The sequence below is a fragment of the Oncorhynchus nerka genome, linkage group LG14 (genome assembly GCF_034236695.1).
Source record: "Oncorhynchus nerka isolate Pitt River linkage group LG14, Oner_Uvic_2.0, whole genome shotgun sequence".
NCBI classification, from domain to species: Eukaryota; Metazoa; Chordata; class Actinopteri; order Salmoniformes; family Salmonidae; genus Oncorhynchus; species Oncorhynchus nerka.
The window spans coordinates 52,695,894-52,817,789 of NC_088409.1; the positions used below are offsets into that span (position 1 = coordinate 52,695,894).

A 121,896-nucleotide genomic window follows, 5' to 3' on the forward strand; every position below is an offset into this window, starting at 1 on the left:
TTGATCGAGACCGTTGCAAATTTGTTGATATTGGAACAGCATTTCTAGCTTAAACGGTGTAGGAGGAGCGTCTCCTCATGATTTTGGTCCTGCAGCGTCTGCGAGTATCCTAGGCCAACGGTTCCGTTTTGGAATATCAGAATTGACACAGAGAGCTGTTAGTGAAGAGCAGGTGAGGGGTGTCTTAAATCGCTCTCCCTCGAGAACGGTAGACCCAATTTTAAAAGTGTTTCTGCCCTTGAGAAGCAGAGAAGTAGAGGAAGATTTTATGCCAAACTATGTTTGTGTAACTGTTTGTTTAGTGGTCAAAACGATAGTTGTTTGGGAAAGTAATAAATTGCCTTGCTGCTGGCATGATTTACAGACACTTGAAAGTGAGGCGATGAGTTACAAAAACGGCTATAGTTACAGATTGGTAGCCCCGATTTGAAATCCGACTTTTTCTATGAAGAGCAGAGAAGCAGGGGAAGATTTTAGCTTGCGGAACTTTTTCCTCAAAAATGCTCCGAAAGTGGTCAAAACGACCGTTGTTTGGGAAGGTTGAAAAACACGTGGTAATGCAGTTAGAAAAACCGCTGTACCGTAGTTCCGTATGGAATATTTTGATTCTGCACACAGCTATGAATAGCAGAGAAGTAGACGAATATCCCATTCATTCTAACTTCTTGTCTAACTTGTTGCAGTATTGGTCAAAATAGACACTGCTTGCCAAAATGTTACAGAAACTGATGTTGGTGCTGTTACTTAAACTCCTGTAACTTTTGATGCGAGTATCATTTTTGTCTCCAAACTCCAGATTTGAGTAGCAGAGAAGTAGACGAAGCTGGAACACTTGACATGTCTTGTCTAAGTGGTTGCAAAGTGGATTTATTAGCTGATTTGTGTCAAAAAATGGCTTGATTTCACTTACAAAGAATGTCACTTGGAAGTGATGATGTCACAATGGGGCACTTGAGTTTCTTGAGAGATCCAATGAAAGCGGAAGGAGGACATAAAGAGGACAAGAAAGTGAAAAACGGAAACAGTATAACAGATATCAAAAATTCTATACAAACAACTTGATCGAGACCGTTGCAAATTTGTTGATATTGGAACAGCATTTCTAGCTTAAACGGTGTAGGAGGAGCGTCTCCTCATGATTTTGGTCCTGCAGCGTCTGCGAGTATCCTAGGCCAACGGTTCCGTTTTGGAATATCAGAATTGACACAGAGAGCTGTTAGTGAAGAGCAGGTGAGGGGTGTCTTAAATCGCTCTCCCTCGAGAACGGTAGACCCAATTTTAAAAGTGTTTCTGCCCTTGAGAAGCAGAGAAGTAGAGGAAGATTTTATGCCAAACTATGTTTGTGTAACTGTTTGTTTAGTGGTCAAAACGATAGTTGTTTGTGGAAAGTAATAAATTGCCTTGCTGCTGGCATGATTTACAGACACTTGAAAGTGAGGCGATGAGTTACAAAAACGGCTATAGTTACAGATTGGTAGCCCCGATTTGAAATCCGACTTTTTCTATGAAGAGCAGAGAAGCAGGGGAAGATTTTAGCTTGCGGAACTTTTTTCCTCAAAAATGCTCCGAAAGTGGTCAAAACGACCGTTGTTTGGGAAGGTTGAAAAACACGTGGTAATGCAGTTAGAAAAACCGCTGTACCGTAGTTCCGTATGGAATATTTTGATTCTGCACACAGCTATGAATAGCAGAGAAGTAGACGAATATCCCATTCATTCTAACTTCTTGTCTAACTTGTTGCAGTATTGGTCAAAATAGACACTGCTTGCCAAAATGTTACAGAAACTGATGTTGGTGCTGTTACTTAAACTCCTGTAACTTTTGATGCGAGTATCATTTTTGTCTCCAAACTCCAGATTTGAGTAGCAGAGAAGTAGACGAAGCTGGAACACTTGACATGTCTTGTCTAAGTGGTTGCAAAGTGGATTTATTAGCTGATTTGTGTCAAAAAATGGCTTGATTTCACTTACAAAGAATGTCACTTGGAAGTGATGATGTCACAATGGGGCACTTGAGTTTCTTGAGAGATCCAATGAAAGCGGAAGGAGGACATAAAGAGGACAAGAAAGTGAAAAACGGAAACAGTATAACAGATATCAAAAATTCTATACAAACAACTTGATCGAGACCGTTGCAAATTTGTTGATATTGGAACAGCATTTCTAGCTTAAACGGTGTAGGAGGAGCGTCTCCTCATGATTTTGGTCCTGCAGCGTCTGCGAGTATCCTAGGCCAACGGTTCCGTTTTGGAATATCAGAATTGACACAGAGAGCTGTTAGTGAAGAGCAGGTGAGGGGTGTCTTAAATCGCTCTCCCTCGAGAACGGTAGACCCAATTTTAAAAGTGTTTCTGCCCTTGAGAAGCAGAGAAGTAGAGGAAGATTTTATGCCAAACTATGTTTGTGTAACTGTTTGTTTAGTGGTCAAAACGATAGTTGTTTGGGAAAGTAATAAATTGCCTTGCTGCTGGCATGATTTACAGACACTTGAAAGTGAGGCGATGAGTTACAAAAACGGCTATAGTTACAGATTGGTAGCCCCGATTTGAAATCCGACTTTTTCTATGAAGAGCAGAGAAGCAGGGGAAGATTTTAGCTTGCGGAACTTTTTTCCTCAAAAATGCTCCGAAAGTGGTCAAAACGACCGTTGTTTGGGAAGGTTGAAAAACACGTGGTAATGCAGTTAGAAAAACCGCTGTACCGTAGTTCCGTATGGAATATTTTGATTCTGCACACAGCTATGAATAGCAGAGAAGTAGACGAATATCCCATTCATTCTAACTTCTTGTCTAACTTGTTGCAGTATTGGTCAAAATAGACACTGCTTGCCAAAATGTTACAGAAACTGATGTTGGTGCTGTTACTTAAACTCCTGTAACTTTTGATGCGAGTATCATTTTTGTCTCCAAACTCCAGATTTGAGTAGCAGAGAAGTAGACGAAGCTGGAACACTTGACATGTCTTGTCTAAGTGGTTGCAAAGTGGATTTATTAGCTGATTTGTGTCAAAAAATGGCTTGATTTCACTTACAAAGAATGTCACTTGGAAGTGATGATGTCACAATGGGGCACTTGAGTTTCTTGAGAGATCCAATGAAAGCGGAAGGAGGACATAAAGAGGACAAGAAAGTGAAAAACGGAAACAGTATAACAGATATCAAAAATTCTATACAAACAACTTGATCGAGACCGTTGCAAATTTGTTGATATTGGAACAGCATTTCTAGCTTAAACGGTGTAGGAGGAGCGTCTCCTCATGATTTTGGTCCTGCAGCGTCTGCGAGTATCCTAGGCCAACGGTTCCGTTTTGGAATATCAGAATTGACACAGAGAGCTGTTAGTGAAGAGCAGGTGAGGGGTGTCTTAAATCGCTCTCCCTCGAGAACGGTAGACCCAATTTTAAAAGTGTTTCTGCTTGAGAAGCAGAGAAGTAGAGGAAGATTTTATGCCAAACTATGTTTGTGTAACTGTTTGTTTAGTGGTCAAAACGATAGTTGTTTGGGAAAGTAATAAATTGCCTTGCTGCTGGCATGATTTACAGACACTTGAAAGTGAGGCGATGGGTTACCAAAACGGCTATAGTTACAGATTGGTAGCCCCGATTTGAAATCCGACTTTTTCTATGAAGAGCAGAGAAGCAGGGGAAGATTTTAGCTTGCGGAACTTTTTCCTCAAAAATGCTCCGAAAGTGGTCAAAACGACCGTTGTTTGGGAAGGTTGAAAAACACGTGGTAATGCAGTTAGAAAAACCGCTGTACCGTAGTTCCGTATGGAATATTTTGATTCTGCACACAGCTATGAATAGCAGAGAAGTAGACGAATATCCCATTCATTCTAACTTCTTGTCTAACTTGTTGCAGTATTGGTCAAAATAGACACTGCTTGCCAAAATGTTACAGAAACTGATGTTGGTGCTGTTACTTAAACTCCTGTAACTTTTGATGCGAGTATCATTTTTGTCTCCAAACTCCAGATTTGAGTAGCAGAGAAGTAGACGAAGCTGGAACACTTGACATGTCTTGTCTAAGTGGTTGCAAAGTGGATTTATTAGCTGATTTGTGTCAAAAAATGGCTTGATTTCACTTACAAAGAATGTCACTTGGAAGTGATGATGTCACAATGGGGCACTTGAGTTTCTTGAGAGATCCAATGAAAGCGGAAGGAGGACATAAAGAGGACAAGAAAGTGAAAAACGGAAACAGTATAACAGATATCAAAAATTCTATACAAACAACTTGATCGAGACCGTTGCAAATTTGTTGATATTGGAACAGCATTTCTAGCTTAAACGGTGTAGGAGGAGCGTCTCCTCATGATTTTGGTCCTGCAGCGTCTGCGAGTATCCTAGGCCAACGGTTCCGTTTTGGAATATCAGAATTGACACAGAGAGCTGTTAGTGAAGAGCAGGTGAGGGGTGTCTTAAATCGCTCTCCCTCGAGAACGGTAGACCCAATTTTAAAAGTGTTTCTGCCCTTGAGAAGCAGAGAAGTAGAGGAAGATTTTATGCCAAACTATGTTTGTGTAACTGTTTGTTTAGTGGTCAAAACGATAGTTGTTTGGGAAAGTAATAAATTGCCTTGCTGCTGGCATGATTTACAGACACTTGAAAGTGAGGCGATGGGTTACCAAAACGGCTATAGTTACAGATTGGTAGCCCCGATTTGAAATCCGACTTTTTCTATGAAGAGCAGAGAAGCAGGGGAAGATTTTAGCTTGCGGAACTTTTTCCTCAAAAATGCTCCGAAAGTGGTCAAAACGACCGTTGTTTGGGAAGGTTGAAAAACACGTGGTAATGCAGTTAGAAAAACCGCTGTACCGTAGTTCCGTATGGAATATTTTGATTCTGCACACAGCTATGAATAGCAGAGAAGTAGACGAATATCCCATTCATTCTAACTTCTTGTCTAACTTGTTGCAGTATTGGTCAAAATAGACACTGCTGCTTCCAAAATGTTACAGAAACTGATGTTGGTGCTGTTACTTAAACTCCTGTAACTTTTGATGCGAGTATCATTTTTGTCTCCAAACTCCAGATTTGAGTAGCAGAGAAGTAGACGAAGCTGGAACACTTGACATGTCTTGTCTAAGTGGTTGCAAAGTGGATTTATTAGCTGATTTGTGTCAAAAAATGGCTTGATTTCACTTACAAAGAATGTCACTTGGAAGTGATGATGTCACAATGGGGCACTTGAGTTTCTTGAGAGATCCAATGAAAGCGGAAGGAGGACATAAAGAGGACAAGAAAGTGAAAAACGGAAACAGTATAACAGATATCAAAAATTCTATACAAACAACTTGATCGAGACCGTTGCAAATTTGTTGATATTGGAACAGCATTTCTAGCTTAAACGGTGTAGGAGGAGCGTCTCCTCATGATTTTGGTCCTGCAGCGTCTGCGAGTATCCTAGGCCAACGGTTCCGTTTTGGAATATCAGAATTGACACAGAGAGCTGTTAGTGAAGAGCAGGTGAGGGGTGTCTTAAATCGCTCTCCCTCGAGAACGGTAGACCCAATTTTAAAAGTGTTTCTGCCCTTGAGAAGCAGAGAAGTAGAGGAAGATTTTATGCCAAACTATGTTTGTGTAACTGTTTGTTTAGTGGTCAAAACGATAGTTGTTTGGGAAAGTAATAAATTGCCTTGCTGCTGGCATGATTTACAGACACTTGAAAGTGAGGCGATGAGTTACAAAAACGGCTATAGTTACAGATTGGTAGCCCCGATTTGAAATCCGACTTTTTCTATGAAGAGCAGAGAAGCAGGGGAAGATTTTAGCTTGCGGAACTTTTTTCCTCAAAAATGCTCCGAAAGTGGTCAAAACGACCGTTGTTTGGGAAGGTTGAAAAACACGTGGTAATGCAGTTAGAAAAACCGCTGTACCGTAGTTCCGTATGGAATATTTTGATTCTGCACACAGCTATGAATAGCAGAGAAGTAGACGAATATCCCATTCATTCTAACTTCTTGTCTAACTTGTTGCAGTATTGGTCAAAATAGACACTGCTTGCCAAAATGTTACAGAAACTGATGTTGGTGCTGTTACTTAAACTCCTGTAACTTTTGATGCGAGTATCATTTTTGTCTCCAAACTCCAGATTTGAGTAGCAGAGAAGTAGACGAAGCTGGAACACTTGACATGTCTTGTCTAAGTGGTTGCAAAGTGGATTTATTAGCTGATTTGTGTCAAAAAATGGCTTGATTTCACTTACAAAGAATGTCACTTGGAAGTGATGATGTCACAATGGGGCACTTGAGTTTCTTGAGAGATCCAATGAAAGCGGAAGGAGGACATAAAGAGGACAAGAAAGTGAAAAACGGAAACAGTATAACAGATATCAAAAATTCTATACAAACAACTTGATCGAGACCGTTGCAAATTTGTTGATATTGGAACAGCATTTCTAGCTTAAACGGTGTAGGAGGAGCGTCTCCTCATGATTTTGGTCCTGCAGCGTCTGCGAGTATCCTAGGCCAACGGTTCCGTTTTGGAATATCAGAATTGACACAGAGAGCTGTTAGTGAAGAGCAGGTGAGGGGTGTCTTAAATCGCTCTCCCTCGAGAACGGTAGACCCAATTTTAAAAGTGTTTCTGCCCTTGAGAAGCAGAGAAGTAGAGGAAGATTTTATGCCAAACTATGTTTGTGTAACTGTTTGTTTAGTGGTCAAAACGATAGTTGTTTGGGAAAGTAATAAATTGCCTTGCTGCTGGCATGATTTACAGACACTTGAAAGTGAGGCGATGGGTTACCAAAACGGCTATAGTTACAGATTGGTAGCCCCGATTTGAAATCCGACTTTTTCTATGAAGAGCAGAGAAGCAGGGGAAGATTTTAGCTTGCGGAACTTTTTTCCTCAAAAATGCTCCGAAAGTGGTCAAAACGACCGTTGTTTGGGAAGGTTGAAAAACACGTGGTAATGCAGTTAGAAAAACCGCTGTACCGTAGTTCCGTATGGAATATTTTGATTCTGCACACAGCTATGAATAGCAGAGAAGTAGACGAATATCCCATTCATTCTAACTTCTTGTCTAACTTGTTGCAGTATTGGTCAAAATAGACACTGCTTGCCAAAATGTTACAGAAACTGATGTTGGTGCTGTTACTTAAACTCCTGTAACTTTTGATGCGAGTATCATTTTTGTCTCCAAACTCCAGATTTGAGTAGCAGAGAAGTAGACGAAGCTGGAACACTTGACATGTCTTGTCTAAGTGGTTGCAAAGTGGATTTATTAGCTGATTTGTGTCAAAAAATGGCTTGATTTCACTTACAAAGAATGTCACTTGGAAGTGATGATGTCACAATGGGGCACTTGAGTTTCTTGAGAGATCCAATGAAAGCGGAAGGAGGACATAAAGAGGACAAGAAAGTGAAAAACGGAAACAGTATAACAGATATCAAAAATTCTATACAAACAACTTGATCGAGACCGTTGCAAATTTGTTGATATTGGAACAGCATTTCTAGCTTAAACGGTGTAGAGGAGCGTCTCCTCATGATTTTGGTCCTGCAGCGTCTGCGAGTATCCTAGGCCAACGGTTCCGTTTTGGAATATCAGAATTGACACAGAGAGCTGTTAGTGAAGAGCAGGTGAGGGGTGTCTTAAATCGCTCTCCCTCGAGAACGGTAGACCCAATTTTAAAAGTGTTTCTGCCCTTGAGAAGCAGAGAAGTAGAGGAAGATTTTATGCCAAACTATGTTTGTGTAACTGTTTGTTTAGTGGTCAAAACGATAGTTGTTTGGGAAAGTAATAAATTGCCTTGCTGCTGGCATGATTTACAGACACTTGAAAGTGAGGCGATGAGTTACAAAAACGGCTATAGTTACAGATTGGTAGCCCCGATTTGAAATCCGACTTTTTCTATGAAGAGCAGAGAAGCAGGGGAAGATTTTAGCTTGCGGAACTTTTTCCTCAAAAATGCTCCGAAAGTGGTCAAAACGACCGTTGTTTGGGAAGGTTGAAAAACACGTGGTAATGCAGTTAGAAAAACCGCTGTACCGTAGTTCCGTATGGAATATTTTGATTCTGCACACAGCTATGAATAGCAGAGAAGTAGACGAATATCCCATTCATTCTAACTTCTTGTCTAACTTGTTGCAGTATTGGTCAAAATAGACACTGCTTGCCAAAATGTTACAGAAACTGATGTTGGTGCTGTTACTTAAACTCCTGTAACTTTTGATGCGAGTATCATTTTTGTCTCCAAACTCCAGATTTGAGTAGCAGAGAAGTAGACGAAGCTGGAACACTTGACATGTCTTGTCTAAGTGGTTGCAAAGTGGATTTATTAGCTGATTTGTGTCAAAAAATGGCTTGATTTCACTTACAAAGAATGTCACTTGGAAGTGATGATGTCACAATGGGGCACTTGAGTTTCTTGAGAGATCCAATGAAAGCGGAAGGAGGACATAAAGAGGACAAGAAAGTGAAAAACGGAAACAGTATAACAGATATCAAAAATTCTATACAAACAACTTGATCGAGACCGTTGCAAATTTGTTGATATTGGAACAGCATTTCTAGCTTAAACGGTGTAGGAGGAGCGTCTCCTCATGATTTTGGTCCTGCAGCGTCTGCGAGTATCCTAGGCCAACGGTTCCGTTTTGGAATATCAGAATTGACACAGAGAGCTGTTAGTGAAGAGCAGGTGAGGGGTGTCTTAAATCGCTCTCCCTCGAGAACGGTAGACCCAATTTTAAAAGTGTTTCTGCCCTTGAGAAGCAGAGAAGTAGAGGAAGATTTTATGCCAAACTATGTTTGTGTAACTGTTTGTTTAGTGGTCAAAACGATAGTTGTTTGGGAAAGTAATAAATTGCCTTGCTGCTGGCATGATTTACAGACACTTGAAAGTGAGGCGATGAGTTACAAAAACGGCTATAGTTACAGATTGGTAGCCCCGATTTGAAATCCGACTTTTTCTATGAAGAGCAGAGAAGCAGGGGAAGATTTTAGCTTGCGGAACTTTTTCCTCAAAAATGCTCCGAAAGTGGTCAAAACGACCGTTGTTTGGGAAGGTTGAAAAACACGTGGTAATGCAGTTAGAAAAACCGCTGTACCGTAGTTCCGTATGGAATATTTTGATTCTGCACACAGCTATGAATAGCAGAGAAGTAGACGAATATCCCATTCATTCTAACTTGTCTAACTTGTTGCAGTATTGGTCAAAATAGACACTGCTTGCCAAAATGTTACAGAAACTGATGTTGGTGCTGTTACTTAAACTCCTGTAACTTTTGATGCGAGTATCATTTTTGTCTCCAAACTCCAGATTTGAGTAGCAGAGAAGTAGACGAAGCTGGAACACTTGACATGTCTTGTCTAAGTGGTTGCAAAGTGGATTTATTAGCTGATTTGTGTCAAAAAATGGCTTGATTTCACTTACAAAGAATGTCACTTGGAAGTGATGATGTCACAATGGGGCACTTGAGTTTCTTGAGAGATCCAATGAAAGCGGAAGGAGGACATAAAGAGGACAAGAAAGTGAAAAACGGAAACAGTATAACAGATATCAAAAATTCTATACAAACAACTTGATCGAGACCGTTGCAAATTTGTTGATATTGGAACAGCATTTCTAGCTTAAACGGTGTAGGAGGAGCGTCTCCTCATGATTTTGGTCCTGCAGCGTCTGCGAGTATCCTAGGCCAACGGTTCCGTTTTGGAATATCAGAATTGACACAGAGAGCTGTTAGTGAAGAGCAGGTGAGGGGTGTCTTAAATCGCTCTCCCTCGAGAACGGTAGACCCAATTTTAAAAGTGTTTCTGCCCTTGAGAAGCAGAGAAGTAGAGGAAGATTTTATGCCAAACTATGTTTGTGTAACTGTTTGTTTAGTGGTCAAAACGATAGTTGTTTGGGAAAGTAATAAATTGCCTTGCTGCTGGCATGATTTACAGACACTTGAAAGTGAGGCGATGAGTTACAAAAACGGCTATAGTTACAGATTGGTAGCCCCGATTTGAAATCCGACTTTTTCTATGAAGAGCAGAGAAGCAGGGGAGGGGAATTTTAGCTTGCGGAACTTTTTTCCTCAAAAATGCTCCGAAAGTGGTCAAAACGACCGTTGTTTGGGAAGGTTGAAAAACACGTGGTAATGCAGTTAGAAAAACCGCTGTACCGTAGTTCCGTATGGAATATTTTGATTCTGCACACAGCTATGAATAGCAGAGAAGTAGACGAATATCCCATTCATTCTAACTTCTTGTCTAACTTGTTGCAGTATTGGTCAAAATAGACACTGCTTGCCAAAATGTTACAGAAACTGATGTTGGTGCTGTTACTTAAACTCCTGTAACTTTTGATGCGAGTATCATTTTTGTCTCCAAACTCCAGATTTGAGTAGCAGAGAAGTAGACGAAGCTGGAACACTTGACATGTCTTGTCTAAGTGGTTGCAAAGTGGATTTATTAGCTGATTTGTGTCAAAAAATGGCTTGATTTCACTTACAAAGAATGTCACTTGGAAGTGATGATGTCACAATGGGGCACTTGAGTTTCTTGAGAGATCCAATGAAAGCGGAAGGAGGACATAAAGAGGACAAGAAAGTGAAAAACGGAAACAGTATAACAGATATCAAAAATTCTATACAAACAACTTGATCGAGACCGTTGCAAATTTGTTGATATTGGAACAGCATTTCTAGCTTAAACGGTGTAGGAGGAGCGTCTCCTCATGATTTTGGTCCTGCAGCGTCTGCGAGTATCCTAGGCCAACGGTTCCGTTTTGGAATATCAGAATTGACACAGAGAGCTGTTAGTGAAGAGCAGGTGAGGGGTGTCTTAAATCGCTCTCCCTCGAGAACGGTAGACCCAATTTTAAAAGTGTTTCTGCCCTTGAGAAGCAGAGAAGTAGAGGAAGATTTTATGCCAAACTATGTTTGTGTAACTGTTTGTTTAGTGGTCAAAACGATAGTTGTTTGGGAAAGTAATAAATTGCCTTGCTGCTGGCATGATTTACAGACACTTGAAAGTGAGGCGATGAGTTACAAAAACGGCTATAGTTACAGATTGGTAGCCCCGATTTGAAATCCGACTTTTTCTATGAAGAGCAGAGAAGCAGGGGAAGATTTTAGCTTGCGGAACTTTTTCCTCAAAAATGCTCCGAAAGTGGTCAAAACGACCGTTGTTTGGGAAGGTTGAAAAACACGTGGTAATGCAGTTAGAAAAACCGCTGTACCGTAGTTCCGTATGGAATATTTTGATTCTGCACACAGCTATGAATAGCAGAGAAGTAGACGAATATCCCATTCATTCTAACTTTGCAGTATTGGTCAAAATAGACACTGCTTGCCAAAATGTTACAGAAACTGATGTTGGTGCTGTTACTTAAACTCCTGTAACTTTTGATGCGAGTATCATTTTTGTCTCCAAACTCCAGATTTGAGTAGCAGAGAAGTAGACGAAGCTGGAACACTTGACATGTCTTGTCTAAGTGGTTGCAAAGTGGATTTATTAGCTGATTTGTGTCAAAAAATGGCTTGATTTCACTTACAAAGAATGTCACTTGGAAGTGATGATGTCACAATGGGGCACTTGAGTTTCTTGAGAGATCCAATGAAAGCGGAAGGAGGACATAAAGAGGACAAGAAAGTGAAAAACGGAAACAGTATAACAGATATCAAAAATTCTATACAAACAACTTGATCGAGACCGTTGCAAATTTGTTGATATTGGAACAGCATTTCTAGCTTAAACGGTGTAGGAGGAGCGTCTCCTCATGATTTTGGTCCTGCAGCGTCTGCGAGTATCCTAGGCCAACGGTTCCGTTTTGGAATATCAGAATTGACACAGAGAGCTGTTAGTGAAGAGCAGGTGAGGGGTGTCTTAAATCGCTCTCCCTCGAGAACGGTAGACCCAATTTTAAAAGTGTTTCTGCCCTTGAGAAGCAGAGAAGTAGAGGAAGATTTTATGCCAAACTATGTTTGTGTAACTGTTTGTTTAGTGGTCAAAACGATAGTTGTTTGGGAAAGTAATAAATTGCCTTGCTGCTGGCATGATTTACAGACACTTGAAAGTGAGGCGATGGGTTACAAAAACGGCTATAGTTACAGATTGGTAGCCCCGATTTGAAATCCGACTTTTTCTATGAAGAGCAGAGAAGCAGGGGAAGATTTTAGCTTGCGGAACTTTTTTCCTCAAAAATGCTCCGAAAGTGGTCAAAACGACCGTTGTTTGGGAAGGTTGAAAAACACGTGGTAATGCAGTTAGAAAAACCGCTGTACCGTAGTTCCGTATGGAATATTTTGATTCTGCACACAGCTATGAATAGCAGAGAAGTAGACGAATATCCCATTCATTCTAACTATGCAGTATTGGTCAAAATAGACACTGCTTGCCAAAATGTTACAGAAACTGATGTTGGTGCTGTTACTTAAACTCCTGTAACTTTTGATGCGAGTATCATTTTTGTCTCCAAACTCCAGATTTGAGTAGCAGAGAAGTAGACGAAGCTGGAACACTTGACATGTCTTGTCTAAGTGGTTGCAAAGTGGATTTATTAGCTGATTTGTGTCAAAAAATGGATTTCACTTACAAAGAATGTCACTTGGAAGTGATGATGTCACAATGGGGCACTTGAGTTTCTTGAGAGATCCAATGAAAGCGGAAGGAGGACATAAAGAGGACAAGAAAGTGAAAAACGGAAACAGTATAACAGATATCAAAAATTCTATACAAACAACTTGATCGAGACCGTTGCAAATTTGTTGATATTGGAACAGCATTTCTAGCTTAAACGGTGTAGGAGGAGCGTCTCCTCATGATTTTGGTCCTGCAGCGTCTGCGAGTATCCTAGGCCAACGGTTCCGTTTTGGAATATCAGAATTGACACAGAGAGCTGTTAGTGAAGAGCAGGTGAGGGGTGTCTTAAATCGCTCTCCCTCGAGAACGGTAGACCCAATTTTAAAAGTGTTTCTGCCCTTGAGAAGCAGAGAAGTAGAGGAAGATTTTATGCCAAACTATGTTTGTGTAACTGTTTGTTTAGTGGTCAAAACGATAGTTGTTTGGGAAAGTAATAAATTGCCTTGCTGCTGGCATGATTTACAGACACTTGAAAGTGAGGCGATGAGTTACAAAAACGGCTATAGTTACAGATTGGTAGCCCCGATTTGAAATCCGACTTTTTCTATGAAGAGCAGAGAAGCAGGGGAAGATTTTAGCTTGCGGAACTTTTTCCTCAAAAATGCTCCGAAAGTGGTCAAAACGACCGTTGTTTGGGAAGGTTGAAAAACACGTGGTAATGCAGTTAGAAAAACCGCTGTACCGTAGTTCCGTATGGAATATTTTGATTCTGCACACAGCTATGAATAGCAGAGAAGTAGACGAATATCCCATTCATTCTAACTAACTTGTTGCAGTATTGGTCAAAATAGACACTGCTTGCCAAAATGTTACAGAAACTGATGTTGGTGCTGTTACTTAAACTCCTGTAACTTTTGATGCGAGTATCATTTTTGTCTCCAAACTCCAGATTTGAGTAGCAGAGAAGTAGACGAAGCTGGAACACTTGACATGTCTTGTCTAAGTGGTTGCAAAGTGGATTTATTAGCTGATTTGTGTCAAAAAATGGCTTGATTTCACTTACAAAGAATGTCACTTGGAAGTGATGATGTCACAATGGGGCACTTGAGTTTCTTGAGAGATCCAATGAAAGCGGAAGGAGGACATAAAGAGGACAAGAAAGTGAAAAACGGAAACAGTATAACAGATATCAAAAATTCTATACAAACAACTTGATCGAGACCGTTGCAAATTTGTTGATATTGGAACAGCATTTCTAGCTTAAACGGTGTAGGAGGAGCGTCTCCTCATGATTTTGGTCCTGCAGCGTCTGCGAGTATCCTAGGCCAACGGTTCCGTTTTGGAATATCAGAATTGACACAGAGAGCTGTTAGTGAAGAGCAGGTGAGGGGTGTCTTAAATCGCTCTCCCTCGAGAACGGTAGACCCAATTTTAAAAGTGTTTCTGCCCTTGAGAAGCAGAGAAGTAGAGGAAGATTTTATGCCAAACTATGTTTGTGTAACTGTTTGTTTAGTGGTCAAAACGATAGTTGTTTGGGAAAGTAATAAATTGCCTTGCTGCTGGCATGATTTACAGACACTTGAAAGTGAGGCGATGAGTTACAAAAACGGCTATAGTTACAGATTGGTAGCCCCGATTTGAAATCCGACTTTTTCTATGAAGAGCAGAGAAGCAGGGGAAGATTTTAGCTTGCGGAACTTTTTTCCTCAAAAATGCTCCGAAAGTGGTCAAAACGACCGTTGTTTGGGAAGGTTGAAAAACACGTGGTAATGCAGTTAGAAAAACCGCTGTACCGTAGTTCCGTATGGAATATTTTGATTCTGCACACAGCTATGAATAGCAGAGAAGTAGACGAATATCCCATTCATTCTATTCTAACTATGCAGTATTGGTCAAAATAGACACTGCTTGCCAAAATGTTACAGAAACTGATGTTGGTGCTGTTACTTAAACTCCTGTAACTTTTGATGCGAGTATCATTTTTGTCTCCAAACTCCAGATTTGAGTAGCAGAGAAGTAGACGAAGCTGGAACACTTGACATGTCTTGTCTAAGTGGTTGCAAAGTGGATTTATTAGCTGATTTGTGTCAAAAAATGGCTTGATTTCACTTACAAAGAATGTCACTTGGAAGTGATGATGTCACAATGGGGCACTTGAGTTTCTTGAGAGATCCAATGAAAGCGGAAGGAGGACATAAAGAGGACAAGAAAGTGAAAAACGGAAACAGTATAACAGATATCAAAAATTCTATACAAACAACTTGATCGAGACCGTTGCAAATTTGTTGATATTGGAACAGCATTTCTAGCTTAAACGGTGTAGGAGGAGCGTCTCCTCATGATTTTGGTCCTGCAGCGTCTGCGAGTATCCTAGGCCAACGGTTCCGTTTTGGAATATCAGAATTGACACAGAGAGCTGTTAGTGAAGAGCAGGTGAGGGGTGTCTTAAATCGCTCTCCCTCGAGAACGGTAGACCCAATTTTAAAAGTGTTTCTGCCCTTGAGAAGCAGAGAAGTAGAGGAAGATTTTATGCCAAACTATGTTTGTGTAACTGTTTGTTTAGTGGTCAAAACGATAGTTGTTTGGGAAAGTAATAAATTGCCTTGCTGCTGGCATGATTTACAGACACTTGAAAGTGAGGCGATGAGTTACAAAAACGGCTATAGTTACAGATTGGTAGCCCCGATTTGAAATCCGACTTTTTCTATGAAGAGCAGAGAAGCAGGGGAAGATTTTAGCTTGCGGAACTTTTTTCCTCAAAAATGCTCCGAAAGTGGTCAAAACGACCGTTGTTTGGGAAGGTTGAAAAACACGTGGTAATGCAGTTAGAAAAACCGCTGTACCGTAGTTCCGTATGGAATATTTTGATTCTGCACACAGCTATGAATAGCAGAGAAGTAGACGAATATCCCATTCATTCTAACTTCTTGTCTAACTATTGCAGTATTGGTCAAAATAGACACTGCTTGCCAAAATGTTACAGAAACTGATGTTGGTGCTGTTACTTAAACTCCTGTAACTTGATGCGAGTATCATTTTTGTCTCCAAACTCCAGATTTGAGTAGCAGAGAAGTAGACGAAGCTGGAACACTTGACATGTCTTGTCTAAGTGGTTGCAAAGTGGATTTATTAGCTGATTTGTGTCAAAAAATGGCTTGATTTCACTTACAAAGAATGTCACTTGGAAGTGATGATGTCACAATGGGGCACTTGAGTTTCTTGAGAGATCCAATGAAAGCGGAAGGAGGACATAAAGAGGACAAGAAAGTGAAAAACGGAAACAGTATAACAGATATCAAAAATTCTATACAAACAACTTGATCGAGACCGTTGCAAATTTGTTGATATTGGAACAGCATTTCTAGCTTAAACGGTGTAGGAGGAGCGTCTCCTCATGATTTTGGTCCTGCAGCGTCTGCGAGTATCCTAGGCCAACGGTTCCGTTTTGGAATATCAGAATTGACACAGAGAGCTGTTAGTGAAGAGCAGGTGAGGGGTGTCTTAAATCGCTCTCCCTCGAGAACGGTAGACCCAATTTTAAAAGTGTTTCTGCCCTTGAGAAGCAGAGAAGTAGAGGAAGATTTTATGCCAAACTATGTTTGTGTAACTGTTTGTTTAGTGGTCAAAACGATAGTTGTTTGGGAAAGTAATAAATTGCCTTGCTGCTGGCATGATTTACAGACACTTGAAAGTGAGGCGATGAGTTACAAAAACGGCTATAGTTACAGATTGGTAGCCCCGATTTGAAATCCGACTTTTTCTATGAAGAGCAGAGAAGCAGGGGAAGATTTTAGCTTGCGGAACTTTTTCCTCAAAAATGCTCCGAAAGTGGTCAAAACGACCGTTGTTTGGGAAGGTTGAAAAACACGTGGTAATGCAGTTAGAAAAACCGCTGTACCGTAGTTCCGTATGGAATATTTTGATTCTGCACACAGCTATGAATAGCAGAGAAGTAGACGAATATCCCATTCATTCTAACTTCTTGTCTAACTTGTTGCAGTATTGGTCAAAATAGACACTGCTTGCCAAAATGTTACAGAAACTGATGTTGGTGCTGTTACTTAAACTCCTGTAACTTTTGATGCGAGTATCATTTTTGTCTCCAAACTCCAGATTTGAGTAGCAGAGAAGTAGACGAAGCTGGAACACTTGACATGTCTTGTCTAAGTGGTTGCAAAGTGGATTTATTAGCTGATTTGTGTCAAAAAATGGCTTGATTTCACTTACAAAGAATGTCACTTGGAAGTGATGATGTCACAATGGGGCACTTGAGTTTCTTGAGAGATCCAATGAAAGCGGAAGGAGGACATAAAGAGGACAAGAAAGTGAAAAACGGAAACAGTATAACAGATATCAAAAATTCTATACAAACAACTTGATCGAGACCGTTGCAAATTTGTTGATATTGGAACAGCATTTCTAGCTTAAACGGTGTAGGAGGAGCGTCTCCTCATGATTTTGGTCCTGCAGCGTCTGCGAGTATCCTAGGCCAACGGTTCCGTTTTGGAATATCAGAATTGACACAGAGAGCTGTTAGTGAAGAGCAGGTGAGGGGTGTCTTAAATCGCTCTCCCTCGAGAACGGTAGACCCAATTTTAAAAGTGTTTCTGCCCTTGAGAAGCAGAGAAGTAGAGGAAGATTTTATGCCAAACTATGTTTGTGTAACTGTTTGTTTAGTGGTCAAAACGATAGTTGTTTGGGAAAGTAATAAATTGCCTTGCTGCTGGCATGATTTACAGACACTTGAAAGTGAGGCGATGAGTTACAAAAACGGCTATAGTTACAGATTGGTAGCCCCGATTTGAAATCCGACTTTTTCTATGAAGAGCAGAGAAGCAGGGGAAGATTTTAGCTTGCGGAACTTTTTTCCTCAAAAATGCTCCGAAAGTGGTCAAAACGACCGTTGTTTGGGAAGGTTGAAAAACACGTGGTAATGCAGTTAGAAAAACCGCTGTACCGTAGTTCCGTATGGAATATTTTGATTCTGCACACAGCTATGAATAGCAGAGAAGTAGACGAATATCCCATTCATTCTAACTTCTTGTAGGCTTGCAGTATTGGTCAAAATAGACACTGCTTGCCAAAATGTTACAGAAACTGATGTTGGTGCTGTTACTTAAACTCCTGTAACTTTTGATGCGAGTATCATTTTTGTCTCCAAACTCCAGATTTGAGTAGCAGAGAAGTAGACGAAGCTGGAACACTTGACATGTCTTGTCTAAGTGGTTGCAAAGTGGATTTATTAGCTGATTTGTGTCAAAAAATGGCTTGATTTCACTTACAAAGAATGTCACTTGGAAGTGATGATGTCACAATGGGGCACTTGAGTTTCTTGAGAGATCCAATGAAAGCGGAAGGAGGACATAAAGAGGACAAGAAAGTGAAAAACGGAAACAGTATAACAGATATCAAAAATTCTATACAAACAACTTGATCGAGACCGTTGCAAATTTGTTGATATTGGAACAGCATTTCTAGCTTAAACGGTGTAGGAGGAGCGTCTCCTCATGATTTTGGCCCTGCAGCGTCTGCGAGTATCCTAGGCCAACGGTTCCGTTTTGGAATATCAGAATTGACACAGAGAGCTGTTAGTGAAGAGCAGGTGAGGGGTGTCTTAAATCGCTCTCCCTCGAGAACGGTAGACCCAATTTTAAAAGTGTTTCTGCCCTTGAGAAGCAGAGAAGTAGAGGAAGATTTTATGCCAAACTATGTTTGTGTAACTGTTTGTTTAGTGGTCAAAACGATAGTTGTTTGGGAAAGTAATAAATTGCCTTGCTGCTGGCATGATTTACAGACACTTGAAAGTGAGGCGATGGGTTAGCAAAACGGCTATAGTTACAGATTGGTAGCCCCGATTTGAAATCCGACTTTTTCTATGAAGAGCAGAGAAGCAGGGGAAGATTTTAGCTTGCGGAACTTTTTCCTCAAAAATGCTCCGAAAGTGGTCAAAACGACCGTTGTTTGGGAAGGTTGAAAAACACGTGGTAATGCAGTTAGAAAAACCGCTGTACCGTAGTTCCGTATGGAATATTTTGATTCTGCACACACTATGAATAGCAGAGAAGTAGACGAATATCCCATTCATTCTAACTTCTTGTCTAACTTGTTGCAGTATTGGTCAAAATAGACACTGCTTGCCAAAATGTTACAGAAACTGATGTTGGTGCTGTTACTTAAACTCCTGTAACTTTTGATGCGAGTATCATTTTTGTCTCCAAACTCCAGATTTGAGTAGCAGAGAAGTAGACGAAGCTGGAACACTTGACATGTCTTGTCTAAGTGGTTGCAAAGTGGATTTATTAGCTGATTTGTGTCAAAAAATGGCTTGATTTCACTTACAAAGAATGTCACTTGGAAGTGATGATGTCACAATGGGGCACTTGAGTTTCTTGAGAGATCCAATGAAAGCGGAAGGAGGACATAAAGAGGACAAGAAAGTGAAAAACGGAAACAGTATAACAGATATCAAAAATTCTATACAAACAACTTGATCGAGACCGTTGCAAATTTGTTGATATTGGAACAGCATTTCTAGCTTAAACGGTGTAGGAGGAGCGTCTCCTCATGATTTTGGTCCTGCAGCGTCTGCGAGTATCCTAGGCCAACGGTTCCGTTTTGGAATATCAGAATTGACACAGAGAGCTGTTAGTGAAGAGCAGGTGAGGGGTGTCTTAAATCGCTCTCCCTCGAGAACGGTAGACCCAATTTTAAAAGTGTTTCTGCCCTTGAGAAGCAGAGAAGTAGAGGAAGATTTTATGCCAAACTATGTTTGTGTAACTGTTTGTTTAGTGGTCAAAACGATAGTTGTTTGGGAAAGTAATAAATTGCCTTGCTGCTGGCATGATTTACAGACACTTGAAAGTGAGGCGATGAGTTACAAAAACGGCTATAGTTACAGATTGGTAGCCCCGATTTGAAATCCGACTTTTTCTATGAAGAGCAGAGAAGCAGGGGAAGATTTTAGCTTGCGGAACTTTTTTCCTCAAAAATGCTCCGAAAGTGGTCAAAACGACCGTTGTTTGGGAAGGTTGAAAAACACGTGGTAATGCAGTTAGAAAAACCGCTGTACCGTAGTTCCGTATGGAATATTTTGATTCTGCACACAGCTATGAATAGCAGAGAAGTAGACGAATATCCCATTCATTCTAACTAACTTGTTGCAGTATTGGTCAAAATAGACACTGCTTGCCAAAATGTTACAGAAACTGATGTTGGTGCTGTTACTTAAACTCCTGTAACTTTTGATGCGAGTATCATTTTTGTCTCCAAACTCCAGATTTGAGTAGCAGAGAAGTAGACGAAGCTGGAACACTTGACATGTCTTGTCTAAGTGGTTGCAAAGTGGATTTATTAGCTGATTTGTGTCAAAAAATGGCTTGATTTCACTTACAAAGAATGTCACTTGGAAGTGATGATGTCACAATGGGGCACTTGAGTTTCTTGAGAGATCCAATGAAAGCGGAAGGAGGACATAAAGAGGACAAGAAAGTGAAAAACGGAAACAGTATAACAGATATCAAAAATTCTATACAAACAACTTGATCGAGACCGTTGCAAATTTGTTGATATTGGAACAGCATTTCTAGCTTAAACGGTGTAGGAGGAGCGTCTCCTCATGATTTTGGTCCTGCAGCGTCTGCGAGTATCCTAGGCCAACGGTTCCGTTTTGGAATATCAGAATTGACACAGAGAGCTGTTAGTGAAGAGCAGGTGAGGGGTGTCTTAAATCGCTCTCCCTCGAGAACGGTAGACCCAATTTTAAAAGTGTTTCTGCCCTTGAGAAGCAGAGAAGTAGAGGAAGATTTTATGCCAAACTATGTTTGTGTAACTGTTTGTTTAGTGGTCAAAACGATAGTTGTTTGGGAAAGTAATAAATTGCCTTGCTGCTGGCATGATTTACAGACACTTGAAAGTGAGGCGATGAGTTACAAAAACGGCTATAGTTACAGATTGGTAGCCCCGATTTGAAATCCGACTTTTTCTATGAAGAGCAGAGAAGCAGGGGAAGATTTTAGCTTGCGGAACTTTTTTCCTCAAAAATGCTCCGAAAGTGGTCAAAACGACCGTTGTGGGAAGGTTGAAAAACACGTGGTAATGCAGTTAGAAAAACCGCTGTACCGTAGTTCCGTATGGAATATTTTGATTCTGCACACAGCTATGAATAGCAGAGAAGTAGACGAATATCCCATTCATTCTAACTTCTTGTCTAACTTGTTGCAGTATTGGTCAAAATAGACACTGCTTGCCAAAATGTTACAGAAACTGATGTTGGTGCTGTTACTTAAACTCCTGTAACTTTTGATGCGAGTATCATTTTTGTCTCCAAACTCCAGATTTGAGTAGCAGAGAAGTAGACGAAGCTGGAACACTTGACATGTCTTGTCTAAGTGGTTGCAAAGTGGATTTATTAGCTGATTTGTGTCAAAAAATGGCTTGATTTCACTTACAAAGAATGTCACTTGGAAGTGATGATGTCACAATGGGGCACTTGAGTTTCTTGAGAGATCCAATGAAAGCGGAAGGAGGACATAAAGAGGACAAGAAAGTGAAAAACGGAAACAGTATAACAGATATAAAAAAATTCTATACAAACAACTTGATCGAGACCGTTGCAAATTTGTTGATATTGGAACAGCATTTCTAGCTTAAACGGTGTAGGAGGAGCGTCTCCTCATGATTTTGGTCCTGCAGCGTCTGCGAGTATCCTAGGCCAACGGTTCCGTTTTGGAATATCAGAATTGACACAGAGAGCTGTTAGTGAAGAGCAGGTGAGGGGTGTCTTAAATCGCTCTCCCTCGAGAACGGTAGACCCAATTTTAAAAGTGTTTCTGCCCTTGAGAAGCAGAGAAGTAGAGGAAGATTTTATGCCAAACTATGTTTGTGTAACTGTTTGTTTAGTGGTCAAAACGATAGTTGTTTGGGAAAGTAATAAATTGCCTTGCTGCTGGCATGATTTACAGACACTTGAAAGTGAGGCGATGAGTTACAAAAACGGCTATAGTTACAGATTGGTAGCCCCGATTTGAAATCCGACTTTTTCTATGAAGAGCAGAGAAGCAGGGGAAGATTTTAGCTTGCGGAACTTTTTCCTCAAAAATGCTCCGAAAGTGGTCAAAACGACCGTTGTTTGGGAAGGTTGAAAAACACGTGGTAATGCAGTTAGAAAAACCGCTGTACCGTAGTTCCGTATGGAATATTTTGATTCTGCACACAGCTATGAATAGCAGAGAAGTAGACGAATATCCCATTCATTCTAACTATTGTCTAACTTGTTGCAGTATTGGTCAAAATAGACACTGCTTGCCAAAATGTTACAGAAACTGATGTTGGTGCTGTTACTTAAACTCCTGTAACTTTTGATGCGAGTATCATTTTTGTCTCCAAACTCCAGATTTGAGTAGCAGAGAAGTAGACGAAGCTGGAACACTTGACATGTCTTGTCTAAGTGGTTGCAAAGTGGATTTATTAGCTGATTTGTGTCAAAAAATGGCTTGATTTCACTTACAAAGAATGTCACTTGGAAGTGATGATGTCACAATGGGGCACTTGAGTTTCTTGAGAGATCCAATGAAAGCGGAAGGAGGACATAAAGAGGACAAGAAAGTGAAAAACGGAAACAGTATAACAGATATCAAAAATTCTATACAAACAACTTGATCGAGACCGTTGCAAATTTGTTGATATTGGAACAGCATTTCTAGCTTAAACGGTGTAGGAGGAGCGTCTCCTCATGATTTTGGTCCTGCAGCGTCTGCGTAGTATCCTAGGCCAACGGTTCCGTTTTGGAATATCAGAATTGACACAGAGAGCTGTTAGTGAAGAGCAGGTGAGGGGTGTCTTAAATCGCTCTCCCTCGAGAACGGTAGACCCAATTTTAAAAGTGTTTCTGCCCTTGAGAAGCAGAGAAGTAGAGGAAGATTTTATGCCAAACTATGTTTGTGTAACTGTTTGTTTAGTGGTCAAAACGATAGTTGTTTGGGAAAGTAATAAATTGCCTTGCTGCTGGCATGATTTACAGACACTTGAAAGTGAGGCGATGAGTTACAAAAACGGCTATAGTTACAGATTGGTAGCCCCGATTTGAAATCCGACTTTTTCTATGAAGAGCAGAGAAGCAGGGGAAGATTTTAGCTTGCGGAACTTTTTCCTCAAAAATGCTCCGAAAGTGGTCAAAACGACCGTTGTTTGGGAAGGTTGAAAAACACGTGGTAATGCAGTTAGAAAAACCGCTGTACCGTAGTTCCGTATGGAATATTTTGATTCTGCACACAGCTATGAATAGCAGAGAAGTAGACGAATATCCCATTCATTCTAACTTCTTGTCTAACTTGTTGCAGTATTGGTCAAAATAGACACTGCTTGCCAAAATGTTACAGAAACTGATGTTGGTGCTGTTACTTAAACTCCTGTAACTTTTGATGCGAGTATCATTTTTGTCTCCAAACTCCAGATTTGAGTAGCAGAGAAGTAGACGAAGCTGGAACACTTGACATGTCTTGTCTAAGTGGTTGCAAAGTGGATTTATTAGCTGATTTGTGTCAAAAAATGGCTTGATTTCACTTACAAAGAATGTCACTTGGAAGTGATGATGTCACAATGGGGCACTTGAGTTTCTTGAGAGATCCAATGAAAGCGGAAGGAGGACATAAAGAGGACAAGAAAGTGAAAAACGGAAACAGTATAACAGATATCAAAAATTCTATACAAACAACTTGATCGAGACCGTTGCAAATTTGTTGATATTGGAACAGCATTTCTAGCTTAAACGGTGTAGGAGGAGCGTCTCCTCATGATTTTGGTCCTGCAGCGTCTGCGAGTATCCTAGGCCAACGGTTCCGTTTTGGAATATCAGAATTGACACAGAGAGCTGTTAGTGAAGAGCAGGTGAGGGGTGTCTTAAATCGCTCTCCCTCGAGAACGGTAGACCCAATTTTAAAAGTGTTTCTGCCCTTGAGAAGCAGAGAAGTAGAGGAAGATTTTATGCCAAACTATGTTTGTGTAACTGTTTGTTTAGTGGTCAAAACGATAGTTGTTTGGGAAAGTAATAAATTGCCTTGCTGCTGGCATGATTTACAGACACTTGAAAGTGAGGCGATGAGTTACAAAAACGGCTATAGTTACAGATTGGTAGCCCCGATTTGAAATCCGACTTTTTCTATGAAGAGCAGAGAAGCAGGGGAAGATTTTAGCTTGCGGAACTTTTTCCTCAAAAATGCTCCGAAAGTGGTCAAAACGACCGTTGTTTGGGAAGGTTGAAAAACACGTGGTAATGCAGTTAGAAAAACCGCTGTACCGTAGTTCCGTATGGAATATTTTGATTCTGCACACAGCTATGAATAGCAGAGAAGTAGACGAATATCCCATTCATTCTAACTTCTTGTCTAACTTGTTGCAGTATTGGTCAAAATAGACACTGCTTGCCAAAATGTTACAGAAACTGATGTTGGTGCTGTTACTTAAACTCCTGTAACTTTTGATGCGAGTATCATTTTTGTCTCCAAACTCCAGATTTGAGTAGCAGAGAAGTAGACGAAGCTGGAACACTTGACATGTCTTGTCTAAGTGGTTGCAAAGTGGATTTATTAGCTGATTTGTGTCAAAAAATGGCTTGATTTCACTTACAAAGAATGTCACTTGGAAGTGATGATGTCACAATGGGGCACTTGAGTTTCTTGAGAGATCCAATGAAAGCGGAAGGAGGACATAAAGAGGACAAGAAAGTGAAAAACGTAAACAGTATAACAGATATCAAAAATTCTATACAAACAACTTGATCGAGACCGTTGCAAATTTGTTGATATTGGAACGTCATTTCTAGCTTAAACGGTGTAGGAGGAGCGTCTCCTCGTGATTTTGGCCCTGCAGCGTCTGCGAGTATCCTAGGCCAACGGTTCCATTTTGGAATATCAGAATTGACACAGAGAGCTGTTAGTGAAGAGCAGGTGAGGGGTGTCTTAAATCGCTCTCCCTCGAGAACGGTAGACCCAATTTTAAAAGCGTTTCCGCCCTTGAGAAGCAGAGAAGTAGAGGAAGATTTTATGCCAAACTATGTTTGTGTACCTGTTTGTTTAGTGGTCAAAACGATAGTTGTTTGGGAAAGTAATAAATTGCCTTGCTGCTGGCATGATTTACAGACACTTGAAAGTGAGGCGATGAGTTACAAAAACGGCTATAGTTACAGATTGGTAGCCCCGATTTGAAATCCGACTTTTTCTATGAAGAGCAGAGAAGCAGGGGAAGATTTTAGCTTGGAACTTTTTCCTCAAAAATGCTCCGAAAGTGGTCAAAACGACCGTTGTTTGGGAAGGTTGAAAAACACGTGGTAATGCAGTTAGAAAAACCGCTGTACCGTAGTTCCGTATGGAATATTTTGATTCTGCACACAGCTATGAATAGCAGAGAAGTAGACGAATATCCCATTCATTCTAACTTCTTGTCTAACTTGTTGCAGTATTGGTCAAAATAGACACTGCTTGCCAAAATGTTACAGAAACTGATGTTGGTGCTGTTACTTAAACTCCTGTAACTTTTGATGCGAGTATCATTTTTGTCTCCAAACTCCAGATTTGAGTAGCAGAGAAGTAGACGAAGCTGGAACACTTGACATGTCTTGTCTAAGTGGTTGCAAAGTGGATTTATTAGCTGATTTGTGTCAAAAAATGGCTTGATTTCACTTACAAAGAATGTCACTTGGAAGTGATGATGTCACAATGGGGCACTTGAGTTTCTTGAGAGATCCAATGAAAGCGGAAGGAGGACATAAAGAGGACAAGAAAGTGAAAAACGGAAACAGTATAACAGATATCAAAAATTCTATACAAACAACTTGATCGAGACCGTTGCAAATTTGTTGATATTGGAACAGCATTTCTAGCTTAAACGGTGTAGGAGGAGCGTCTCCTCATGATTTTGGTCCTGCAGCGTCTGCGAGTATCCTAGGCCAACGGTTCCGTTTTGGAATATCAGAATTGACACAGAGAGCTGTTAGTGAAGAGCAGGTGAGGGGTGTCTTAAATCGCTCTCCCTCGAGAACGGTAGACCCTATTTTAAAAGTGTTTCTGCCCTTGAGAAGTAGAGGAAGATTTTATGCCAAACTATGTTTGTGTAACTGTTTGTTTAGTGGTCAAAACGATAGTTGTTTGGGAAAGTAATAAATTGCCTTGCTGCTGGCATGATTTACAGACACTTGAAAGTGAGGCGATGAGTTACAAAAACGGCTATAGTTACAGATTGGTAGCCCCGATTTGAAATCCGACTTTTTCTATGAAGAGCAGAGAAGCAGGGGAAGATTTTAGCTTGCGGAACTTTTTTCCTCAAAAATGCTCCGAAAGTGGTCAAAACGACCGTTGTTTGGGAAGGTTGAAAAACACGTGGTAATGCAGTTAGAAAAACCGCTGTACCGTAGTTCCGTATGGAATATTTTGATTCATATCATCCTGAATAAACAGTACAGCAAAAAAATATATATATCCAGAGTTTATCAAACATGATTTAGAGCTTGTTTTTGGAAAAGTGTTTATTTCTGTATTTCAATGTTGCAACTTGCTGAAAATTGTCCACAGTGTTCATATCATCTCGAATAAAATGAACAAGTTTTTTTTCACATCCAAAGTGTATCAAACATGATTTAGAGCTTGTTTTTGGAAATGTGGTTATTTCTGTATTTCAATGTTGAAATTTGCTGAAAATTGTCCACAGTGTTCATATCATACTGAATAAACAGTACAGCAAAAAAAATACATCCAGAGTGCATCAAACATGATTAGAGCTTGTTATTGGAAAAGTGGTTATTTCTATATTTCAATGTTGAAATTTGCTGAAAATTGACCACAGTGTTCATATCATACTGAATAAACAGTATAGCAACAAACACAAATCCAGAGTGCATCAAACATTGATTTAGAGCTTGTTTTTTAAAAAGTGTTTATTTCAGTATTTCAATGTTGCAACTTGCTTAAAACTGTCCACAGTGATTATGTTATCCTGAATAAACAGAACACCTTTTTGTTACATCCAAATTGCATCAAACATGATTTAGAGCTTGTTTTTTGGAAAAGTGGTTATTTCTGTATTTCAATGTTGACATTTGCTGAAGATTGTCCACAGTGTTCATATCATCCTGAATAAACAGTACAGTCAAAAAAAATCCAGAGTTTATCAAACATGATTTAGAGCTTGTTTTTGGAAAAGTGTTTATTTCTATATTTCAATGTTGAAATTTGCTGAAAATTGTCCACAGTGTTCATATCATCTCGAATAAACAGAACAATTATTTTTTTTACATCCAAAGTGCATTAAACATGATTTAGAACTTGTTTTTGGAAAAGTTTATTTCTGTATTTCAATGTTGACATTTGCTGAAAATTGTCCACAGTGTTCATATCATCCTGAATAAATAGTACAGTCAACAACAAAAAAATCCAGAGTTTATCAAACATGATTTAGAGCTTGTTTTTGGAAAAGTGTTTATTTCTGTATTTCAATGTCGCAAATTGCTGAAAACTGTCCACAGTGGTTATGTTATCCTGAATAAACAGTACAGCAAAAAAAAATACATCCAGAGTTTATCAAACATGATTTAGAGCTTGTTTTTGGAAAAGCGGTTATTTCTGTATTTCAATGTTACAACTTGTTGAAAACTGTCCACAGTGATTATGTTATGCTGAATAAACAGTACAGCAAAAAAATACATCCAGAGTGCATCAAACATGATTAGAGCTTGTTATTGGAAAAGTGGTTATTTCTATATTTCAATGTTGAAATTTGCTGAAAATTGACCACAGTGTTCATATCATACTGAATAAACAGTATAGCAACAAACACAAATCCAGAGTGCATCAAACATTGATTTAGAGCTTGTTTTTGAAAAAGTGTTTATTTCAGTATTTCAATGTTGCAACTTGCTTAAAACTGTCCACAGTGATTATGTTATCCTGAATAAACAGAACACCTTTTTGTTACATCCAAATTGCATCAAACATGATTTAGAGCTTGTTTTTGGAAAAGTGGTTATTTCTGTATTTCAATGTTGACATTTGCTGAAGATTGTCCACAGTGTTCATATCATCCTGAATAAACAGTACAGTCAAAAAAAATCCAGAGTTTATCAAACATGATTTAGAGCTTGTTTTTGGAAAAGTGGTTATTTCTGTATTTCAATGTTGCAACTTGCTGAAAACTGTCCACAGTGATCATATCATCTCGAATAAACAGAACAATTGTTTTTTTTTACATCCAAAGTGCATCAAACATGATTTAGAGCTTGTTTTTGGAAAAGTGTTTATTTCTGTATTTCAATGTTGACATTTGCTGAAAACTGTCCACAGTGATCATTTCATCTTGACTAAACAGATTATTTTTTTTTACATCCAAAGTGCATCAAACATGATTTAGAGCTTGTTTTTGGAAAAGTGGTTATTTCTGTATTTCAATGTTGCAACTTGCTGAAAACTGTCCACAGTGATCATATCATCTCGAATAAACAGAACAATTGTTTTTTTTACATCCAAAGTGCATCAAACATGATTTAGAGCTTGTTGTTGGAAAAGTGGGTATATCTTTAATTCAATGTTGAAATTTGCTGAAAATTGTCCACAGCGTTCATATCATCCTGAATAAACAGTACAGCAAAAAAAAAATACATCAAGAGTGCATCAAACATGATTCAGAGCTTGTTCATGGAAAAGTGTTTATTTCTGTGTTTCAATGTTGCAACTTGCTGAAAATTGTCCACAGTGTTCATATTATCTCGAATAAACAGTACTGCAAATAAAATGACATCCAGAGGTGCATCAAACATGATTTAGACCTTGTTTATGGAAAACTGTTTATTTCTGTGTTTCAATGTTGCAACTTGCTGAAAATTGTCCACATTGTTCATATCATCTCGAATAAACAGTACTGCAAAAAAAATTACATCCAGACTTGCTCAGTTGTGCACCGGGGCCTCCCACACATCTTTCTATTTCGGTTAGTGCCAGTTTGCACTGTTCTGTGAAGGGTGTCGTACACGGTGTTGTACAAGATCTTCAGTTTCTTTGCAATTTCTTTCATGGAATAGCCTTAATTTCTCAGAACAAGAATATACTGACAAGTTTCAGAAGAAAGGTCTTTGTTTTTGGCCATTTTTTGGCCATCCTGTAATCGAACCCACAAATGCTGATGCTCCAGATACACAACTAGTCTAAAGAAGGCCAGTTTTATTGCTTATTACAACAGTTTTCAGCTGTGCTAGCATAATTACAAAAGGGTTTTCTAATGATCAATTAGCCTTTTAAAATTATAAATTTGGGATTAGCTAACACAACATGCCATTGGAACACAGGAGTGATGGTTGCTGATAATGGGCCTCTGTATATGTCTATGTAGATATTCCATAAAAAAATCTGCAGTTTCCAGCTACAATAGTCATTTACAACATTAACAATGTCTACACTGTATTTCTGATCAATTTGATGTTATTTTAATGGACAAAAAATTAGCTTTTCTTTCAAAAACAAGGACATTTCTAAGTGACCCAAACTTTTGAGCGGTAGTGTATTTCCATATTGAAGCAATGGCAGAACAATACTTAGAACAATATGGACTGCAAACATGTTCAATGTATTTAGCAAAGATGGAATATGCCTACATGTTGTTATTTTGTTTCTGTAGGCTATTTAACAAACTAGGCTATAGCGGACTAACATTCAAATTGGCTTTGATAACAACTTAAAACATGAAAGACCGTAAATACACAACTAGAAGCACCCACATATTTAGCCATGGACCACGTTCTGATTGGCCAGTGAGGGGACAAGCCTCCCAATTTATCCCAGCCCTTTCACACAACTGCCAGCTACTGCACCCATAATTTCTGCAGTGAAAATAGCACAAAAAAACACCTCTGGACCTATAGCGCTACCAACAGTCTTAGCCTTAGTGACTTACCATTGCATTAAGTTTGATAAAATAGAGCCCCCAGTCTCTTACAGAAATACGGTAGCACTATATCCCTTTGTTATGGTTGACAGATAAAACAAGCCCCAACCTAGGCTGCCATGTATTTTATGAATTGATTGTGTGACAGAACAGAACTCTTCATTCTCAATTCTATTTTACATGACTGACTGTGGAGTGACTAAAAGAGTATTGTATCAATCCTCCATGCCATTCAAACTAAGCTGTGTTGGTAATGCTTGAGATAATGTAATACTTAACTTTCTGTTTGTGTTACATGCTCAGATCTCAGGTTAGGATTCTGGCTTGTAATACTAAGCCAGCCACAGTCACATCAGAATTCATATCCCCCATATCTTCCTTCAACTATTCAAGCCCTATAATCACAACCACAGGCCTCTGAGCAGGGGTGCTAAACGTGGTACTTTATTTCCCTGAAAAACCCAGACCCCCACCGATGCCACTCATAGAACGTGCTTAATTTTATTAATTAGTTTGTTCAAGCACAGTTACTCTCTTGCGCCTGAGAGGCTAGGCTGTCGAGCGCCACATGCCACATTTGTTTTCGGGAAACTCACCCAGGATAAATGACAGTATATATTGGTACTGTACAGTCTCTCACATGCTTGGAATGTATGTGATTGCTTTATCCCACATTAGCAACAAGCACTATTGTACCTTTCCCTGTATTGACCGAGGGTCCCAGATTACAGACCCATTTGATCTGGCAGTCCTATATAATAAACACACATTGGAGGAAACCAGCTCCTGTTTAAGTGTGGCCCTGTCTTCCCATTGTCCTTCCACCAAGCTATTTCATTTAATTGGTTTCACACAGTGATCATATAAACCAGTCTGGAACTACAGACTAGACAAGAGCTTATCAACAACAAACTCTTACATTACTTACAGTTGGTTCCCTTGCACAAGGCGATTACATCTAGATTCCTACTGTGACAGGAGCCTTGGTTTTGGTATTTAAACAAGAATGTTCTTGTAATATTGGGAATCATCCATGGCCTTAGGCACTGAGCTCCTCTCTGCCATATTTGTTTGCCTAAGCTAAGTAGAGTCATACTGCATGCACACCCTCACACAACAGCTGTCTATATTATGTAGTCCTTGGCCAAAAGTTTAGTGTGCATGGTGTATTTCTGGGCCACTGCCTGGAGGTTTCTAGAAGCAGAATTCCAGCTTGCAAGCGATCTGGGCCTTTCTCCTCCTTTACCGCCACTCCCCAGTTTACCTCTCTGCACTGATCTTATAGCGCAGCACAAAGTACGCTAGGAGACGGAGGGTCACAAAGAACATGCCAAGCACTATGAAGTCAAGGTACAGTTTGGCATCTTCCACATCAAGCTCTTTCAAGATGGCCTCCGACTTCTGGAAGTGGCATGTTTCATCCTTGTCACAGTGGAGGTCCTTTCGGTCCAGCCCGTAGATGGAGAGGATGACACCTTCAAAGCCATACCTACAAAATAATAGGAACTGTTTTATGGTGATGTTAAAGAGGATGAGAGCAGTAGGAGAGAGTGGGGTAAATTGAGGCGTTTTTTTACATTCAGCATCCCAACGTCAATGGACATTTTTTATTATTTATAAGAAAGATATCTACATATATTTCAGGATGTTGTGCATCTCTCATAATTCATGTAAACATAACAGTTTTGAAAATATAGTTTGTCCAGGTATGGGGTAACATAGGGTCAGGGTAAGTTGAGCCGCCTTGTGGTAAGTGGGTAATGGTTTCATGTGACTGTGGGTGCTGGTGCTGGTAGGTCAAAGTTGAATGTGGTATATTGTATATCTTAAATGTATTCCTACATTCAGATATTACATCTCTCTGTTCCATTCTATACCCCTCCATTTCTTGACCAGTTGTCTGAGACAGGGATGTTGTTTCGATGTGCCAATTCGTAGGCAAGTTCTCTTAATTTGAGGCTACTAAGGCCATGGAACTCGTCCGTGAGATTCTTGATACGTTTAGCAAGCTCAGACTCCATGTCATCAGACAAGACCTTCTGTGCCTCTCCTCCTCTATTATAGCCTCTCTTTCACACCTTGTGATAAAATAATTTAAATGTTGAAAGATAATGATTAAATAATTCACCACTCTGAAACCTTATAATTGTATGAAATTGATTAGAATCATAAAATTATAATCTGATGATGTGTATAGTTTTAGTCAGAATTAGATTAAACAATGTATCTGTATAGTGGAAAAACACAGACTGTCTGAGCAAGGCGTAGCTTAGGATTTGAACTTGTATGTGTGCCAAAGAAAAAACCTGAAGAACAATTCAACTGTTTGAACCGACCTGGCAGGAACTCTGAGAAAACGTATGAGGACAGGGAGTACTCCTCAAGGTTTCCCTAATCTCGGGGGAACGGAACTGTCGGCTGGGTAGTGATACAACTATGGAGAAGGATAAGGATTCTCACGACGCCAGGACAGCGGAGTCAATCACCACCTTCCGGAGACACCTGAAACCCCACCTCTTTAAGGAATACCTAGGATAGGATAAAGTAATCCTTCTCACCCCCCCCCCTTAAAAGATTTAGATGCACTATTGTAAAGTGGCTGCTCCACTGGATGTCATAAGGTGAATGCACCAATTTGTAAGTCGCTCTGGATAAGAGCGTCTGCTAAATGACTTAAATGTAAATGTAAATGTAAATAAAACGAATCTACTGCTGGTGTGTATGTATGTGCACAGCTATAAAATGGATGTCTTAGTATAATGGATTTATTTCACCTTTATTTAACCAGGTAGGCTAGTTGAGAACAAGTTCTCATTTGCAACTGCGACCTGGCCAAGATAAAGCATAGCAATTCGACACATACAACAACACAGAATTACACATGGAATAAACAAAACATAGTCAAAAATACAGTAGAACAAAAGAAAACAAAAAGTCTATATACAGTGAGTGCAAAGGAGGTAAGATGGCGAAGTAATTACAATATAGCAATTAAACACTGGAATGGTGTGCAGAAGATGAATGTGCAAGTAGAGATACTGGGGTGCAAAGGAGCAAGATAAATAAATAAATACTGTATGGGGATAGGTAGATAGATGGGCTGTTTACAGATGGGCTATGTACAGGTGCAGTGATCTGTGAGCTGCTCTGACAGCTGGTGCTTAAAGCTAGTGAGGGAGATATGAGTCTCCAGCTTCAGAGATTTTTGCAGTTCGTTGGCAGCAGAGAACTGGAAGGAAAGACGACCAAAGGAGGAATTGGCTTTGGGGGTGACCAGTGAGATATACCTGCTGGAGGGTGTGCTACAAGTGGGTGCTGCTATGGTGACCAGTGAGCTGAGATAAGTCAGGGCTTTACCTAGCAGAGACTTGTAGATAACCTGTAGCCAGTGGGTTTGGCGACGAGTATGAAGCGAGGGCCAACCAACGAGAGAGTACAGGTCGCAATGGTGGGTAGTGTATGGGGCTTTGGTGACAAAACGGATGGTACTGTGAAAGACTGCATCCAGTTTGTTGAGTAGAGTGTTGGAGGCTATTTTATAGATGACATCACCAAAGTCGAGGATCGGTAGGATGGTCAGTTTTATGAGGATATGTTTGGCAGCATGAGTGAAGGATGCTTTGTTGCGATATAGGAAGCCAATTCTAGATTTAATTTTGGATTGGAGATGCTTAATGTGAGTCTGGAAGGAGAGTTTACAGTCTAACCAGACACCTAGGTATTTGTAGTTGTCCACGTATTCAGACAACTAAAGTCAGAGCCGTCCAGAGTAGTGATGCTGGATGGGCGAGCAGGTGCGGGCAGCAGGTGCGGGCAGTGATCGGTTGAATAGCATGCATTTAGTTTTACTTGAAATTAAGAACAGTTGGAGACCACGGAAGGAGAATTGTATGGCTCGTCTGGAGGTTAGTTAACACAGTGTCCAACGAGGAGCCAGAAGTATACAGAATGGTGTCGTCTGCGTAGAGGTGTACCAGAGAATCACCACCAGCAAGAGCAACATCATTGATGTATACAGAGAGGAGAGTCGGCCTGAGGATTGAACCCTGTGGCACCCCCATAGAGACTGCCAGAGGTCTGAACAACAGGCCCTCCGATTTGACACACTGAACTCTATCAGAGAAGTAGTTGGTAAAACAGGCGAGGCAATCATTTGAGAAACCAAGGCTGTCGAGTCTGCCAATAAGAATGTGGTGATTGACAGAGTCAAAAGCCTTGGCCAGGTCGATGAATACGGCTGCACAGTAATGTCTCTTATCGATGGCGGTTATGATGTCGTTTAGGACCTTGAGCGTGGCTGAGGTGCACCCATGACCAGCTCTGAAATCAGATTGCATAGTGGAGAAGGTACGGTGGGATTCGAAATGGTCGGTAATCTGTTTGTTAATTTGGCTTTCGAAGACCTTAGAAAGACAGGGTAGGATAGATATAGGTCTGTAGCAGTTTGGGTCTAGAGTGTCACCCCCTTTGAAGAGGGGGATGACTGCGGCAGCTTTCCAATCTTTGGGAATCTCAGATGATACGAAAGAGAGGTTGAACAGGCTAGTAAATAGGGGTTGCAACAATTTCGGCAGATAATTTTAGAAAGAGAGGGTCCAGATTGTCTAGCCCGGCTGAATTGTAGGGGTCCAGATTTTGCAGCTCTTTCAGAACATCAGCTATCTGGATTTGCGTAAAGGAGAAATGGTGGGGGCTTTGGCGGGTTGATGTGGAGGGTGCTGGGCAGTTGACCGGGGTAGGGGTAGCCAGGTGGAAAGCATGGCCAGCCGTAGAGAAATGCTTATTGAAATTCTCAATTATAGTGGATTTATCGGCGGTGACAGTGTTTCCTAGCCTCAGAGCAGTGGGCAGCTGGGAGGAGGTGCTCTTATTCTCCATGGACTTTATAGTGTCCCAGAACTTTTTTGAGTTAGTACTACAGGATGCAAATTTATGTTTGAAAAAGCTAGCCTTAACTTTTCTAACTGCCTGTGTATATTTGTTCGTAACTTTCCTGAAAAGTTGCATATCACGGGGCCTATTCGATGCTAATGCAGAACGCCACAGGATGTTTGTGTTGGTCAAGGGCAGACAGGTCTGGAGTGAACCAAGGACTATATCTATTCCTAGTTCTAAATTTTTTTAATGGGGCATGCTTATTTAAGATGGTGAGGAAGGCACTTTTAAAGAATAGCCAGGCATCATCTACTGACGGGATGAGGTCAATGTCATTCCAGGATACCCCAGCCATGTCAAAAAAAGAAAGGCCTGCTTGCAGAAGTGTTTTAGGGAGCGTTTGACAGTGATGAGGGGTGGTCGTTTGGTCGCAGACCCATTATGGATGCAGGCAATGAGGCAGTGATCGCTGAGACCTTGATTGAAAACTGCAGAGGTGTATTTGGAGGGCGAGTTAGGTAGGATGACATGTCCGTGTTTACGGATTTGGAGTTGTACCTGGTAGGTTCATTGATAATTTGTGTGAGATTGAGGGCATCAAGCTTGGATTGTAGGATGGCCGGGGTGTTAAGCATGTCCCAGTTTAGGTCACCTAGTAGCACGAGCTCAGAAGATAGATGGGGGGCAATCAATTCACATATGGTATCGAGGGCACAGCTGGGTGCATAGGAAGGTCATTAACAAGCGGCAACAGTGAGAGACTTGTTTCTGGAAAGGTGAATTTTTAGAAGTAGAAGCTCGAATTGTTTGGGTACAGACTTGGATAGTAATACAGAACTCTGCAGGCTATCTTTGCAGTAGATTGCAACACCGCCCCCTTTGGCAGTTCTATCTTGGCGGATAATGTTATAGTTAGCGATGGAGATTTCAAGGTTTTTGGTGGTTTTCCTATGCCAGGATTCAGACACAACTAAGACATCCGGGTTGGCAGTGTGCTAAAGCAGTGAGTAAAACAAATTAGGGAGTAGGCTTCTAATGTTAACATGCATGAAACCAAGGCTTTTACGGTTACAGAAGCTAGGTACTGCAGGACCTGGATTCTTCAGAACGTTCTCGTGAATAAATACTTTGATTTTTGTAAGCTGGGACTCTGCTTCATTCAACCAGAATCTTACAAACTCTAGGTTGCAGACTGAGTAGATTAATTGAAGTTTATGAACAGATAACAAAATTCACATAAAACCTTGGCTGCTCTCTCAAGAACCTCAATTGGGACTAGATTTCTGGTTGTTTTACATTTGTATACACAGGGCATGATGCTCTTTAACAATAAAATGCACTCCGTTGAATTCATATGCATGACACATTGCAAAAATACCATGCATTAAACATATTTGTTGTATGTAATCATTTGTATGGAGTATGGTGGCCATTGGCTCAACTTACCCAAAGCAAAAATGTTGACTATATTAGAGCACACAGTTATAAGGATGCACTTTCCATGCTAGGTTTAGGACCTCAAATTGTAGCTTAAATAGACCCCAACTGAGGTATAAAACAATCGTAAAACAATACATTAATTTGACTATGTGAATTTTTGGGGGGCCTAACTTGCTTACCAATTTTTCCAGTTTCTTCCTTCACATGATATCTTCCTAAATATTGGGTCACATTATTCATTTTGTGTATGGTTTCCTAGAAGCAAGGAGTGGCTCAATTAACCCTTTGGCTCAACATAACCCACTTTCCCTTACTGTTCAAGTGCCAAAAAAATCAGGGCCCTTGAAAGTCTGAAAAGTATCTGAAAAACTAGTTACCTGACATATGAAATGTATGACATCCACTGAAGATACCACGGAATTGTGTCAAAACTGACAAAGAAGCCAGAGAAAAGCAGCACGGGTATGGCAGTCACCGGACCTACAAACGTGGCAACCTGAGACATGGACAAGCGCAAAATCAGAGGCAGCACGTGACTCACTGTAACCATCTTACATGTACATATTGCGGTTAATCGTCTGCTTAGAATAGAATTGGGTACCACCCTGAGAAACATATAATTATATGCATATACTATAGGTTGGTACTGTGTAAATACGAAATATAGTAAAACATATATAAAGATATGTTTAATTAATTTTAAAAAGTTGTATTTACAGATTCAAATTAGAAATGTAGATGGGGGACAGGTGAGAGGGATACAGCAGAGAGTGTGAGTGGTGGAACAGGGGATAAAAACGCTGTCTCCAGGGGCATACAGTATGTGGTACAGGGGCGGCACTGTGCTTAGACCAGCCCCAGGACAAAATATATATTTTTATTTGACCCCCTTTTTTCGCCCCAATTTCGATCTTTTTTTCATCGCTGCAACTCCCCAACGGATTTTGGAGGTGAAGGTTGAGTCATTCGTCCTCCGAAACATGACCCGTCAAAGCGCGCTTCTTAATTAACACCCACCCGCTTAAGGTATAGCAGTTATTATCTCGTGTTAGTATTGAGAGAATGGAGGACATGCCTGTAGCGAGGTGGAAGCCGCTCCTATCAGCAGGCCCAGAGACTGGGCCACAAGAGAGGTGAGGACTCCCAGGGCCAAGAAAAGGATGAAACGTACAGCGTCAGGCGGCTGGGACGTCATCCAGTAGACGATGCTGCAGTAGGCGACTGGGAACACTATCTGTGAAGCAAAATAAGAAAATACTTGATTGTGTATTTGTGGACACAGAAATGGTCTTTTCAGCTTTTTTTTCTCGACCCCCAACACATGCACGCACAGTTGCATACACGCCCAACCACACATTGACAGATTGGAAGGACAGCGTCAGTGCAACACCCCCAGGGTTGTGTAGGTGGTTTTATGTACCTTGGTGAAGGGCACAACACCAGGAGAAGCTGTTGCTGACTAGGATTGTGATACGGCCATCTCACATTCCTCATGTTCAGCCAACAGTACCTCACCATGGAAAACACACTGTGTATCATTGAAGCATTAAACTAAAACACAAAGCCAAGCTTTTTGTGCTTTGAAATAATAATTTTGAAATGTTGAAAAAAAGCCAAATTAGATGTAATTCAATACAATAAATGAAAACATGCAGTAAACCTCTGGTGAAGCGTAAATTATAAAGAAATGTATTTAACCTTTATTTAACTAGGCAAGCCAGCCTGTTAACCTGTTGAACCTATGGGGGCACTGTGTCATTATTGGATAAAAAGACGCGCACGTTTTAAGCGCAATATTTTGTCACGAAAAGATGCTCGACTATGCATGGAATTGACAGCCTTGGAAAGACACAACTCTGACGTCTCCAAAACTGCAAAGATATTATCTGTGCGTGCCCCAGAACTAATGCAACAGGCGAAACCAAGATGAAGTTTCATACAGGAAATGCCCCGGATTCTGAAGGTGCTGTGTTCCAATGTCTCCTTATATGGCTGTGAATGCGCCAGGAATGAGCCTGCGCTTTCTGTCTATTCCCCGAGGTGTCTGCAGCATTGTGACGTGTTTGTAGGCATATCATTGGAAGATTGACCATAAGAGACTACATTTACCTGGTGTCCCGCCCGGTGCCCTGTGTGCGTAATCTGTAGGTCCATGCGCGTTCCATTTCTTCAGAATTGAAAGTAAACTGCCACGATGGATTTTATCGTCGATAGATATGTGAAAAACACCTTAAGGATTGATTCTAAACATCGTTTGCCATGTTTCTGTCGATATTATGGAGTTAATTTGGAAAAAAGTTTGCGTTTTAATGACTTATTATTATTATTTTTTCCTTACCCAAACGCAATGAACAAAACGGAGCGATTAGTCGACACAAATAATATTTTTTGTAAAAACGGAACATTTTCTATCTAACAGAGTCTCCTCATTGAAAACATCTGAAGTTCTTCAAAGGTAAATTATTTTATTTGAATGCTTTTATGGTTTTTGTGGAAAATGTTGCATGCTGAATGCTAATGCTAAATGGTACGTTATAGCCATCAATACTGTTACAAAAATGCTTGTTTTGCAATGGTTGAGAAGCATATTTTGAAAATCTGAGATGACAGTGTTGTTAACAAAAGGCTAAGCTTGAGAGCAAATAGATTAATTTCATTTCATTTGCGATTTTCATGAATAGTTAACGTTGTGTTATGCTAATGAGCTTGCTGATAGATTTACACAATCCTGGATACAGGTTTTTTTTTCGTAGCTTAATGTGACGCAGAAAACGGAGCGATTTGTCCTAAACAAATAATCTTTCAGGAAAAACTGAACATTTGCTATCTGAGAGTCTCCTCATTGAAAACATCTGAAGTTCTTCAAAGGTAAATGATTTTATTTGAATGCTTTTATGGTTTTTGTGGAAAATGTTGCATGCTGAATGCTAATGCTAAATGCTACGCTAAATGCTACGTTAGCCATCAATACTGTTACACAAATGCTTGTTTTGCAATGGTTGAGAAGCATATTTTGACAATCTGAGATGACAGTGTTGTTAACAAAAGGCTAAGCTTGAGAGCAAATAGATTAATTTCATTTCATTTGCGATTTTCATGAATAGTTAACATTGCGTTATGGTAATGAGCTTGAGGCTGTAGTCACGATACCGGATCTGGGATGGCTCGACGCAAGAAGTTAAGTCTACCCCCTACTTTTTCGAACATTCTGTTAAAAATCGCGCAACATTTCAGCGTCCTGCTACTCATGCCAGGAATATAGTATATGCATATGATTAGTATGTGTGGATAGAAAACACTCTGACGTTTCTAAAACTGGTTAAATCACGGCTGTGACTATAACATAACGTGTGTTTCATCAATCGAAAAGCGCAAGAAAAACTGATCACCAAAATCTGGAAAATATATCAATGCGCCACTTGCATGTATTGTCTATTAGAAATCAAATTACATGGGGCTGAGATTGCAAGTGCTACAGCTTCCACACAATGTCGCCAGTCTTGTCAATTGCCTGGGCTTTGTTTCTTGGTCAAACGAGTGAGAGAGAGCCCATTCCTTCCGGTCTCCGACAGGATGTTTTGGATGAGAAATTTCCGAACATGATTTCAAGACGTGGAGCTATTGAATACACATCGCCCCGTGATCAATTTGATAGATTATTAATGTTTACTAATACCTAAAGTTGGATTACAAAAATATTTCGAAGTGTTTTGTGAAAGTTTATCGTCGACTTTTTTAATTTAAAAAAATGACGTTGCGTTTTAAAACGGTCTTTTTTCCTGGATCACACACTCTTCATAGATCGATATTTAGGGTATATATGGACCGATTTAATCGAAAAAAAGACCCAATAGTGATGTTTATGGGACATCTAGGAGTGCCAACAAAGAAGATCGTCAAAGGTAATGAATGTTTTATATTTTATTTCTGCGTTTTGTGAAGCGCCGGCTATGCTAATTATTTTGTTTACGTCCCCTTCAGGTATTTCGGGGTGTTGCATGCTATCAGATAATAGCTTCTCATGCTTTCGCCGAAAAGCATTTTAAAAATCTGACTTGTTGGCTGGATTCACAACGAGTGTAGCTTTAATTCAGTACCCTGCATGTGTGTTTTAATGAACGTTTGAGTTTTAACGAGTGCTATTAGCATTTAGCGTAGCGCATTTGCATTTCCAGATGGCTAGATGGGACGCATGCGTGTCGGGTCGACTTAAGAGGTTAAGAACAAATTCTTATTTACAATGACAGCCTACCGGGGAACAGTGGGTTAACTGCCTTGTTCAGGCGCAGAATGACAGATTTTTACCTTGTCAGCTCGGGGATTCGATCCAGCAACTTTTCGATTACTGGCCCAACGCTCTAACCACGAGGCTACCTGCCGCCCCAAAAGCCTGTAATGTTATTGTGGGATTTGTCTGAAATTCTGAAACAGAATTACTTTTTGACCTCGATGCTAAAGCCCCTTTGAGCTCCCATAACAGGTTTCTTTAGTTACAATACCTTTGCTCTTTTCAGTGAATGATAGAATCGTAATGTTTTTTTTGTGTGTTTTTTCTCTATTTTTGCATTTTGATGAAATACCAACTTACAGATTTTTTGGGACACAACACACTACTAAAAATGATCCTCCAGAGTTATTTGTGACATTGTTATTACCTGGAAGGGGAGGTCTGCCATAGTCTTGGCCAGATAGTAAGCCTTCAGACTGTACCAGTAGTTCAAGTGCTCTCTTAGGAACACTCCCATCTCCAAAGGGACTGCAATTTAGAGAGATGGAGAAAGCAGGCTCATAGTAATCTCATTTCGGTAATCAGAAACAGTGCAAGGTACATCTCAGCAAAGTCTACTTCTAACATACTGTATACAATGGCTTATGACTGTTGTGAATTCATGCACTAAATCAACGCATGCAGATGTCTGTCATTAAGAAGAGCTGAGAATACTCACACGTCAGAACAGTAGGCATTAGAGCAGCAAACATGAGGAAGAGCATGGAGAAGAAGAGGAAGCCGGAGTTGCTGAGCACTTTCTTGGCATCGTTGCCGATGCCCAGATAGAGCAGGCCAATCAGAATCCCAATCCCAATGTGAGAGGTGATTCTTAGGTGAGTCAGCACCTGTAGGACCAGAACAGTCAGAGAAAAAAAATGTTTATATATTTTCCTATCCATTGTGCTTTTGCTATTATTCTTCTGTTATTATTTTCATATGCTTTTAATTTTATTAAAGTGTTTGGGGTTCATTATGTAACATTTGGTTATTTTAAAGGGAGGCGGAAGCTGTTGCAGCACAAAATCAAATCAGTGTGCGGAAGTATGTCTTACTGTATCTCTAATGATGCATTGAAATGTCCTTTTGAACAGGATGCAGAACTGAGTCAGACAACTGGCCGAGAAACTGTGGCAGCCCTCACCGGAAGGGGAATCCTGAGCGAGAGAGAGAGAGAGAGAGAGAGAGAGAGAGAGAGAGAGAGAGAGACTGCATAACCTGAAGTGCTTTGACTGAAAATATCACCTCAATGAGATTATTCATTTCAACCCATTGAGAGCTGTAGTAATACACTAAATCCCCCTTTTACCTCCTCAGAAGATTTGTGCCACAGGAAGGGGTTGAGGGGTCCATCATCCATGTCTGTCTTGTAGACCTGCTCACATTTTCCATCCTGCACGGCCTTCACCAAAAGAGCCGTCTGATCACCGTACTCCCCAGACGCCACCTCCATCACTGGGATCAAATGGAGAAAGAGGTACGCATGTCACAGAAACCCCAGTGAATACTGCATGAGGAACCAATCAATCAATCAAATTTATTTATAAAGCCCTTCTTACATCAGCTGATGTCACGAAATGCTGTACAGAAACCCAGTCTAAAACCCCAAAGAGCAAGCAATGCAGGTGTAGAAGCACGAACCATCTGTAAAGTTATTCTGAGAAAATTCATTTTCGGATGAACTAATAGATATAATAGTTTCTAGAATGCTTTATACCACATTTGACTTGTTTCTCATTAAACTGGTTAGAGTTTCTCACCAAAGTCTGCAGGATTGTGGTATGTTGGGCAGTTGAGCCCCAGCTCTCTAAGGTAAGGTACCAGGTTAGGCACTTTCCCTCTGTAGATACACTGGCCCTGGCTAAGGACATACAGCTAGGGAGGGAAACACAGGGGCACAAAGCAATCAGGATACAGTACATTAATTTAGCAGACCATTCATTTAGGGACCATAAGTATTGCGCCACATGTGTGGCTACATACATTTCCAACTGTGATCCTGTGGTTTCATTGGGCCTTTCATAGATTCCCATGCAGTAGACTTGCTTGAATCCCAGATCTGTTTATGTTATCACGCCAATGGCGTAGGAGTTGGTAAGACAACTCAAACAGATCTGTAACTCAGGCTAGCAGTAGGCCAGGTTGGAGGCTGACCTTGTTGAAGAGCTCAAAGAGCTTGGCGCTGGGCTGGTGGATGGTGCAGATAACGGTGCGGCCACCATAGGCCAGGGCCTTCAGCAGAGACAACACCTGGAAACAGGAGGAACTGTCCAGGCCACTGCAAAACAAGGTATAGGGGCCAAGGTTAGTATATGGTGGACAATGTCAAAACAAAGAATAGATTGGCTTTTGCACACCTAAAGTAACATCTTAGATCATCATCGTGGAGAAGCAAACAAGTGAAGTGAACTGGGAGAAGAACATTGCATAAACTTGAACTATTTGGCACGTTAATGACACAGCAACATACTTGTCCATGCCTTTCTTGAAGAACTGTTTCTTGGGGGAAAACGTTACCGACAACTAATGTGAGTTGGTACAGAATCCTGTACAGTCCTTTCCATGACCAGTGTCTCGTTACCCCTCATCCCTTTTTCTACATCTGTTTCAAGGAGCCTGCAATCAACAATTGCTCAGAGTGGGCACAAAGGGGGCTTTCACAATGACTAACATTAGCTACTTAAGTTAACATTCTTGTTTGTGATCTAATGGTCCTACCACTGGGCACTGATATTTTGAGCAGGTGAGAAGATTCTTTGGATTGGGAATGTGTATCACAGTGCAGTTAAGCAGTCGGAGGCGGCTGAGAGAGAGGATAAAGAGGCAGATGAAGTGTCCGTCTTAGAAGGCATCAGAGGATTGGACATGAGGAATTAACTCCCTTTAGGAGACGCTGCATGCTGCTGCTCTCAAAAACAGTTTCTCCTTCTTGATTGATTGAGAAGTCATTGAAAATCAAATTAAATATTTTCTAGAATATTGAATTGGAATGGCAGGTTACTTCATGAATTGGCTGACATGCATTCAAATTGACCCCAACCCTGTTTCAGCATAATACAAAAATCCCTATAAAAATCTGTCAGTTTTAAGCTAGAGATAGCTGTATTTGCATTGGATGCGTCTCAATCCACTGCATCTGCCAAAGTCACACTTCCCTATCTGCAGTGAAAGGTAACAGAGCTGGAGAGGTGTTTGTCAGACCATGAGACATCCCGAAAACTGGTATTTTCACAAAATCGTCTTGTATTATGACCACCGGCGAAAGTAGAATGTCAATCTTGGTGGGGCTAACTCAAAACACATTTTTTAGATGCAAGCCTCTACACAACAAAGCCACTACACAACACAGCATTAAACAATACATTAATTAAACTATAATGGTGACAAATGTCACCCACAAACTGTTAGGGCCAACACCTTACCACTGTTACACCTGGCTATCAGAGGAGCCTTGTCTGGTAGCGAAACAGTTCATTCAGCCTTATTTACTGCCTTTAAAAAGAACATAGCTGATATGTCTGACTTGCTTAAACAAATTAGATTTTTTACTGACAATTACAACTATGGCATAATGGGACGGTGAGCGGATAAGAGGCTAAATGTAATTTTGATTAAGACGTTAATGAGTGAACTAGGACGGACATAGTCATATTTGTTCAGCACTTTTGAAATGTACAGCGACAGAATTCAGAACATGGGTCATTCTTACAGTATTCTCTGTGTACACCAAGTCAGAACCATAGGAAAAATAAAGGGCAGACAATGAAAGCTCTTTCAATATTCGATGATGACATTTCTCTAAAACATGCTATAGGCTAAATGTGCCCCACCAAGTCAGAACAGTAGGCTAAATTATGAGGGGAAAAGGGACCAAATTATTGGGGTGAGGTACATGGGCACAACATAAACTTAGTATGACTTTCTTAGCTACAGTACCCCTGGCATACCTCTGGCATATAACATCATTTATGCAGCAGCATACAAGGCATTTTTGGACCTTGTTGTGCTGTGCTTCACTTGAACAGGAAGTGGTGTGGCGGTCCTTCGTGGGCAAATTTTGTCATCAAAGTCTATCATTCTCTGGATTTATGGTGCTTTCAAGACAACTAGGAACTCAGACAAAAGAAGGTTGAATAATGATGTTAGTGATCTTCAGGTCGGAGCTCAAATAAGAGGCCAGAGTCCACGACTTGGAATTCTGAGTTGGATGACCATTCAAAATGTATTTTCCTAGTCGGAGCTCGTTTTTCCAAGAGTTCCCAGTTGTCTTGAACTCACTGAAGTCTGAGATTTCCCATTTCCTAGTTTCCAGTTGTTTTGAAAGCGGCAGAAGTCACGCTGGATCTATTTAAACTTGTAAAATAAACCCTAAAACCCAGACTTGGACCACACATCCAATCCACTGAATAGCAGGCTAGTGGGTGTTTTGCGATGCCTGCTGTTAGCCACTGATTCCCTCCAAACCACTCATTGTTGAATTTGCGATTTACATCTTGTTGTGTAATGTTTATGTCCAATGGCTGATGAGCACCGATACGTTTTATCTATAATTTATATTTATATGACAAGGATTGAAAAGGATTTGCCAGTAGATTGTTGACCTGATTCATGATGATGAATGCTAGCTTGCTAGCTAAGATTTTGAAAGTATGATGTTGATCAGTCCAATCAAAGCTACTGTAGATCTATCGTGATTTGACGTAATTTTATCTGTGGCCAATGCCCTTGAGCCTTCTTGGATGGGCACTTCTAATGTACAGTAAATCTATCGCAGCACCCAAGTGGCTTGAATTTTTGAGGTCTCCCCGTAGATTTTGCGGTGACATAGTGTCCCCATTAGTGACAGAACACTGAGCCAATCACGGTGCATCTAGAGAACATTACCAACCCCTTCGCTCCGTATTTTCTGCTGGTTACCCCACCACCACAGAAATCACTAAGATAGGCTGAAACACTTGCAATTTGGAGCTGCCTGACTCAAGAAAGCAAAAAAGAGACATGCGGCTTTATAAACTAAATTCTTAATTGTTGATATTGTTTGCAAACTGATATGTGACATGTATCAATGCCAATATAACATGTAAAACAGGCCATTCGGAGCCCCACCTGTTTAGCTGGCGACGGGTCGCAGCTGATTATGAACAATGTTCCCTCTAAACTGCGCATGTGCGTGGTCGCACACTTCCTCCAGGACTGCCACACAGAAGAAATGCCAGGCCGCCCAGAGATACTGTGTCTGTTACTTGAACTCTGTGAAGCCTTTATTTGGGCTGCATTTTCAAAGTTCATGACATTTTCCGCATTGACTTTTCTTCATGTCTAAAAGTAATGATGGACCGTCATTTCTCTTTGCTTATTTGAGCTGTTCTTGCCATAATATGGACTTGGTCTTTTACCAAATAGGGCTATCTTCTGTATACCACCCCTATCTTGTCACAACACAACTGATTGCCTCAAACGCAAATGAACTTTTAACAAGGCACACTTGTTAATAGAAATGTATTCCAGGTGACTCCCTCATGAAGCTGGTTGAGAGAATGCCAAGAGTGTGCAAAGCTGTCATCAAGGCAAAGGGTAGCTACTTTAAAGAATGTATTTTGATTTGTTTAACACTTTTTTGGTTACTATATGATTCCATGCGTATTATTTAATAGTTTTGATGTCTTCACAGTGTAGAAAATAGTAAAAAATAAAGAAAAACTCTTGAATGAGTAGGTGTGTCCAAACTTTTGACTGGTACTGTACATGCCGGTTGTTTTGCTCTAGGACGCCCACAGCGTTACAAGACTCGTTTGAAGGTCCCCCGGTACCATTTGAAAACATGTATGGAAGTAAACAGTATATGGAGACTGTTTAGTGCCTAAAATAAGAGGTTAAATACATGTAAAAAAAAAAAAAGATCAGGAAAAAAAGATCAGGAAAAGTATATATATATATATATAATTTTTCTGATCTTTCTTCTATCTCTCAGATATAGAACAGACACTTCAGAACAAACCTCCTTTAGAGTTTTGGGGGGGCTATCTGTTATTCCATGTAGTAAACCTGTTATTCAATGCGTTTGTATGGGCTAATAGCAGTAATGCTTTAGCCAACACCATGTTTGAAAATAAGAAGGCATTTACTCAGTGATGTGTTGTGTTTGCCCCAATCATAAGGCTTTGCTTTTAGGCCAAAAAGTGTATCCCTTTGCAGTATTAATTTAGTGCCATGTTTCATACATATGCATGTTTTGGAATATTTTTATGCTGTATATTTGCATTCTTCTTTTCACTCACTCATTTAGGTCATTATTGCGGCGTCACTACTATGTTGTTGATCCATCCTCAGTTTTCTCCCATCACAGCCATTGAACTCTGTAGCTATTTTAAAATCACCAATGGCCTCATGGTTACATCCCTAAGCAGTTTCCTTCCTGTCCTGCAAGCTCAGTTCATAATTAACTTGACCATGCTTAAAGATATATTCAAATGTCTGATTTGTTATTGTTACCCACCTACCAATCACTGTCCTTCTTTATTAGGCTTTCAAAAAATATCCCTGGTCTTTGTAGTTTAATCTGTGCTTGAAATGCAATACTTGACTGAAGGACCTTACAGATGTTGTATGTATGGGGGACAGAGGGAGGGGTAGTCATTCAAAAATCACATCAAATCATATTCCTAATCCCAGGCAACAAAAACAACAAATGTACTTTACTGTAAGGTCATTTTCACCCTCGATTTATCACAGTGCCAAGAGACAAGTTAGTGTGCGCTTCAGGAGTAGGCAAATCCATACAGATCGTACAAATCGTAACCAAAGGAAGATAAAAGGCTGCTTTTTGGCCATTAAGGACTTTGGGACTCATCTTTGCCCCTGATGAGATTCAGTCTTTCCTAACCAGAAGCCAACTGGGAGAAACGATATTCAATTGCATCCTCTTTTCCAAAAGAGGATAGGTTAACCTTGGAATTGAACTTTCAGATTTATTTTGGTGGGGACACTGTCGTAGCAGAATCTGAATTATTTAGGTAACATTTCTAAGTAAAATGTTTTATTCATTTTATTGCATGCTTATGTGAGATATGTCATTAGAATGTCTATTTTTGGATAATAGTGTTGGCCGGTTGCAGTTATCTGTTCTCTGTCAGGGTTCAGTTACTTGGGCCACAGAAAGGGGAGAGGTCAAGCTTGTCTTCATATGTAAACATATCTTTTAAACCATGTGAAGGGGCGATTGAGGGGGAACCAATTATCTCTTGGCTCCACAATGTCTGTGTGCCAGTCACTGTGTCTCTGTGATCTTGTCCAGGAGGGGTGCATTTGATATATGCTAGTGGATGAGGAAATGTCTTGGTACTATGTTGTACCAAGAACGAGAAGTATAATCTCGTTTTAGGAGAGCAAACTGAACGATAATTTATAGCTAATGCTGTCTGGCTATGGGATACTCCTCTCTCAAGTAAAGTCTTCCTTTGTAATGTTCCCAAGATCTGTTATTCGTCATGTGAGTTGAGATGGGTGTGTCTTGGCTATAAATGATACTAAGAACTGTTTTGTAAGCACTCTCAGAGAATTCATTGATAGACACTGAATTGATCTGAGAGTCACAGTGTTGTGATGGAGCTTATAATAATTAAAGATGGACTTTATGATAACTCTGACTTGTTTGGTCTCATGATTTGGTAAATACAGGACATTTCCACTACAACACAAACACAAACAAGACAGAAAAAAACACACAAAAAGGAACACAAATAACACCTACACTCAACAACGACGTTGTATTGCCTGTACATCTCATGAAAGAATAGCATTGACTCTAAATATGGACTTTAGAGTGTGCTTAGGCCGTGGCACGTTATAATCCATTGTCACGTCAGGACTTTCCTTGCCACTGACACACATGCATGTGTTCTATACGATGTACAATAGGACCTTCTGACCTGGTGGGCTCATCAAAGAACATGATGGGAGGGTTGTTGACAAGCTCTAGGGCGATGGCCAGCCTTTTCCTCTGCCCCCCTGAAAGATGTGACGTTCGAGTTTTCACACACTCAAGCAGGCCCAGGGCCGTCAGGATCTCCGTCACCTTAAAAACAACACAGGAAGGTTACAAACACCTACATTGCATTTGGAAAGTATTCAGACCCCTTCCCATTTTCCACATTTTGTTACATTACACCCTTATTCTAAAATACTTTTTTGCTCTCATTAATAATGACAAAGTGATAACAGATTTTTAGATATGTTTGCAAATGTATTAAAAATTAAAAACAGAAATACCTTATTTACATAAGTATTCAGACCCTTTTCTATGAGACATGAAATAGAGCTCAGGTGCATCCTGTTTCCTTTGATCATCCTTGAGATGTTTCTACAACTTGATTGGAGTCCACCTGTGGTAAATTCAATTGATTGGACATGATTTGGAAAGACACAGACCTGTCTATATAAGGTCCCACAGGCGACCATGCATGTCAGAACAAAAATCAAGCCATGAAGTCGAAGGATTTGTCCTTAGAGGTCTGAGACAGGATTGTGTGCCGTGGCACAGATCTGGGGAAGTGTACCAAAATATTTATTCTGTATTGAAGCTCCATAAGAACACAGTGGCCACTATCATTCTAGATGGAAAAAGTATGGAACCACTGTCGTGACGTTTGTATTATTAATGTGACGACTGCTATTCATCGAATAATAAACTATGTTTACAATTACTTAATTAAATTAATCAGGTAACCATGAACTCAACCTGGGGCACCATGGGAAAAGTTTGTTTAATAAAGTTACTGTTTCCCAAATTAGCTAAAAAATATCAGACTATCGATATCATAGCAGTCACTAATTAATTAATTTCCTAATCAGTCTCATTCTTAACGTCGCATAATTCGTAAATCTGCACAAACCCGGGTCTCACTAAATCATTCCGTACCACACCAGTTGAGTTGATACTTTATTTACTAACAAGCTAGATGATAATATAAGATACACATACATAAACAGTCTAGGTCATTCTAGATCCTACGGAGCTGTGAGGGGAACGGCACCTCAGTACCTCCAGGCTCTGATCAGGCCCTACACCCAAACAAGGGCACTGCGTTCATCCACCTCTGGCCTGCTCGCCTCCCTACCACTGAGGAAGTACAGTTCCCGCGCAGCCCAGTCAAAACTGTTCGCTGCTCTGGCCCCCCAATGGTGGAACAAACTCCCTCACGACGCCAGGACAGCGGAGTCAATCACCACCTTCCGGAGACACCTGAAACCCCACCTCTTTCAGGAATACCTAGGATAGGATAAAGTAATCCTTCTCACCCCCCTTAAAAGATTTAGATGCACTATTGTAAAGTGGCTGTTCCACTGGATGTCTTAAGGTGAACGCACCAATTTGTAAGTCGCTCTGGATAAGAGCGTCTGCTAAATGACTTAAATGTAAATGTAAATGTTAAATGTCATTGGTTAGAACTTCATACAATGGCAACAGGTCTCTAGCGGACCAACACAATATGACGATTTGGAGATCTAAAGAAAGAAACAGAGAGAGAGAGAGAGAGAGAGAGAGAGAGAGAGCACGTGAGAAAAGCACACTTGGATACATTTGTAAACTATGCTTAGTTTAGCCCTAACACCATGCCCCGTGTTGTGTTTTGGGGTCACAACTAGTTGTGGACCCCGGCTGCAGCACGCGGTCAACTTAGTCTGGTATGTAAAATTCTTAACTTACATGTTTCATACCCTCGGGTCACAAAGGGGCGTTTCTGCCTTTATGACATGCTCTCTGGGTTCCCTGGGGCGTGGCTCAATACAAGGCAAGGTATTAGAACTTACCATGATCTCGTTTAGACAACTAAACATCAAAGTTCATCTTTACAAAAACATTCTCTTTGATCTGTATATTTTCTACACAATGCACAGTATGTAAAAATCATGTACATATTATAAAAACTCTTCAAGTTACAATGTTTTCATTATAACGTCGTCATTTAACTTATAATAACATAACAAAAACAACATTTATTTTTATATTTGATCTATCATTGTTACCACCAATTCGGCTGATGAAATATAATGTCCCAAAGTCTATTTATTGCATGTTACAGTTCTGAGGTAGATTATCCAGAAGGCCCACACAGACATTCCAGCCCCAAACACTAACAGAACACAGGATTCGTCGGCTGCCTTAAGATTTACAGTTGGTGGGAGGTGTCATAACCCCCCCCCCCTCCCATTTATACCTCTCCCCCTCTGCGGGAGTGAGAGATTTCTCTGTAGAACTGTCATCCATCCATGGTAACCTGATCCTTACAGGCCAGTCATGACACCACCAAGACTCTTCCTAAAGCTGGCCGCCCGGCCAAACTGAGCAATTGGGTGAGAGATTGACAAACCTTCCAGAAGGACAACCATCTCTGCAGCACTCCACCAATCAGGCCTTTATGGTAGAGTGGCCAGATGGAAGTCACTCCTAAGTAAAAGGCACATGGCAGCCTGCTTGGAGTTTGCCAAAAGGCACCTTAATAACTTCTTATGGGCAACATCCGGTGAAATTGCAGAGCGCGAAATTCAAACTACAGAATTATAAATATTTAACTTTCATAAAATCACAAGTGTAATACATCAAAATAAAGCTTAACTTCTTGTTAAGTCAGCTGCTGTGTCGGATTTCAAAAAGGCTTTAAGGCGAAAGCACACCATGCGATTATCTGAGGACAGTGCCCTGCATACAAAAGCATGAAAAACATATTTCAACCAGTGTGACACGAAAGTCAGAAATAGTGATATAATAAATGCCTTACCTTTTATGATCTTCTTCTGTTGGCACTCCAAAAGGTCCCAGTTACATCACAAATGGGCCTTTTGTTCGATAATGTCCTTCTTTATATCCATAAAAACTCAGTTTAGCTGGCGTGTTTCAGTCAATAATCCACCCAGTTTCCCTCCATCAAAATGCATACAAAATTAATCCCAAACGTTACTAATAAACTTTTACAAACAAGTCAAACAGCGTTTATAATCAAACCTTAGGTACCCTAATACGTAAATAAACAATCAAATTTAAGATGGAGAATCGTTATTGTCTTTACCAGAGAAAAATACCAACGAACGCGCAATTCCACGCGCTTGGAAACACTACAGCCAAAATGGTAGCCACCTAGAAAAACTACCATTTCTGGTTAATTTTTCCAAAAACCAGCATTAAACTCTTTCTAAAGACTGTTGACATCTAGTGGAAGCCCTAGGAACTGCAATCTGGGAGGACTTCACTTTATAATAAAAGTGACAGCCATTGAAAACAGTGGTAGTGTAACGGTTTTCTTCCGTTGAAGGAGAGGAGGACCAAAATGCAGCGTGGTTAGTGTTCAGCATGTTTAATATAGATGATAAAGGTGAACACTACAAAATACATAACAACAAATGTGAAAACCGAAACAGTCCTATCTGGTGCATAGACACAAAGACAGAAGACAATCTCCCACAAAATACCCAAAGAACATGGCTGCCTAAATATGGTTCCCAATCAGAGACAACGATAAGCACCTGCCTCTAATTGAGAACCAATCTAGGCAGCCATAGACTTACATAAACACCTAGAAAGGGCACACCCTATAAACATACAAAACCCCTAGACTAGACCAGACAAAACACATAAATCCCCCATGTCACACCCTGACCTAACCAAAATAATAAAGAAAACAAAGATAACTAAGGCCAGGGCGCGACAGGTAGGCTGCATTTTTTTATGGGGGGGGTTTGTCCTCTGGGTTTCGCCTGCCATATCAATTCTGTTATACTCACAGACATAATATTAACAGGCTTCTGGGCCTGCGTAACAGGCAGTTTACTTTGGGCAATCTTTTCATCCGGATGTGAAAATACTGCCCCCTACCCAAGAGAGGTTAAGGACTCTCAGACCATGAGAATCAAGATGATCTGTTCTGATGAAACCAAGATTGAATTCTTTGGCCTGAATGCCAAGTGCCACGTCTGAAGGAAACCTGGCACCATCCCTACGGTGAAGCATGGTGGTGGCAACAACATGCTGTGGGGATGTTTTTCAGCGGCAGGGACTGGGAGACTAGTCAGGATCGAGGGAAAGACGAACAGAGCAGAGTACAGAGGGATCCTTAATGAAAACCTGATCCAGAGCTCTCAGGACCTCAGACTGGGGTGAAGGTTCACCTTCCAACAGGACAATGACCCTTAGCACTATGGTGCCGAAATTTCAAGATTATGTTATAATACTGTTATTACATCAAATGGTTGTTTTATGCAACAGAATAGGGTTCTTAGAACTCTATTGTGTCTGTGTGAATTGAGAAGAGCTTTTGAGATTTAACTCTGGTAATTGGGCAGCAGGTAGCCTAGTGGTTAGAGTGTTGGACTAGTAATTGAAGGGTTGCAAGATCAAATCCCCGAGCTGACAACGTAAAAAATATGTTCTGCCGCTGAACAAGGCAATAACCCACTGTTCCTAGACCGTCATTGAAAATAAGAATTTGTTCTTTACTGAATTGCCTAGTTAAATAAAGGTCAAATGTAAATTGATTTATGATGCCTTTGGTGTTAAATCGAAGGAGCCATATTCCATTCATGTGAGGAAGATGGCTCCGGTCTGACTGAGCCTGCAATTCATAGACTGAAATGGTGTTTGTGTATTATGAGGTACCAGAGAGAGATGGCTCGGGTATGGAAAATGATGAGGGGAACCTTGTCTTAGGTGCCAAACTCTGTGCAATAAGAACAGTCTTCATAGCAAATGCTGTATGGCTGGGGGATACTCCTTTCTCATATATCAAGTCTCACCGTGTGACCCATTCCACATATCTGTTGTTTGTCATGTAAACTAAGGAGTGTAGAATGGCGCCAGAGAGGATGGCTGGCATTTTAAGTGCTCCTAACCACCTGTGCTATTTTGTTAGCTTTTTTGCATTGTTTGTAACTTATTTTATAACGTATTTTGTACATAATGTTGCTGCTACCGTCTCCTATGACCAAAAATAACTTCTGGACATCAGGACAGCGATTACTCACCTCGAACTAGAAGAAGCTGTTTCCTTTAACAAGTCCGATGAGTCCGAACCGCAGGATATACTGCTTTCTCAGAAACAGGCCCAAATCCCAGTCATTTGTTTGAAGAAAAGACAGAGAAAAAGGCGGCGGGGGTCGGGCTGCCTTCTGAGAATTCGTAGGCAAGTGAGTAAACTCCCATTTTATTGGCCAATGTGCAATCATTGGAAAATAAAATCGATGACCTACGATCAAGGTTATTCTACCAACGGGACATTAAAAACTGTAATATATTTTGTTTCACCGAGTCGTGGCTGAACGACGACACGGATAATATAGAACTGGTGGGATTTTCCATGCACCGGCAGGACAGAGAATCTGCGTCTGGTAAGACAAGGGGTGGGGGTGGGGGTGTGTGTCTATTTGTCAATAACAGCTTGTGTCCGATGTCTAATATTAAAGAAGTCTTGAGGTATTGCTCGCCTGAGGTAGAGTACCTTATGATAAGCTGTAGACCACACTCTCTACCAAGAGAGTTCTCATCTATATTATCAATAGGCATCTATTTACCATCACAAACCGATATTGGCACTAAGCCCGCACTCAACCAACTCTATAAGGTCATAAGCAAACAATAAAATGCTCATCCAGAAGCGGCACTCCTAGTGGACGGGGACTTTAATGCAGGCAAACCTTTACCTACTTTCTACCAGCAGGTCACATGTGCAACCAGAGGGGGAAAAAAACTCTAGACCACCTTTACTCCACTGTCACGTTCTGACCTTTATTTCCTTTGTTTTGTCATTATTTAGTATGATCAGGGCGTGAGTTGGGTGGGCAGTCTATGTTTGTTTTTCTATGTTTTGGGGTATTTCTATGTTTCGGCCTAGTATGGTTCTCAATCAGAGGCAGGTGTCATTAGTTGTCTCTGATTGAGAATCATACTTAGGTAGCCTGGGTTTCACTGTGTGTTTGTGGGTGATTGTTCCTGTCTCTGTCTTTGCACCAGATAGGACTGTTTAGGTTTTCCATGTTTATTGTTTTGTAGTATTCATGTGTACATTTACGTATTAAAAGAACCATGGACACTTACCACGCCGCATATTGGTCCTCCGATCCTTCTCGCCTCTCCTCTTCGGAAGAAGAGGAGGAAATCCCTGACATCCACACACATAGATGCATACAAAGCTCTCCCTCACCCTCCATTTGGCAAATCTGACCATAATTCTATCCTCCTGATTCCTGCTTACAAACAAAAACTAAAGCAGGAAGTACCAGTGACTCGCTCAATACGGAAGTGATCAGATTACGCAGATGCAACGCTACAGGACTGATTTGCTAGCACAGACTGGAATGTGTTCCGGGATTCATCCAATGGCCATTGAGGTGTATACCACCTCAGTCATCGGATTCATCAATAAGTGCACCGACGACATCGTCCCCACAGTAACTGTACATACATATCCCAACCAGAAGCCATGGATTACAGGCAACATCCGCATCGAGCTAAAGGCTATAGCTGCGTCTTTCAAGGAGCGGGACACTAATCCGGACACATACAAGAAATCCCGCAATGTCCTCAGACGAACCAACGAACAAGCAAAGAGTCAATACAGGATTAAGATTGAATCCTACTACACCAGGTCTGACGCTGAGTCTGTAATACTTAAATGTTTCAAGCAGACCACCATAGTCCCTGTGCCCAATGAAATTAAGGTAACCTGCCTAAATAATTACCGCCCTGTAGCACTCACATTGGTAGCCATGAAGTGCTATGACAGGCTGGTTATGGCTCACATCAACAGCATCCTTCTGGATACCCTATACCCACTCCAATTCACATACCGCCTCAACAGATCCACAGATGACGCAATCTCAATCACACTCCACACTGCCCTTTCCCACCTGGACAAAAGGAACACCTATGTGAAAATGCTGTTCATTGACTACAGCTCAGCATTCAACACCATAGTGCCCACAAAGCTCATCACTAAGCTCAGGACCCTGGGACTAAACACCTCCCTTTGCAACTGGATCCTGGACTTCTTCACGGGCCGCCCCCAGGTGGTAAGGGTAGGCAACAACACGTCTACCATAACGATCCTTAACACTGGGGCCCCTCAAGGGTGTGTACTTAGTCCCCTCCTGTCCTCCCTGTTCACCCACGAATGTGTGACCAAACACGACTCCAACACCATCATTAAGTTTGCTGACAACACAACAGTATCTGATCATCGACAACGATGAGACAGTGTGGTGCCAGGACAACAACCTCTCCCTCAATGTGAGCAAGACAAAGGAGCTGATCATGGACTACAGGAAAAGGCAGGTTGAACAGGCCCCCATTAACATCGATGGGGCTGTAGTGGAGTGGGTTGAGAGTGCCCACATCACAAACAAACTATCATGGTCCTAAGAAACCAAGACAGTCATGAAGAGGTCATGACAACACCTTTTCCCCCTCAAGAGACTGAAAATATTTGGCATGGGTCCCCAGATCCTCAAAAAGTTCTACAGCTGCACCATCGAGAGCATCCTGACCGGTTGCAGCACTGCCTGGTATGGCAACTGCTCGGTATCTGACCGCAAGGCGCTAGAGGGTAGACCGTATTGCCCAGTACATCACTGGGTCCAAGCTGCCTGCCATCCAGGACCTATACATCTATACTAGACGGTGTCAGAGGAAAGCCCAACAAATTGTCAGAGACTCCAGTCACCGCCATAGACTGTTTTCTCTGCTACCATAGGGCAAGTGGTAGCGGAGCACCAAGTCTAGGATCAAAAGTCTCCTTAACAGCTTCTAACCCCAAGCCATAAGACTGCTGAACAATTAATCAAATGGCCACTGGACTATTTACATTGCCCCCCCCCCCCCCATTTGTTTTGTACACTGCAGCTATTTGCTGTTTATTATCTATGCATAGTCACTTCACCCCTACCATACAAGTACAAATTACCTCGACTAACCTGTACCCCGCACATTGACTCGATATCAGTACCCCTTGTATATAGCCTCGTTATTGTTATTTTATTGTGTTATTTTTATCATTTTTTACTTTAGTTTATTTGGTCAATATTTTCTTAACTCTTTATTGAACTGCACTTTGGTTAAGGGCTTGTAAAGTAAGCATTTCACGGTAAGATCTGCACTTGTTGTATTCGGCGCATGTGACAAATAAAGTTTGTTTGGTGTTTGTACACACGCATATACACACACTCTCATTCAAATAAACACATACAAGAACACACACATAGATGTAATAGTGCCAGACATGCACACAAACATATAAAGCAGGCCCTGCTGTTACGATTTCAGTTGTCCTTGATGTCCTTTGTTTTAAATTTATTAATTTTTTCTTTGTATTTTTTTGCATTGTTGTTTGCTCATTTCTTCTGTCTTTTCCTTTTTTCTCTTTTGTTAAATCGCTTGGTTATTGGTGCATTGGGGGGTTCTTGGGGGTGGGGAATGGATTTCATTGTATTTTTTTTCCATGGGGGTGGGCTGAGGGAGGGATCTCGAATGGTTGAGGGACAGCTATTGGGGAACTGTGGGGGGATCTTGGAGGGTTCGGGTTTCACAAGATTGTGATCATGAAAAAGGAAGCCATGACATATATTTTATATCACTATCATGCACACGCACCCTCACACATAAGGATGGCTCTGTTGTGGAAAGATTGATACATGTAACAAAGCGTCTTGTTTGTCCTTCATGTTCTAATACTTTAATGTTACCCCTTCCTTGTGTTTTTTGTTATAAATAAATAAATACAAATTATTTTTTTATTTAAAATTCTAAATAAATAAAGTTTGATTTGATCTTTGCCATATAAAAGATCTTGGTATTGATGTGATATTTCCATCTTTAATTTTTGAAAAAATTCTAACCTGTTTTTGATTTGTTATTATGTGCTATTGTGTGTAGATAGATGAGGGCAAAAAAAAAACAAGTTAAGCCATTTTAGAATAAGACTGTAACATAAAATGTGGAAAAGTCAAGGGGTCTGAATACTTTGCAAAAGCACTGTAACCACATCCCTTCCTCTCAGCAACTTAACATATACGTATGTCTACATTAATCACAGATCTAGATACCCAACCCTTATTAAAAACCTTAAAGGAATACTTCGGGATTTTGGCAATGAGGCCCTTTCTCTACTGCCCAGAGTCAGATGAACTAGTGGATACTATTTTTATGTCTCTGTGTCCAGTAGGAAGGAAGTTAGAGGTAGTTTTGCAAGCCAAAGCTAACTAGCGTTAGCCCAATGGCTGGAAGTCTATGGTATTTACTAGCATGCTAGCTAGCATATACCCATAGACTTCCACTCATTGTGCTAACGCTAGTTAGCATTGGCTAGAGAAACTCTAATGTCCTTCATATGGGACAAATCAAATCAAATCAAATGTATTTATAAAGCCCTTCTTACATCAGCTGATATCTCAAAGTGCTGTACAGAAACCCAGCCTAAAACCCCAAACAGCAAGCAATGCAGGTGTAGAAACACGGTGGCTAGGAAAAACTCCCTAGAAAGGCCAGAACCTAGGACGAAACCTAGAGTGGAACCAGGCTATGAGGGGTGGCCAGTCCTCTTCTGGCTGTGCCGGGTGGAGATTATAACAGAACATGGCCAAGATGTTCAAATGTTCATAGGTGACCAGCAGGGTCAAATAATAATAATCACAGTGGATGTCGAGGGTTCCGGGCAGCCGAGCGGAAATGGAGGAAAACTCGCCTCCCTGCGGACCTGGCATCCTTTCACTCCCTCCTCTCTACATTTTCCTCCTCTGTCTCTGCTGCTAAAGCCACTTTCTACCACTCTAAATTCCAAGCATCTGCCTCTAACCCTAGGAAGCTCTTTGCCACCTTCTCCTCCCTCTTGAATCCTCCTCCCCCTCCCCCCCCCTCCTCCCTCTCTGCAGATGACTTCGTCAACCATTTTGAAAAGAAGGCGACATCCGATCCTCGTTTGCTAAGTCAAACGACACCGCTGGTTCTGCTCACACTGCCCTACCCTGTGCTCTGACCTCTTTCTCCCCTCTCTCTCCAGATGACATCTCGCGTCTTGTGACGGCCGGCCGCCCAACAACCTGCCCGCTTGACCCTATCCCCTCCTCTCTTCTCCAGACCATCTCCGGTGACCTTCTCCCTTACCTCACCTCGCTCATCAACTCATCCCTGACCGCTGGCTACGTCCCTCCCGTCTTCAAGAGAGCGAGAGTTGCACCCCTTCTGAAAAAACCTACACTCGATCCCTCCGATGTCAACAACTACAGTTCTAGGCCCTCTCCTATTCTCGCTATACACCAAGTCACTTGGCTCTGTCATAACCTCACATGGTCTCTCCTATCATTGCTATGCAGACGACACACAATTAATCTTCTCCTTTCCCCCTTCTGACGACCAGGTGGCGAATCGCATCTCTGCATGTCTGGCAGACATGATGACGGATCATCACCTCAAGCTGAACCTCGGCAAGACGGAGCTGCTCTTCCTCCCGGGGAAGGACTGCCCGTTCCATGATCTCGCCATCACGGTTGACAACTCCATTGTGTCCTCGTCCCAGAGCGCTAAGAACCTTGGCGTGATCCTGGACAACACCCTGTCGTTCTCAAATAACATCAAGGCGGTGGCCCGTTCCTGTAGGTTCATGCTCTACAACATCCGCAGAGTACGACCCTGCCTCACACAGGAAGCGGCGCAGGTCCTAATCCAGGCACTTGTCATCTCCCGTCTGGATTACTGCAACTCGCTGTTGGCTGGGCTCCCTGCCTGTGCCATTAAACCCCTACAACTCATCCAGAACGCCGCAGCCCGTCTGGTGTTCAACCTTCCCAAGTTCTCTCACGTCACCCCGCTCCTCCGCTCTCTCCACTGGCTTCCAGTTGAAGCTCGCATCCGCTACAAGACCATGGTGCTTGCCTACGGAGCTGTGAGGGGAACGGCACCTCAGTACCTCCAGGCTCTGATCAGGCCCTACACCCAAACAAGGGCACTGCGTTCATCCACCTCTGGCCTGCTCGCCTCCCTACCACTGAGGATGTACAGTTCCCGCTCAGCCCAGTCAAAACTGTTCGCTGCTCTGGCCCCCCAATGGTGGAACAAACTCCCTCACGACGCCAGGACAGCGGAGTCAATCACCACCTTCCGGAGACACCTGAAACCCCCTCTTTAAGGAATACCTAGGATAGGATAAAGTAATCCTTCTCCCCTCCCCCTTAAAAGACCTAGATGCACTATTGTAAAGTGGCTGTTCCACTGGATGTCATAAGGTGAAAGCACCAATTTGTAAGTCGCTCTGGATAAGAGCGTCTGCTAAATGACTTAAATGTAAATGTAATGTTAAATGAGGGTGCAACAGGTCAGCACCTCAGGAGTAAATGTAAGTAGGCTTTTCATAGCCGATCATTCAGAGTATCTCTACCGCTCCTGCTGTCTCTAGAGAGTTGAAAACAGCAGGTCTGGGACAGGTAGCATGTCTGCTAAACAGGTCAGGATTCCATAGCCGCAGGCAGAACAGTTGAAACTGGAGCAGCAGCACGGCCAGGTGGACTGGGGACAGCAAGGAGTCAAAGAGACATAAAAATAGTTCATCTGGCTCTGGGGAAGTAGATAAAGGGCTTCATTGCCAAAATCCCAAAGAATCCATTTAAGCATAAGGGGAGGGCATAATATCTCACCCTGTATCAGTGGTTAGTAGCACTCATCATATCACTTTACATCCATTCCAGGCTGTTTAAAGCCAGTACTGACTGCACTAGTGGCAACACTGACATAGTAACTGGTCCTAGTTTCCAGTTTGAGGATCAGGAAACATGCAGGAGATTAAGGTGAGGGAGGATTCTGAAGCCGTTCCCATACAACTCTCTTACCATGTCTCTCTTGCCCTCATCCTTTTCCTGGAGCTTCAGATTAGCAGACACCTAGGAGAAAGAGAGGAAGATTTAGTTCACACTTTGGCTGCGTCCCAAATAAGAGAAACAAAGTCTACGTGTGCAGGTGCATGCAATCTTTCATGTCTCAGAAGCAACCATGTAGAGAAGGTGTATCTTATTAATGAAAAGAAAGCCCAAGTTTAGGAGTACACAATGTTACATATAAATGCATTGTTTAGAAAAGACAATGTGGAATTAGGAATTCTGATGCCTCTAATACCAGAACCTATTTCTATCTGCAGCGTTCTAAATGTTCCACCCTTTTAACTTATTGTTTACTTCCAGAGCATAAATTTCCATTGTGTATGCATTGTAATGTGTTTGATCTATTGACTTGCCCTCTTGGCCAGGTCTCCTTTGTAAAATAGGTATTCTGACTTCAATGGGACTTCCTGGATAAATAAAGGTTAAATAAAATGTCAAACAATTACCATCATGGCCTCCTGTACTGTGAGGTGAGGCAGAAGCATGTCGTCCTGCATGATGTAGCACGAGACCTTCCTGAAAGAACGCAGGTCACGAGGCTGTCCATTGATCAAGATCTCCCCCTTCATCCCCGTTTCCCTACAGACAGATGGCAAAGCCATACCTGGGTTATGCATTTGATCCATATGATAGACTTGATTTATATATGTGTTTAAAAGAGAAGTGTACAATAGAAATAGAAACAACAGAGAACAGAGAGTAACGTAAACAACATGAACAACACGTATTTCCCAAGTGGTCATCGATTGGAAGAGGACTAACCAGTTCAAACATGAAAACATACACATAAAATAAAAATAGAATATATACAAAAAGACATATAGTAATCATTCTCAAAAATGTATTTCATGACATGGGTCAATGTTAAATTATTGCGAATGAACGTGCCGCTTGGCGTCACCCTGCGAGAGTCACATCAAGGTAAACACCAAGCTGCAGCAAGGCTTTTTGTAATGACAACTTTTTAATGCCCAGAACTGTAGGTGTGGCGTGATTCTTGTAAATTACTCATCTATCAGTGACCTTTACACCTATTGGGTGTTAAGTGTCAGGCCTGTGGCTCACCTATAGCCGGACAGAATATTCATCAGCGTAGATTTCCCAGCTCCTGAGGGACCCATGATGGCCACCAGGCAGCCGCTGGTAAATTTCCCAGAGATCCCTTTCAGCAGGGTCTTGTAACCTGAAAGCCGGGTACAAAAGAAAGCAGAACCATATAAAACCCTCAATCAGCCTCACAATGGCACTTCAGGCTTTCAACTTCACACAGTACCTGCTTAAATCTGTCTATGTTTTCCCTCCTCGAATAAAACCCTCTGTGTTTCGGGTTAAAAGGGCATATTTGTATTTTGTGTTTTCTAAGTGAATGCACCTATCTGGGTGGGTGTATATTACATTGTAATCTCCTCATGCTCACATTTCAGACCACAGAACATGCTTGGTATTAGAAGGGTTCCCACCCAAACATGCTCATGGTGTGATTCAAATCAACCCACACTGTGGGAGTAACGTTTTTTGGGGTGCTTTTTGTGAAGCATTTTGCTGCATTTATAAAATATGCTTTAGAAATGAAGTTATTCTCATACGTTTTAGAATTCATTCCATTTTTACATGAGCTGTTTATCTATTCTGTTTGAACAGCCTATTTGTGTCAACGGTGAACACATTGTTGTTCTAGCCCAGCACTAGCACACCCGATTCAAGACCTTGATTATTTAGATCCGGTGGGTTAGTGCTGAGCTAGAACAAAAATGTGTAACCCAGTGGCCAAGGTCTCAGTACTAGAGTTGAGAAACATTGCCTCACTCTAAATCAATCATATATGCTAAAGCTGTAAATAAAATGTAAATGAAATCATCCCCTAGCCGGGAGTGGAATGGCCTATAGTAACCTGCTATTCACCTAATGGACACAGCTAGCTGAACGCTAATCCAGTTGATTGCGGTGGCTACCAGTTTAATTGGATTTTCTGTTATAATCCTTCAGAGCGATACACAAATACCTCTGACCTTTTCTGTCCTCTTTTAATGGAACCTAGGAGGAGAGGTAGGAGGAGAGGATGCACTTTAGTAACCTCTCCCTTGTGAGGACACAGCATGTAAGCCTTGCAGTGTGTGCTTAGACAGTAATTGGCTGGTTCACGAAGGGCATGTTCATAACTTGTTCACTTGACGGGTTTTCTTTATTTTTACTATTTTCTACATTGATAATAGTGAAGACATCAACGCTATGAAATAACACATATGGAATAATGTAGTAACAAAAAAGTATTAAACAAATCAAAATATATTTTATATTTGAGATTCTTAAAAGTAGCCTCCCTTTGTCTTGATGACAGCTTTGCACACTTATTTCATAGTTTTGATGTCTTCACTATTATTCTATAATGTAGAAAATTGTAAAAATAAAGAAAATCTTGAATGAGTAGATGTGTCCAAACTTTTGACTGTTACTGTATGACTAGTTGGTGTTGAATCCCACTATAAATGGTAGCTACATCCTTCAACAGACAAGCAAAAATATATCCAAACCCTGGTTCACTATACTCATGTGATGAGTAACATTTTGTCTGAGACTAAAGATAATGCCTAGTCTTTAGCTCAGCAGGCTAACATGGTTTGAGTCGTGACAATTGTCAGCATGTTACAGAAAGAGAACTGAACAAACATGTGAGAAACAAATTCAAGTTCCATCGATCTATCCTACTCGGAAAGGGAGTTGGAGGTAAACAAATATCATGTATGTACAAAATCAATTTCTTTCAATTATTTGAGTCCAAAGCATGACCCCATGAAACGTCACAGTTGTCGGTGTCCATATCTGCATGGTATCGGACAAAAACGGACCAAAATGTTTTTCAAACAAACCTGGTAAAAACAAAGCAGGTAACCAAATTCTGCAAAGACTTGTATTCACACCCAATGAGCACATGTAAACAATAGGATTAATCACAGTTCATTGAATTGGTTGCATTCACTGAAATACCCTTTGGCAAAATGCCCTTTGGCAAAATAATGACAGAGTAGGCTATACAGAAAGGTTGAAATCACACTCTGCATTAAATCTGAGCTTTGGAAGAAGATAAGAAGTATGTACAACCCATTTAATATATGTTCAACAATTTGGTTCAACAGGTTTTAGGGTGGGCAGCTAAATAAGTGGGTTGGATTCGTCTTAATACATACTCCCCTGAAGTTAAAATTAGGGCAATTAAGTTGCATTAAGTGCTTTTCAACTGACCTGTATGGTCCAAATATATATTTCAGATGTGTGTGGGGAAAACTAAAGATGGTCTAAAAAGAGGTGAAAGAGTTCATATTTAATGCATGTCCATCTGCATCAGTGAGCAGCTGCAAAAAAACAGAGGGGAGATGATGAGGGAGCAAGAGAGGTGAGCGCGAGGGAGGGAGGCCAGAGAAAGCTGTGAAGGGGTTTAAAAGGAAAAACACGTGGCAGGCATAGCTACTGCCGCAGTACTCCAAGTGTTTCTGTTTGTGTTGGTGATGCTGAGGAAGGATGAGAGAGGAGGGCCTCCCCTCCCCTTCTCTTCCTGAGAAAGACTAATGCCAGGAAGGAGATGGAGAGCAGCCAAGGAGGATGATCACCCGATGTCTCCCTTCGCTGCTCAGCTTATAAGGCACAAACACCCAGTGTTCACTTTGTGATTCTTGAAATTGGACGAGACCAAGATGAGTCATAAAACTAAGAGCCATTCCACTAACTTAGAGAAATGATATTTCTAGAGCAAAGAAACAGTCAGCCGGGATTTGATTAAAAGTCAATGAAACGTTTTAATTTCTTTAATTGAACGTACTAAGTTAGGCCTACTCAATAAACACAATCTACAGTTCATTGTCAGTCCTTTCCTGTCTCATAACAGTTCTCCGAAAGTGGTCTTTACCTTCGAAAGAAGGTAGAAAATGTTACATTTAACATTACATTTAAGTCATTTAGCAGACGCTCTTATCCAGAGCGACTTACAAATTGGTGCGTTCACCTTAAGACATCCAGTGGAACAGCCACTTTACAATAGTGCATCTAAATCTTTTAAGGGGGGAGTGAGAAGGATTACTTTATCCTATCCTAGGTATTCCTGAAAGAGGTGGGGTTTCAGGTGTCTCCGGAAGGTGGTGATTGACTCCGCTGTCCTGGCGTCGTGAGGGAGTTTGTTCCACCATTGGGGGGCCAGAGCAGCGAACAGTTTTGACTGGGCTGCGCGGGAACTGTACTTCCTCAGTGGTAGGGAGGCGAGCAGGCCAGAGGTGGATGAACGCAGTGCCCTTGTTTGGGTGTAGGGCCTGATCAGAGCCTGGAGGTACTGAGGTGCCGTTCCCCTCACAGCTCCGTAGGCAAGCACCATGGTCTTGTAGCGGATGCGAGCTTCAACTGGAAGCCAGTGGAGAGAGCGGAGGAGCGGGGTGACGTGAGAGAACTTGGGAAGGTTGAACACCAGACGGGCTGCGGCGTTCTGGATGAGTTGTAGGGGTTTAATGGCACAGGCAGGGAGCCCAGCCAACAGCGAGTTGCAGTAATCCAGACGGGAGATGACAAGTGCCTGGATTAGGACCTGCGCTGCTTCCTGTGTGAGGCAGGGTCGTACTCTGCGGATGTTGTAGAGCATGAACCTACAAGAACGGGCCACCGCCTTGATGTTAGTTGAGAACGACAGGGTGTTGTCCAGGATCACGCCAAGGTTCTTAGCGCTCTGGGAGGAGGACACAATGGAGTTGTCAACCGTGATGGCGAGATCATGGAACGGGCAGTCCTTCCCCGGGAGGAAGAGCAGCTCCGTCTTGCCGAGGTTCAGCTTGAGGTGGTGATCCGTCATCCACACTGATATGTCTGCCAGACATGCAGAGATGCGATTCGCCACCTGGTCATCAGAAGGGGGAAAGGAGAAGATTAATTGTGTGTCGTCTGCATAGCAATGATAGGAGAGACCATGTGAGGTTATGACAGAGACTTGGTGTATAGCGAGAATAGGAGAGGGCCTAGAACAGAGCCCTGGGGGACGCCAGTGGTGAGAGCGCGTGGTGAGGAGACAGATTCTCGCCACGCCACCTGGTAGGAGCGACCTGTCAGGTAGGACGCAATCAAGCGTGGGCCGCGCCGGGAGATGCCCAACTCGGAGAGGGTGGAGAGGAGGATCTGATGGTTCACAGTATCGAAGGCAGCCGATAGGTCTAGAAGGATGAGAGCAGAGGAGAGAGAGTTAGCTTTAGCAGTGCGGAGGGCCTCCGTGATACAGAGAAGAGCAGTCTCAGTTGAATGACTAGTCTTGAAACCTGACTTTTGGATCAAGAAGGTCATTCTGAGAGAGATAGCGGGAGAGCTGGCCAAGGACGGCACGTTCAAGAGTTTTGGAGAGAAAAGAAAGAAGGGATACTGGTCTGTAGTTGTTGACATCGGAGCGATCGAGTGTAGGTTTTTTCAGAAGGGGTGCAACTCTCGCTCTCTTGAAGACAGAAGGGACGTAGCCAGCGGTCAGGGATGAGTTGATGAGCGAGGTGAGGTAAGGGAGAAGGTCTCCGGAAATGGTCTGGAGAAGAGAGGAGGGAATAGGGTCAAGCGGGCAGGTTGTTGGGCGGCCGGCCGTCACAAGACGCGAGATTTCATCTGGAGAGAGGGGAGAAAGAGGTCAGAGCACAGGGTAGGGCAGTGTGAGCAGAACCAGCGGTGTCGTTTGACTTAGCAAACGAGGATCGGATGTCGTCGACCTTCTTTTCAAAATGGTTGACGAAGTCATCTGCAGAGAGGGAGGAGGGGGAGGGGGAGGAGGATTCAGGAGGGAGGAGAAGGTGGCAAAGAGCTTCCTAGGGTTAGAGGCAGATGCTTGGAATTTAGAGTGGTAGAAAGTGGCTTTAGCAGCAGAGACAGAAGAGGAAAATGTAGAGAGGAGGGAGTGAAAGGATGCCAGGTCCGCAGGGAGGCGAGTTTTCCTCCATTTCCGCTCGGCTGCCCGGAGCCCTGTTCTGTGAGTCGTCGAGCCACGGAGCGGGAGGGAGGACCGAGCCGGCCTGGAGGATAGGGGACATAGAGAGTCAAAGGATGCAGAAAGGGGAGGAGAGGAGGGTTGAGGAGGCAGAATCAGGAGATAGGTTGGAGAAGGTTTGAGCAGAGGGAAGAGATGATAGGATGGAAGAGGAGAGAGAAGTAGCGGGGGAGAGAGAGCGAAGGTTGGGACGGCGCGATACCATCCGAGTAGGGGCAGTGTGGGAAGTGTTGGATGAGAGCGAGAGGGAAAAGGATACAAGGTAGTGGTCGGAGACTTGGAGGGGAGTTGCAATGAGGTTAGTGGAAGAACAGCATCTAGTAAAGATGAGGTCGAGCGTATTGCCTGCCTTGTGAGTAGGGGGGAAGGTGAGAGGGTGAGGTCAAAGAGGAGAGGAGTGGAAAGAAGGAGGCAGAGAGGAATGAGTCAAAGGTAGACGTGGGGAGGTTAAAGTCGCCCAGAACTGTGAGAGGTGAGCCGTCCTCAGGAAAGGAGCTTATCAAGGCATCAAGCTCATTGATGAACTCTCCGAGGGAACCTGGAGGGCGATAAATGATAAGGATGTTAAGCTTGAAAGGGCTGGTAACTGTGACAGCATGGAATTCAAAGGAGGCGATAGACAGATGGGTAAGGGGAGAAAGAGAGAATGACCACTTGGGAGAGATGAGGATCCCGGTGCCACCACCCCGCTGACCAGAAGCTCTCGGGGTGTGCGAGAACACGTGGGCGGACGAAGAGAGAGCAGTAGGAGTAGCAGTGTTATCTGTGGTGATCCATGTTTCCGTCAGTGCCAAGAAGTCGAGGGACTGGAGGGAGGCATAGGCTGAGATGAACTCTGCCTTGTTGGCCGCAGATCGGCAGTTCCAGAGGCTACCGGAGACCTGGAACTCCACGTGGGTCGTGCGCGCTGGGACCACCAGATTAGAGTGGCCGCGGCCACGCGGTGTGGAGCGTTTGTATGGTCTGTGCAGAGAGGAGAGAACAGGGATAGACAGACACATAGTTGACAGGCTACAGAAGAGGCTACGCTAATGCAAAGGAGATTGGAATGACAAGTGGACTACACGTCTCGAATGTTCAGAAAGTTAAGCTTACGTAGCAGGAATCTTATTGACTAAAATAATTCAAATGATACAGTACTGCTGAAGTAGGCTAGCTGGCAGTGGCTGCGTTGTTGTTGTTCTATCTCTCTATAGTGCTGTTTCTTGTATTATGGTCTCTTGTTTCTTTAGATGTTTCACTTTGTTGTCCTTTTTCTTTTCCTTTTTCTTCTGTCCTTATTTTGTCTTCCTTTCTTCTGTTAACTAGATATTTTTTGTTGTTATTCTTTGTAAGCTAGCTAGCTTCTTCCAGGAGAGTCCCTAGCAACTGCTTAGCAACAAGTAAACAATTCAGCTAGCAATTCAGCTAGCTAAGATAACTGTACAATTTTATGAAAAATAGTTACTTCTTCAAAAGCCTGTCTTTTTGGTTTGTTCCTTGTTTTGTCTTCTATTGAGTCTTGCAGTTTTCTCTTGATTTTTTTCGATGTACTTCACTCTAAAAAAACATTTAAATCTCAATATATACAGGAGCTCATTTTTCAGCAGCTGCTCAATTTAAAAATGTTGTTTGTTACCAAAAGTTATGTGTTACTCATAACAAAATATTAAATGCATATATGTAGTAGCAGATCAACAAAGTTAGGACAAAATTGAAAGTGACAGTAGGATGTAGAAGTAGGTAAAAAATAAAATAAAATAAACAATAAAGGAACAGAACCGATTCTAGTTTAGCACGGGTGTTCCTGTGTAGTGGGGTAATATTTATCATATGCATATTATATATCAGGGTTCCCCAACTGGCGCCAAATCTGGCCCACCAGCAATATTATTTCCCCCCCCAAAGGCCCCAAATGAATTATTAATATTTTTTCATAAAAAATAAATAATAATAACAAAATAATCTCAGATTCGAGATGCAAATACTCCCAAATGCAATGTCCCAAAAAGGAAGTTACCCTACCTAAATAATGCAAAAAGTTACATTTGAACTTAATTCATGTGGAGAGAGAATGCAGGAGACAGTCAACTAATAAAGCAGGTGTAACAGTACTCTTCTTGCGTTGTCAATCAATCATTGACACGAACTCCAACTTGTAGCACCAGTCATGGAGCTTTATTCTGATAGGAACAGCACAAAATTGCACGTCATGCAATGCACGGCTCACCATCCAACTCTGTACTCACACACGCTGGTTTGGTGCTTGTTCACTGGGGATGTAGTTACCAAAATAATACAATTACAATATACAATATAATATTTTTAACAATGTACCTGATAGGAACAGCACAAAATTGCACGTCATGGCTCACCATCCAACTCTGCACTCACGCACTGTACAAAATATATGAACCCCTCCACCAGACACAGTAAGTTGCTAGCTAGTATTAGCCGGAATTCTTTACAACAAAATGCACAACAAATATTCTCCAAAAAACACTGCATTTTATGTGTGATGTTCGAATAACATTTACAAACAAATTGATATAAAATTGTACATTTAAATCATCACTTGGGAGTACAAAAATCACTTTTGACGTACAGTGCTTTGCAACCAACAACTTACCGCTGGTTTGGTACTTGTTCACTGGGACGATTCTAACTGAAACATCCCTCTCGTAAGCAAGCTACGCAAACCAGCCAATAAGATGCCATGTTGAGTAGGTGAAGACAAGACAAAACTAAAACCAAAAACCCATTGGCTTAACAATAATGTGGCATGGGGAATCACCAATATAACCCTGTTACACGGGAAGCAGACAATTTTGTGGTGCTGAAACGTAAAGATGCAGCCGCAGCACAGTCAATAGGAGGTGAACAGCGCCTGGTGCTGAAAATATATAACAAATATAAAACTTGTCATGCAAGTGTTGCACAGCAACAGATGGAGAAAACCTACACTAGTCGAGTAAAATATTTATACAATTATTTAATTTTAATTTCACTTTACAAACAAGAGGGCTTAATTGGTATCTATTTCTTCCGAGCCTAGGCTTATATAGACCCGTCATTCAGGGCAGAGCCCCACCCGTTTTGAGCTCCACCTGTTTAGCTATGAAAAATATACAGCACAAGGCCAAAGTTTGGACACACCTACTCATTCAAGGGTTTTTCTTCATTTGACTATTTTCTACATTGTAGAATAATAGTGAAGACATCAAAACTATGAAATAACACATAAGGAATCATGTAGTAACCAAACAAGTGTTAAACCAATCAAAATATATTTTATATTTGAGATTCTTCAAATAGCCACACTTTGACATGATGACAGCTTTGCACACTCTGGGCATTCTCTCAACCAGCTTCATAAGGTAGTCACCTGGAATGCATTTCAATTAACAGGTGTGCCTTCTTAAAAACTAGTTTGTGGAATCTCTTTCCTTCTTAATGCGTTTGATCCAATCAGTTGTGTTGTGACAATGTAGGTGGGATATACAGAAGATAGCCCTATTTGGTAAAAGACCAAGTCTGTATTATGGTAAGAACAGCTCAAATAAGAAAAGAGAAACAACAGTCCATCATTACTTTAAGAACTTTTAAAGTTTCTTCAAGTGCAGTCTCAAAAACCATCAAGCGCTATGATGAAACTGGCTGTCATGAGGACTGCCACAGGAATGGACAAGACGAACTGGCACAAAGAGACAGGAAACACAGGGATAAATACACTGGGGAAAATAAGCGGAATCTGGAGGGGGTGGAGACAATCACAAGGACAGGTGAAACAGATCAGGGCGTGACAGCCTCAGAAATTGCAAACCAAATAAATGCTTCACAGAGTTCAACAGACACATCTCAACATCATGTTGGTTCTGTATTTTCTGTGCTCCGTTTAATTTACATAACAAATAAGGAACACTCAAAATGTGCACTTATAAATCATAACAATTTTAATCAAAATACAGCTGTAGACAGAAGTCAAAGATCAAACATCGCACATACAATGATGTCTCTCCTGAGTTCTGCCCCATAGGACGTCCCAAGTAAGTCCCAAATTGTATTAAGCCCGAAGTCCAGCCCTAGTGATGTAACTGCATACGTCATTACCTGTTACTCATCCGACCAAGCTCATGCATACAAAGCTATACCAACTTGCAAGAGAGATACAATAGTTCCATTGTTTTCTAAAGCCTCCGTAGTAAATGTCCACCCCCCCAAGTTGATTTATAAAAGTATGTCTGACTAGCCTCTTATATCTTTTACTCCCCTGCGGGGCTCTATGTTTATCTTTGAAGTGCTTTCTCACAGACCCCATGCAATAATTCACACATTTCTCAGACCATTTCTTTATAAGATGCAGAGACTTTGAACAATTGTGAACAAAACTGTGAAGAATTTTAAAACATTATAATGAATATACATATAGTTCGTCTGCAGTCGAGGACCCTATACATGTGGAGGAGGAGAGGTACCATAGCCCCTCCCCTTCTATTAATACAAGATAAGCATAATCAATTATTATATTACATCAAACATTTGGTGCAGCCCCTGTCATGACCCCAATTTGACCCCATCAATTAACTGTTCAGAGGGGACTGTGTGAATCAATCCTTCATGGCCGAATTGCTGGAAAGAAATGAGTACTAAAGGATGCCAATAAGAAGAAGAGTCTTGGGCCTCCCGGGTGGCGCAGTGGTTAAGGGCTGTGCCACCAGCTGGCGATAGTAGATAGTAGCTACTAAAAACAATTGGATACCACGAAATTGGGGAGAAAAAGGGGTCAAATTCAACAACAACAAAAAACAACAAAAACAAAAAAAGAAGAAGAGTCTTGCTGGGTCAAGAAACACGAGCAACAGACATTAGACCGGTGGAAATTTGTCCTTTGGTCTGGAGTCCAAATTGGAGATTTTTGGTTCCAACTGCCGTGTCTTTGTGAGACGTGGTGTCGGTGAACGGATGATCTCTGCATGTATATTTCCCACAATACAGCATGGAGGAGGAGGTGTTATGGTGTGGGAGTGCTTTGTTGGTGACACTGTCTATGATTTATTTAGAATTCAAGGCACACTTAACCAGCATGGCTACCACAGCATTCTGCAACGAGATGCCATCTCATCTGGTTTGGGCTTAGTGGGAGTATCATTTGTTTTCAAACAGGACAATGGGCCAACACACCTCCAGGCTTTGTAAAGGCTATTTGACCAAGAAGGAGAGTGGTGGAGTGCTGCATCAGATGACCTGGCCTCCACAATCCCCCGACCTCAACCAAATTGAGATAGTTTGGGATGAGTTGGACCGCAGAGTGAAGGAAAAGCTGCCAACAAGTGCTCAGCATATGTGGGAACTCTTTCAAGACTTTTTAGAAAAGCATTCCAGTTGAAGCTGGTTAAGAGAATGCAGAGTGTGGGGCAAAGCTGTCATCAAGGCAAAGAGTGGCTATTTGGCAAATCTCAAATATAAAATATATTTTGATTTGTTTAATACTTTTTAGTTACTACATGATTCCATATGTGTTATTTCATGGTTTTGATGTCTTCACTATTATTCTACAATATAGAAAATAGTCAAAATAAAGAAAAACACTTGAATGAGTAGGTGTTCTAAACACTTTTGACAGGTAGTGTATTGTTTAGCTGGAATGGAATGTTCATATCCTGTGTACACAGTGTACAAAACGTTAGGAACACTTTCCGAATATTGAGTTGCACCCCGTTTGCCCTTAGAACAGCCACAATTCGTTGGGGCATGGACAACAAGGTGTCAAAGGAATTCCACAGGGATACTGGCCCATGTTGACTCCAATGCTTTCCACATTTGTGTCAGTTGGCTGAATGTCCTTTGGGTGATGGACCATTCTTGATACACACACAGGAAACTGTTGAGCGTGAAAAATCCAGCAGCGTTGCAGTTCTTGACACACTCAAACCTACTACCATACCCTGTTCAAAGGCACTTAAATATTTTTTCTTGCCATTCACCCTCTGAATGGCACACGTACACAATCCATGTCTCAATTGTCTCAAGGCCTGGAAATCCTTCTTTAACCTGTCTTCTCGCCTTCATCTTCACGAATTAAAGTGGATTTAACAGGTGACATCAATAAAGGATCATAGATTTCACATGGATTCACCTGGTCACTCTATGTCATGGAAAGAGCAGGTGTTCCTAATGTTCGATACAATTAGTGTATTTGACTGTGATATGTGGTAGTCTCACCTAGCTATCTTAAGATGAGTGCACTCTGGATAAGAGCAACTGCTAAATTACAAACATTTTAAATCTAAATGTTTTATACACAGATCTCATATTACAGAACTGAATTATTATAATTTTTTCAAATTTAAATATTGATTTGTACATTTATTTATAAAACATGTAGTATTTGTTACATTTCACTGTGTAAAATTGAAGTCGGAAGTTTACATTTAGGTTGGAGTCATTAAAACTAATTTTTCAACCACTCCACAAATTTCTTGTTAACAAACTATAGTTTTGGCAAGTCGGTTAGGACATCTACTTTGTGCATGACACAAGTAATTTTCCCAACAATTGTTTACAGAGTATTTCATTTATACCTAACTCACTGTATCACAATTCCAGTGGGTCAGAAGTTTACATACACTAAGTTGACTGTGCCTTTAAACAGTTTGGGAAATTCCAGAAAATGATGTCAAGCTTCTGATAGGCTAATTGACATAATTTGAGTCAATTGGAGGTGTACCTGTGGATGTATTTCAAGGCCAACCTTCAAACTCAGTGCCTCTTTGCTTGACATCAAGGGGAAATCAAAAGAAATCAGCCAAGATCTGGGAAAAATAAATTGTAGACCTCCACAAGTCTGGTTCATTCTTGGGAGCAATTTCCAAACGCCTGAAGGTACCACGTTCATCTGTACAAACAATAGTACGCATGTATAAACACCATGGTACCACGCAGCCATCATACTGGTCAGGAAGGAAACCGTCTCCTAGAGATGGACATACTTTGTTGCAAAAAGTGCAAATCAATCCCAGAACAACAGCAAAGGACCTTGTGAAGATGCTGGAGGAAACAGGTACAAAAGCATCTATATCCACAGTCAAACAAGTCCTATATCAACATAACCTGAAAGGCCGCTCAGCAAGGAAGAAGCCACTGCTCAAAACCGCCATTTAAAAGCCAGGCTACGGTTTGCAACTGCACATGGGGACAAAGATCGTACTTTTTAGAGAAATGTCCTCTGGTCAGATGAAACAAAATTATAACTGTTTGACCATAATGACCATCGTTATGTTTGGAGGAAAAAGGGGGAGGCAAGCCGAACAACACCATCCCAACAGTGAAGCACGGGGGTGGTAGCATCATATTGTGGGGGTGCTTTGCCACAGAAGGGACTGGTGCAGTTTACAAAATAGATGGCATGAGGACGGAAAATTCTGTGGATGTATTGAAGCAACATCACAAGACATCAGTCAGGAAGTTAAAGCTTGGTCGCAAATGGATCTTCCAAATGGACAATGACCCCAAGCATACTTCCAAAGTTGAAGCAAAATGGCTTAAGGACAACAAAGTCAAGGTATTGGAGTGGCCATCAGAAAGCCCTGACATCAATCCTATAGAAAATGTGTGGGAAGAACTGAAAAAGCGTGTGTGAGCAAGGAGGCCTACAAACCTGACTCAGTTACACCAGCTCTGTCAGGAGGAATGGGCCAACATTCACCCAACTTATTGTGGGAAGGTTGTGGAAGGCTACCCGAAACATTTGACCCAAGTTATACAATTTAAAGGCAATGTTACCAAATACTAATTGAGAGTATACAAACTTCTGACCCACTGGGAATGTGATGCAATGAATCTGAAATGAATCACTCTCTACACTATTATTCTGACATTTCACATTCTTAAAAAAAGTGACTGACCTAAAGACAGGGAATCTTTATTAGGATTAAATGTCAGGGATTGTGAAAAACTGAGTGTAAATGTATTTGGCTAAGGTGTATGTAAACTTCTGACTTCAACTGTATAATTTTCAATAAAAAACATGATTATTTGTCTCTCTGAAATTAAACCATCAAGTGATATATTTTAAACAAATACATGTATGTCATTGAACAGCCCCATGCCATGATGAGATAGTGAAAATAACACAAATCTCTTTCATAATTCATTTAAACAACAAAAGCTAATTAACCAACATTTCTGAAAATGGATATATAGTGTTTTGGAATGAAACTCTTCAATTGTCATTTCACTCTCAATATGAAAATACACTCTTTTGTACCAAAGGATTCTAAAGTAGGTAATAGTCATTTGTTAAACCATCAAAGCTATTTTTAGTGAGAGGGGGTCCTCATCCATGTCCCCTGACAGCAGGTTTAGTCTTCATGTATCTTTCATGTAGAAAGAGATCTGGGCCAGTATTCACAAAGCATCTCAGAGTAGGAGTGCTCATCTAGGGTCAGTTTTGCCTTTTAAATCATAATGAATAAGCGTGAGAACCTGATCCTTGATCAGCACTCCTACTCTGAGGTGCTTTGTGAATGTGGGCTCTGACCCCGTTATTGAGACACAAACAATTCTGATGCAAATACCTTTTGGATGAGAGGCACAGATCGCAGATTATCCTACAGTCTTGAATCCCTCCAGGGGAGAGAGAGAGAGAAAATGATAGACATGATGCTACAGCACACAGACTAGTCAAAGAAACTAGACCATACAACTCTGATACTATATATTTGTCCAATCTGATTTTGCCACTGCCAGTTTTAGCTTTGAGAAGGGGATAGAGACAGACAGACAGTCAGTTTCCTTATCGTATTGACTACAAATATTTGCTGGATAGCTTGATAGCCCAATTTCCATTTTAGTCAAGCAGGAACAATACAGGCTGTAATGTTGCTGAGACCTAAAGCCTGGCAGGGCAGGGACAATGGTAAATTCCATGAGGTCAGACAGAAGTTCCCATCATCTGAATCAAACGTCAATTCAATTTAGATTACCTACATTTCCTTCATGCTCATTGTTGATTAAGTAGAATACATGTGCGTCACTGCATCTTACTGAAGGCTGCCTTTTAATGATTAGGTTACATGTTAGATTAGGTTACATGTTTGTATTCTCTTCACTTCTATATCTTAATGTTGTCTGTATGTTTCTCTGACCTAAACAGACGGACAGACGCACAGACAGACAGAAGGTGCAGGTCTGCATGCCAATGAACATCCAGAAGGAGAGTGCTAATGAAGACAACAGTGCCGTGCTATGATGGGAGGAGGGCCCCTCCAGTAAAAACGTGCCAGAGCTTCTAGCCAGCTGTGCAGTTGCGTCAACACGGATTCCCAGAAACACTACCACCAGCACCCAATTCCAAATGCAAAGCAACCTTGCTAACAACTCTCTCTCTCTCAGCTCTTGTGGGAGAGTAATCACTTTACCCAGAGGGAGTAAGGATGTGCCTATTCAAAGGCTAACAAGTAATAGCTTACTTTGTTTATAGTCATTTGTATGATGGCACGTCTTTGAAGCAATAGCCTTCCGGCCCTCTCAACATCAAATCAACTTTTATAATGGTTGGTGATTCTTAAAATGGTCAGTGGGATGGAGTGTTGTCGGGCAGCTTATTCCTCTAAAAAGTGATTTGGGGTCCTTAACTGGAGCTGATACTTGTTATGTGTTATCTGAACACGAGATGTTACAAGCTTCATTGAACCTCAAAATAAGATCCTTGCAAAATCAATCTAGTGGCTATTTCTGCCTACATGCAAATCCACATTTATATATGATAATCCACAAGACATAACAATCATTGCGTAACATCATGCAGCTCTGCGAATCCATGTAAAAATGTCTCTAGCTATACAGTTGCTAGTAAAAGTTTACACACTCCTTGCACAATCTTCATATTTTTCTGCCTTAAAATAACATCAAAATAGGCAATATCTTTTTTTTTTATCCTGTCCGATCTACACAACCTACGCCAGATTTTCAAAGTGAAAGAGAAAATATAGAACATTTTTCAAATTAATATAAAGTAATATTAAGATGTTTGATTGCATATGTCTTCACACCCCACAGTTAAGACTTGGTGGATGCATCTTTGGCAGCCATTACAGCTGTGAATAATTTAAAATAAGATTCTACCAACTTTGCACAACTCTTAGGGCAACATTTATTGATTGTTTTTGTCAAAACTGCTCAAGCTCAGTAAATTTAGTCGGGAATTATTGATGGACAGCATTATTTAAACTTTAAATTTCAAGCAAATGTAAGTCAGAAATGAGACTGGACCACTCAGAAACACTTAACACCCATTGGAAAGCTATTCTGATGTGTCTTTGGTACTAACATTTGTGCAATTGTCCCACTGAAAAATTAAACTCTATACCAGGGTTAAGTTTTCAGAAGAATGAGGCAGGGTTTGTGCTAACTTTTTACCTAGGCTTTGCTCCTTTCATATTTATTTTTATCCTGACAAACTCCCCTGTCTCTTTCGGTAACAAGTCTGCCAATAAGGTGATGCTGGAGCATTCGGCAGCTCTAACTAAAGGCTAGAGATGCCGCTTTCAAGGAGCGGGACACTAATCCGGATGCGTATACAAAATTCCGCTACGACCTCCGACGAGCCATCAAACAGGCACAGCGTCAATACAGGACTAAGATCAAATCTTACTACGCCGGCTCTGAAGCTCGTCGGATGTAGCAGGGCTTGCAAACTTTCATGGATTACAATGGGAACCCCAGCTGTGAGCTGCCCAGTGATGCCTGCCTACCAGACAAGCTAAATATCTTCAATGCTCGCTTCAAGGCAAGCAACACTGAACCATGCATGAGAGCGTCAGCTGTTTCAGACTACTGTGTGATTTCGCTCTCCGTAGCCAATGTGAATAAGACCTTAAACAGGTTAACATCCACGAGGACGAAGGGCAAGATGGATTACAGGATGCATACTGAGAGTTTGCGCTGATCAGCTGGCAAGTGTCTTCATGGACATTTTCAACCTCTCCCTGGCCCGGTCTGTATTGTTTCAAGCAGACCACCATAGTCCCTGTGCCCAAGAATGCCAAAGTAACTATCGCCCAGTAGCACTCACATCTGTAGCGATGAAATGCTTTGAAAGGCTAGTCATGGTTCACATCAACACCATCATCCCAGACACCTTGGACCCACTCCAATTCGCACACCACCCCAACAGATCAACAGATGACGCAATCTCTATTGTCCTCAACACTGCCCTCTCCCACCTGGAAAACACCTATGTGAGATTGCTGTCACTGACTGCAGCTAAGCATTCAATCCCATAATGCCCTCCAAGCTCATCACTAAGCTCAGGACCCTGGGACTGAACACCTCCCTCTGCATTTGGATCAGACAGAAGTTTGACGGACCGCCCTAGGTGGTGAGGGTAGGCAACAATATATCCGCCATGCTGACCCTCAACATTCAACATGGGGGCCCCACGACTGCGTGGCCGTGCACGACTCCAACACCTCATTAAGTTTGCTGACAACATGACAGTGGTAGGTAGGCCTGATCACAGACAACAATGAGACAGCCTATAGGGAGGGGGTCAGTGACCTGGCAGTGTGGTGCCAGGACAACAACCTTTCCCTCAACATCAGCAAGACAAAGGAGCTGATTGTGGAATACAGAAAATGGAGGGCCGAGCACGCCCCCATCCACATCATCAACAGGACTGTAGTAGAGGGGGTTTTGATTCAAGTTCCTCATTGTACACATCAATAAGGACATGGTCCACACAAACACACTCCAACACAGTTGTAAAGAAGACACAGCAACACCTCTTCCCCCACAGGAGGCTGAAAAGATTTGTCATGGGCCCTCAGATCCTCAAAAGATTCTACAGCTGCACCATTGAGAACATTTTGACTGGCTGCATCACCGCTTGGTATGACAACTGCTAGGCATCTGACTGCAAGGCACTACAGAGGGTAGTGCGTATGGCCCAGTACATTACTGGGGCCGAGCTCCCTGCCATCCAGGACCTCTATACCAGGACCTCTGGGCCCTTAATATTGTCAAAGACTCCAGCCACCCAAGTCATAGACTGTTGTCTCTCTACTGCCGCATGGCAAGTGGAACCGATACACAAAGTCTGGAACCAACAGGACCCTGAACAACTTCTACACCCCCAAGCTATAAGACTGCCTAAATAGTTAAAGTGGCAATATGTAACTTTTCAGGCGACCCGGCCAAATTCACATAGAAATGTGAATTATAGATCTATCATTCTACTTGAATTATAGATATATCATTCTAAGAAGCAGTAGATCAGTTCTATAAGCACTATTTCAATGCTTCCCTTTCTTAAGTTTTGTTTTTGCATCTTTTACTCTCAATTTTGTACACCAGTTTCAAACAACTGAAACAACAATATTGTTGTTTATGGGAAATATATTTCACAGTGGTTTAGATAGTACAATGATTCTCTACACTATACTAGCTTATTTGTCACATAAATTAGGCGAGCTATTAGAGTTTTAGCAACCAGGAAATGGCGGATGGATTTCTGCATAGTGCAACTTTAATCAAATAGCTACCCGGACTATCTGCATTGACTACCCTTTGCACTCTTTTGACTCATCTGCTGCTACTACTTATTATGTATCCTGGTGCCTAGTCACTTTACCCCTACCTATATGTACATATATACCTCGATTACATCGTACCCCGTACCCGGTACTGGTACCCTGTGTATATAGCCAAGTTATCGTTACTCATTGTGTATTTATTCCTTGTGTTATTGTTTTTCTATTGTTTTTCTATTTTTCTCTCTGCATTGTTGGGTAGGGCCCGTATCTGTTGTTTGATTTGATTTTTTTTTTAAATACGATTCCTCAGAAACGTCAATAATGCACCCACCTTTCTTTCCCCACCATGGTCCCTCAGGAACTGAGTAGCAGACATCTTTGAATTCAATGTTAACTGCTGGTCGACGTGGCAGGTAGGAAAAACGTTGGGCTTCAGTTAGACTGTTCTCCACTTTCTTGAGATGCCCATGTAATAATGGAGTCTGTTGATTTCTCACATGATTGGATACCACCTCATCGATAGATACACATACAGTTCTGGGGTCCAGCATCAGATCAGGAGGCCCATTGGTGTTCTGGTGATGATGAAGAGAGAGGTAAAATAGGTGGTTTGGGGTATAAAATTATTGAATTAACAAAAAGTTAGCAAACAAAATGCGGCAGGTTACACTGGCCAACTCACCACTTGTTTTGATAACAATCATAGACAATTCTTGTGATGCAAGGAATGACAGTCCATGACATCCAATTATAGTATCAAACATTTGAGGCTATACATTGTTTGTTTATGATCTTCTTATTAAAAAATAAAATTGAGTAAAAAAACTTTGGGTTATTATAGACCAAGACAGTTTTGTTAAGACTGAGAGGCATTTATAAGTTATATTCTTCAAGAATCAATGTCAATAATTGTAATTTGACCACTAAACAGATCCCAGACAACAATAAAACTTGAATACAATAAAGATATCTTAAAAAACAATTAATTGATAAGACATGTACATGTCTGATCATTTCACCTTTCAGATTACGATTTAGGCAAAGTGCATATTGGCATAGGCTACTGTAGGCTACTGCAGAGTCGCCTAATCTGTTTCTATCTATATGCAGTGTGCCGGGGTTACAATCGGACAAAGCTTAGCTTACTCTGAGCGCAAAGAAAAACAACAGCCATGCAATAATTAGCCTGATACTGATGAACTACATGGTATGTGTTAACTACATATGCAAATTGAGTAATTCAATATTGATTATTGAAGAATGAGGGCAGCCATTCTATCTATGGTTCATACACAAAATAATGCTGTGTTGTTTGGTTGACCCAACTGCTGGGTTAGAGGCAAATACATTTGATTGAGTTATAATTTCAGAACAAAAATATTGTCATACTGAAGTAAGAACAGACAAACACCAAAGAAAATACACGGGTGTATAAGGTAATGTCAGCTAACTGTCAGTAACTGTCAGCTAGTTGGATTGTTTTCTTTAAAAAGAGCGCGGTTGGGTTGTTGATGCTGGGTTATTGGTGCTGGGTTATTGGTGCTGGGTTATTGAGACATGTAGATATGTACTATATGTAGTTCAGTAGGGGTGTGGCTTTCAGATTGTTGTAAGAGTAAATGTCATTCTTGTTAATCTGTTCTGTTGTATAGTTATCACATGTTATGGTAGAACATTTACATTTTTGTAGCTTCAATGAGCCTTAAGTTCCCTTTAAAGCCTACACAAATCCCATTGTCGGGATAGATACCACCTTATTATAATATGTAATAAATAATCTTAATATTCTAGAAGAATGTGCTAAATAATAAAGATTTTAAGGAGACATTTTATTTGCAGTATCTAAACTTAACATGGTGAGAAGGAATGACATTTACTCTCATGAATAATATCTATCAGAAACATTTGAACATCTTGGCAATGTTCTGTTATAATCTCCACCCGGCACAGCCAGAAGAGGACTGGCCAACCCTCATAGCCTGGTTCCTCTCTAGGTTTCTTCATAGGCTCTGGCCTTTCTAGGGAGTTTTTCCTAGCCACCGTGCTTCTACACCTGCATTGCTTGCTGTTTGGGGTTTTAGGATGGATTTCTGTACAGCACTTTGTGACATCAGCTGATGTAAGAAGGGCTTTATAAATACATTTGATTTATTTAAATTGGAATGATAGAAAAATGCTGATCAGACATGTTCATTTATAGAAATGCATTGAAAGAAATGCACAACTTGCCAGGCCAACATTGTAAATAAGCATTTGCTCATAATCAACTTGCCTGGTTCAATAAAGGTTAAATAAAATAATGAAATTATGTCATTTAAGAAAATACCATCAATATTACCACAATACATTGTCACAATCACGTTATTCATGTTTAATGAATAAGAGTTTTCTTACCATTATGATGGAGTTAGTGACAGTGGCGTTATTAACAGAAAAGGCTGCCATAACACATTCCATTCCCCCTAGATTTTTTTTCTCCAATAAAAGGACAAAAATATCCCACCTAATAACCTGCAAACATCTGTTGCATCGCCGCTTCGTGTGCTCTGCGCTCGATGTGTTCACTCTTTCTATTCTTTCCCGCGTGTCTTGCCTGCCCTGTGCCCAGGACGAAATAAGTAGCCTATTTGTTTACAAGCGCACAACCAACCAGTGTTAGGAATGTGACGTCACAGACTGGACTGGCGACAACTGGAGGTGTATGGGTTGAAGGAGCATACATGGACAAAGACACTCGCCTCTCTCCAGGTTGTTGTTCGTCGAATTGCACAATACGCACCTAATCTTCAATTTGCCAGACACGATGGCCTACAATACAAACATTATAATAGGCTAAGTAGCTGAGCTGAGATTACGTTATTTTACGCTTCGAACACACCAACAGCTTTAACACCAGAATTACATTCATTTCCAATGAAACGCAGCGTTTTGCCTTGCAGCATTGCGTTGCAGAGGCAGTGCGTTCGGTGTGGTACATACATGGGATTTATCGAACATATGCGTCCAACTGTATGCGTAGACGGCTTGACAGAAATGGTAGCAGAAGGTGAATGTTGAACTTTTGTTGCATACATATCCAGATGATGCCGAGTATTTTTTTGAGCAAAACACTGTCGGTGTGTTGGAAACGTTATGCTAACAACAACATTGATACTTGTAAAAATGTCAATTCTGAAAACGCTTACCGTTTGTCCTGTACAACTGGGGTGCTGAAATTCTAACGTTTAATAAAAACGTTGATCCCCTGCTGATTTTGTGCGTTTGCCCACTGACAAAGAAATGACCAGTCTATAATTTTAATGGTAGGTTTATTTGAACAGTGAGAGACAGAATAACAACAACAAAAATCCAGAAAAACGCATGTAAAAAAATGTTATAAATTGATTTGCATTTTAATGAGGGAAATAAGTATTTGACCCCCTCTCAATCAGAAAGATTTCTGGCCCCCAGGTGTCTTTTATACAGGTAACGAGCTGAGATTAGGGGCACACGCTTAAAGGGAGTGCTCCTAATCTCAGTTTGTCACCTGTATAAAAGACACCTGTCCACAGAAGCAATCAATCAATCAATCAGATTCAAAACTCTCCACCATGGCCAAGGCCAAAGAGCTCTCCAAGGATGTCAGGGACAAGATTGTAGACCTACACAAGGCTGGAATGGGCTACAAGACCATCGCCAAGCAGTTTGGTGAGAAGGTGACAACAGTTGGGGCGATTATTCGCAAATGGAAGAAACACAAAAGAACTGTCAATCTCCCTCGGCCTGGGGCTCTATGCAAGATCTCACCTCGTGGAGTTGCAATGATCATGAGAACGGTGAGGCATCAGCCCAAAACTACACGGGAGGATCTTGTCAATGATCTCAAGGCAGCTGGGACCATAGTCACCAAGAAAACAATTGGTAACACACTGCGCCGTGAAGGACTGAAATCCTGCAGCGCCCCAAGGTCCCCCTGCTCAAGATAGCACATATACATGCCCGTCTGAAGTTTGCCAATTAACATCTGAATGATTCAGATGGCAACTGGGTGAACGTGTTGTGGTCAGATGAGACCAAAATTGAGCTCTTTGGCATCAACTCAACTCGCCGTGTTTGGAGGAGGAGGAATGCTGCCTATGACCCCAAGAACACCATCCCCACCGTCAAACATGGAGGTAGAAACATTATGCTTTGGGGGTGTTTTTCTGCTAAGGGGACAGGCCAACTTCACCGCATCAAAGGGACAATGGACGGGGCCATGTACCGTCAAATCTTGGATGAGAACCTCCTTCCCTCAGCCAGGGCATAGAAAATGGGTCGTGGATGGGTATTCCAGCATGACAATGACCCAAAACTCACAGCCAAAGCAACAAAGGAGTGGCTCAGGAAGAAGCACAATAAGTGGCTAGGCCACTCCAGGACGTCTCCAGACCTTAATCCCATAGAAAATCTGTGGTGGGAGCTGAAGGTTCGAGTTGCCAAACGTCAGCCTCTAAACCTTAATGACTTGGAGAAGATCTGCAAAGTGGAGTGGGACAAAATCCCTCCTGAGATGTGTGCAAACCTGGTGGCCAACTACAAGAAACGTCTGACCTCTGTGATTGCCAACCAGGGTTTTGCCACCAAGTACTAAGTCATGTTTTGCAGAGGGGTCAAATACTTATTTCCCTCATTAAAATGCAAATCAATTTATAACATTTTTGACATATGTTTTTTGTTGTTGTTATTCTGTCTCTCACTGTTCAAATAAACCTACCATTAAAATTATAGACTGATCATTTTTGTCAGTGGGCAAACGTACAGAATCAGCAGGGGATCAAATACTTTTTTCCCTCACTGTACATCCGCAAGACGAATGGGTGTGTTCCAATTGGGAAAGAGGGATACCTAAATCCAACGTATGCACTGCAACTGCCTCTGCAACGCAATGCTGCAAGGCAAACGCAGCGTTTCATTGGAAATGAATGTAATTCGGGTGTAAAAGCTGTTGGTGTGTTTGAAGCATAAGAGAACATAATCTCAGCTCAGCTACCTAGCCTATTAGAATGTTTGTATTGTAGGCCTACAATACAAACCCACTCGTAGCATGCGCTCCAGCAGGTATATCTCACTGGCCACCCCCAAAGCCAATTCCTCCTTTGGTTGTCTTTCCTTCCAGTTCTCTGTGGCCAATTGACTGGAACGAACTGCAAAAATCTCTGAAGCTGGAGACTCATATCTCCCTCACTAGCTTTAAGCGCCAGCTGTCAGAGCAGCTCACAGATCACTGCACCTGTACATAGCCCATCTGTAAACAGCCCATATATCTACCTACCTCATCCCCATACGGTATTTATTTATTTATCTTGCTCCTTTGCACCCCAGTATCTCTACTTGCACATTCATCTTCTGCACATCTACCATTCCAGTGTTTTAATTGCTATATTGTAATTACTTCGCCACCATGGTCTATTTATTGCCCTTATACTCCCTTATCTCACTTCACTTGCACTCACTGTATGTAGACTTTTTGTTTTCTTTTGTTCTACTGTATTATTGACTGTATGTTTTGTTTATTCCATGTGTAACTCTGTGTTGTTGTATGTGTCGATTTGCTATGCTTTATCTTGGCCAGGTCGCAGTTGCAAATGAGAACTTGTTCTCAACTAGCCTACCTGGTTAAATAAAGATAAAATAAAAAATAAACTTCCTCTGCAACGCAATTCTGCAAGGCAAACGCAGCGTTAAGATCTAGATTATGTAAGATCTAAATAAGCAGCAGCCACTTGTATTCAAATCAAATCAAGCTTTATTTATATAGCAAATTTCAGACATGAATCATGCGCCAAATACAACCTTACAGTGAAATGCTTACTTACAAGCCCTTAACCATCAATGCAGTTTTAAGAAGAAAAAAAATAACAATAATTAAAGAGCAGTAGTAAAATAACAACAGCAAGGCATATACAGGGGGCACCGGTACAGAGTCAATGTGCGGGGGCACCAGTTAGGTGACATAATAGTGGTAATAAACTCAGCAAAAAAAGAAATGTCCTCTCACTGTCAACTGCATTTATTTTCAGCAAACTTAACATGTGTAAATATTTCTATGAAAATAACAAGATTCAACAACTGTGACAAACTGAATAAGTTCCATAGACATGTGACTAACAGAAATGGAATAATGTGTCCCTGAACAAACTTGCAAAATCAAAAGTAACGGTCTGGTGTGGCCAGTATCTGGTGTGGCCATCAGCTGCATTAAGTACTGCAGTGCATCTCCTCCTCATGGACTGCACCAGATTTGCCAGTTCTTGCTGTGAGATGTTACCCCACTCTTTCACCAAGGCACCTGCAAGTTCCCGGACATTTCTGGGGTGAATGGCCCTAGCCATCACCCTCCGATCCAACAGGCCCAGACGTGCTCAATGGGATTGAGATCTGAGCTCTTCGCTGGCCATGGCAGAACACTGACATTCCTGTCTTGCAGGAAATCACACACAGAACGAGCAGTATGGCTGGTGGCATTGTCATGCTGGAGAGTCATGTCAGGATGAGCCTGCAGGAAGGGTACCACATGAGGAAGAAAGATGTCTTCCCTGCAACGCACAGCGTTGAGATTGCCTGCAATGACAACAAGCTCAGTCCAACGATGCTGTAACATACCGCCCCAGAACATGACGGACCTTCCACCTCCAAATCGATCCTGCTCCAGAGTACAGGCCTCGGTGTAACGCTCATTCCTTCTACGATAAACGTGAATCCGAACATCACCCCTGGTGAGACAAAACCGCGACTCGTCAGTGAAGAGCACTTTTTGCCAGTCCTGTCTGGTCCAGGGACGGTGGGTTTGTGCCCATAGGCGACGTTGCCAAGTTGCCGACGTTGTGAAGTTATTGGGATTTTTACGAATTATCTTTGAAAGACAGTGTCCTGAAAAAGGGATGTTTCTTTTTTTGCTGAGTTTATATACAACACAATGCGCTTCACAGGAAGAACCAAATAAACAATTAAAATAAAAACTGAAACATTTTCTACACAATCAACATAAGAGTATAAAAAGCTGAAACACTAAAAAAGCACCCTAAGGAAAAGCAAAGCTTTGTTTTTTAAGATCCCTTTTAAATATGTCCACAGTTTCGGCCCCCCTCAGGTTAGATGAAATGGAATAATGTGTCCAGACCGTTACTCTATGGCAGCTATTCCAGAGGCAGGGGGTATAGTAACTCAAAGCTGCCTCTCCATGCCTCTTGGTCCTAGGCTTTGGGATAGTTAAAAGGCCAGAGGACCTGAGGGACCTACTGGGTACATAATTTAAAAGCATGTCTGAAATGTATTAGGGTGCTCAATAGTAGATAGATTTTGACAACAAATAGAAGCATCTTAAAATGAATTACAAAACTCACAGGCAGCCAATGCAGAGACTTTAAAACCGATGTAATGTGTGCTCTCCGTCTGGTCTTGGTCAGTACCCAATGGCTTTCTTGAGTAGGCAACACCGAAGAGCATTACAGTGGTCAAACCTGCTTGCAATAAATGCATGGATGAGTCTCTGTATCAGCCTGAGATAGAAACGGCCGCACCGTGGCAATGTTCCTCAGGTGGTAAAAAAGCTATTTTGGTCACATTCCTAATGTGGGATTCTAAATTGAGTTCAGAATCTAAACTTACACCCAGGTTTTTTACCTAGTGTTTTATCTTTATTGCCCGTGAATTAAAATGTGCGGCCAAATTCTTTCTCTGTGCTTTGGCTCCAATAATAAGTACCTCGGACTTGTCTTGATTTAGCTAGAGGAAGTTGTGAGCCGTCCAAGTATTTCAATTACTAATACAGACTAATCATTTATCTGTGGAGCTAAAATCATTTGGTGACACAGATATTTAAAGTTGTGTTTTGTCTGCGTAGCAAGTGAAAATCAATGTTGGGCCTTCTGATAACACTGCCAAGGGGTAACATGTACGGAACAAAAATATAAACGCAACATGTAAAATATAGGTCCCATATTTCATGAGCTGTAATTAAAGATCCCAGAAATGTTCAATATGCACAATAAGCACATTTCTTTCCAATTCTGTGCACAAATTTGTTTACATCCCTGTTAGTGAGCATTTCTCCTTTACCAAGATAATCAATCCACCTGACAGGTGTGGCATATCAAGAAGCTGATTAAACGGCATGATCATTACACAGGTGCACCTTGTGCTGGGGACACTAAAAGGCCACTCTAAAAGGCCACTCTACTTTTCAGCCGGAATGGTATGGGCAGGCATAAGCTCCAAACAACAAACACAATTGCATTTTATCAATGGAAATTTTAATGCACAGAGATACCGTGACGAGATCCTTAGGCTCATTGTCGTGCTAGTCATCTGTCACCTTCACCTCATGTTTCAGAATGATAATGCACGTCCCCATATTGCAAGGATCTGTACACAATTCCTGGAAGCTGAAAATATTCCACTTCTTCCATGGCCTGCATAATCATCATTCTTGTCACCCATTGATCAGGTTTGGGATGCTCTAGATCGACATGTACGACAGCGTGTTCCAGTTTCCACCAATACCCAGCAACTTCGCACAGCCATTGAAGAGGAGTGAGACAACTTTCCACAGGCCACAATCAACAGCCTGATCAACTCTATGCGAAGGACGTGAGCATGAGGCAAATTTTGTCACACCAGATACTGACTGGTTTTCTGATCCACGCCCCTACCTTTTCTTTTAGAGGCATCTGTGACTAACAGATACAAATCCGAATTCCCAGTCATGTGAAATCTATAGATTAGGGCCTAATGAATTTATTTAAATTGACTGATTTCCTTATATGAACTGTAACTCAGTAAAATCTTTGAAATTGTTGCATGTTGAATTCATATTTTTGTTCAGTACAGCTAGGCTAGCCTAAGCATAGAGCAGAGCTGTCTGACAAAATAATTTCACTCGTTTTTCAAATTAGATAAGGCATACTTTCACAAACTGTCTCTATTCCTGTCTCTTGTCCTTGTGTTGGGTACTTTCCTCTATCATGCGATCTGTGTGTATCTAAACTAACAAGTTAATTGCCTTGCCACATTTTTTGCAGTATTACTTAATTGCCTTGCTGCAAACAGGATGCATGTTTTGGAATATTCTTTTTTTAGTACAGGCTCCCTTCTTTTCACTCAGTCAATTAGATTAGTATTGTGGAGGAGTAACTACAATGTTGTTGATCCATCCTCAGTTTTCTCCTATCACAACCATTAAACACTAACTGTTTTAAAGTCACAATTGGTCTCATGGTGAAATCCGTGAGCGGTGTCCTTCCTCTCCTGCAACGGAGTTAGGAAGGACACCTGTATCTTTGTAGTGACTGGATGTATTGATACACCATTCAAAGTGTAATTAATAACTTCACCATGCTCAAAGGGATATTCAATGTCTGTTTTTCTACCGATCTACCAATAGGTGCCATTCTTTGTGAAGCATTGGAAAATCTCGCTGGTCTGTGTGGTTGAAATTAACTGCTCGACAGAGGGATCTTAGAGGTAGTCAATCAAAAATCATGTTAAACACGATTGCACACAGTGAGTCCATGCAACTTATGTGACTTGTTAAGCAAATGTTTACTCCTGAACTTATTTAGGCTTTTTATATATAAACGAAGGGGTTGAATACTTACTGACTCTCAAAACTTTTCAGGTTTTATTAATTTGTAAACATTTCTAAAAACATAATTCCACTTCGACATTGTGGGGTATTGTGTGTAGGCCAGTGACACAACTGAATTTAATCCATGTTAAATTCAATCTGTAACAACAAAATGTGGAAGTAAATGGGTGTGAATACTTTCTGAAGGCACTGTATGTCATGTGAATTAGGCGTGAGTGAAATCATTGTCAAACCCGCAAGAGATAGGCCTACTGTTGCATGTATGTCTAGATTGTTTAATTTCTATATGATCAACCCAAATATTCTTTCAACTCCAAAGAAATGTCCTGTCTGTGGCACAGAAACCAGACTTGCTGCCTTTTTATCAAGACACCAGCTGGTAACTCATAACTGGTTAAGACTGCTCATGAGGTCTCCTAAATATCTGTCGACTAGGTGGGACTCGACTTAAGGCTTCATGCATAGCTTTCACTTTTACCCACAAGAGTAGGAGTAAAACAGCGCTACTCTCAGCACTTACGAGCAATTTTCTACTCTGCGACACTGTGGATACAGGCCCAGATCAGCACTCCTATTCATTGAAACACAGATCAAAAAGTAGACAATGTAAAAATGCCTTCTAACTTTATTTGAAACTTATATGAACATACAATAAGGTTGCTAAAGCCAAAAACCTACGGACAAAAATGGCTACGTCTCTGTACCCCTCACTTTTAAAGTCATACTACAGAGAAATGAACTATCCAGGAATATCATCCAACCTTCACAATATAAATTAAATATCTAAAATGGTCATGCATTCGAGGATAACTGATCAATATCATTTCATTTTCAAACCGTTGACAAAAAGATGTACATCAAAACAATTATCCCTGCTTTAAAGCGGAGCCGCAAAAGGTGAAACAGCGCCACTGATCACCCCTAGGCCTTTTATTATTTTTGAAAAGGAGATGAGCATCCAGCAACATAATGAAAAATAAAATTGCAGTACATACTCTGCTGTGCTATCACACATGCAGTGATGTGCAATATCTGGAGGGGGGGGGGGGAAATTGTTCGAAGTAATGTCTTTGTTGTAATATCGCAAAAGGACATGGCAGTTCCACCTAAACAGATTCCAAATTTAAAGAAATAAGTCCAACAAACCATGTACTGAAGGGAGGCATGGCGGCGACACTACGAAATGTATGGATACAGTCCCTCCAGATCATTTATTTTGCCCTATAAAGCCTTATGGTAACAAAATCCATTTAAAAAAAAATACATACATGTAGAATTGCAAAGCTTTTAAAAGGACAGTAGTTGAATAAGGCTTTCAGGACAATTTAACATAATTTCCAACAAAAAATATCCGGTCGGAACACTGCACGCATTACGTAAAGGCTTTGTCCTAAAGCATAAAATCTGGGGAAGAAAAGTCAAAGACCAATCTCTTAATTTTTAACAGCCATTCAAGGGAGAAGACATTTTTTTGAACCGATCATGTTTTGTTAGGTTGTCCTAAGGGTCCTCAAAAGCAATGTCTAGATGAAACCTGTATCAAGGTAAACATAGGGGGGAAATGTAATGACAACCCTCAAATTTATTGGACAATTATAACAAGACAACAAATGCTGGCGTGCAGACTTTTATAACAACCAATAACTAATCCAAATGCACCCAGGATTGTACAATACCAGTGTGCTCTACTGCAGTTCATGCCGGTGTGGTGCAGCATTGTAAAGGTCTGATCATTATTATTTTGTCTTCTTTTCAGTGGCCAAGGTATTATGGAGTTTTGACACACACTTTTCAAACTGGTCCATGACCAGCGTTCCGTTCCCGTCAAAGAAAGCCCCCACAGACTTTGTGATCTCTTGCTCCCGTGTGTGTTTGGACTTCCCATCTGTGAAGGACACTCTTAGTGTGTACTGGTCATCAAACCTGCAGAGAGTCGAAGTCACAACACCACACACTGTTAACACTTGAAAATTAAAACAAGCAAACAAATTTGCTAGGCAGGACTTTTCAATATCAAGATAAATTAAAAACATTACCAGGCATCATCTCTCAGAAAACGTGATAGTACCAACAACAAAATAATGCATAAAAAGGTAAACCCCCCCCCCCAAAAAAGTACCTTTTCAGACTAGATGAAAGCTGCCAGGTGTGGTCAAGGTCCATGCCTGCGGGATCTTTCTGGACAGAAACGAGGAAGATGTTCTTCTCTTGGTAGGAGGTGTATAAGGTTAGAAAGCCCATCATTATGAAATACGTAAGGATCCGTTAGGGAAAACATGGATATATAAATTCCAGAATCCAATAACGGACATTTTCGGAAGGACAATTAAGTTACTAACATGCTAACCAGACTGCGCACATGTTCATGTGTGATATCGCACACATGTTCATTTTGTCCACCCACATTTTGGTTATTTTACCTGAAATGCACAAGGTCCTCTACTCCGACAATTAAACCACAGATTAAAGCGTACAAGTTTGTTTCTGGTTCTCTCTCCTCCTTCAGGCTTCTTTTTCTGAATGTATTTTGTTGGCAACCAACTGCATAGTGGTAGTGGTACATTACCACTACCAACTGGACCACACGTGAGCGGTGTGGTCAGCATGTAAGCCGTGATAAATGTAAAATAGGGTAATAATAACTCATCAAAAACATGTTATCATCAGTCTGTAAATGTCAAAATGCACAAGTGGACATAAAATAAATAAACTGTAGAGGCCTTTTTAAAGCAATATCCACAGTTGGATTAATTGTTTTATAAAAGCAATAAGGCATGTTAGGCTGTGCTGTGTTACACCAATGGAATGTAGAAATTAAATGACATAAAATAAAGTTTACGTGCACAACGATGGCACAGTTTGACATCATTTAGCACAATCAACACTGCCATCATTCCTCCACACACTTCCCACAATTAATATTTGCTAACTTTAGTTGGACCATGTAGATGGGCGTATTGCACAGTGGTAGGTGTAACGAGGAATCATGGCGGTGGTCGTAGTAGTAAATTACCTCAAACTGTAGGCACTTATGCCATCTTTATGCATGTCTTCTACTGTGACAAAGCAGTAGTTTAATTATTTTTTCCCTTAAAAGGATATGATATAACACAGATTGCCAAGACTGGCTTGGACTCAGGGAATGGATGAAGGAAGTCCCAAATTAAAGCTACGATGGCGAAGAGGCAAGAGATTGTGCAAATGAGGAGACGTCCATCTACGAGATTGAAGTTCTCGGCATAACCATACTTCTCCAAGAGCACCTGATGAATGTTGGAAAAATATGATCATAACAGATGTAAAAATGTCAAAACCATACAAGAGACTGGAAATCAGCTAATTTGTCTGTGTACATTTTTCCACTCATTGTACTGTATGCAAACCTTCTTCGCTGCATCATCAAGAGAATTCTTGACAGCCGCACCATCCCATTTGTCAATCTTCACAGGTTTCTCATCAATCCTCCACTGAAAACAAATGACAATGGTCAATAGTATGAGCAACACAGTTCTTGATAGTTAGCAAACTCCTATTGCAGGGGCATGTTAGATGACAATTACACCTTGTTCACACTGCATGCTCAAAATCAGTTTTGTTTTTCAATCCATTTTGGACTGACTGTCCAAACATCAAGTTACAAGTGACCAAATCAGATGTGTGTGTGTGTGTGTGTGTGTGTGTGTGTTCAGACAGCAGTCATTTGCTGACAAGGCTATGCTATTTGTCATAGTAATGAGGGGTGTGTGTGCTCGCATTGGTGTAGGCTGATTGGTGGTGGTGTTTGTGCTTCCTGTCAATCAGGAAGTTAAGTTCTGTTTCCCATTTGCTTTGAATGTTCAAAATCATAGGATAACACTTAAAGCCAAAGGATGGATATATATAAGATGATCCAATTTTCAAAACAAGTCCTAGCATAGGTAGCTGTTTTGCTTTCTAGCACTTGCTTTCTATTCACTATATTTGTTTGTAAACCATTAACTAGCTTGTTAGCTACCACATGTTCTTGACAAAAAGTCAGAGTAGCTAGCAAGCAACAAGGTATGCTGAATTAACAGTCTAAATACCACTTGAGGGCAAATAAAGACAAGTCACATGGCCAGGAATCAGGTCAGATTCCATGTGCCGTGTGACTGTTCAGACTGCATGAAAACTAAAAGATTTCAATCGGACATGCAAATCAATAGATTTTGAGTCACTTCAAACTAATGATGCACAGATTTTTAGCCGATACCTAACATTTTCCATGCAAAAAAAAACAAACACGATACTTAATTTTTGTGGCATTTTATGCATTCTAGTACAGGTGAATAGTTTATACACACACACACACACACACACACACACACACGTCTAAGGCACTGCATCTCAGTGCAAGAGGCATCACTACAGTCCCTGGTTCGAAACCAGGCTGTATCACATCCGGTCGTGATTGGGAGTCCTATAGGACGGTGCACAGAGTAGTCGTCCGGGTTTGGCCAGGGTAGGCAGTCATTATAAATAAGAATTTGTTAACTGACTTACCTAGCTAAATAAAAGGTTACTTCGTTGGAATTTACATATGTCCTTATTACCAGTAAAACAATCAAAACCGATTTCTTTTACTTACTTGCTGTGCTGTTTTGTTGTTAGTTTGATAAGTCGTTTAATTCTCAACACGGATTTCTATCGAACGCCGTTTGGTCTTTGCTATGGAACGCCGTTTGGGTCTTTGGGTGTCAAAAAAAGATACTCTAACGCAGTGGTCACCAAACTACGGCCCGCGGGCCGGATACGGCCCGTCAGCACATTTGGCCCGGCCCTCTGAACAATACCAGAGACGCTATCGAATTTTTTTCCTATTTGGCCTCCAGAAAAAAAATCCTAGGCCCGGCCCTGTCAAAGAGAGAACGGAATAATGGCAAAAAGGTTAGGTAAGAGAAAAATTTATTCAGAATGCAGGGTATTTAACCTGCAGTGGACAAACGATTTTTTTTTTGTTCAATGCAAAGAAAAGGCTGTTTGTCTCATCTGTCAAGAGACGGTGGCGGTATTCAAAGAATACAATCTTCGCCGACACTATGAATCCCGTCACAAAGACAAGTACGATAGCTTGCAAGGCCAAATACGAGCAGACAAACTCTCAAAGCTAAAAAGTGGACTACTATCTCAGCAGAATACATTTGTATGCCAAGCTTAACCAACGCATTTCTTCATTTAAAAGACAAAACGGTCCCAGAGCTGATCGACCCAGAATGGAAATGGCACCTCGCATTTTTAACAGACGTGACAGAAATACTTAACAGCCTTAACTTGCAGCTACAAGGCGAGGGGAAACTCATTTGCGACATGTATTCACACATAAAAGCATTTGAGGTGAAATTAGCGCTGCTTTTGGAACAAGTGAAAAAGCGCAACTTCGTCCATCTTCCTGCTACCCAAAACCTGTCGACAGAGAACCCAGCGGTCCCGTTCCCAGCTGAAAAGTGCGTGGAAGCACTGGAAATGCTGAAGGCGGAGTTCGGTGTGCGATTCAGTGAACTACATGTTCATGCAAAAGAAATCCGTCTTTTTCAGAACCCTTTGTTGCCGACATTGATGAAGCCCAGCCTTCATATCAGTTTGAGTTGGCTGAGTTACAGAACTGTGATGTTCTGAAAGACGCATTCAAGCCCAACAGTCTCATTGACTTCTATGCCGCCCTCCCAAACGACACATATCCAAACATCAAAAAACACGCAATGAAAATGTCCACAGTTTTTGGCAGCACGTATATCTGCGAGAAAACCTTTTCTCGCATGAAACTGCTGAAAACCCCGATGAGATCAAGATTGACAGATGAACATTTGCATCAGTGCTTGAGACTGGCTGTAACTAGAATGGAACCTGATATTCAACTTCTCACCAGCCAGATGCAGGCCCACAGTTCACACTGATGAACATACATAGGTAAGCTCACTTTTCTGACTTGAATGAGTCATTCTGAGCATAAACAAATATAATCATAATAACATCTACTGGGATAAAATCCATCTTTACAACCATACTGGTAGTGAAATGTATTGTGCTGTGTAGGTGCTGTATCACTTAGTTCAGTTTCTCAACCTGCTTCTTTTGTGGTTTACACAGGGAAGTTGATGAGAGAGAGCTGCAAACAGCGGTGTCTACAAGCCTACTGGAACCTACAAAAGGATTATAAGGAAGGAACACAAGAACTTTAAGAGACTGCTCATATGTGTCAGAGAGATTCTGCTCTGACAACTGAGCTGAACTTTTATCTGTTAAGATTGTGCATGGCACGACAGAAAGTTAATGTTCCATGGCTTTTTTTTCTATGAAGAACCCAGAGAGAGTTATTTAGTTATTATTTATTTCATTAATAGTGTTATTATTTGTTTCCTGACTTTTTTTCTGTAAAGAACCTGGAAAGGGTTATTTGGTTATGTGTGGCTTTCTGGAAAACAATAAAAATGTTAAGCTCCCCTACGATCGTCACACTTTTTCTGTTACAAACTGACACCGGCCCCCCATCAGAGAAGGGAAAAGTTATGTGGCCCTCACAGGAAAAAGTTTGGGGACCCCTGCTCTAACGTGTCAAATAACACTATTTGACGTGTCAATTAAGCTTGTTGACCAATCAAGACCTGAATATGACTGCACGACACATTCTAATTTAACGCGTTCATTAATTTCTCACGTAGTTATTACACATCGATTACACTATCCACTCGTATTTCATATGTCACAACAATTCATTGAAACGAATGTTATGATGCAGGTAAAGTTGTCTCGCACACCTGCAGTGCTAGTCATAAAAAAAAGCTAGCTAGCTCATGGATGCAAACAATGTTCTTCCTCCAAAACGACAATTTGTTTCAGTAGCTATAGTTAACTACATAGCTAGGTGTCATCCTCTAAAATAACCTTAATTTATAAGACAGTTCTTTGATTAACGGTGGTCGGACCATCTATGTGAAGCTAGCCACAACAGTGGACTTTGTGGTTAGCCTTCAAAATAAAAAAGTATTTGATTTACACAAAAGGTCTACCACTTTGAAGATGCAAAATATTTGTGAAACAAACAACAAAAGAGAACTTGACTTTAGAACATAACTATTCACCCCCCCAAAGTCAATACTTTGTAGAGCCACCTTTTGAAACAATTACAGCTGCAAGTCTCTTGGGGTATGTATCTATAAGCTTGACACATCTAGCCACTGGGATTTTTGCCCAATTTTCAAAGGCAAAACTGCTCCTTCAAGTTGGATGGGTTCTGCTGGTGTACAGCAATCTTTTAACTTATTTGGGATAGGGGGCAGCATCTTCACTTTTGGATGAATAGCATTCCCAGAGTAAACTGCCTCCTACTCATGTCCCAGATGCTAATATATGCATATTATTATTAGTATTGGATAGAAAACACTGAAGTTTCTAAAACTGTTTGAATGATGTCTGAGTATAACAGAACTCATATGGCAGGCAAAAACATGAGAAAAAAATCGAAAACAAGAAGTGGGAAATCTGAGGTTTGTAGGCTTTCAAGTCTGCCTATCCAAGACAGTGTAAATTTGGTCCGATTGCACTTCCTAAGGCTTCCACATGTATTGTGTAACATGAAGTCCTATGAGTGTCATCTGATGAAGATCAAAGATGAGTGATTAATTTTCTCTCTATTTGTGCTTTTTGTGCCTCCTCTCTTTGGCTGGAAAATGGCTGGGTTTTTCTGTGGCTTGGTGGTGACCTAACATAATCGTTTGTGGTGCTTTCGCTGTAAAGTATTATTGAAATCAGACACTGTGGCTGGATTAACGAGAATTGTATCTTTAAAAATGGTGCCTTGTGAGATTTCTGCTGATTTGTATTTGGCGCCCTCATTGGCTGTTGGCCAGTCCTAGACAGGTTAAGTTATACCACAGATTCTGAATTGGATTGTGATCTGGGCTTTGACTAGGCCATTGCAGGACATTTAAATGTTTTCCCTTAAACCACTCGAGTGTTGCTTTAGCAGTATGCTTAGGGTCATTGTCCTGCTGGAATGTGAACCTCCATCCCAGTCTCAAATCTCTGGAACAGGTTTCCCCTCGAGAATTTCCCTGTATTTAGCGCCATGCATCATGCCTTCAATTCTGACCAGTTTCCCAGTCCCTGCCGATGAAAAACATCCCCACAGCATGATGTTGCCAAAAACGCTGATGGTGTTCTCGGGGTGACGAGAGGTGTTGGGTTTGCGCCAGACAGTTTTCCTTGATGGCCAAAAAGCTCAATTTTAGTCTTATCTGACCAGAGTACCTTCTTCCATATGTTTGGAGAGTCTCCCACATGCCTTTTGGCAAACACCAAACGTGTTTGCTTATTTTTTTTTCCACTAACTTCTTTACGACTGAAATCCCGTTAAAGTGGTCCTATGGACATAATACTCCAATCTCCGCTGTGGAGCTTTTGCAGCTCCTTCAGGGTCATCTTTGGTCTCTTTGTTGCCTCTGATTAATGCCCTCCTTGCCTGGTCCATGAGTTTTGGTGGGCGGCAGTCTCTTGGCAGGTTTGTTGTGGTGCCATATTTGTTCCATTTTTTTTAAATAATGGATTTAATGTTTAATATTTTTTATAACCCAACCCTGATCTGTACTTCTCCACAACTTTGTCCCGGACTTGTTTGGAGAGCTCCTTGGTCATCATGGTGCCCTTGCATGGTGGTGTTGCAGACTCTGGGGCCTTTCGGCACAGAAATATATATACATATATATATATATATATATATATACACAGTATATCACAAAAGTGAGTACACCCCTCACATTTTTGTAAATATTTGAGTATATCTTTTCATGTGAGAACACTGAAAAATGTTAACAATGTAAAGTAGTGAGTGTACAGCTTGTATAACAGTGTAAATTTGCAGTCCCCTCAAAATAACTCAACGCACAGCCATTAATGTCTAAACCGCTTGCAACAAAATTGAGTACACCCCTAAGTGAAAATGTCCAAATTGGGCCCAATTAGCCATTTTCCCTCCCCGGTGTCATGTGACTCGTTCAAAATATATTTCATATTCATCAAAGTAGCCACCCTTTGCCTTGATGGCAGATTTGCACACTTAAGAGTTATATGCTGAGCACTTGTTGGCTGTTTTTCCTTCAATCTGCGGATGGCATATCGCTGCAGAATGTGGTAGCCATGCTGGTTAAGTGTGCCTTGAATTCTAAATAAATCAGTGACAGTGTCACCAGCAAAGCACCCCCACACCTCCATGCTTCAAGGTGGGAACCACACATGCGGAGCGCATTCGTTTACCTACTCTGTGGTTGGAACAATTTTTTTTGACTCCTCAGACCAAAGGACAGATTTCCAAAAGGTCTAATGTCCAGTGCTCGTGTTTCTTGGCCCAAGCAAGTCTCGCATTATTGGTGTCTTTTAGTAGTGAAGAGGCGACTCCGGGATGCTGGCCTTCAGGCAGAGTTTCTCTGTCCAGTTGTGTTCTTTTGCTCATCTTAATCTTTTCTTTTTATTGGCGGTCTGAGATATGGCTTCTTTTCTTTTATGCAACTCTGCCTAGAAGGCCAGCATCCCAGAATCGTCTCTTCATGGTTGACGTCGAGACTGGTGTTTCGCGGTACTATTTAATGAAGCTGCCAGTTGAGGACTTGTGAGGAGTCTTCTCAAAACTAGACACTCTAATGTACTTGTCCTCTTGCTCAGTTGTGCGCCAGGGCCTCCCACTTTCTATTCTGGTTAGAGACAGTTTGCTCTGTTCTGTGAAGTGAGGAGTAGACAGCGTTGTACGAGATCTTCAGTTTCTTGGCAATTTTTTGCATGGAATAGCCTTATAATTTCCCAGAACAAGAATAGACTGATGAGTTTCAGAAGAAGGTATTTGTTTCTGGCCATTTTGAGCCTGTAATCGAACCCACAAATGCCGATGCTCCAAATACTCAACTAGTCTAAAGAAGGCCAGTTTTATTGCTTCTTTAATTAGCACAACAGTTTTCAGCTGTGCGAACATAATTGCAAAAGGGTTTTCTAATGATCAATACACCTTTTAAAATTATAAATTTGCTAACAATATGACATTGGAACACAGGAGTCATGGTTGCTGATAATGGGCATATGTAGATATCCATTTTTTAAAAATCTGCCGTTTCCAGCTACAAGTCATTTATAACATTTACAATGTCTACACTATTGTTGATCAATTTGGTGTTATTTTAATGGACAATTATTTTTTGCTTTTCTTTCAAAAACAAGGACATTTCTAAGTGACCCCAAACTTAACGGTAGTGTACGTACACTTTTTTTTCCCACTCTGTTGTACACGAGACTAATAACACCAGAAAATCAGCTCCAAGTAATTTTAATTCAAAAAATCTATTCCTAAGTATTCACACACAGAGACAAATGTGATAGTATACAGCAAAGCTGTATAAACTGTAAGCAAGGATTAAAATGATTGTTTTAGTTAAACATCTGTTTGAGCTTCTTGCAGTCAATTTGCAGTCTACAAATTTGTAATTATGTTCCGGCCACCCGACCATCCGCTCAAAAAAAGAAAGGCCTGCGGCTGAATCTAGTTGTTGATCCCTACAGTACAGTATGGGGAGTACAGAGAACATTGCTCAGGCTGTAGCAGCCAAATGCCAGACAGCAAAGAGTTGACTAAAGAACGAAAAATAATACAGGAATGTAAGAAAGTCTAAATAATATACACAAAATATTTTATTATTTCACAGTCATATTCTATTTTGCGATTGATGTCTACCCTATGTTGGCCAGAAAAAGATAATTAAATATTTTCAATGTTTTGTTCACTACATCACCAAAACATCTCATCCCAAAATCATGGGCATTAATATGGAGTTGGTCCTCCCTTTGCTGCTGTAACAGCCGCCATTCTTCTGGGAAGGCTTTCCACTAGCTGTTGGAATATTGCTATGGGGACTTGCTTCCAATCAGCCACAAGATCATTAGTGAGGTTGGGCACTGATGTTGGGAGATTAGACCTGGCTTGCAGTCAGCCACCAATTCGCCACCAAGAATCGTCTAGAATATCATTGTACATTGTAGCGTTAAGATCCCTTTCACTGGAACTAAGGGGCCTAGCCCAAACCATGAAAGACAGCCCTGAGCATTATTCTTCCTCCACCAAACTTTACAGTTGGCACGATGCATTGGGCAGGCAGAGTTTTCCTGGCATCCGCCAAACACAGATGGTGTTTTCGTCCATCGTACTTCCAGATGGTGAAGCGGGATTTATCACTCCAGAGAACACGTGATTGGAGACAGATGCTGATTCCATTTTCTAATAATTGCGCCAACAGTTGTTGCCTTCTCACCAAGCTGCTTGCCTATTGTCCTGTAGCCCATCCCAGCCTTGTGCAGGTCTACAATTGTATCCCTGATGTCCTTACACCCTCTCTGGTGTTGGCCATTGTGGAGAGGTTGGAGTCTGTTTGATTGTGTGTGTGGACAGGTTTTTTTTATACAGGTAACGAGTTCAAACAGGCAGTTAATACAGGTAATGAGTGGAGAACAGGAGGGCTTCTTAAAGAAAAACTAACAGTTCTGTGAGAGCTGGAATTCTTACTGGTTGGTAGGTGATCAAATACTTATGTCATGCAATAAAGTGCAAATTAATTACTTAAAAATCATACAATGTGATTTTCTGGATTTTTCACACAGTTGAAGTGTACCTATGATAAAAGTTACAGACCTCTACATGCTTTATAAGTAAGGAAAACCTGCAAAATCGGCAGTGTTTCAAATACTTGTTCTCCCCACTGTGTGTGTATATATATATATATATATATCATGTTTGGCTTTAAAAATATATTTTTAAATATTGCTCAGCACTATTTTCCAGTGGATATATGGTCTCACATTCCTACCGCCAAAAGGACCAACTGGTAAAGTACATACAATTAGAATTGTATTCAACATTCTGGCTCGTAGAGGTCATGAGGAAACTTTCCCGATGCAAACATTAATTTCTGCCCGACGTAGAATTGAATGCAATTGAACGTCGGGTTTCCAGGCAAAAAAAATACCAGGCTCCAATTGTTAAACAATTGCACTGTTAGAATGAATGCAATCCAAGATAGTACGGTTCAATTGTTGCTGCAGTATAGAATTACTGGTTATCTAGTTACTGTAGCTAGTCACTATAACTATATATCTAGTGAAGTTGTCAGCATATGCTACCTAGTTTCCTAGCTAGCTATCCAGCGCGTAGTGTTAACATCTGGAAAGCCATCAACGAGGAATAATATTAGCTAGTAGCATGCTAGGCTAGCCATAGCTCATCCAAGTTAGCTAGCTGGTCAATAAGCTTCTCTCACTTCAAAGCAGATCTGCGTTCCTCTTGAAATTAGAACATAGAAACAGCCCACGATATTTGTATAGCCAATGCCTTCAAGAAAGTAAAACTAGCTTGCTAACTACTGTTAATATTAGCTCAAAATGAACGGTATGTCTGTTACTAGTAGACATGCCTGTCGTGGCGTAATACAATATTGGCTATGCGGTCAACTATTGAAAAATACCCAAGCATGACAGGTTTAATTTCCGATCCCCGTGTCTTATAAAATGTAGCATGAATTAGTGTAATATAATTCTTACTTTCTCAAGTAGACCATTCTTCCCATTTCTGGCTGACATCTTTCCTTCCTGTACATTTGCTGTGAGTGACCTGGAACAATGTGATTGGCTAAAATCATACGTTTTGCAGCCAACCAAACTAACTAGGAACGACGTACGTTTACGGAAGCGATGTTGAGTGTTTTTATTTACCCCCACCGTTCAAACAAAGAATGAGGATTCAATGGGTGGATACGATTATGCAGAATCGCGGGGCACCGGCATTGGCCCGTGACATGAACGGGCAAAAGCGCTGAGGGAGGAGCACCCTTCGTAAACCGAACAGTAATCTGCGCAGCTCGGTCATGTTGTTACAAGGCAGCATGGTGCATCAACCAGAAACAGTCAAGATGTCATGTCCATAAAAATATATCTTCACATCACTTTTGCATGTGAATATACATAATCCTACACATTACTCCACGTGCTTAATTAAGTCACTTTTGTTATGAGGTGATTTCACCGTGGGCTTTGAACCGTGCATATGCGTGCCAGATAAATCGAAACCCCTCATTTTAGCTCGCCCAGCTCACATGTTCGTTAACAATCTGGGCAAGCCGCAAAGTCATAAACCCTGCCCACATCGACAATTTATCTTCTTAAAACATGATTTGAACCCCAACCTTAAATTAAGACCAAAAATATCATTTTAGTTTTCATGATGAAATCGAAGGGGGAATATAGATTTCTCTGTCTAGTATGTATACAGAACAAAAATATAAATGCAACAATTTCAAAGATTTTACTCAGTTACAGTTCATAGAAGGATTTGAAATTAATTGAAATTAATTCATTAGGCCCTAATCTATGGATTTCCCAAGTGGGCGGCTATACCCTCCTATGTCCTCCATGGCCCCTGCCCAGTTATGTGAAATCCATAGATCAGGGCCTAATTAATTAACTTCAATTGACAGATTTCCTTAAAGGTTCTGTAACGCAGTAAAAAAAATTGAAATTGTTGCATTTATATTTATGTTACTGTTATGAATGCCAGCTACAGTTATCACCAGGCAATGCTAGCTAGGTGCTTTAGGCTTTAGCCTACACATAGAACTGAATTAGCTGACCATCTTGAGATGACAAGTCAGTCATGAGCGGAGAAGTACTTAACGTCAAAACTTTGTTAGCAAAAACGGCTTAGCTTAACTCGCTGTACTCAATACTGCCCTTGTTAGTTGTGATTGAATGGAAAAGACACACCCAAATCAAGCCACACCCCCAAGACAACTCTTGTTTGTCTTCAGTCATGCCCGGAAGCATTCCTTAATTGAGCATTGATGAAAAGCAATGCCAAATCAGGAAGTGCAGTCACCCTTTGAGTGTTTTCTATGGCATATAATTGTTGGTGTAGTAATGGCCAGGGGGTCCATGTTGTTTTTTTTACCTTTATTTGACTAGGCAAGTCAGTTAAGACCAAATTCTTATTTACAATGACGGTCTACCCCTGCCAAACCCTAATGACGCTGGGCCAATTGTGCGCCGCCCTATGGGACTCCCAATCACGTCCGGTTGTGATACAGCCTGGAATTGAACCAGGGTCTGTAGTGATGCCTCTAGCACTGAGATGCAGTGCCTTAGATGTACTTGGAGGGAGTTACTCTTAGGTGTTGTGCAATTTAGATTTGCAGAGCAACGCCTCCCCTGGTTTAGGTGATCATCCCCGCCAAATACACAGTTGTAGTGATTGATTGGAAACAACTTGTGTCAATTAAAACAACATTTCCTAGGGTTTTATACCTGCATCGAGGCTAGTAGACATTGCTGGAAATACTATTAAATGTAAAGTGCCAAAACAAAAAAAACAACAAAAAAAAGCATGGCCCTAGTTATAGCTACAAGAAAATTAGTTTGAGGAAGAAAAATAGAAGCTTAAAGATAGTAAGATCTATTGAATTTAGCTAGAAACTCAAGTTCAAATGAATGATTTGAAGACAACTAATATATTTACATTTTTGGGAGTTTTATGTATGACCTCCAATGCAAATCAATGACTGTAATATTATATATGATCTTTCCTGTCATTGTGTTGAGTTGAGTGGTCAAATCAATGTCTTGGAAAGCCATTCAGCATTCAAACATTTCACATTTCAATACCAGATACTGGAGAAAAAAAACACAGAATAACATACAGTTGAAGCCGGAAGTCAATAAAACTCATTTTTCAACCACTCAATTTCCAAATGCCTGAAGGTACCACGTAGTATAAACACCATGGGAACCACGCAGCCGTCATAACACTCAGGAAGGAGATGCATTCTGTCTCCTAGAGGTGAACGTATTTTGGTGCGAAAAGTGCAAATCGATCCCAGAACAACAGCAAAGGACCTTGTGAAGATGTTGGAGGAGACAGGTACAAAAGTATCTATATCCACAGTAAAACGAGTCCTATATCGACATAACCTGAAAGGCCGCTCAGCAAGGAAGAAGCAGCTGCTCAATACCGCCATAAAAAAGCGAGGCTACGGTTTGCACATGGGGACAAAGATCAAACTTTTTGGAGAAATGTCCTCTGGTCTGATGAAATAAAATAGAACTGTTTGGCCATAATGACCATCGTTATGCTTGGAGGAAAAAGGGGGAGACTTGCAAGCCGAAGAACACCATTCCAACCGTGAAGCGCGGGGGTGTTTTGCTGCAGGAGGGACCGGTGCACTTCCCAAAATAAATGGCATCATGAGAAAGGAAAATTATGTGGGTATATTGAAGCAACATCTCAATACATCAGGAAGTTAAAGCTTGGTCGCAAATGGGTCTTCCAAATGGACGATGACCCCAAGCATACTTCCAATGTTGTGGCAAAATGGCTTAAGGACAACAAAGTCAAGGTATTGGAGTAGCCATCACAAAGCCCTGACCTCAATCCTATAGAACATTTGTGGGCAAAACTGAAAAAGTGTGTGCGAGCAAGGAGGCCTACAAACCTGACTCAGTTACACCAGCTCTGTCAGGAGGAATGGGCCAAAATGTACCCAATTTATTGTGGCAAGCTTGTGGAAGGCTACCCAAAACATTTTACCCATGTTGAACAATTTAAAGGCAATGCTACTAAATACACTCAATTAGTATGTAAACTTCTGACCCACTGGGAATATGATGAAAGAAATAAAAGCTTAAATAAATCACTCAGCTATTTATTCTGACATACACTTAACATAAAGTTTAAATGTATTTGGCTAAGGTGTATGTAAAAACTTCTGACTTCAACTGTGTGTGCCAACCTCTTTACATACTTAAAGTGAAAATGAGACGAGCTTGAATGAAAGTCTTTCAGGTTTCCGTTCCGTTTGAATGGGTTGTGTATCACAGTTCCTTCAGAATGTGAATGGACATGATCCGAACAAGTTGTTTCCTTCAAAGTACAGCGCTGTCAGTGAATCATGTAGGCTATACAAGTGGTACATTCTGATTACTATAAAGAATCAATAACCTAATCTTTAAATCAGGAAAGTAAACAAAAAACTGCAGATGTATGACAGTTGACAGAAATCAACCATTTGGCACTAACCTATTTCCATTTGGCACCAACTTCCCCTCCAATACTAAAATATGCATCTGATTATTTAAACTGTATGTTCAAAAAAGTATACAAGTATGTGTACATAATGTGCATATTAATATTGCAATATCTTATACTGAAACGTTTAAGTAGTAATGGACATTAAAGCTAATATTTTGGCATATGCCATTGGAAAAAAATAGATCTTCAGAAAAACAAGAATCAAATAGAATATGGAAAGACATTTCTCAGATCAAATATAATAGCCCTTTGAATAAGCGTCTCGAACAATATAGTAAGTACAACTCAAAGATTAGAAAAATAACAATGCTGATGAAATATATTAATGTGGATTCTCCAATAGAAATATTGCATAAAACAGTTATCCTAATTACCACCATACTATAACCTATAATTAATATAGATCAAAACTATGAGCTTTGGCAGTGCTACAGCTTTGTAAAGATGTACCATGCACATGCATAGAGCCATTTTAGTTTGTAGTAGTCAATGAGAGGGCATAAATCATTTGAGAGAAATGCAAAATCGCAACAGTGAGGGTTGAGGTAGAAGTGTGGGCATACAGAAAACAGACCGGTATTGAATTTGATCAGAAAAATCATCCTCCAAAAAACATTGTACCCCTTTCCAATATTACTGTAATAGTTTTCAGCAGAGTTTACACATTGCATATATTTAACCTGTCCACACTGATCCTTTAACTCAACAATCTGACATGACCAGGAGCTGCAGTGCAACCGAAGAGTGTGAGCGGCTGTATACCTCAACACCCACACGTTTCAGGCTGCCTGCACTGCAGTTTCTGTTCAGATTTTCAGATCGTTAAATCTTATTGATGGGGTTTCTGCAATGTTAACCACTACTTTGGCAAATACTACTAAACAGAGTTGCACAGATTATCAAATTTAAGTCATAATTTAAATCAATACGACTTAAATTTGATAATCTGTGCAACTCTGTGTCGCAAGACACCCAGCTGTTCATGGTAAAACCACATCGCTGAATATACCTTCAACTAAAAAATAATACCAAATTATGTCAAATAAATTCTGCTACAAAAGGCAATGAGATTTAGAGCGATTGAGGTGCCAAATATTTTAGCTGAGCCAAAGGATATAAACTGGGCAAGGTTTCACTGTAATGGAACTTACATTTTACCAGTGTTTTAACCATGCATCATTCCTAATGCACTAAGATGGTACAAGTGTTTCCCAAAACATCACAGAGGTGCTAAGTATCGTTGGTGCAGAAAGGAACATGTGGATCATGAAATAATCAATAGGATTGTACTGTTCTGGGTTAATGGGAATCTGAATGAAGGGTCTGACAAAGTAATAGTGCTATATCTTGTGTCCACATCCTTGGCTGAGCTAGAATGAGAATCATAATTGACCCTGAACAGAAAGATTTTCAAGTGTCTGCACAGTATGAATCAACACAACATATTTGTGTTCAGGGTCATGTATGATTCATGCCGTGAATCCTTTAGTTTTTTCTCAGTGCATTAACTGCAGAAATATATGATGTAGTGTTTTACATTCTGTCACAAGTAACTGCAAACGAGAAGAAAATAATCATGTTCAGCAAAATCATGTTCGTAGAAACTAAATCTAAGTTAATCTTTAAAAGCACTGAATTTGGAACATGGTCAGCAAAAACAACATAGTTCTTGTATGCAAGAAGTTGCAGATTTTAATCATTTAAAAAGGCACAAGAATAACCATTTAATAATTGCAATAAAAGGGCTCATTCCTTTTGGAAATTCTTCCTGATCTACGTGGATTGCATTCGATTCTGTTTTCACTGCAGGACCTGAGAAAGTACTTGTCAAAACTGGTCTTTTGCTTGTCTACTTGTTGCTGTTCCCTGTCAAACTGTCTTTGAAGATTCAACACTAGCGCTCTATCCTCACTCACTTGCTGTACCTGTTGAATGTACAGGTCAGCCTGTGCACAATCTATATTGAAACCATATTGGCTCTGGGATCTTGGCCTCTTGAGTCCAGACTCGGTCTCTTCCAGGTGTTTTGTCTTCTGGCTCCTCTTCTTACCCCTCCTTGAGGTAGGTTTGTTCCAGGCACCATTTCTATTGTCCCAATATTTTCTCTGATCCTGTGAGTCCTTTGATTTAAGATTGCAACCCCTAACACTGACATTTATATTGTGTGGGACTAAGGTTGGATTTTGATTAATTGAAGTTGGTCCACAATGTGATACAGGTATCACCACAGACTCTGAAGAAACCCCACACTCAGTTACAGTCTCCTCACTGTTTAAAGGTACAAATGGAGTATGAAACTTTGTGAATTGTTTTTGATGGAGGGCCATCTCTCCAATGGCCTGGTAAAATATCACTCTTTGTTTATTATGTATACAAGTTATTTCATTCTCTTGCCCAGAGGAATCAGTATTGGCACACCTACCCAAGTGTTCTTTTTCCTTATTTGCTGCTAGAGGGCTTGCCATCCTTCTCTATGGGGCTTGATTTGAAAACAAGGTCCACGTTTATGGGGCTGGTCAAGGTGCCCTTTGAGGTCACTTTGACAGACTGACGGTCCACCTCTATCTGCTTCCATTCCTGGAGGATAGTAGGGCTGGCTTCATAGCTGGTGGGCCTCTCCAGGCTGCGGAATAAGTTCCGTGGGGTAGACTTCACAATTGTGGGTTCCATCACTCGCCCGTCTGGTAGCCGCTTTGGTGGGGTGCACGGCGAACACACTATTGGCTTGAAGTGATTCAGCTCCTCAGAGATACTGTCATTGCTCTCAGGGCTAATGGACCTCTCCTGTTTCGACTGGGGGACCATAAAAGGTGTTGATGAAGCCATGATGACGCCTCGCCAGCTATGCCTCTTGTCTTGGATAATTATGGGTGCCGAAAGAGATTGGCTGTTCTCAGAGGACAGAAGGATTCCTGCATTGTTGCTGAGAGAAATACTTGCCTGTACAGAGACAACAAACCAACAAAAAGAGGAAGAGCAATGTTTTAAAAGGTCATGAAGTCAAAATCATATTTTTCATGAAATTTGATTATTTTGATGAAACCAGATCAAAGTATGATTACCAAAGTACAAAAAATTACTGTTGCTTCTACATTGATCAAGTTTGATCATAAAGTTACTGGTCCCATCCCATGTTAAACACTTAGATTCAATGAGGCAGGATTATTAAGGGTAGGGTGACATTAGGGTGATATCCCCAATGCTCCCTCAAAGTTTTTGGGGTACTGAGCAAATTACAGGCCTACATTTCATAAGACTTAAAAACATTTTAACATTATGAAGGGCTTGACATAAATGTATGATTTTTTACTTAGTCTAACACCATGAGCCAAATAGGTGAGTGTAAATTGCATTCTATTGTATGATGCAAGAAACCACTTTACAAAATAAATTGTATTATTATTACCATGCAGAGAATTAGACACTGTAGGCTACCCCTCTGCCCATTGGCTTATTTGCATATTCAAGCCTGTCTCAAATTACAACACGGCCCCTTTTTAAAGACAGCTTAAAATGTAGCCATTGCTGACCTACACATGGGCTAATAACTCACTAACTAGCAAACAATATCAATACATGTTAACATGTGCAGCTCTGATCTGAAAAGCGCATTCATTCACTTGCAGGTTATTGAAAGACCCCTCATCGGCTACCCGGACGAATTGTACTGCATTGTGCTCTGGCTATGCCTACAACAAAATCACAGACTCAATCTTAGGAAAGTTAGATTTGGTTTGTTGCATTGAAAAGGGACTGATAACGTTGATTTGATCACAGAAAAAAAACATTGATCTATATATTGCAAACTAATGTGGTGAACTCAGTGAAGTTCAATCTCTTGCCCCTCTGCGCGGCCTGTCATTTCTTCTGCCATGCAGTCCTGTGCACACACACAGCTTAGAGGAAACATTGGACATCACCCTAACTATGATATTCTCTTACCTAATTTAAATAAGTACCACCTTGTAACCAACAGCGGAGAAGGCAAGTTTGCGGAGGGGCGTGGTTTGTATGCAGTACCTTCAGAAAGTATGGACTTACTCCAAATTTTGTTGTGCTACACCCTGAATTCAAAATGTCTTACCCATCTACACACTATACCCCATGACAAAGTGAACACATTTTTTGAAATTTTTGCAAATGACAGCTGTGAGTCTTTCTGGGTAAGTCTAAGAGCTTTGCACACCTGGATTGTACAATATTTGCACATTCTTTTTAAATTATTCAAAATGGTTGTTGATCATTGCTAGACAGCCATTTTCAAGTCTTGCCATAGGTTTTCAAGCCTATTTAAGTAAAAATGTAACAAAGCCACTCAGGAACGTCTTGGTAAGCAACTCCAGTGTATATTTGGCCTTGTGTTTTAGTTTATTGTAGTAAATTGTTGGAAAGCAGACAACCAGGTTATCATCTTAGATTTTGTCTGTGCTTAGCTCTATTCCATTTCGATGATAAGCATACCCGTAACATGATGCAGCCACCCCCATACTTGAAAATATGAAGTGATGTGTTGTTTTGGATTTGCCCCAAAACAGAATGCTTTGTAATTCAGGACATAATGTTCATTTCTTTGCCACATTTTTAGCACTTTTACATTAGTGCCTTATTGCAAACAGGATGCATGTTTTGGAATATTTTTATTCTGTACAGGCTTACTTCTTTTCACTCTCATTTAGGTTAGTATTATGGAGTAACTACAATGTTGTTCATCTATCCTTAATATTTTCTCCTATCACAGCCATTAAATTAATTGTTTTAAATGTCACCATTGGTGTAGTGTCTTAACACTTAGTACTTATTTATGTAATAAGAAAGACTCGGAATACAAGCAATTGAACTGGAGCTTCACATTTACTCAAACTAGTTAGTACCAGAATAACATAGAACAATACTGCGCATGACCAAGGGTGCTCCATCCTTAAAGGGGACATCAGTAATTAACAGAACATAACATTCCTTCTCTTATACAATCAGAGTTACTTTTACCAAACCACAACTGAAACATTTCCCAGAACTTCTTGTAGTTATTTTGCATCTTTTAATTTGAACTTGAACAGTTCGTTTTTGTTTGTTTGTTTATAAGTCTAGTCTGTCTGGTGGACGGTGCCTTCGTTCTGGGTAGCGCCTCGGATTGTCTGGAGGCTCCTGAACATCCTCAGTGTGTGCTTGTTCCATTATAGCGTCTGCTATAGCAGCACCTTCATCAACACGTTCCCTTCTTTCAGCCTGGGGTCTCTCTACTGCCCCACCGTCCTCTACAGTTCCCTGTGTGTCACTCTCAGGAGCTCTCTGTGCCTGTTCTCTCTCGATTGTTGTGCTGTTTTCCGTGGAATGCATTTGGTTAATGTGACGCCGCCACATTATGTCTGGGCTCACTTGAACCTGGTAAGTTCTGGGTCCCGTTTGTGTGTGTATGGTCCCTCTTGTCCATTTCCCTCCTCTTCTGTAGTCTCGCACCATCACTTCCTGTCCTGTTTGGAGATGGCGCTCCCGGCCACCGGAGAGCATCTTGGCTTGTTTGTTCAGCACTTCATTACGCCTGTTTGGCTTCATGATGTCCAGCTGTGTGCGGAGAGGCCTTCCGAACATCAGTGCGGCTGGGCTTTCATTTGTCGTGGCATGTGGGGTGTTTCGGTAGGAGGCCAGGAACTTGGCCAGTTTTGTTTGCAAAGTCCCTTCGTCTCGTTTTGCTGCACGGAGTCCTTGCTTTAGGGTTTGCACAAAGCGTTCTGCCAGCCCATTGGTGGCAGGGTGGTACGGAGCTGAGGTTGAGTGTTTGATTCCATTTACTGACATGAATCTTGTAAACTCGTCACTTACAAAAACTTGCGCGTTGTCACTTACCAGCTGCAGTGGCAAACCGAAACGTGCAAACGTTGTTCTGAGACACTCTATCGTCTGAGCTGAGGTGGAGGAGTCAGTGCAAAACACCTCTGGCCATTTGGAATGGGCATCAACTATAACCAGAAACATGTGCTTTTCAAAGGGACCAGCGTAGTCCACATGAATTCTCTGCCATGGCTCTGCGGGCCATTCCCATGGGTGGACTGGGACAGGAGCAGGCATGTGAAGGGTTTCCAAACATCCACTACAGTTCTTTGCCATATTTTCTATCTGTTGGTCCAGACCTGGCCACCAGAAGTGGCTCCTCGCGAGCAGCTTCATTTTGACAATTCCAACATGACCTTCATGTAGTTGCTGCAAGACTAGATGTTGGCATTTCTGGGGTATCATGACTCTCATTCCCCACATCAAACATCCTTGGTACGTTGTAATTTCGTTTCTCCGCTGGAAATACGGAGTCAGCTCCTTTCTGCCAGTAGCTGGCCATCCTGACATGGTGTAGGTGTACACTTTTGACAAGGTCACATCTTTCCTTGTCTCCTGTTTGATAACTGTGCTTGTGACTGGTAGTGCCTCAAGCTGAGCGGTATGGAACATGTCCACTGCATCCACCCTCCTTTGTCTTTCTCTTGTACACGGCAGTCTGGATAATCCATCTGCATTTGTGTGGAGGGATGACGGCTTAAACTCAATGTCATACATATGACTGGCAAGGAACAGGGCATATCGCTGTAACCTGGCTGCTGTCATTGCCGGAATGCATTTCTTTGGACTGAAAATGGAAAGCAACGGCTGGTGATCTGTAACCAGTGTGAAACGCTTGCCATATAGGTATGCGTGGAATTTCTTGACGCCCCACACTAGTGCCAGTGCTTCTTTGTCGATTTGTGAGTAGTTTTTCTCTGCATCATTCAATGTTCGTGACGCGAATGCAACTGGCCTCTCTGACCCATCTTTCAGTGTGTGTGAAAGGACTGCCCCTAATCCATAAGGGGACGCATCACAAGCCAACTTCACTGGCATTTCAGGGTCGTAATGCATCAGGACCTGTTCAGATGTTATGAGCCGTTTTGCCTCCAGAAATGCATTTTCACACTGCTCTGTCCACCGCCATGTCCTATTCTTTTCCAGGAGCTGATTTAGAGGCTGGAGTACTGCTGAAAGGTTTGGGAGGAATCTTCTGTAGTAATTGATCAGTCCCATGAAAGATCTCACTTCTGTGATATTTTGTGGTCGTGGTGCCTGTACCACTGCCTCGATTTTGTCCTGTGTTTTGTGCAATCCATTGCAGTCAATCTCATATCCACAGAAGACAATCTTGTCTTTGAAGAACTCACACTTCTTTAAGTTTGCCTGTAGACCATACTCTTTCAGTCTTTTCAGGACCTCTTCCAGGTTAGCCAGGTGCTCTTTGTCGGTGCGTCCTGTTATGATCATGTCATCCAGGATACACTGGGTTCCTGGGATTCCTTGCAAAATCTGGTCAATAGTTCGTTGCCAAATGGCTGGGGCTGATGCAATGCCAAAAACCAGGCGGTTATACCTGTATAGACCTTTGTGTGTGTTTATTGTCAGGTACTGTTTGGAACTCTCTTCAACCGGTAGCTGCAGGTAAGCCTGTTTCAGATCGATTTTACTGAAGTGTTTCCCACCAGCTAGTGCAGCAAAGATGTCATCCAGACGTGGTAGGGGGTATTGGTCCACATGCAACATTGGATTCACAGTTACCTTGAAGTCCCCACACATTCTAACAGACCCGTCTTTCTTCACAATAGGAACTATGGGTGTGGCCCATTCGCTTCTGTCCACTTTCGTCAGGATCCCTGTATCCTGCAAGCGATCGATTTCCGCTTCCACCTTTGGTCTCAGGGAGTATGGAACAGATCTGGCTTTGCAGAATTTTGGGGTTGCATCATCTCTTAGTACAAGTTTTGCTGTGAAGCCTTTTACTGTTCCCATCTGATCACTGAAAACTGTGTTGTATTTCTTCCGCAAGTGTTCCAGTGTTTGGTCTGTGCCTTTCTCTTTGGACTGGAACGTGTGGAGCATTTTCAAGTCACACCAATTCAGCTTTATTTTTGAAAGCCATTCCCTGCCAAATAATGGGGGGCCAGTTCCAGGCACAACATACAGCTGTAACTGCTGTGTTTGCCCCCATAATGCACTCTGACTTGCAACGCCCCCATTGGACTCAATCTCTCTCCTGAGTATGTCTTCAGCAACACATTTGTGTTCTTCAGCTTGATAGCCTTAAAATGCTCATTGTAGACAGTAGTGGAAATTATAGACACTGCAGATCCTGTGTCCAGCTCCATTTTGAGGGGTTTGCCTTCGATATCTGGTGTCACCCATATTATGCTACTGCTGGGAGAAGTCACTGTGTTTAACTCCATTGTACCAATTAATCGTTCATCTGAATCACTGCCACTGTTCTCTGCTAGTGCATTCACAGACCCTTTAATTTTCTCAGTTTTCCTGTTGTGACTGAATTTTGCTTTGCATGCTCTTTGAATGTGCCCCCTTCTACTGCATTTGTGACAAATTTCGTCTTTGAAACGGCAATCCTCTGCTCTGTGACCATCTCTGTCACACCTGTTGCATTTTTCGGCCACACGGGGGCGCTGTCGACTGCGTGAAAACTTGTGCAGGGAAATTTGTGACAGGTCAGTACTTCTTTACTTTGCAACTCAAATGCATCTTTAGTCGCGATTTCCATAGCCACAGCAATTTCAACAGCCTTTGCAAACGTGAGCTCTGATTCTGTGAGCAAACGTTTTTGAATGTGTTCATGTTTCAGTCCACAAACAAATCTATCCCTTAATGTGTCATTTAGGTTCTCTCCCAACTGGCAATGTTCCGACAGTTTCTTCAACACTGCTACATATGTACTAACCCCCTCCCCCTCATTCTGATCTCTCTTGTGGAAACGAAAACGTTCCGCGATGAGGAGTGGTTTAGGTGATAGGTGATTTTGCAATATCTCCACAATCTCTGTGAATGTTTTATTTGAGGGCTTCAGAGGGGCAGTCAGATCTCTTAGCAAACTGTATGGTTTTGGGCCAATTAAACTCAACAACGCTGGTACTCTTTTGTTATCAGCAATGTCGTTTGCAATGAAGTACTGTTCCAGTCGTTCAATGTAAGCTGCCCAGTTTTCTTGCGTGTCATCAAACACATCTATTTTCCCGATGCTAGCCATTCTCTTTACCTCCGGCTCCACAGGTCTTTGATCTGCCGCCTCGTTCTCGTCAGCTCTCCCCTCGTTTTCACTGCTTGCTAGCTGTTGTGCTACAGGGTCAAAATCTTCCTCTCTTCCTACGAACTCCATCTGTATTCGTGATGCACACTGCAGGTAATCATCCTCGTCGCCATTGTAGTGTCTTAACACTTAGTACTTATTTATGTAATAAGAAAGACTCGGAATACAAGCAATTGAACTGGAGCTTCACATTTACTCAAACTAGTTAGTACCAGAATAACATAGAACAATACTGCGCATGACCAAGGGTGCTCCATCCTTAAAGGGGACATCAGTAATTAACAGAACATAACAATTGGCCTTATGGTTAAATCTCTGAGCGGTTTCCTTTCTCTCTGGCAACTGCTTTCTTTTCTACCAATAGGTGCCCTTCTTTGCAAGGCATTGGAAATCCTCCCTGGTCTTTGTGTTTGAATCTGTGTTTGAAATTCACTGCATGACAGAGACCTTACAGAAAATTGTATGTGTGTGGGGTACAGACATGAGGTAGTCATTCAAAACTCATGTTAAACACTATTATTGCAAGTTGATTGCAGCGTAGGTGACTTGTGAGAATGCTATTCATTGACTACAGCTCAACGTTCAACACCATAGTGCCCAAAAAAGCTAAACTAAGGACCCTGGAACTAAACACCTCCCTCTGCAACTGGATCCTGGACTTCCTGAAAGGCTGCCCCCAGGTGGTGAGGGTATGCAATAACACATCTGCCACACTGATCCTCAACATGGGGTTCCCTCAGGGGTGCGTGGTTAATCCCCTCCTGCACTCCCTATTCACCCACGACTGCGTGGCAAGCTCGCCTCCAACACTATCGTTAAGTTTGCTGACAACACAAAGGTGGTAGGCCTGATCACAGAGAACAATGAGACAGCCTGTAGGGAGGAGGTCAGAGATCTGGCAGTGGGGTGCCAGGACAACAACCTCCCTCAACGTGAGCAAGACAAAGGAGATGATCATGGACTACAGGAAAAGGGAGGCTGAACACACCACAATTCACATCGACGGGGCTGTAGTGGAGCAGTTCGAGAGTTTTAAGATCCTTGATGTCCACATCACCAACAAACTATCATGGTCCAAACACACCAAGAAAGTTGTGAAGAGGGCACGACGACACCTTTTCCCCCTCCAGAGACTGAAAAAAATGTGGCTTGGGTCTCCAGATCCTCAAAAAGTTCTGCACCATTGAGAGTATCCTGACTGGTTGAATCACCACCTGGTATGGCAACTGCTCGGCATCTGACCATAAGGCACTACAGAGGGCCAAGTTTTCTGCCATCCAGGATCTACACTAACATTCAAAAGTTTGGGGTCACTTAGAAATGTCCTTGTTTTGAAAGAAAAGCTATTTTTTTTGTCCATTAGAATAACATCAAATTGATCAGAAGTACAGTGTAGACATCGTTAATGTTGTAAATGACTATTGTAGCTGGAAATAGCTGATTTGTTACGGAATCTCTACATAGGCATATAGAGGCCCATTATCAGCAACCATGACTCCTGTGTTCCAATGGCACGTTGTTAGCTAATCCAAGTTTATAATTTTAAAAGGTTAATAAATCATTAGAAAACCTTTTGAAATTATGTTAGCACAGCTGAAAACTGTTGGGTTGATTAAAGAAGCAATAAAACTGGCCTCCTTTAGACTAGTTGAGTATCTGGAGCATCAGCACTTATGGGTTCGATTACAGGCTCAAAATGGCCAGAAACAAATACCTTCTTCTGAAACTCGGCAGTCTATTCTTGTTCTAAGAAATTAAGGCTATTCCATGCGAGAAATTGCCAAGAAACTGAAGATCTCGTACAACGCTGTCTACTCCCTTCACAGAACAGCACAAACCGTCTCTAACCAGAATAGAAAGAGAGGGAGGCCTCGGTGCACAACTGAGCAAGAGGACAAGTACATGAATGTCTAGTTTGAGAAACAGACGCCTCATAAGTCCTTAACTGGCAGCTTCATTAAATAGTACCCGAAAAAACACCAGTCTCAACGTCAACAGGCAACTTCGGGATGCTGGCCTTTTTTTTATTTATTTATTTTACCTTTATTTAACTAGGCACGTCAGTTAAGAACAAATTCTTATTTTCAACGACGGCCTAGGAACAGTGGGTTAACTGCCTGTTCAGGGGCAGAACGACAGAGGGGTTTGAACTTACAACCTTCCGGTTACTAGACCAACGCTCTAACCACTAGGCTACCCTGCCGCCCAGGCAGAGTTCCTCTGTCCAGTGTCTGTATTCTTTGCCAATCTTAATCTATTTATATTGGCCAGTCTGAGATATGGCTTCTTCTTTGCAACTATGCCTAGAAGGCAGAGGACATTTCTAAGTGACCCCAAACTTTTGAACAGTAGGGTATATACTAGGCGACGTCAGAGGTAGGCCCAAAAATGCTCCAGTCACCGACTTTTCTCTGCTACCACAGGACAAGCGGTACCGGAGCACCAAGTCTAGGTCCAAAAGGCTCCTTAACAGGCGAACAAATGAATCAAATTTAGTTACTTTTCAGATGTTTTTATATAATTATTTTTTACTTTATAGTTTATTTAGTAAATCTCTTAACTCCATTTTCTTAAACTGCATTGTTGGTTAAGGGCCTGTAAGAAACCATTTCACGGTAAGTTCTACACCCGTTGTATCTGATTTGATTTGTTAAGCAAATGTTTACTCCTGAACATGTTATGCCTGAGATAACAATGGGGTTGAATACTTAATGACTCAAGACAATTCAGCTTTTCCTTTAATTAAATTTGTAAAAATGGCAAACATAATTCTACTTTGATATAATTATTTTTTTATATAAAAATTGTTTTTTGCCCCCTCATTCATAAATCTACACACAATACCCCATAATGACAAAGCAAAAACAGGTTTAGAAATTTTTGCAAATTCATAAAAAAACTGAAATATCATATTTACATAAGTATTCATACCCTTTACTCAGTACTTTGTTGAAGAACCTTTGACAGTGATTACAGCCTTGAGTCTTCTTGGGTATGACGCTACAAGCTTGGCACACCTGTATTTGGGGCGTTTCTCCCATCTCTGCAGATCCTCTCAAGCTCGGTCAGGTTGGATGGGGAGCGTTGCTGCACAGCTATTTTTTTCATGTCTCTCCATATATGTTAGATTGGGTTCAAGTCTAAGCTCTGGCTGGGCCACTCAAGGACATTCAGACACTTGTCAACGAAGCCACTCCTGCATTGTCTTGGCTGTGTGCTTAGGCTCGTTGTGCTGTTGGAAGGTGAACCGTCACACAAGTCTGAGGTCCTGAGTGTTCTGGAGCAGGTTTTCATCAAGGATCTCTCTGTACTTTGCTCCACTCGTCTTTCCCTTGATCCTGACTAATCTCCCAGTCCCTGCCGCTGAAAAACATCCCCACAGCATGATGCTGCCACTACCTTGCTTCACCGTAGGGAAACTATTTTTCACTTTCTCATTATGGGGTGTTGTGTGCAGATTGATAAGGAAAAACATTAATTTAATCACTTTTATAATAAGGCTGTAACGTAACAAAATGTGGAAAAAGTTGAGGTGTCTGAATACTTCCGTAATGCACTTTAGGCAAGTGACACAAAATCTATTTTAAATTCTGGCTGTAACACAAAATGTTGAAAAAGTTGAGTGGTGTGAATACTTTCTGAAGGCACTGTAGCTACTCTACTGGTGCCAAAATTTGACTGTAGGGTGTCAGCAAATATTAAAAGTTTACACTATTCATATATAGCAAAGATACTTAGGTCTCCCCTTTCATCTGTGTCTGGTGTTCGCTAGTTACTGGCACAAAGGAACAAAGGGGTGGGGTGGGGGGGTCGTTCAAAACTGACGCAGTTGTCATGTCAACACATTGGTTTGTGCTGCTGCGAACCGCATCAGAAAAGACATGCCAATTTCAATGTTGTTTGCATCAAAGTTTCTTGACGTAGGCGTATCAAAGAGCTATCAGTCAAGACAAGTTCATGAATATAAACTCCCAGCCCTCTCAGCCTCTTTTCAAACTTCCTGGTAGTAAGCCATGAGAGAGAACTTAGCCATGATAGAAAAGAATGTCTACAAGTTTGAGCTTTTACCCAAAATATGATTGATACAGTATTTTAGTCACTCAAAAGGCTATTTTACATGGAATCAGAATGACTGTTCGGGACCTTTTTAAAGCTTTTCAGAAATAAACATCTGACCATTTTAGGGAATAAAATCTTCCTTTAAAAAGCCCGGCTTTATACCTTGTCCAGTCCAGGAAGATGAGTAGACACCCTCATTTTTCGCCTTCCCTCCTCTGTATCAGTACAGCTCTGGCTTCTCTGCACCACATTCGTCTGTAGACCACTGAGGGAAAAGTGGACTAAGTAAATAACTGAATATAAGTAGAAAAAACATTCAATGTAACATCAATCGTTCAATGGCTTTGAAAATGTATGTGTGCAAAGAATCAATACTGCAGCATTGAGTAAATGTGAGCAACATTCAACTGTAATAATGACATTATTACAGTTACAAGCAGCCTTCAATGTAAAAAAACAAAACAAACATTGATAATAGAAGCAAGGGGATTTCAGTACTCTCTTGTGAAGTCTGCCGAGGTCTTTGTTCTTCTAACAAATGCAGACACATTTCTGGTTCTCTTCCCAACAGGTTCTTCATTCTCCGAGTCTGACAGCAACCCAAAGAACTGGAAGAAAAGGCTGTAATATCTCAGCATCATGTTTACACTTATTTATGTGTTGGCATACCATTCGGAGCAATCTATTCAACAATCTATTCATATGATTGTTACAAGATAAAACTAACAGGATCTTGAAAGTGCTTGAGTGTTCCACATTCCTCTTTCCTCCTCCCCTCTTTCTCTTAACTTCTTGCGTCGAGCCAACCCGGATCCGGGATCATGACTACAGCCTCAAGCCCATTACCATAACGCAACGTTAACTATTCATGAAAATCGCAAATGAAATGAAATCAATATGCTAGCTCTCATGCTTAGCCTTTTGTTAACAACACTGTCATCTCAGATTTTCAAAAATATGCTTCTCTACCATAGCAAAACTAGCATTTAGCGTTAGCATTTAGCATTAGCATTTAGCGTTAGCATCACCAGGCAACATTTTCACAAAAACCAGCAAAAACATTCAATAAATCATTTACCTTTGAAGAACTTCGGATGTTTTCAATGAGGAGACTCTCAGTTAGGTAGCAAATGTTCAGTTTTCCTGAAAGATTATTTGTGCAGGAGAAATCGGTCCGTTTTCTGCGTCATGTTTGGCTACCAAAAAAAAACGAAAATTCAGTTATAAAAACGCCAAACTTTTTCCATAATAACTCCATAATATCGACTGAAACATGGCAAACGTTGTTTAGAATCAATCCTCAAGGTGTTTTTCTACATATCTCTTCAATGTGGTATCGTTCCTGGAAGTGTGCTTCTCTGTCTGTATCCCATGGCAAAATGAGTGTTACTGGGAATTACGCACCAATTTAGACAAAGGACACCGGACGGCCCCCTGGCAAATGTAGTCTCTTATGGCCAATCTTCCAATGATATGCCTACAAATACGTCACAATGCTGCAGACATCTTGGATGAACGGCAGAGCGCATAAGCTCGTTCACAGCATATTCACAGCCATATAAGGAGACGTTAGTAAAACACAGCGTCAAAAATCCTGTTCATTTCCTGTTTGAAGTTTCATTTTGGTTTCGCCTGTAAGATCAGTTCTGGGGTACTCACAGATAATATCTTTGCAGTTTTGAAAACATCAGAGTGTTTTCTTTCCAACACTGGCAATTATATGCATAGTCGAGCATCTTTTCGTGACAAAACATTGCGCTTAAAACGGGCACGTTTTTTTATCCAATAATGACATTAGCGCCCCCATAGGTTGAAGAGGTTTATTCATTGGTAACTGAAAAATAAAAATGCCTTCTTACTGATAGGAACTGAACATTTACATTTACATTTAAGTCATTTAGCAGACGCTCTTATCCAGAGCGACTTACAAATTGGTGCGTTCACCTTAAGACATCCAGTGGAACAGCCACTTTACAATAGTGCATCTAAATCTTTTAAGGGGGGGTGAGAAGGATTACTTTATCCTATCCTAGGTATTCCTGAAAGAGGTGGGGTTTCAGGTGTCTCCGGAAGGTGGTGATTGACTCCGCTGTCCTGGCGTCGTGAGGGAGTTTGTTCCACCATTGGGGGGCCAGAGCAGCGAACAGTTTTGACTGGGCTGCGCGGGAACTGTACTTCCTCAGTGGTAGGGAGGCGAGCAGGCCAGAGGTGGGTGAACGCAGTGCCCTTGTTTGGGTGTAGGGCCTGATCAGAGCCTGGAGGTACTGAGGTGCCGTTCCCCTCACAGCTCCGTAGGCAAGCACCATGGTCTTGTAGCGGATGCGAGCTTCAACTGGAAGCCAGTGGAGAGAGCGGAGGAGCGGGGTGACGTGAGAGAACTTGGGAAGGTTGAACACCAGACGGGCTGCGGCGTTCTGGATGAGTTGTAGGGGTTTAATGGCACAGGCAGGGAGCCCAGCCAACAGCGAGTTGCAGTAATCCAGACGGGAGATGACAAGTGCCTGGATTAGGACCTGCGCTGCTTCCTGTGTGAGGCAGGGTCGTACTCTGCGGATGTTGTAGAGCATGAACCTACAAGAACGGGCCACCGCCTTGATGTTAGTTGAGAACGACAGGGTGTTGTCCAGGATCACGCCAAGGTTCTTAGCGCTCTGGGAGGAGGACACAATGGAGTTGTCAACCGTGATGGCGAGATCATGGGCAGTCCTTCCCCGGGAGGAAGAGCAGCTCCGTCTTGCCGAGGTTCAGCTTGAGGTGGTGATCCGTCATCCACACTGATATGTCTGCCAGACATGCAGAGATGCGATTCGCCACCTGGTCATCAGAAGGGGGAAAGGAGAAGATTAAAACATTTTTTTTTTTTTTTAACCCAAGGGATCATTCACATGACCTGTGGTTGTTTAAAATCAATGTGTTGTGTGCCCATCTACAACAATGGAATTCGAGAATTGGAATAAGATGATGATATCAATGTATTAAAATGTTCTCTAATTTAAGTCTCAAACACATAGTTCTCTCCCTTTGAGGGGTTTAGGGGCATTGTACAACACTTGTGTAAATAGCTATGTTAAAAAGAAAAAGGCCTGGGGGTGTGGTATATGGCCAATATACAATGGCTAAGGGCTGTTCTTAGGCACGACTCAACGTGGAGAGCTAGGACACAGTCCTTAGCCAAGATATATTGGTTATATATCACCCCCCCCCCTCCCCCAGGTGACTTATTGCTATTATAAACTGGTTACCAATGTAATTGGAGCAGGAACAATAAATGTTTCATACCCATGGTATGATATGCCACGTCTTTCTGCATTCAAGGCTCAAACCACCCAGTTTATAATCATCCATATTACCTTTACTTGTTTTCCATACTCCAGTCGGATCTCTCCAGATTTGGATACCTGAGCAGGCGAGCTGAAAATCTCTGAGGAAAATAAAACATTTAAGTTATCAAAATCACTCAAATTTTCTCAAAACAAGAGCTGGGTCAAAAAGGTTTGGGAACCACTGGATAGAACAGGTACTCCCAAAATTCCGTAACATATTACATTGAAAAACACCCCAACCCCAAGCCTGGGCAAGTCAAAGCCAAACTTTCTATGATTAGAGTAGTATATCAGAACTGACTGGTCTTGTTCTCTCTCCATCCTTGTCTGTCTGTCCAATAGCCTGGTTCTATGGAATGACCATCCAAGGCGTGTACAGAAGAACACATAGCCCCGAGTTGAATAGAGTGTGTTACAATGTACGAGAAACCGTTGTAATTCCTAATTATATCATTGTAAAACAAAGTAACACAATTGTTAACCACTGTCAGTTGCAATGTTTGCTAAAAATAAAAATGTTTTTTATGCCGCGAATAAAAAAGCCAATATGCTTTCCTACTTTGTGTTCATGATCATAATGGCAGGTAGCCTATAAAACACTGGACAAATCCTTACGAGATACAAATGTATGTACCCGACAGAACAGCCTAAAACGGAAATGTTGTCAAAAAGCATACCTTCTCCACAAGTCTCAACAGTCTCTCTACTCCATTCTCCTCTTGCATCATTGTGGATAACTCTTTCGAACAATTTCTGTCATGGAAAATCGGTTCAAATATGACGCTTTCAAGAACTGGTGTATTCAATAATAGACTTTTTAATGCAACGTATTGCAAGCCGGAGTGGTCCTCGGAACACACACCCTTTTTCAGAGCACTCGCTCTGATTTATACACATACAACATATGAGTCCATCCCACATGCAAATGAGGTTACATCCCAATCCGTGCATCCTGCTTGTTCAGCCCAATAATGCCCATATCTGCTTTCCGTCAGATTATAATGATGACAAGACCCTTGCTTTTTCCCTGCACTTAGCTCAATGTGTTCCTTTGTATGTGTGTCTTTATCTCGGATCAGCAGACTGTGTGTCTCCTCTAGTTTTAGTGTGTTCAGCTGTCTTAAAAATATGTGGGCTATGTCTATAATCCATCAGTTGGTCATTTGGCTGACCCCCTCCTTTGTATATCCCTCTGACCTTGGTATGTCCAGCTGTCCTGGCGCCTATGTGTCTCCTTCTCTTCATGTGGTTGTCTAAGATC

The 121,896-nt window shown here is 41.3% G+C and overlaps 3 protein-coding genes across 3 annotated transcripts; all 3 read right to left on the minus strand.

The window, feature by feature from the left end:
- Window positions 1-26,712: 26,712 nt before the first annotated feature.
- LOC115141459 (ATP-binding cassette sub-family G member 1-like) lies at window positions 26,713-81,017 on the minus strand. Its single transcript, XM_029680340.2, has 15 exons — window positions 80,818-81,017; window positions 78,755-78,998; window positions 60,985-61,102; window positions 60,366-60,498; window positions 59,872-59,922; window positions 47,940-48,085; window positions 42,166-42,289; window positions 41,772-41,886; window positions 41,321-41,466; window positions 41,067-41,168; window positions 40,691-40,859; window positions 40,400-40,500; window positions 36,820-36,978; window positions 36,122-36,240; window positions 26,713-30,918 (listed from the first exon to the last, which is right to left on the minus strand). The coding sequence occupies exons 1-15, from the start codon at window positions 80,878-80,880 to the stop codon at window positions 30,690-30,692; spliced, it is 2,019 nt and encodes a 672-aa protein (XP_029536200.1). The 5' UTR covers window positions 80,881-81,017; the 3' UTR covers window positions 26,713-30,689.
- A 7,620-nt stretch (window positions 81,018-88,637) lies between these two features.
- On the minus strand, window positions 88,638-100,724 carry LOC115141460 (signal peptidase complex subunit 2-like). The gene is made up of 5 exons (XM_029680341.2): window positions 100,616-100,724; window positions 91,414-91,497; window positions 91,133-91,293; window positions 90,150-90,284; window positions 88,638-89,953 (listed from the first exon to the last, which is right to left on the minus strand). The coding sequence occupies exons 1-5, from the start codon at window positions 100,652-100,654 to the stop codon at window positions 89,767-89,769; spliced, it is 606 nt and encodes a 201-aa protein (XP_029536201.1). The 5' UTR covers window positions 100,655-100,724; the 3' UTR covers window positions 88,638-89,766.
- Window positions 100,725-106,504: 5,780 nt separating this feature from the next.
- On the minus strand, window positions 106,505-119,618 carry LOC115141461 (E3 ubiquitin-protein ligase RNF169-like). Its single transcript, XM_029680342.2, has 3 exons — window positions 117,811-119,618; window positions 117,475-117,577; window positions 106,505-107,090 (listed from the first exon to the last, which is right to left on the minus strand). The coding sequence occupies exons 1-3, from the start codon at window positions 117,951-117,953 to the stop codon at window positions 106,590-106,592; spliced, it is 747 nt and encodes a 248-aa protein (XP_029536202.1). The 5' UTR covers window positions 117,954-119,618; the 3' UTR covers window positions 106,505-106,589.
- Window positions 119,619-121,896: the final 2,278 nt, after the last annotated feature.

Coding starts and splice junctions, on each gene's coding strand:
- LOC115141461 (XM_029680342.2), bottom strand. CDS start 117,953: ATGATGCTGAGATATTACAGCCTTTTCTTCCAGTTCTTTGGGTTGCTG. Junction 117,578..117,810: donor TCGGCAGACTTCACAAGAGA/GTACTGAAATCC, acceptor CTTTTCCCTCAG/TGGTCTACAGACGAATGTGG. Junction 107,091..117,474: donor ATCTTCCTGGACTGGACAAG/GTATAAAGCCGG, acceptor GTCTCTGTACAG/GCAAGTATTTCTCTCAGCAA.
- LOC115141460 (XM_029680341.2), bottom strand. CDS start 100,654: ATGTCAGCCAGAAATGGGAAGAATGGTCTACTTGAGAAA. Junction 91,294..91,413: donor TTGATGATGCAGCGAAGAAG/GTTTGCATACAG, acceptor AACATTCATCAG/GTGCTCTTGGAGAAGTATGG. Junction 90,285..91,132: donor TTGGCAATCTGTGTTATATC/ATATCCTTTTAA, acceptor ACGGATCCTTAC/GTATTTCATAATGATGGGCT.
- LOC115141459 (XM_029680340.2), bottom strand. CDS start 80,880: ATGGAATGTGTTATGGCAGCCTTTTCTGTTAATAACGCCACTGTCACT. Junction 41,467..41,771: donor CCACAATCCTGCAGACTTTG/GTGAGAAACTCT, acceptor ATTTGATCCCAG/TGATGGAGGTGGCGTCTGGG. Junction 41,169..41,320: donor GGCACAAATCTTCTGAGGAG/GTAAAAGGGGGA, acceptor TCTCTCGCTCAG/GATTCCCCTTCCGGTGAGGG.